This window comes from Takifugu flavidus, chromosome 1, assembly GCF_003711565.1.
Source record: "Takifugu flavidus isolate HTHZ2018 chromosome 1, ASM371156v2, whole genome shotgun sequence".
Classification (NCBI taxonomy): Eukaryota; Metazoa; Chordata; class Actinopteri; order Tetraodontiformes; family Tetraodontidae; genus Takifugu; species Takifugu flavidus.
The window spans coordinates 21,306,661-21,434,156 of NC_079520.1; the positions used below are offsets into that span (position 1 = coordinate 21,306,661).

Sequence of the window (127,496 nt, forward strand, 5' to 3'; positions counted from 1 at the left end):
GCACATACCTGGAGGAGTATATTAAACCTGAAATGATGGAGGAAGAGTTATATCTTGCTCCTGGCTTCCCCTTGCCTGGAAACATGGACTACAACAGTTACCACCAGGTGAGGCACTGACTCATATAATTACATTTTTTAAAGAAGAAATCCAAAAATAATGGAAACAAGAGAGCAATAAAAACCCATAACTACTAAAACCTTAAACACTGTGACACTCAATGTAACAGGCTTCTGTGTGGCCAGCTACAGCTTAATAGCACAAGAAGGAGTACATAAGACATTTACTTGAAGTAATCATAAAATGACCCTGGTATTTCAATGGATATCTAGAAATCATGTTCACATAGATACTTACAAACTTACACTTTAATACTTATATAGTGCTGTCATTGCCTTTAACATTTTAATTTCAACCATCATAATTTTACACATACAGTACTGTTACTGTTTAATGTTAACTATTATTAATAACAAAAGTCTTATTATAGATCATCGTTGTAGTTTGAAATAATTCTGCAAGCTAGAGCTTATTCCGTTTGTGGGAACAGTTTGCTTTTGTAAAATTGAAACAGGGACTGAAGTGCTAAGACTGAGTAAGAAAAATACCAAGCAATAGTAAGCAAGTTATGTTAGGTACCAAATCTAGAAACTTTCACCACAAAATGTATTGAAGAGAAATTGTGTAGTTTAGTCAGGCTGACCTTGAAATGAATGACTTTGAAACATACTATATATACACTGCTCACAAAAATTAAAGGAACACTTTTTTTATTGGGCCTGGCATGAATTGAATTAAACCTGTCTGATAATTTTCTGGTTGGTTAAGCAGCTGAGGGCCTCGTTAATCAATTTCAGCTGTATTGGCGTTCATGGAATTAACAACTGGTGCACTTCAGTGGCAACAATTAGAAAACCCTCAAAACAGGACTGGTTTTACATGTGAAGGTCATTTCAAGTTTCTCCCTCTTGATCTTTTTTGGCTGGTTTTCCACTCGTGCTGATTTTGGCTTGCGTAATTATCTCTACTGGCAGTATGAGGCGATTCCTTAACCCTACAGAAGTTGCACATCCACACGTGCTGCAGCAAGAAGGTTTAATGTGTCTCCCAGCACAATCTCCAGAACATGGAGATTTCAGGAGACTGGTGGTTATTCTCGGAGAGCTGGACAGGGCCGTAGAAGGTCCTCAACCCCTCAGCAGGACCGATACCTGCTTCTTTGTGCAAGGCGGAACAGGCCGAGCACTGCTCGTGCCCTACAGAATGACCTCCAGAGGGCCACTGGTGTGAATGTCTCTACCCAAACAATCAGGAACAGACTTCATGAAGGTGGCCTGAGGGCCCGACGTCCTGTAGTGGGCCCTGTGCTCACTGCCCAGCACCGTGGAGCTCGACTGGCATTTGCTCAAGAACACCAGAATTGGCAAGTCCGCCACTGGCGCCCTGTACTTTTCACAGACGAGAGCAGGTTCACCCTGAGCACCTGTGATAGACGTGAAAGAGTCTGGAGAAGACAAGGAGAACGTTATGCTGCCTGCAACGTTGTTCAACATGACAGGTTTGGTGGTGGGTCAGTGATGGTCTGGGGAGGCATATCCATGGAGGGACGCACAGACCTATTGCCTAGGAAATGGTGCTCTGACTGCCATAAGGTATCGAGATGAAATCCTTGAACCCATTGTCAGACCCTACGCTGGTGCAGTAGGTCCTGGTTTCCTCCTAATGCACAACAATGCCCGGCCTCACGTGGCAAGAGTATGCAGGCAGTACCTGGAGGATGAAGGAATTGAAACAATTGAATGGCCTTCACGACCCCCTGACTTAAACCCAATAGAACATCTCTGGGACATTATGTTTCGGTCCATTAGGCGCCGCCAGGTTGCTCCTCAGACTGTACAACAGCTCAGGGATGCCCTCACACAGATCTGGGAGGAAATGCCACAAGACACCATCCGTCGTCTCATTAGGAGCATGTCAAGCATGCATACAAGCTCGTGGGGGCCACACAAGATACTGAAAAGCATTTTGAGTTGCAGAAATTAAGTCTTGGAAAAAATGGACTAGCCTGCCACATCTTCATTTCACTCTGATTTTATGGTGTCTACACAATTGAGCCCTCTGTAGGCTGAAAACTTTTATTTCCATTAAAAGACTTGGCATCCTTTTGTTCCTAAGACACTGCCCTGTCGTTATTTGTATAGATATCCAACTTCATATTGAGATCTGATGTATCTAATGTGTTTCTTTAAAGTGCTCCTTTAATTTTTGTGAGCAGTATATTTACATATATATTCTAAATACCAAATAAAATCATTTTTATATAGCGTTTGTTGCAATCAAAACTGTCTTCTAGGCACTTTAAAGAATCCCAGAGCCTGACCCCCAACAAGCAACAGTGGCAAATGGAAATTAAAAAAATTATTGGAATTATTGCAGTGGAAAAACTCCCCCTTAACAGGAAGAAACCTTGAACAGGAGCAGGCTCATATGGTAGTCCCTCCTGCTGTTGGCCAGCTGGGTAGAGAGGGAGGAGAAGAGAGGCGAACAGATATGGACATAAACATAGACATAGAGTTGAGTGGGGGTCAGAGGTTGGCAGGTCAGTGCACAGCTATGAAGTCAGCAATACCTTCAGATGGTTACAGAGAGAGGAGGTGGGGTGGCAAGCACAAAAGCTACACAAGAAAATGTTTTAATGACATCATCACTGACCTGAGAGGATGAGGAGCATAAAGGAGAAAATAAGGAGAGGAGGAGATAAGGCCTAAAGGAGAGGATAGCTATCAACATCTTGAAATCTAATTATAGATCCTTTCTGTCACGGACGGGGTGATCAGGACCCGAACGCAGGCCAGGACACAGTGGTAACATGGTCAAACAAGCTTTATTTACAGGGGGGAGGGGGCACACAAAGAACACGAGGAACACGAAGGCCGCCCTCCAGGAGACACGAAGCTGGAGCGGCGCTCCAGGGCGCAGGGAACAGGGGCGGCCCTCCAGGGTGCAGGGAACAGGGGCGGCCCTCCAGGAGACACGAAGCTGGAGCGGCGCTCCAGGAGACACAGAGCAGCTGGAGCAGCCCTCCAGGAGACACAGAGCAGCTGGGGCAGCTCTCCAGGAGACACAGAGCAGCTGGAGCAGCTCTCCAGGAGACACAGAGCAGCTGGAGCAACCCTCCAGGAGACACAGAGCAGCTGGAGCAGCCCTCTAGGAGACACAGAGCATCAGGAGCACACGACGAGGGAGACAAACAAACACCCTGACAAGACGAACAGAACACCCTCACAAGACAAGCAGACACCCTGGCACTGACAGGCAGGCGCAACCTGCTTAAATAGGCAGCCCGATGTAAATTGCCTACAGGTGCGCCTGCAAGCAGTGCCAGCTGCCACCAATTGTGCCCCACACCACCCCCTCTAGGACAACGACCGACACAACCCAAAAACCCTGACACTTTAAAATGCATACAAGTATTTTATGTAAATCCCTATAAAACGTGACTGTCAACTGCTTTGTTTATTTTTATTTTTATTATTATGAGTAATTAAGGAGCTCTGATGTTTGTGATTTATTTTACAACACCATCTCTAATTTCTATTTACATGCATTAATTAGACAGTGTAGCATCCATCTCCAAGTGGCTGTGTGGGGGGGTTTGTGTGTAAGGTATCAGTTAACAATTATCTTCTTTTTTAAAGATTTTGTTTTCTTGGTTGCATAGACGAAGGAAGAATAATGTGTCCTGCCTAGCCAAGGACCTATGAAATAATATCAACGCAAACAGTGTCTGACCTTTTGTGGAGCTGATATAACTTTTCTGCAGGACAGAATCATATTAGCTGATGACATTGTAAACATCGCCACAGGGCACAACCAAAAGTAAAATAATTTAATACCATCAACAGGACTGTGATTTCATGTTGTCTGGCTTAGGTGTGAGACTCTGAGATGAAAGGTTAATGTTTCACACTGATGCTAATCATTTGAAGAGGTGACCAGGTTTTTCACAGCATTAATTTATTCGTTGTGTACCTATGATTACTACATTTGATGTGTTTTGTGTAGTATGAGGCATCAAACATTAGCAGTAAACGACATGGCTCAAAAGATATAAAAATATACCTTGTGGTTGCCTCACTTTTAAATTAAGCCACACTATATACTCAAATCAAATCAAATCAATCTTTATTTATATAGTGTCTTATACAATCAAAATTGTTTCAAGGCGCTTTCCAGAATCCCAGGGCCTGACCCCAGACAAGCAACAGTGGCAAGGAAAAACTCCCCTTTAACAGGAAGAAACCTTGAGCAGGACCAGGCTCATGTAGGGGGACCCTCCTGCTGATGGCCGGCTGGGTAAAGAGAGAGGAGAAGGGGGAGGACAGGTAGAGGATAGAATAGGTAGGAGAGGAGAGGAGAGGGGTAGAGGAGAGGTAAAGTGAAGGGGAGGTAGAGGAGAGGAGAAGGAGAGGGAGGGGGAGAGGAGATGAAAATAAGTCACTATATGTCACTAAAATAAGGAGTCAGTATTATTGCTGAAGATGTCACCTCACTAATGGCATGTAATATAATGTCATACATACATACATATCAATCCTGAGAATTTACAGGTGTTTGTACATGCAGTGGATTTACATGTGGAAGTGGTACGTTTGTTCACTTCTTGGTTTAGTCTGAATGCTGATTCATTTGGCAAAATGAGAGGGAAGTCTGGGCTTCTCTTCTTAGGCTGCTGCCCCCGCGACCTGACCCCGGATAAGCGGTAGAGGATGGATGGATGGATGGATGGATGGATGAATGTGGATTGATTTATGGTTTTGTGTGAACTAACAATGATTGTTTGTATTTGTGCTGTAGCTCAAATGTTATCGGTAACTCTGTTCAGATTTAGTCCATGTGTTCACACAGGGAGTAGCTTAATTTTCCTGAGTCTGGGTACTGCTCATGAGGAGGATTCTAGCACCACTGGCACATGGTGGAGTGTTTTGGGCTTTTTGGCATTGATCTGTTAGCTCACCAAGATGAAGAATGATTTGAATCTTGAACAATGAACAGGGGGTGGAAAAGAACTCCAGAGGGCTTTCCCTGAACACCATCTGGAGCCTGAAGTATTTTTGGGACTGGGATTGCAGTTCTACTCTTTTTGGACAATATGCAGGTGTTTGCAACCAGCTAAATTTAGCCAACACTTACAGAGGAGTAACTTCAAAGTGTTTCTCTATTAAAAACAAAATTTTCGCCATCACAGCATTCATCTGTGGGTTCTGATTAGAAGATTTTTTTTTCCTCTTTTTCTATTTAATTTTTGTGACTGACAAAAAGCAGCCTGAACTTATTTTATCTGGAAAAACTTTAAAGCATTATCGAGCAGCAGATGGAAAATGCCACATTTATTTCTCCTTGTTATAGTTGTCGCAAGGATGAACGGCGGTGGAGGAGACAGAGGGAGATGGGAGATTCTTTACTCCAAAAATGCAATTTTTTATTTACCAAAAATAAAGTGGCGTCAGAAGATGCCAGGCTAAATCCATACAATACATACAGACCCTGCACACTCTTACACACCACCCCTTTAACTCTTTTTCCAACAATTTTCTTTTTCCTCCAAAACAATGACCAACCAACAAGAAGCCCTCTCTTGGGCCTACTACAGGGCTTTTATACCTGTAGCCCCTCCCACAGGTGAAACCAATTATCAAAATTATTACGCTAACTAATACATTTACAAACTCAAAATTACAACCGAAAAGAAAATACAAAATATGCGTAAAACTTCCAAAACAAATTTCATCCACCAACAACCACCCAGTGCACAGTAAAATACATGTTCAATTTACCCCAATAAAACACCCCCGCTAAAATAGATTGTGCCGTAGCACCCCGCGAAACCCCTCCATATATACAATCATGGACCAGTCCTTCGGTTTCCCCAAATGAGGAAGTATGTCCTGCTGGTGAGCTATGGTAAAAAAGTGGTGTGTGTGAAATGCTTAAACCGAGTAACCCAAGACAGAACAGAATGGAAATGAAATGTTTGTGTGTGCGTATGAAGTGTGTGCGTAAGTGGCACGGCTCACTCCGTGACAATAGTCATTAACAGGCTGTCATTGATCCTTAATGTTCGAATCTCTTTGAGACGTATCTCATCATTGATATGTCTCCATTCTTGTCCTTTGTCAGCATCACTACATAAGAAAGATTAGAAAAGGAAAAAAATAGACTTTCAGACTGGACAAAACAAAGTTGCCAGCTTTCAAGCTCTAATATGTTTATTATGCGAGGGTTTTAACATAATTATTGAAACATTGTCCTTTTAAATTGGGTTTAAGGTGTCCTAATTTTGAGGATTAAAACACTGCTTCTTCTTGTTTTTCAGAACGTCTTTACTTGATAACCCTTGTTCAAAATTTCTTATGCAGCCTGCAATGTGTTTTTTCTGTAATGCATGCTAAATTCATATTCTTAGACCAGGTTTTCAAACTTGATTGGAGGTTTGAAATGAATGTAAACAGTTTTGTTTTTTTAAACTTTTGTCCTCATGATTCAATTATTGTTTAGTTTCCATAAAATTATTACAGCTAACAACAAATTTAAATGAAGCTCAGAGTCTTGATTTCAGATTGTTAAACTGTTCCTTATATTTCTGATACTTTTCTTTTCCCTGCACAGTACATTGATAACACCCTACCTCCAGAGTCCCCGTACCTCTATGGTCTTCATCCCAATGCTGAGATTGGCTTCCTCACACAGACTTCAGAGAAGCTTTTCCGAACCTTACTGGAGATGCAGCCCAGGGACTGTGCAGTCTGTGAGGGAAGCGGGACTACTTGTGAAGAAAAGGTAAAGAAAACTCGTCATACAAGAAAGCAAACAATAATGTCATTTTGGTCCACCATCATTAAGGTGTCCCAATTAAATGTAGCTTATTTAAATAGTGATTGTTTTTAAGACTGTCGGTGGATAAATCTGTACCATCAAGGTAACTGATTAATGCACAATTTTTTTCTGGGGAAAATTATTAACTATCCTAGTTACAAAATGTACTCAGTCAAGGTTAAGGGTTTATTTTTTTCATCTTAAGTGCACCTTCCTGTATGCACAATCTTGGTGCATATACAGTGTGTCCTGACCAATTTTCTTATTTCAAAGGTGAAATAAGATCTCTTCATCATGCAGTTGTTTTAAGACTGAGTTATTCTCCTAATTACCGGTAACCTATTGGTGTGTTTGGTTAGCAAGATGCAGTAAACCAATCAATCTACAGGTGCCACAGTAGACCGGCACAGAACCTTTTTTTAGTGTTGTACATATGTGGTGTCTTTAAAAATACTAATTTAATTCAGATTCAGATCCTTTATTGTCCCACACGGTGAATACAATATACATATCAGAATATATAATATTCAGATTGTGCTAGCGGGTGTTATGTTTATTGTGCAGTCTGACAGCAGCCGGCAGGAAAGATCTGTGATACCTCTCCTTCACACAGCGAGGGTGGAGCAGCCGCTCACTAAATGAGCTGCCCAGTGCTGTCAGGGTGTCCTGTAGGGGTTGGGATGTGTTGTTCAACATGGATGACAGTTTAGCCATCATCCTCCCGTTTCCCACCACCACATTAAATTATGTTATTGGTAATCATTGGCATATCATTGACATTTAAGTAGAAGGGTGTGAGATTTACTTTAAATTCAACGGTATGTTGTTCTATAGAACAGGATAATAAAGTTTTGTAATGATTCTGTTTTTCTTTGCAGTGATGAATTCTATTTGTGGCTCTGTGGTATCAAAACTGATGTTGTGCTGCTGAGAAAAATAGGATATGGCAGATCAAATACCTGGGGATAAATGTTCACACACCAGCTAGGAATTTTATTCTGTTTGTTGGTGGCTGAAGCATCTTTCATGCATCTGTCATGCTTCAGAACATTGGGCCAGATTCACCAATATGTTCTTAAGAATCTTCTTAGATTCTTTCTTAAGTTGTTATTAAGAAGTTTTTTAAGAAAACCCTACGTCGGATTCATCAACGCGTTCGTCAGCCCCAGAATTGTTCGCAGCTGTGTTCTTAGATTGATGAATGCCATCTGTTCGTAAGTTGAAAGCGCGTGCCAGGTGAGTCTAATTAACATACGATTAGCATAAGTCACCGCCCACTAATGCCCATAAAAGGAACTGCAGCAGGACCCTGTAGACAGAGCAAAAAGCAGCCAAATGCCCAAAGCGAAATGCCCAAAGCTTGCCTCTCCACGCCTGATTTCTGACGCCGTGTTGAACAATCAAGAAAGGATGGCTAACACGCTTGATAAAATTGCCTCAACCCTGATGACTATAGCCAACACACTTAAAGAAATCAACGAGAATGTAAAAAAAATAAGAATGTAAAAAAAATAAACGTGTAAAAGCTGTGCTCGGATTGTGACAATAATGCATTTTATTCACAAACGGAAAAAATTAATCGCGTTCGAACGTGAACCACGTGCCTGCAGTCTGGCCCCATCATTGCGTCAGGACGCACATCCTCACGGGGTTGTGGCTCTGTGTCCAAACACATCCAGCGCCCCTTTAACATGCCGATGGTGCGTTCAATGGTGGAGCGACTGCGCGCATGCATCTGATTGAATAAAACTCCTGTGGAGTCTGAGGGTTGGTCAGTGGTGTCAACAACCAGGGAGCCAGGGCATATCCTCGATCCCCTAATAAAATAAATCAAGATAAAATCAAATAAAAAGACAGTTTTGGCATGGTTTCAAATTTGGTTGATTAATGTTAAGTCATTGGCACATTTACGTAATTTTAAAATTCTCCGTAAATCACCAAAAATAGGAAATAAACAAATAAATAAATAAATATGACAGAATTATCATTGTAATATTGAATTTTATTGAACTGCACAAGAGAAGAAAACACAACCATGCCAACATGTCGGCACTGAAATGTGCGCAAGAGTACTCCTGAGTGTTCGTAGGATTTGTTCTTACCTACGAATAAATCCAGGATAAGAAGAAATTGGTGAATGCCACAATCTTCGTAAACTGTTCGTAAATGGGACTTAAGAACAAATTTGTTCGTAAGAACGCTTCGTGAATCTGGCCCATTGAGAGCACAACAAGCTCTATTTTGTATGATGTGGACACATGTTTGTCATGATGGATGTACAGTGGGCCCTCTACTTACGAACATCTCTACATGCGGAATTTTCAGGTTACGTCACGTCTCAACGGGAAAATATTTCCTCTTGTTACGAAAGTAATTTCAGGATACGAAAGGCAAAAATACGCTACCGCTGGTACTCGCAGCTCGCGGAGTTTAGCAAACATAAACATGCTTGTAGCTGCTCTGCCATTGGCTATCGCTTAGTATCTTCCTGTCATCCCATTGGTTAGGAGGGACGTCAATATGGACAGGTTTCTGGTTTCATGGATAAATAAAGCTGAGTGATGTTTTTCCTTGTGTAGTTTCTCTGCTTTTCTCCCCATTCCCTCTGTGTGTCCATCGTTCTTGCCACCTTCATAGCTGTGTGCTGACCTCTGACCCCGCTGACCCACTCAACTCCTACACCAGCACTTTGTTATAATTAATGTATTTCTCTGATCTCTCCTCTACCTGTCCTCCCCCTTCTCCTCCCTCTCTACCCAGCCGGCCATCATCATTGGCATAACTTGTTTAATCTTTACAAAGGGACGGAAGGATGTGCACACATACAAAGGAACCTTGATTATCCTCATAATCCCAGATCGTAAAAGGATTTTTTTTCCAAATTTTGGTGAGGGTGTTTGTGTTACATATGTTTCCAGTGCATTTAAGCCCTTTGTCACTACATTAAATGTTTATGTGCCATTAATTAGCATTTTAACTTTTTCCTTTTCAAATCCTTAGATTTAGGGATCTGAAATAATACTCAAAAGATAATCAAAACATAACACATTTGGAGCAGTTTAAATATGTATTTAGTTAGTGGAAGCATAAATAACAGAATGAATAGCGTTATTTGAAACATTCCATTTGGTGTACATGTGTGGCTTAGAAACACAGAAAATATTTCACTTTCATAAAAGACAGTCTCGCTGTTGATCTGTGCAATTAAATGTGCATCCAACCAGTCACTCTAAAGCCCCTTGCACAGCGCATAAAATAACACGTCATCCCAGGTCTACGTGGGTTGTTTTGGCATTGTAAAAGGGTTGTCACAGCATTTTGTCTGGGTCGAATGGCCCTGCAATGGACCCAGGAAATTAGCGGGTCTCCTGCAATATGAAACCACAGAGCACAGGAGACATTGGAGCACAGCAGACACTGATCATAGACACACAAGAAAGAATCTCCATATTTCTATTTTTTATAAAAGAATTGGCAGACTATAGTCGCTTTCACACTGCATGAAAATAGCACACGGTGTCTTTCTTTATTATTATTGTTTAGACAAATTCTTTGGGAATAAATTAGTTTACTTAGTAAACTAATCACTGGAGCAATAAGTTTGACTAAATACTCAAATATCATCTATTAAAATCTTTTAAAAAGGGCCAACATTGCAAAGCATGAAACAACACTGACCATCGACTTTCTGACGTTCATGCTGTCCTTTGCTTACCCCGACGTGTCCCTGGTGTATATAAAGGCATAATGTTGACATTGTTGATGTGATGACGTATTAGAGGGAGGAAAAAAACAGTCACCCACCTCTCAGCAGGAGGTCAGACTGGCTATCTTCATGCCGTCCGGCTGGACTTCTAAATCGTGCAGAACCCGACTCCTGTGTTGGCTCCGTGCTGGAGCTCTCTGTGCGCACCAGAAGTTTGAACTAGTGCTTCCCTGTAGTGCAGGAGGACTGCCCTTTTTGTGTTGGTTAAATAAAACCTATTTTTGGATTTTTCACCACTGCATTCGTGCCTGCTTTCGGGTCCTGTTAAAACCCAGAACGTTACAGCGAGCTATTTATGAAATGAGCAAGTCAAAATGATCACCCCATTATATTTATTTAGAAATATATTCAGGATTCTTACAATTTGTCGATGTACATTGCATAACCGCATATGTTGCACAACACAACATAATTAACTATGTACATTTTTTGCCATTATGGAAAAACAACTGGGATTTTAGTTCCTTCATCTTTCTTTTTCTCAGCTCCCTTTTCATGTGAATTCAGTGTATTTTCCATGAACAGTCCAAAAATGGCACTCCACACTTCCCTTCTTTGGTGTTGTGATGGTAGACGGGCAGATGAGGCAAACGCTCTTTGAAAATGTCATCGTAAAAAAAGTCGTCCTCCCATTCCATATGAAAGTGGTTAGGGTTAGTTTTATTCTTCTTACTTGGTCCAGCTCCTCCACTCCTTTTTATACCCTTTCTTAAGTTTAAGAGAAAAAAACAAAATCGAAAAATTAACAGTAACAAACTGACTAGTTTGTTAACTTTGCTGCACTTTGAGTTTGCGCATGCGCAGTGACCAAAAGTCAAAAGTGTCAAAAATTCAGATGTCATCTGACTGGCTGCCCTGTAGATCAATCAAGTGACGGGATGGATGATAGGCTGTCTAATTTATTTTTATTGTCATGCAATCTACCAATAGTACGTTGGCAATTGACCGGTAGATCGCGATCGGCGTATTGAGCACCCCTGTTCCAATGGCTGCCATTGTTAGCAGTGTTCTCTTATCATAACCAGCAAATTACTATGACCCAAGTGTTTGTGCATTTATTCTCTACTTGTTTTGTGTTTGTTGCCGACAACACTTTCATTTGTACCAATAACATGGATCAATAATTGGTATCATGTATCTGCGTTTAAGCTCAGTCACTGTCCCACTTTTTTACTTTTGCATTAACAGGTGCGTACTACACTGGAGGAGATACTGGAGAAACTTCCATATGAGTTCAACATTGGGGAACTTTTGGGAAAGGCAGAGGAGAAGACTCCCTACAAAGTGGTGGCGCTGCAGGAGTGTGAACGAATGAATATCCTCACACAGGAGATCAGACGCTCCCTCCAGGAGCTCAGCTTGGGACTCAAGGTGAGGAGAGATGGCACTCATAAGCTAATTAATGAGTCTTGGGCATCATCTATCATGTGTCAGTAGACATGTGATACCTCTGAAGATTCATTGAAGCATGCATGTCTCTACCCACCAATACATTTTAGATAGATAACCTAATCTGTGAACAATAGTTGTGTGCTGATCTTTCTCAGACCTCAAACATTTTAGTTAGTTACTACATTTGTTCTGTGATGAACCATTGTTTCTATGACATCATTCAGCAAGGCAACTCAAAGCTAATATGTTATTTTAAAAAATGCTGCAAACATGGGGGATGTTCAGCTGTTGGCTTCTTGTCTAAATTCCACATGGCATGAGGGTTACTACAATAAAACGCATAAACATGTAGTGAACTGCCCTTCAAAATCAACCAGAGTCCCCTTAATTTGTTGTGAACACCGATGGTGCATTGATTTTGATTCTGCTGTGTTAACATTTTTGCACAACAAAACCATTTACTCTGTTGTGACTCAGGTTGTCCCTTAAAGAGCAGCAGAAAGAAATTAGGTGTCCTTGCTGTGGGTGTACGTGTGAGTGTACGTGTGAGTGTATGCAGGTTTGAAGCCTGACTGAGTTATGTGCTGACAGCTAAACAATAAGAAAAGGAGGGAGTGACCGAAACATGTGAAAGTGATTGTCACGTGGTTTGAGACTTCGATCTTCTATCACTTCAAGCCCCAATAAATTGACTCAGTGATTTAAAAGCCATGTTGACTGTTGTACCAGCAAATGGAATCTGAGTTTGCATTTATAGCGGAATAAATAGGATCTACCAGACTGCTGGTGACGTGATTTACTATAGTCATGCAGGTGTGGCTGAACTGACATTTAAGTAGAAGGGTGTGAGATTTACTTTAAATTCAACGGTATGTTGTTCTATAGAACAGGATAATAAAGTTTTGTTATGATTCTTATAAATGGATATCTGTACAGTCACTATCATAGTAGTCTTCAACAATATTGACAATATCTTGCAAAGTTCTCTTTGTTTTTCTTTGCAGTGATGAATTCTATTTGTGGCTCTGTGGTATCAAAACTGATGTTGAGCTGCTGAGACAAATAGGATATGGCAGATCAAATACCTGGGGATAAATGTTCACACACCAGCTAGGAATTTTATTCTGTTTGTTGGTGGCAGAAGCATCTTTCATGCATCTGTCATACTTCAGAACATTGAGAGCACAACAAGCTCTATTTTGTATGACGTGGACACATGATGGATGTACAGTGGGCCCTCTACTTACAAACGTCTCTACATGCGGAATTTTCAGGTTACGACACGTCTCAACGGGAAAATGTTTCCTCTTGTTACGAAAGAAATTTCAGGATACGAAAAGCAAAAATACTCTACCGTTGCTACTCGCAGATCGCGGAGTTTAGCGACCGTAAACATGCTTGTAGCTGCTCTGCCACCATTGCTTGTTGGGGGTCAGGCCCTGAGATTCTGTAAAGAGCCTAGAACATTTTTTGGCTGTAACAAGGAGATTTTTGTAAAAAAAATAAAAAATAGGATGACTAAATTAGACATACAAAACAAAGCTTGCTGACATGTCTCAAATTTTTTTAATTGTATTTTTATAAGTATCTCTTTACACATGCAAGTGTATCTCTTTACACATGACAAAAAAATTATCAAACAGCAATTAAGGCCATGCTCTGTTGTTATTTTAGCTGAATTCTGTCCTTTCTTGTTGCCTCAGGGAGAGCTAACCATGACCAGTGGCATGGAGAGCCTCCAGAATGCTGTCTTCCTGGATATGGTGCCAGACAGTTGGAACATGCGTGCCTACCCATCCATGTCTGGCCTGACCATGTGGTTCATTGACCTGCTGGCCAGGATTAGGGAGCTGGACACCTGGTCATCTGACTTCCTGTTACCCTCTGCAGTGTGGCTGGCTGGCTTCTTTAATCCGCAGTCTTTTCTCACAGCTATCATGCAAACTATGGCTCGAAGGTAGTGAAATACATGACGACAGTTGAGATGACCATACATTAGTATTTGATTGAACATCTCTGTATCTCTGCATGATAGAAACAAGTGGCCTCTGGACAGCATGTGTCTGCAGTGCGATGTTACCAAGAAGAATCGCGAGGACTTCAGTGTTGCACCACGTGAGGGGGCCTATGTTCATGGGCTTTACATGGAAGGTGCACGCTGGGACACACAGGTACTAATTCAGTCATTGATTTCTGTCTTTTTTTGTCTGTTTCATTTTTGAACACAAGGGCAATGGAGTTGTGGTTTTTCACATGGCCCTTTAACAGCTCAGATGAAGAAAAGTACTTGAATGAGGGTGAAACATAGCCTACACTTTGAGCATCATTCTCAGTTTATTTCAATAGCAGGTGAAACATAAAGGTGTCTTTCCCATCATCATTAACGAGAAGCATTAGAAGCTAAATGATCTGGTGTGACGAGTCCTTTCACCAATTCACACTAATGTTCTGCACATTTGTCAAAGGTGGTAGAGTAGGCATACTGTACATACTTATGAACATAATTTACTACAAATAAAATAAGTAAATGTGTATCCTTATTTATGGGCTATGTATTTAGTATAAAAACCTGTCAGTCTTTAATTTTCTTTTAATGATGCTAAATTACAGTACATTGAATTTAATGGAGATGCTGCAGGTCCCAAGATTCTACTCTTTTTGGTCTTGCTATGTTTAACTGTAAGCTATAAATGAGCAAATGTATACTGTGATTCAGACTTTACATCCTGAAAGATTCCTTTACCCATTTCTTCTGATGATGGATGATAGAAGACCACATGAGCATGAGGTGAACTAACCTCAAATTCATCCTTAAATGGAGTCGAGCAAAGAAACCTGTCGCTGAAGGGTTTCCATATCCCCTCTGTGGCCTGATTTTTTGCTCTGCAGCTTGCTTGTGCCCAGTCCCAAGAGTGTGTTGCATTCGTCAGCTTCCGAGGCTTCTATCTGTCCACGAACAGAAAGCTTCTGTAAATGCGTCCAGCTTTCAAGGAGCATCCCTGTAGACCCCTTAATTAGGGAATGTGCACACTTTGCACTTGAACATTTAAATCACCCCTTAGTGGAGCGCTTTTCTCTTTTCTTCATTAAAGCTGGAGTTGCATGCAAATTGACAGGAAGACAGAAAGTCCAGGGAGTTCTCTCCAAGCAGCTCCTTCAGCCTTCTGCCTCAGTCCTCCTCTCATCGTGTCCTCCTTGCACAGAATTTTGAATGAAAAGCAGTCTACAGGCAACTACAGTCCATTGACAAAGCTCTTGGAAGTAACAAGAGTCCAATGTATCATAAATGCAATCATCTATTTTAATGAACCCAGGGATTTCACACACAAGTGTGTGAGTGAGAAATACTCATGTGTGCTAAATATGATAAAGATGCTCACCAGGATAACCTATCATGAGTTCTTTTTACCTCTGAAATTAATTAAAGGTGTCCTCTCAGGAATGGAAACATCTCTTACATGCTATTAAAGGGTATTTTTTTTATAATACAAATGCCATCGCATATGTCATTTCACTACTTTTTTGTTGTCTGTATCCAATAAATTATTTGTAGACATTGACTGTAACCATGCCTGAAGCTAAATACGTAATTAATAAATCCATGCTATCTATAATCAAAGAGGTTGTTGTCATAGTGCCTAAATTCAAAATCTAAAAACGTATTGTTAAAAAAACCTAAGTCTTCGCTTACAAAGGAATCTTCATTCTATGATTTTATGACCTACTGTTGTCATCACCTCTATACTGTGCTGTACCCAAAAATCCAGATATAAGTTGATGTAGGAACAGTGTTTGTGGTGTCGTCTCAGTTATATTGAATGTGGCTGAGCCTTGGTGGCCTGCTTTAAGATGCGCGGTTTGAGTTTACTCAAACACAGAGTTTTGGCTGTGAGACAAGTTTTACAGGAAATGCAGATGCAATTAGAGATTTCTCCTCAGAGCTTTCCAAAGTCATCAGGATTATATTCATTCCTGAAAGTCACCGTGCATGAATGGTGAAACTTCTGTCAGGTGCTAAATGTTGGCAAATTAATTAATAAAAATGACACATCTGTTTTGGTGTGTTTAAGTGTGTTTTCTTAAGTAAATATAAGTGAAGTCTGCTGACTTTATCCACTTCTCAAGGGTATAGCAATGTAATTCTAACATCACTAATGTATATTATTTGTTATTTTACACATAATTAAATCCAGCAAAATGGAGCAGACACCAATTTTTATTGTTTTTTGTCTTTCAGTCCTGCATGATTGTTGAAGCTCGCCTGAAAGACCTTACACCAGCTATGCCAGTCCTGTTCATCAGAGCCATTCCTATAGATAAACAAGACAACAAGAATATGTACCAGTGTCCCGTCTACAAGACCCGCCAAAGGGGACCCACGTACGTGTGGACATTCAATCTAAAGACCAAAGAGAAGGCATCCAAGTGGACTTTAGCTGGAGTGGCTATGCTGCTGCAGAGTTAACAGAAAATCCTTGTTTGTTTGGGACCTCTAAGGGGTTTCACTTCAACAGCTTGTATCAGGTTGAGAAATCAAAAGAAATAAACATTGTCACTGATTTCTTCCATAATCTTTTCTTTTTTTCTTTTTCTGGCACTATAAATTTGATGTAAATTCATTTTTTATTTAAAAATGTAGTGATAGATTACAACTTTATATTAGACACATACATAATTACAAAAAATGTCACATGTGATATTCAATATGATATTATATAGGGGTTCGCCAAAGCTACACATTGTGGCTGGATATGATGGCTGGTTAGATTGAATCTGAATCGTGTTGCGTTTGCAAAGTAAAGGCAATACAATTTAGATTACCATTGACACACAATCGTGTGTGTCTTATTGAAGCCACCACAAGTAGTAGAAAAAATCAAATCAGAGCGGGAAAAACACACCCCCGCCCCTCAACTCCCACGGTCCGTTAAAGGGGCCGTGCCAAATTACCCGACTTAGTTGTCGGCAAATAGTGCGAGCGAATGAGGAACTCATACATAGCAAAATGCTCAACAGGACTATGGCAATGGAACAGATATGAACAATTATGGTGAATTATGATATACAAGTGACCGCTACACATGCCCCCCCAGAATTCACCATCGCAAAGCAAGAACAGTCAACGAGTCGGGGCTCGAACGGGCCGGCCAGACCGTGTGCGTCGAAGCGGTATTGGTGGTGCTAGAGGAGCAGGGGAAACAGGACGCGCAGGGCGGTCAGTGGCACTGACAGAGTTTTCAGGGATCTGTGTTCCTCTCAGAGGACTGGGCCGAGCGGGGGGGCGTCCATGCCGTGGGGGCACGGCCGTGGCAACTGGCTGACCAAGGTCCAAGTGAGCTGCCTTGAGGCGGTCTATCGTAACGCGTTCAGGTCGGCCTCCCACGTCGAGCAGAAAATGCTTGTCCCCGCTCTCCAAAACACGAAAAGGCCCATCATAAGGTGGCTGCAGCGGGCCTCGATGAGCATCATGGCGGATAAAAACATAGTCTGCCCTCTCCAAGGATGGTGGGACATGGGATGGTGGCAAACCATGCTGGGAAATAGGGATGGGTGCAAAAACCTTGGCAGCATCAAGGAGTGTTGCACGCTGTGCGCTCGCAGACCAAGGCGCTGTAGTGTTGGGGACAAACTCACCTGGCACCCGCAGTGGCTCTCCATACACCATCTCCGCCGAGGAACACTGCAGGTCATCTTTGGGGGCGGTGCGCAGCCCCAACAAGACCCAAGGAAGTCTGTCCACCCAGCTACTGTCCTTCAGAGACGCCCGAAGAGCAGCCTTCATGGAGCGGTGAAACCGCTCACACATGCCGTTGGCCTGTGGGTGGTATGCCGTTGTGTGATGCAGTTTCACCCCTAGGCTCTCCCCTACAGAAGTCCAGAGCTCAGAGGTGAATTGCGAGCCACGGTCAGATGAGATGTCAGCAGGGGGACCGAAACGGGCAACCCAAGTCCCAATAAACGCACGTGCCACCTCGGCCGAGGTGGCCGACTGCAGGGGCACTGCTTCCGGCCAGCGGGTGGTCCTGTCCACCATTGTGAGGAGGTAAGTGCAGCCGCGGGAAGGGGGAAAGGCCCCAACCAACTCCTGGAGCGCCTTGACCGTGACTGGACGGGGAAAGCTCGCGATGGCCTCCACCTTTTCCGGCAGGGGAACTGCTCCGTACCGTGTCACGTGATGGCCCAGGAAGTCGATGGCAGACAGTCCAAACTGGCACTTCGCCGGGTTTATGATGAGCCCATGCTGGCTGAGGTGCTGGAAAAGAGCCCTGAGGTGTGCCACGTGCTCAGCCTGAGACGTGCTTGCGACGAGGATGTCATCCAAGTACACAAATAGGAATGGCAGGTCGCGTAGGACGGAGTCCATCAGGCGCTGAAAAGTCTGTGCTGCGCTTTTAAGACCAAAAGGCATCCGTAAAAACTCAAACAGGCCGAACGGGGTGATTACCGCTGTCTTGGGGACATCGGCAGGGTGGACTGGTACCTGGTGGTAGCCGCGGACAAGGTCCACCTTCGAAAAGACCGTTTTCCCAGCCAGATGCGCGGAAAAATCTTGTATGTGGGGGACAGGGTAACGGTCCGGGGTGGTGGCATCGTTGAGCCTGCGGTAATCGCCACATGGCCGCCAACCCCCACCCGGCTTCTCCACCATGTGCAGAGGTGACGCCCAAGGGCTCTTGGAGCGGCGAATGATGCCCAGGCGTTCCATTGTCTCGAACTCCGCTCGAGCAATGGAGAGCTTGGCCGGGTCCAGACGCCTGGCCCGAGCGTGCACAGGGGCGCCTGTGGTGGCGATGTGGTGTTCCACACCATGCTTGGCCGTGGCAGAAGAAAACGTGGGCTGAGTCAGAGCAGGAAACTCGGTGAGGAGGCGAAGGAAAATGTCTGCAGTGGGGAGCATGCTGGAAAGCCTGACTGAGTCTGTAACACCAAGAGTGCATTCATACGAACAGAAAGTGACTGCATCCACAAGGCGTCTATTTTTGACATCAACCAGAAGTCCAAAAGCGCAGAGGAAGTCTGCACCAATCAGTGGCACAGTCACCTTGGCAGTCACAAAGTTCCATCCAAAACGCTGTCCACCAAAACACAACTCCACATACCTCACCCCATACGTGCGGATGGGGCTGCCGTTCGCTGCTTCCATAGGGGGCCCATGGGACTCGGACAGCATGTCCAACTTCGACGCTGGCAGGACACTCCTCTGAGCACCTGTGTCACAGAGGAACCGTCGTCTGGAGAGAGAGTCCTGGATGAACAGCAGCCTGCCAGTTTGGCCGACGCTCATGGCTACTGCTGAGCGCCGGCCCTGGCGTTTCCCTGCGGAGGTGGGCCGGTGAAACTGCATGGAGGGCGGCACCGCCTGGCTTTGACCCCAAACCGTGCATGGAAAAAGCACAGCCAGAAACCTGTCGATGCCGAGAGAGCCGCTGCGGCAGCTGTGAAAGCGGGAGTGTCAACCACAGGACCGTCTGCGCCAGCCGGGAGGAACGCAGCCACATAGGTCGGTTGGGAGGCAAGGAAGAATTTATCCGCCTCAGCAGCAAGCGCACGGCAGTCCGAGATTGCTGTGTTGGCCAAAGCAGCCCGCACTTGGGGAGGCAGCAGTCGCAGGAAAAGCTGAATGAAGAGGAAATCGGGCTTGTGTTCACCCAAAAGATCTAACATTTTGTCCATCAGCTCGGAAGGCTTGGAATCACCCAGCCCCTGCAAAGAGAAAAGGCGGCTAGCCCTCTCCGCGTCGGAAAGTTCGAACATTCGTAAGAGGTGAGCCTTCAAAATGCCATACTTGTTCTCCGGCGGTGGCTGTTTAAGAATGCCTACCACTCTGGATGCCATAGCACTCCCAAGAGCAGAAACCACATAATAATATTTGATCTCATCTGCGGTGATTTCTCGCAGCGCGAACTGTGCCTCCGCTTGAGCAAACCACGCAGTCGCCGAAGTCTCCCAAAACTCCGGCAGCTTCAATGAAACTGCATTCGTCGCCATGGTCGAAAATAAAAGTCACTGAATGATACGTCCAGCGAGAGTCGGGGTCACCAGTGTTGCGTTTGCAAAGTAAAGGCAATACAACTTAGATTACCATTGACACACAATCGCGTGTGTCTTTTATTGAAGCCACCACAAGTAGTAGAAAAAATCAAATCAGAGCGGGAAAAACACACCCCCGCCCCTCAACTCCCACGGTCCGTTAAAGGGGCCGTGCCAAATTACCCGACTTAGTTGTCGGCAAATAGTGCGAGCGAATGAGGAACTCACTCACTCATTTTCTACCGCTTGTTCCTCCACTGAGGGTCGCGGGGGGACTGGAGCCTATCCCAGCACAATGGGCGGAGGCAGGGTACACCCTGGACTGGACGCCAGTCAATCACAGGGCTAACACATATAGACAAACAACCATTCACTCTCACACTCACACCTATGGGCAATCTAGAGTTTCCAATTAGCCTAATCCCCAATCATGCATGTCTTTGGACTGTGGGAGGAAGCCGGAGTACCCGGAGAGAACCCACGCAGGCACAGGGAGAACATGCAAACTCCACACAGAAAGTCCCCAATCAATCCCAACCGGGGATCGAACCCGGGTCCTCCTTGCTGTGAGGCAACAGTGCTAACCACCACACCACCGTGCCGCCCATGAGGAACTCATACATAGCAAAATGCTCAACAGGACTATGGCAATGGAACAGATATGAACAATTATGGTGAATTATGATATACAAGTGACCGCTACAATCTATTGATTCATAGATGTCCAAGGTAGTTTTTTGTGTCAACTGGACTGTTTTTCTTCTCTTTTGAAGATGTTTTGCCTTCTATCCAGAGGGCTTCTTCTAGATAGAAGAAGAAGCCTTCCTTCATGCTTACAACCCCATCCAATGTTTTTTTGACTAAACGCTCTCTTACTCTTTTCTCCTCCCTCACTCCCCTCTCTTCAGTGTTGGAGATGAAGTAACTCTAACCAAAGCAAAAATTTAAGAGTCCTCTCTAAAATATCTCTTCAATTTTAAATAATCTTTCCTGAATCTTATCCAAAACTCACCTGTATCTTTAACCATTTTTTACCACTTCATTTTATATATAACATGGTTGAAATATCCAAGCTCTTCTGACACTGACATGTTTAAGCAATGCAGAGAACCATAAATATAAAGTTTCCGAGCATTCTCAGCAGAACAACTACTGTATTTGAAACAGTATCTGTAACTAATTTCTCTTCAGAGAGGTTAATGACAGGCCATTGCCTTCCATGACAAGGATAGAACTCAGGTTGCAGAATGGTGCAGCAATTCACATTTTATTTTTGTCGGTAATATGAGTGTTCTTGGTATGCTACAGAGGAGAGAAAGCTTGAAGAGGAGGAATCTATCCAAAGGGTTCATGCTTAGAATGAAAAAAGGTACCTTTAATCATTTGCTTGTGTGAGATGTAGACAGTTGCTAGGTTACAGATCAGTGCAGTGAAGCATGTGGGAATGCAGCGGAGATACATGGGTGTGTATTTGATGTAAGCACAATATTTATTGAATTGGTTTGAAGGTTAATAATAATTACATTGACAAGATTCACACGTAAATCGTGATTGTACATTCCTCTGGGCCTACACACAGGGAGAATTCAATTTAATTTAGTCAAGTAAATTTATATCAGAACATCGATAAGAGAAAAGAAATGTCCTGGAACAAATGAATATAATTACATTTTCATCCATAAATAATGTAAATAATTCATTTTGTGTTATGGTCTGTTGCTCCAGCCTGCATTTCAGCATCCAGGTTGCCAGTTACCACTGAGCTTCTGCTACGAACATTTCAAATTGGTGTCATAGATTATATTATTCCTAACTTCTAAACCAACTGTAACAGAAAACAGAAACATATAGAAAAAAAGCAATCACAATTCTCTTCACACTAAACCTAAATGGCCTTGTTATAATTCCCAATGTTGGGGAAAGTCAGAAACAAAGCATGGGCCTTTATAAAAGATGCATTTGAAAATCACAATCATAATCATAATTTATTTAGGCACGGAAAATTCAAATATTCTCAACAGTTGAATGACGTTATGAATGTCCGTTCATAGTACAGTAACACATATGCAGGTGGGTCATTGAATCGATTAGGTAAAAAATTATTTGATAAATAAAACCGTGATTTGTCATTGCTAACATTAGAAATGGATTATCAGAGCGAGTATCTCTCGCACAAATGCTGTGACGCTGTAGAAAAAGTTAAAACAAATGTAATTGAGACAGTACATCGGTCAACCACTACTCTGATGGGGGAGCAGAGGATACTATGATTCATACTATTTTGAATGTGATTGCAGAACCAGTTTTAGCAACAAACTTACAAACTGCATCTTTGAAGCTTCGATTGTCAGTTTTTTCCAGCGGTTGGCCACGGGATTGTGAACAGTTTAGGGTAGGAGTAACTGAGCTGGCAGGGCATATTGAGCACAGCTTGAAAAACTGCAGAAGGGTGCAGGGTATGTTACTGAGCAACCTGATCTGGAGTATGCAGAAATCATCCTCAAATTGCCCAGATGGTGAGAGCACTATCAGGTTTGTCAAGTGAACAGAGCAACCTCATAGAAACTCCAGCCGACTGCACTTAAACAGAGTCACTGAAAAGAGTCACTGAAAACCAAATGGACTCAGAAATTTACATAATTATTAAAGAGGAAATGTGAACACATACCTACTTAATTCACATTAGAAGCTTAGAAACTACACATTCAGAATCTGTAAATACTGTATTTTCACGACTATAAGGCGCACCTAAAACACTGAGATTTTCTCAAAAATTGACGGTGCACCTTATAATATGGTGCGCCTTGTGTGTGGACTGAGTTCCAAAATCTGCTGTGTGCCTTTGGTAGGTGCACTACGGTAAACGCTCAGCCCATCGATTAGCGGCACACCTACGCATAAGGACCCCCTAAAATGCCGCCGGTCAAGCGATATGCGTATGAGGCTTACTTTAAACTACAGGCCATTGAATATGCAGCTGAAAATGGCAATCGAGCAGCTGCAAGACATTTTAACGTCAATGAGTCCATGGTCAGAAAGTGGAGAAAACAAGAAAGTGAACGAAAGTGAGGAAGACAAAGCTGAGTTTCTGCGGGAACAAAGCGAGATGGCCCGAGCTGGAAGACCGAGTGGAACAGTTGGTTGTGAAACAGCCAACAACTGGAAGGAGCATCTCTACTGTCACCAAAGGCCAAAGCGATTGCTGAAGAAATGGACATTGAGCACTTCCAAGGAGGTCCATCTTGGTGTTTTCACTTTATCTCTCCATACGCGCAAGGACAACTGTTGTGCAGCGGCTGCCCGCGGATTACCAGGAGAGGGTGGCCATCTTCCGCACCTACTACCGCGACAAGATTACCGCGCCCAGTCACATCTATGAAGCAGCGGCGGGCAAGTTATACCACCATATGCGGGTGGATTGTAGACGCATGGGCTATGATACCGTCTTCATGTATTGTAAGAGCTTTCACAAAAGCCGGCATCAACGCTGAAGCGGAACCGGTTGGTGAGTCTGATTCAGATGATGAAGAAGCGGAATTCGGGATGTTGGACATTGAAATAGCGCAGCTGTTGAATTCAGACACAGAAGATGAAAACTTTGATGGTTTTGTGGCGGAAGAATGAATATTTTGTTCAATAAATGTGTCGAAACTCACTGTTTTACTTCCGTTGTCATTTTTTACTTTAGCATGCGCCTAATAATATGGTGCGCGTTATGTATGTATTAAATACAGATATAGCACCCATAACTGAGACTGCACCTTTTATTACAGTGCGCCTTATGGTCGTGAAAATACAGTAACTCAAAATACCCACTGGGAGACTTGCTCCTGGTTTTTCCTTAGTTGGACACATTTAATATACCTCAATATTATTTCAGATCCAGATACCAGTTTTTTCAATCTGTCTGAAATGTAATTACTGGTAAAAAAAAAGGAAGAAAACATATGTACTGTACTTTTTTCATTTGCAGTAATGGGTGAAAACAGTTATTTTCTTTACCTCCAGGGTTTGACATTCAAGTGTGATTCGTCCTTCTTTGCTTTTCACCATGACACCCTCTGATGATCAAAATCCAAAGTTTTTCAAATCCAGAAAGCTTTTGCATTCTGGCAGAAGTACAAAAGCAAAGGAGAAATGGAGTACAGCCAGCTGACACTAAATATTTCAACGTCAGAATAACCGCTGCTCTCGAGATCATGGTTGCATTAAAAGTGGAAGAGCAAGGTAATGAAATACATTGTTGAAGAACCATGTCTATTATGAAATGTGCAGAGACAGATTGAAAGCAGCTGACTATTATTTGGAAATCCAGGTTCACCTCTCTCTCTTCTTCCCCGACTTGATTTGCTGAACTTGTGTCCAGCCATTGTAGCCATCTTGCATCTCAGATGCTCTCTCTCTTTCTCTCACCACAGATTCCTTTTGATTTCTGATTCATATTTTGACTTAAATGTTGATGATGGAGATGATAAGTGTAAATTGGAAAGCCAAATGTATTTTGCATTTCCCTTTCCATTATTTCTCCTTGATGTCCAATGGTGGTGGAGCACAATGCTGTTGTTTGCAATGTAGATTGTCATGAATTTAAGGGAGGGCTGAAATTGCACTGACCAGAATTAAAGACAAAAGAATTAAGGTGTCAGACTGGAGTAGTGCCCAGGCCACCAGTTGTGCCATAGATCATGGTGACAGTGGCAGTTAAAGATACGGTCTGGCTGTTCCTTTAGATAAGGCCTAAGAAAAGAAAAGCATTATTTATTTGAACAACTTTTTTTTCTCTTTTTTAAACCTGGCAAACTAACCAGATTATACATTAAATATACTAGCCTCACTCACCAGCAGTAATAATTTAACATCATTTCAGGATCCTGCTAACTGGAAATTAAGAAGTTCCACTTCTATTCATGTCTCGAACCTTTTCTGTGCGGTTTCACTTCACATTTGGCAGAATAGATTGCAGCCTTCAATGTTGACTACCTCTTGTTTTGTGCAATTATTCATTTAAAAAATGAATTAAGATCAGAGGGTAGCTTTTGAAAAATAAAATTATGATTAATTATTCTTATTTACGTCATAATTACTCTTATTTAGGTTATACTGGAACATCAATCTAAAATCCTATTATATATGTAAGATACCCACCCACCCCCCCAAAAAATCAGCAAACTGAATCAGTTGCTGGCAAACTGGATTATTTATGTTATTTTCTAGTTTTATCTAATTTATTATTTGATTAATTACAGTTTGGCTAATTACAGTTACAGTCAGCAGTCGTGTGTGTGTGTGTGTGTGTGTGTGTGTGTGTGTGTGTGTGTGTGTGTTCAATTATTTGTAAAAAACGTTAGCCTAATTGGAGCTGACAACAGTTGCTCATTGAAATACTATCAAGCTATATTTGAAGTAATATAATCGATAAAAATTGTTTTGTTACGTTTCTTAACTGCTTTATCACTTTTGGAGTCATGAGGAAGGTGCTGGAGCCTATCCTGGCTGCAAAGGCAGGGCATACCCCTGGATGAGTCGCCAAATCATCGCAAGGCGACTCCCCCTACGACCAGAACACCTTTCATGTTTTGGAAAGTGCTCCACTGTGAACCCTCCACAACTCAGTCCAGTCCCCAACAGACTGACCTACCACAGCCCAGATAAAACTGTAGGAATAAAAATAAAACGTTTTGTCTCAGATGAATAAATATATATTTAAACAATCTATAAATATATAAATATTTATAAATATAATATATTTATAAGTATAATATAAATAAATATATATTTAAACAATCTATAAAAGGAAAATAATAATAAAAATGCTTGCTTGTTGCTTTCTCATAAAGATCCATCCATCCATCCATCCTCTACCGCTTATCCGGGGTCGGGTCGCAGGGGCAGCAGCCTAAGCAGAGAGGCCCAGACTTCCTTCTCCCCAGCTACTTCTTCAGCTCATCCGGGGGGATCCCCAGGCATTCCCAGACCAGTCGAGAGACATAGTCTCTCCAACGTGTCCTGGGTCTTCCCAGGAGCCTCCCACCGGAGGGACATGCCCTGAACACCTCACCAGGGAGGCGTCCAGGGGGCATCCTAACTAGATGCCCAAGCCACCTCATCTGGCTCCTCTCAACGCGGAGGAGCAGCGGCTCTTCTGTGAGCTCCTCCCGGATGGCAGAGCTTCTCACCCTATCTTTAAGGGAGAGCCCAGCCACCCTACGGAGGAAGCTCATTTTGGCCGCTTGTACCTGTGATCTTGTTCTTTCGGTCATTACCCAAAGCTCATGACCATAGGTGAGGGTAGGAATGAAGATCGGTAAATCGGGAGCTTCGCCACAACAACCACCACAACGGACCGGTGCAGAGTCCGCATTGCTGCTGGCGCCGCACCGATCCGCCGGTCGATCTCCTGCTCCATTCTTCCCTCACTCGTGAACAAGACCCCGAGGTACTTGAACTCCTCCACCTGGGGCAGGATCTCCTCCTTGACCTTTTTCCGGTTGAGAACCATGGCCTTGGATTTGGAGGTGCTGCTTCTCATCCCAACCGCTTCACACGTGGTGGCGAACTGATCCAGTGTTCGTTGGAGGTCACGGGCCGATGACGCCAACAGGACCACATCCTGAGGTCACCAAACCGGACCCCCTCAATACCATGACTGTCCACAAAACACACGTGGACTGGTTGGGAAAACTCCCATGCACCCTCGAAGCCTCGAAGGGGGGTGGGGGGGAAGCAGAAAAACTACACAACAATCAGCATAACTAGTCTGCTTGATGAGGAGAAGGAAAGGAGAGGAAAGGAGAGGAGAGGAGAGGAAAACCATGACCCAGTGGGGTGACAGAGGCCTGTCAGGTGATCATGTTTCCGGACCCCGGCAGCCTTGGCCTATAACAGCACAGCTAAGATGTTAACCTAATGATTAGATGACCCCCTAAGTATGATAATTTGTCTGTCTATAATAGTAACTGGAACTACAGAATTAGTAACAATAAGCTTTTTCAAAGAGGTAGGTTTTGAGTCTGATCTTAAAAGTAGCGATGGAGTCAGCCTCCCGTACCTGGACAGGGAGCTGGTTCCATAGCAGGGGGGGCTAAATGCTCAGCCCCCCATTCTACTCCTAGAAACTCTGGGAACCACAAGTAGACCAGCATTCTGAGAGCGGAGCGGTCTATTGGGCTGGTAGGGTGTCACTAGCTCCTCCAGGTAGGATGGAGCTAGGCCTCTGAGGACCTTGTAGGTCAAAAGAAGGATTTAAAAATTATTGTAAATTTAACAGGCAGCCAATGAAGAGATGCCATTACAGGAGTTATGTGATCTCTTTTGTCAATACCTGTCAGAACTCTGGCTGCAGCATTTTGGATCAGCTGGAGGCTTATTAAAGAGTTGTTTGGACACCCTGATAATAAAGAATTACAATAGTCCAGCCTTGAAGTAACAGATGCATGGACTAACTTTTCAGCATCATGCTGCGTCAGTAGTTTTCTAATCTTTGTGATGTTCCTCAGGTTAAAAAAGGCACTTCTAGAGACTAATTTAATGTGTGAGTTGAAGGAGAGATTTTGATCAAAAGTTACTCCTAGATTCCTCACAGAGAGACTAGATGTTAATGAGATACCATCTAGAGCAGGGGTGGGCAAACATTTTGATTCGTGGGCCACAATGGGTTCTAACATTTGACAAAGGGGCCGGACCAGGAGCAGATGGATGGATGGAGTGCTTTGGTAACCTCACCTCATTGGAGGAAAAAATACACATCTTGGGATATGGAGAAAACATGTGCTTTAATTTTAAATGAAAATGAAGAGAAGCATTACAACAAAATATCTGACTTTGGAATGAGTCTTAAAACACTTAAAATCAAATGAATAAAATGTGCCTTTTTAAAAAAAATTAATAACCATTTCTATTTTAAAGCACTGAAAGTTCTGTTATCCTTCAGGATATCACTATCACTCTCCTCCTGACTGTCTTTTTTCTAGTGGGAAAACACCAGAATTGCAGTGAAAATTTAACATTAACAAGGTTTATTCATTTAATTTTTCAAGTTTGGCGGGCCGGATTAAAACGTTTAACGGGCCGCGTGTGGCCCCCGGGCCTTAGTTTGCCCATGCCTGATCTAGAGTGATCATGTGATCTAATCTATCCCTGAGAGGTTCAGGACCAGGACTTTGTGCAGGCTCTGAGCCTGAAGAACGGACTATTTCCTGTGTTTCCTTGTCTGCCTGAGTTCCTGTTTGCCCATGTGTTAATAAAAGTCATTACCACGGTCCAGCTTTCCAGAGTGCTGCATTTGGGTCCAAACTGCACCCGTCACACCAGGACTTTATGACAGGTCTGACGCTTCACTAACTTCTCTGTCTCCTCTGGTTTCATGGATAAATAAATGTCATCAGCATAACAATGAAAATTTATCCCATGCTGTCGAATAATGCTCCCTCAGGGAAGCATGTACAAGGTGAAAAGGATTGGTCCAAGTAGAGAACCTTGTGGAACTCCATGGCTAACCCTACTGTATGAAGAGGGAACACCATGGACATGAGCAAACTGGTATCTATCAGATAAATATAATCTAAACCAGTCTAGTGCTGTCCCTTTAATCCCAATCACATGTTCCAGTCTCTGTAACAGGATGCTGTGATCAACTGTATCAAAAGCAGCACTGAGGTCCAGCAGAACCAGCATAGAATCCAGTCCACGATCTGAAGCTATAAGAAGATCATTACTAACTTTAAGAAGTGCTGTTTCTGTGCTGTGATGAGCTCTAAAGCCTGACTGAAACATCTCAAACCGGCTGTTTTTCTGCAGGTAACTGATTCCAGTAACTGAGTCACCACAACCTTCTCAAGAATTTTAGAGATAAAAGGAAGGTTGGATATTGGCCTGTAATTTGCGAAGACATCAGGATCCAGTGATGGTTTTAACCAATGGCTTAATCACTGCCACCTTGTAGGACCGGGCTACATAACCTGTCACTAAAGAACAAGTGATCTGGTCCAGGATAGAACTGCCTATCATTGGTAAAACATCCTTCAACAGGTGTGTTGGGATGGGATCTAAAAGACACATAGTGGTCTTGGATTTCTGAATTAGCGATGTCACCTCTGAAAAATATATGGGGGTGAATGAGTTTAAGGGCTCGTTGGAGACCCTGTATGTTCCCACAGTCAGCACATCTGGTGATGGTCCAGTTCTTGGGATGGCCTGGTTAGCTTTTTCTCTGATAGCTAGAACTTTATCAGTGAAGAAGCTCATGAAGTCTTCACCACTAAGGGAAGAAGGGATACGTGGATCTAAAATACTGTGACTCTTGGTTAATTTGGCCACACTGCTGAAAAGAAACCTGGGGTTGTTCTTGTGTTCTTCAATTAAAGAAGAAAAATTAGCTGTTCTAGCCTTACGGAGGGCCTTTTTGTAAACTAATAGACAGTCTTTCCAGGCTACATGATAGCTATCTATTTTACAAGAATGCCACTTCCTTTCTAGTCTTCTGCTTGAGGGTCCTAATGTGTGAATTATACCACGGGGCACACCTCCTCTGATTTACTATTTTCTTTTTCTGGGGGGCAACAGAATCAAACGTGATTCTCAGTGAGGTTGCTACACCTTCAGCAATCGAGTCAACCTCAGCATAAAGATTTCATGTATGTTAATCTCAACTAATTAGCTTTCTAAGTGTTAGAGTCATTATTAATAAAGTTATCTCTTATTTGCTTTTACCTTGTTATATTCTTTATTCTTGTTATATTGTTTCTCATTACTTAATGTTTCTTATTATTTGTTAATGCTTAATGTTCATGATGCTTGATGTGTAAGCTCGCACCCCTTTGTTCAAGGACAACCGGAATGCAACTGCTGTAAGGAGTATTAGGAAGTGACATTGACTGGAGATAGTGCTGCAGAGCATGACACGGGAGGGGCAGGAGGATTTCTTCTTTTATGTATCTGTTATGGAAGAACGTGCTGGATGCGAGCCAAGTTAATTAAATCAGTGAAGACCTACTCATATACTCACCATTATGGTTTACAGTCTTTGCTTTGTATGGGATCTGCTATCTTGTGTTTCCCCCTCCCTTTAGGTACGTTTGAATTCTGTGTAACTAGGGACCTCTTATCTCAATAAAAGAAGGATGGCAGAAGATGTGCCTCAGGACGTGTTGGAGATCTGTAACTGAACACATCTCTCCGTCCTCCTTGCTGCAAGTAAAACTTAAGGCTGTTGCCTAATTTGTTTCTCGTGCACTAAGTCATAAACATACTGCATTCATCCAAACACGTCTTTGTATTTGATGGGGAATGTATGCTGGTCACGTGATTTGGTTTGTTGGAGGCAAGTTCATTTGTGGCAGAAATATGGTATTATCAGCAGTTGTGATTGAACAAGGAAACCCTGCTTCGCACTGTGTGAAATACTCACAACTTGCCAACAAAAACTTTGAAAAATTCCCTCAGGATATGACTGCTGCTATGATCCAATAGAAAGGCAGCATGAAATAATTCTGGTGCTGGGCAACTGAGGTGAAACAAGTATGATTCAGTGAAACATAGATGAGTATGTCGATGACATTTATTCGCACACAAAAACACTGATTCCAAAAAATACCAATAAGTGTTTCGAAAAATATGGATGGTTTATTTAATCTTTCTACAACAACCATTAAAATCCATCTCCATGGTACCCAAATCCTCTGAAATCAATGGATCACAGTCTACATCAAAGTATGAACAGCTGAATATCTCTTGTCACAGCACATTCATTTACTTCTTCTACAATTTGGCAAAGATACACATAGTATGTTATTAATTGATCCTGTCATATACTTGGTTACGTGGGTTTCTAATCTGAAATCACAAAACAGCGATGAATCATATTTGTTTTTGAAGAATCTACTGAAAACAGACAATCTATTACAAAGTCCATCCAGTACAGGTTTGTCCAGAATACTGCTGCTAGAATATCTTATTTACAATCATCTACTTGAAGCATAATAAACCGCCATTGCTTTAGAAAGAAAAAAGTTATCCAGCACTATTAAAAAATAAACTAATAAGAAAACAAAATTTTATTAATTGTGCTTTATAACCCACAAAATCACTTTGAATAAATGGAACATTTCTCAGAGGTACCTGGTAGAAGTGCTAATAACATCCATTTCTGATTGAGATTATCTGAGATTATCTAGAACTATGACTAAAATAGGGTAAGTCACAAAAACAAAATATTTCTATATATAAATAAGTATGTATATTATATATATATCAATAAGTGTGTGTCTATAAACAAACAAACAAACAAACAAATAAATAATAAGTTATTACAGGCTCATCTACAGTGACGTAGGGGTACCCACATAACGTGATCGTGCTGATTTTGCCCCGATTTTGTCCCTTACCAACCAAGGACAGAAAACGCCAAGTTATCTAAAGATTATCCTTTGGTCTGACGTTTGTTATGAGTGAATTTATTGCTGTTTTCAAGATTTTATCCTTTTTATTTTATTTTAAAGATAGTCCCATGACCTGCCTTCTTCCACGCCCTCCACGTGGTGTATTTTCCAGTTTTCACTGTTTTGTTCTTTATTTCTGCTAGATTACATGTGATCATGTGAGCACACCACACACAGTATGGTCAAAACTGTTTTGCCTCATTTTTTTATGTGAATGTGTAGGGTCTCTACCCGATAAAAAATCTCTTAAGATTTTTTTTTTAAAATCCTTATGTGTGTACCCCACTTTAGTTCATTGCCTGTCTCAAAAGCAGTCGCTCTCCATGTTCATCCATGCAAAGCCCTTTGAAATTTCACCAGAAAAGGTCATAGAAGAGATTTGTTGGATAAAGGTTTTAGTAATAAAGGCTTGAACCGACATAATCAGTGTTTGGTCACTGTGCAGAATCAGGGACAAGGCAATAAATGAACAAGATATCCTAGACAGTGGAACAATAATCTAACTGGAAAATGTTATCTTCATCCATCTGCCACCCTCTCTGGCATTGGATCTACCAGGTCCCATGTATGCAGTGTACAGTGTAGCTCATTGTTCCGGTCTCTTAGAGTAAGTTGGTAGATGTTTTGTGGTCCTTTGCAGAAACCTCATTCAACATATCTCTTCTTCGTGTGCAGTTAAACTAGTTGTGAATGCCATTACACAGTCACCTCAGTCTTGCTACCTGTACGGTAGTGCTGTGGCTGTGGTTGCTGCTGCTGCTGGTGTTGTGGGATATAGTGGAGTTGTTCTACAGTGTGAGTCCGTCTGGAGGCAAATGCCTGCCTCTTAGAAGATGTCTGGTTCATTACTAAAGTGTTGGAGTGTGCAGTTCCTCCTGCTCCCTGTGCCCCACCAGTACCATTGTTAGATGCGCTGGGATGTGAGTGCATTTTGGTCATCTTATAGCGGTCCATAAGTGGCGTTGTTGGTATGAACACATCTGTGTGAGAGATGGCACGGGACATTGATAAGTCACTGCCGTAAAACCCACCAGAGATGCTGCTCACCTTGCCACGCTTAATCGACATTAATTTGTCTGGCGAGAGCAGGGGATCCTGGGATAAGAGGTGGTCTTGAGAGTAGAGGCGTTCTTGTGAAAAGAGGCGTTCTTGAGAGTAATGGCGGTCTTTTGAATAAAGGTGATCTTGGGACAACAGGCGGTCTTTGGAAAACATGCGGTCCTTGGAGCAGAGGCGTTCTTGGGAAGTATGGCGGTCCTGTGGAAGAAGATGCTCCTGGGATCGAAGACGTTCTGCAGATAGGAGCTGTTCATCAGACAGGATCCTGCCTCCATATGGTGACATCCCATTGGAGGACATGCTGTATTCCTGCTGTGGGGCCCTCTGAGGGGACAAGACACGGTCTTGGGACATGGCCCGCTGAACTCGACGAGGCCTCTGCCTTTGCTGCAACTGCTGCTGTGAGGATTTTGATGAGGTTGGAGTTGGGGAGATAGAGGACTGCAGGGCCTGACTCTGGTGCTGCTGCTCTCGATGCTGTTGAGCAAAAGATAGAGCTTTTAATCACAAGCTGAGGTTTAAAAAAACACAAAATTCATCTATCAGACTAGTTATGCTGATTCCTGTGTAGTTTTTCTGCTTCTTTTTCCTCCCCCCCTCTATTTGTTTACAGGTATTGCCGCCTTCGGAGCTGCATGATGACCTCCGGCCCCGCTGACCCGTTGTAAAGTGTATTTTTGTGTGTGTTTCTGTGCTCTGTGCTCTGTGCTCTGTGCCTCTCCTCTCCTCTCCTCTCCTCTCCTCTCCTCTCCTCTCCTCTCCTCTCCTCTCCTCTCCTCTCCTTCTCCTCTCCTCTCCTCTCCTCTCCTCTCCTCTCTCTTTACCCAGCCGGCAATCAGCAGGAGGGTCCCCCTACATGAGCCTGGTCCTGCTCAAGGTTTTCCTTGCCACTGTTGCTTGTCTGGGGTTAGGCCCTGGGATTCTGGAAAGTGCCTTGAAACAATTTTGATTGTATAAGATGCTATATAAATAAAGATTGATTTGATTTGATTTGATCTATGTTTAACCACAGCAGGACAATTGATTCTCTGTTTGCTTGTTTCTTTTGTGCATCTGACAAGCTAAAGTTTGTCATCAAGCTCATTTTAATGTTATACCCTAATTAAAGACAAGCTCAAGTCAGGCACATTTCAACTGACAAAACAGACATAATTTCAGTTGACAAAATAGAGGATAAGTCTGGCACAGAGTATTTTGTGTAAATGGTGATATACTTTTAATGAGCTCAATGGTTGGATAGAGCTAACAACCCCACCAATAAATTTAATAGCATTCAGAGAATTAACCCAAAAAAAACAATAGACAAATGCTTGCCTGAGAGTAGGCAATAATAACGTCATTTAATTCATTACTGTTCCCTTTGATGAAACTGAAATGTAGCCATTAGAAAACAAGAAACAGTAAACCCCAAAGATTGCTTTCATTGTTCGGAGTGCATTCAATCATTTTATCTTGAAGAGACTGCTCTCAAAATTCTATCAGGATGTCTCTTGTCTAACCAGGATTAAAATCCTGTTCCAGGCAAAGACAAAGACATGGTGTTTTTTTCTTTTTTTTGTCTTTACAGCATATCACACCCATAAATGCAACATTTCCCATCCTTATTTATGAAATATGAGATTTTTTTAAACTGTGGTTTCTATTGTTGACCAAAGATCATTTTGCCATCTGAAACGTATGTGGCAGAGCACTCTGACTTGACTATAAGTGCCACTCTTTGCCACTACAGTCTTGGCTCTATACTCAGCTGCTAGCCCTGTTGAAATACCAAAAGATGTGGACAGAGGCCATGTGCTGAGCAGCTGGTTGGCGTTTTAATGGACATTTTCGATTTGTCTGTAGGCCAAGCAGCTGCGCCAAAATGCATTAAGCCACCTCCATCGTGCCTGCCCAAAGTTAAAGGCTAAATGGATATGAGCCTGCGGTGCTCATACCCTTTTTTCAGTGAGTGTTTAGAGTAGCCCTAATCCTGAAATCTCTGAAAATGAAGCTATTGTAAAGGATACAGTATTCACAATACTGATCTCTATTCTCTCATGCATGAATAAGAACCCTCATATTGCAAAAGAGCTAAATGAGGGAAAAAAGCTCCATCTTCTAAAACCATATGCGGCTGAGATAAAGTTAAAAAAATAGGAAATCCTAAACAATAACTCAGAGAAAACACATTAATTGGCACAAAAATAGCACAAGCATGGTAGAAAGAGCCATAAGAAATAATGGCTTGAATGTCTGCACCATTTAAAAATGTGTGCCCACCTGCTCTTGACTGATCTTGAGAACATGGAGGGGAAGAGTGCCTCTTGCTGCCAGGTCAGGCAGATGGCGTTTACGAGTGTAGTAGTCTTCAACTTCTTTATCTGCTGCAGGGGAAAATGGGAATAAAAAAAATGAGTTAAGAACAGGGTTCAGATGGCAAAAGCAAAAGAGAAAAGGGTAGGTGTTTGAATGCTTGGGTTGAAATCAAGTAGTATTGGGGAAATTTGAGCAGAAATCAGAGAAAAGTGTTTATGCTACCATCTGTGCTTCACCTTTACAAGCTCAAGGCGGAATAGAAAACGACGAAGGAATTACATTTGAAGTGTAGTACATGCTTGACACAACATCCTCATATCCAAGGTTCATCTGGGATTCTACAGGCATGTCTGGCTGTTTGGGCAAACTTTTGAAAGGTCATAGACTGTGCCGACATACTGTATATACCATAGACAGATGAAGGGAAGCACACAGGCATCTCATACACAGGTGTCAATCTTTTCTTATTTGTGATGCACAACATGCATTTAGAGGTATTTCCTAACACAAAAATACACAAAAAAAATGTCCACAGTTCAGACTTGACTGTAGCATTAACTTCATGCCACATAAATAATAATATTAAAAAAGGTGCATAGAGACCTATAACAACGGAATGACACACAGCAAGGTTTACAAAAACTATCAAGATCATTAGTTGTTACAACACATTAACAAAGGAAACATTCATGGGTATATTAGTAGAAAGATGTGATGTTTACACATCATGCTATCATAAATGACTCTAAAGTTATTAAAATGGAAGAAATAGGCTATAGAGAGCGGGTGTCTCCATCTTTTTTAGTGTTCATGCCACTTTTCACGATCACACCCAAACTCCCCATGATGCTCACTAAAAAATATTATGAGAGATAATAAAAACAAAATGTTTCTTTCTTAAGCACAATAGTCTTCCAAATCTGGATAGGGTGCCATAGACTCATCCACCATATTACCTTGGAATGAAACAAATAACTCAGGAGTCATGTCATTTAGCCTGACACACGTGTGCTGTCAGGTTGTCAGGCTAGGTGCTTTGCTTCAGTTTGAAACCAATTAGCATTAATGGGCAGCAGCATTCTTCTTTTTTACTGTGTCAACAATGAAAAGCCAGCACAACCTGTCATGATATGTGTGCAGACACTAGTTGAGCAGCGAAAACAATGCAGCGTATTTTTGCTGTTTACTTACAACAAGTAATTTGTTTTGGAAGAATAAAAGAAAGTTGGTAGGACTGAAGTACACTGCCTGAGGAAATCCCTCCATTTTAACAAGATATCTTTTTTGTGGGCTAATGTATTTGACAAGATTTAATTCATTTAGTTGTGTTTTATCTCCTCTCAGGAAATACTACTGGTATGTTCTGGCAGTCCTGTTACATACATTTGCATGGCTTTTATTTATAAGGACAAGTAAAATATCGTGCAAGCCTGTTCCAGTTTGAAATGGTGCCCAGCAGCTACACGACAACACCGAGTGAGCACTGATGGGATGAGTTGTAGATCGTCAGCCTTCATTCGGAGCTGCGAGGCAGTAGTAAGTGGCAGTCATGATGAAATTTCACAAGCCTTAGAGGGACATTGGCATCCTGCTTGGAATGAGACCTCATTACACAGCAGAAATCCAGTGTAGCACTATGAAATCAATACCAAGCAAGGCCAAGTATCAGAAACTGCTACTATGACCAAAAAAAAAGTCACAACCAAGATTTAAATAATGCATTGATAATTATATTTCAGCTAGAAACAACTTATATAACTCTCAAGTGATGCAATAAGGGGCTTCTCATTTCTAAAAAAAATCCATGTTGAAAGACATACAGTATCTTGTGGTCTTTCAAGTGGAAAAAAATGTTAATCTTGTTCGGGAAAGGTCCAATCATTGGCATGCATCAAACATGGGAAAATCAAAAGAGGTCGCACAAGCTATTAAATTTGGGTTAAGAACTATCCAACGCACTTATTAAATCCTGAAGGATAGTGGGAAAACATTTGCGTTTGAGGAAGAAATGTGGTCGGACCGTGATCCCTTAAATTTTGGGTAAAATCAAATCTTGGAAAAATAACCATTTAACTCAGTATTACGTTCATAGTGAACCAGTATTTCCACATGCACTATGCAAAGGGAAATCAAGGAATTTGAACTGAACAGCCTTAAGAAAACCACTAATCAATGAGTCCAAGGTAGTTTTCTCTGTCAACTGGACTGGGTTTCTTCTCTTGGAGATTTGTCTGTAGGCCAAAAACCAAAAATGGAAAAACCATCCTTAAACAGAGGTGGTGGCCTGAGGCACTTCCTGTCACCCACATACAATGCAGTCCTCCACTCCTTCCAACAACAAAACAAACATTCACACCATTCCAGGAGACCCAGTGACTCATCACCATGTGATCCAGCAGACAAAGGGGAGACACCTCAACAGAAACTAGGTGAACGACCCGACCAACGACCCTGCTAACGACTCTCAGGTGACCACCCAGATCATTAGCATGCTAATGGTCCACAGGGGCTATATATTTCAAGCTCTCTCCCCAGCGATTTCAGAACTGAAGAAGCCTTCTGGATAGAAGGCGAAACGTCTTCAAGAGAAGAAACCCAGTCCAGTTGACAGAGAAAACTACCTTGGATACAACGACCTGGATGACTGAGAATTTACACAGACATCTAATCAATAGGGACATTATGTGCCCAATGAATGAAGTCATTTGACTACCCGGATACAATGAATGACCAGATTATTCCACCAAAGGATTTTTTTCTTCCCTAATTGGAATGGGCATTTTCAAGGTGACAATGCCAGAATTCATAATTCTCACAGATTGATTTAGGAATCTTGAGACATCATTTTCCCACATGGATTGGCTACCTTCTTGCCCTGACCTTCACCCTATGAGATGTGATGGAGCACAGCACAGTGGTCCAACTCTCCCGACATCAATACAAGATCTTGGTGGAAAATTAATGTAGCACTTCAGAGAAATAATTCTCATGACATTGTTGAAGAAGAAGGTGTTCTGACAGTAGGCGAAGGTGCTAGAACACCTTCAAAGCACTGCCGAAACCACAAATGCTCACATGTGGCCCAGTGATGAACTGGCATCTCATCCAGGGGTGGACCCTGCCTTCGCCCATATGTGTCCTCTACCCATGACCCCGAAAGGGATAAAGTGGTCAAGAAGACGAGACAGGACATTGCAGAAGCTTATCAAACCATTGCCACGGGCAATGCATACGCACCAAGAGAAATATTGCAGCATGATCTTAAAGTTTTTGCTTATGGGATGTCATAAACAATGACATATTAAATATTTGTGCTACAGTAACTGGTATACATTTCACTGTATTAAGAGAAGGTATGGAAAAATCATTATTGCATTTGAAAATAAACATATATCATATAGTATATGTGGTATCGATGAGAGTATTTATATTGTATACATATTGTATTTTATGACCTTGCAGGTTGTCATCATGACAATCTCGCAGACAAAAGCGCCAATCCTGTTATTTTTTATCTTAATTCTATTTTAATTTAAAGCACTTTCTGATTTTTGGTAGATACCTATAACCTATAACTATATGCAAATATAACACAGTATTTCTTTTTATGCGGGACGAAGAGGCTGTTGACCAACTCTTGCATTACAGCTGCAAATATGGACCTACTGAGCTTCTTCAAGGATGAGAATCGGCTGAGGTCAGCTTTGATGGCCACCTCATAGGAAGGTGGCAGGTGAGACAGGCTCTGGAAGGAGCGCGATAAAGACAGGTCATATGGCTCCGTCTGTGACGTCAGGATGCTGCTTATCCGATTGTTTTCTGGAGACATATACATACGTACATATACAGACACAGACAAGGAAAGAAAAAGAAAAGTAGGCAAGCTATCTTAAAAAAAAAAGAAAATCCAGCATCATCATGGAACACCACCTGCTGAGACTGACTTATCAGGAGGATGGAGGCAGGCCTGAGTGTAAGTGTCATGAGTACTTCTCATTTGGAAGAAAAAAACAAATAGCTGAAAAAACTTGATTATTGTAGCTGAGGCCATAGCTTGGATACACCAGTATTTCTTAGGGGTGAAATAATTGTACATATAAAAACGTTGTTAAATGGTTCAATTATTACATGTAACTTTGATTTCATGGTTTTATACTGTATATGCCTTTAAGGAATCACATTACATTATTGTACATCATTAATCTCGTAATTTTAGCTTGTTTTGTTTCCTAGCTGTCAACTCCCCATGTGGTGGTTTAACCGACAGCCAGCGCAAGTGATCATTGCTGATACCTGAATGTAAAAGATTACGGAAATTTTACAAAACAGGAATGAACAAATATGATGTAATTAAACAGGCAGTTTAAAACCAAAATTCCAAATTTATTGGGGACTGATGTTGTGCCATTAGACATTCTGAGGAGTGATATGATGTGAAACATTTACTCTCATGAAAATTTAGGTTATAGACAACACAAATATAGTAATTAAAAGTATAAAATGAAATACTACAAGATACAGTTTCTTCTTTAGACTGTTTTTTTTTAGAATTTGATTTTAATTTAATTTAAAAGCTTAAGAAAGTAAACAAATATTACAGTGTTCCATCTTTAAATTTATTTTAAAAGCTTTGTTACTGTTTGTCTCTATAGATTCACAGTCTGAGTAACTATAGCCCTATATATAACTACTACTATTTTCCAGACTATAAGTCACACTTTTTTTCATAGTTTATCAGGGGGTGCGACTTGTACTCCGGAGCAACTAATATGTTAAATAAATACATTATTACAGAATTTCACATGTTCGTTATTTTAACATTGACAACCACAAGAGGGCGCTCTAGGCATGTGTATCTGAAGAATGAGTTCCTTCAGCAACGCAGAAGAAGAAGTGGTGCTTCGTCTATGGAGTTAGACTTCATTGTTTGGTGAACTTGCTTGGATGTTCTTTATGCTATAGTTATCTGAATAACTGTTAATATGTTACGTTAACAAAGCATACACGTACTCAGTTCGTTGTGGGTCATGTAGCTGAATTTGTTACATTAGCATACCGTAACCCTATTGCTAATCCATGCTAATGGTTTGCTAATTGCCTTTCAAGATGAAATGTATGTTCTTGGTCTCGGATTTTATCAAATCAATTTTCCACCAAAATGCGACTTATAGTCCAGTCTATTTTTCTTCTTTATTATGCATTTTTTGGCTAGTGCGACTTAAACTCAGGAGTGACATATAGTCCAGAAAATACGGTATATGAATGTTGCCTTTAAAAAACTGTGGTCTGAATAGCAACAATCAGTTTTGTCCTTTCCCCCCCTCTTTTTTTTAACTAAACATAAATATTCAAGATATGTTAGTCTTTCGAAGTTCTAGGCATTAAGGAGTGCAAGCATATCTAAACCTCCAGCTTGCTGGTGGCAGCAATCAGGGAGCAAAGCCAACACATCACATCAGTGAACTGAATGGGTGGACTTGACAGGTGACATTGTGGTCTGACGAGACAGAAAACTAATGGGCTAGAAAGAGAAAAACCAAAAGAGGAGAGAACAGAGCAGAACACAATGTGTTCTGGTGACCCTGTATGTGACAGTGCAGTGATGTGATCTGGGGCAGAGCGGGGAGCAGAGCTTGGACTGGCTATCACTGATGTGACGCAATATGATGCCAAGAAGATGCAAGGGGGTGGGGTGTCTGAACCAAAGGTCCATTTTATGCTCACCATTGTTCTTTATCGCTCTTTCCCACACATGTTCTGGCTCAGTGTGTCAAATTCATTGCTGTCTTCACACTGCCAATCAGCCATGCTGCCACCCCCTCACTCTTTATTTCTTTCTTGTCCAGTGCTCTTGCTCTAATTTTTCTTCTCACCCTCCCTCCCAAGTGAGCTGTGAGTCTGTCACGCAGTACAGAGCAGTGGGCATGGGTGTGATTTCCAACAAACCTCCATTTAATAGATAAGAATACATATTTAGTAGCTGCTGCAGGATGGTGAGAGGGTGGCAGAGATATGAAAATCTAGAAGAAAATAAAATAGAGTTTTGTACAGTATGGACAGAAAATGGTAAGGAGGTAATTAAGTGGCAGCAACAGGGCCAGGTAACAGCAGGGGTTCCTGAAAGGAAGAACTTTGGCACATTGAGTAGACTGCTACACTGCAATGGGGAAAATCGACACAGACTGTGGCATGCTGCTGTTTATTTTACAGCTTCAGCACAATGAAGAAAACAAGTCACACCTGATTCAAACAGTCTTTCAGCATATTTTAGAGTCAATAATGACCCATATATCAAATATTTTTTATCTCCTTAACAAAGATTAAGACAGCTTGAACTTTTTTTTTAGATTATTCAGCTACTGAGGGACATTGAAAAGGGTCACTCAAGGACATTGACTGGACTGAGACATTGTTGGTTGTGGTTGAAACATTCTTTTCAAATGAAAAAGCATTCTAATGAGAATTTTGGTCCATGTGATGTCCCAGACTTTGGAAAGGTTAAAAAAATAGCAATCAGTCTTCACAAATGCTACTTAAATCAGGTCTGAAATAGAAATAAATACACATGTACAGGTTGGTATCTGATGTGTGCATACACATATATGTGTAAGAAATGAGGTTTTCCACTAAATCAAATGACTTACCACGCCTCAATGAACGGGGAGCTACCAAACCAGGGTGAAACAAAGATTTCAGAAACATGTTAATGATGGGAAAAAAATGGAATAAAGACATATGCTACTCCATATTCTTCTCTCTGAAAAGAATTCATATTAAATCATTTTTTATTTCCAGATGCATCACATGCATCAGTGTATTTTTACAGATGTATTTCCTGGCAAATGCACCAAGGCACAGTCTACTCAGAAAACACACCACAGGATGAAGTCTGAAATTTCTGTGTTACATGTGTTGTTGCAAATGGATTTTTCATGTTTTCCATAGATCTCCAAGGCCTTTCTCCACTGTTGCATTTGCAGCAGGATGGAAAAACAGTGAGAGAGAGAATGAGAGAGAGAGCATTCTGGTTGGAGAATTGTATCACAGTTTTGGACTGCCTGAGAGAAAATTAGACCTTTTCCACAATTGTAATGTAAATAAACAGAAGACTGATCAATTAAAGAGATCAGAATGATGTAATATCATCACTATCTTTCTGCTCCCCACCTCCCTTCATTATCCATTTGCTTATCTTCATATGAGGGGAAGTTATTAACATTTGCTTGGTAAAAAAAATACATAACATTGTGGGTTACAAATGCTGTGTCAACCAATGAATGACAGAATGACCTCAACAGAACATTAAGGTGATTCACAGCAATTTTGCTCCCACAGTGAAGGGGTGGAAAGAGGTAGATAGTGGGATAGATAGAGAGAGCATGGAATGTGACATTTCTGTGACTCGGTTTTCAACAAACCGAGTCACAGCATGTAGCATGGGGCATGAACTGATATATGATGTATTATATTAAAAAGTCTCTCTTTGTTGCCATGCCTTTGTGTGTCATATTTCAATATGTGGCTATTACCCTACTGCAGAAAAATGAACTTTTCTTTTCTACTCAGTTATTTAGTGATTTCTGGCTTTAATGGCCTCCAATCCACACTATGAAATCATTTTCCTCCCCATCTCATTATCTTACCATTCTTAGGTGTGCGTGTAGGGCTACCTAAAGCCACATGGTTATAGTTGTGTAGATGGGTACCTGAAATGACAAAAGGAACAAAACTCTTTTTAATGTCCATGAGAAAACCAAAAAGCTTGTAGCAATGTAAGAGGGGAATTAAAGAGATAATTAATGCAACATTTTTGTAAATGAGTTACAGGTGGTAGATAACATGTGTGATCATATGTAACAAAAAGAACAACTTTATATTTTATTCTTTTATATGAAATTTCAAGTAACATTGTGTAGCATATTATTTAGTTGTGTGAAATATCTCTTTAATTTCTTTGAATAAAGCTAGAATAAACAGAAATGAGAATGGTTGAAAGTACAGGAGGTAGACTGAACTATAACCTTTCTGCAAAAAATGTTACAACAGATCAAACTGAATCCATAAAACCATGTACTACAGCAGAAGTCTCAAAAAGGGTGAAAAACATAACAGAGGGAAAAACAAGCCCACACAAATTATTTATCAAATCCCGTCCTGGAACACGCAGGACCTTTCTATTCATCACAATCTGCATTATGTAATTTAACAAGTCTACTCAGAGCACATATCATAAAGACCTCCATCACAAACACGTATACCCGCTCACACATGCACATATACAAACACAAAGCGTCTCTGGTCACTGCAGTATTTTCTGGGGTACTCTGGCCACGGCAGGATGATCTAATCAGCAGAAACAGCCTCGGCCAATTGTCCACTTATTCTACAGCCCAGGAAGGTAGCTGACAGGGAATGTCATACTGAAATGCAATGTTCAGCTGGGCACCAGTGTGGAGGTGCTTTAATTGAAGGCCTTTACTGAAGCCATTATAATAAGGAAGGTGATAAATGATAGTGGTATGCTGGACTGCAGGTGTATTGGTTTAAAGGTGCTTACACATGAGGATGAGACATTTGCTGGTGCTACATGTTAATTTTCTGTTTAAAAATGCAGTGGAGTCAAACGGTTGAACCTTCCATCCACATCAGCCACAGGAGCGAAGGAGTAGAGGGGGTTCTGACACTCTGATTATGGATTTTAATATTTATGTGAGTGATAGAGAGGGATGCTGTGGGTCTTTCTTTTCATATAAATACTTTATAGAGCTCCAAGCAGATCAGTGAATCATCTGAGACTATGCTTGGAATACATCCAATACATTACACTGAAAATCCACGTCTACTTAGCTACTCTATGATGTTACGAGAAAAAAATAAGTTACAGCCAGACAGAGATATCAAATTCGTTTATATGAGCTATGGGGGTCCTACCCAACGGGACATTTTTACCAGAAAGGTATTATTCCCATGCATCTAGTTGAAATTCATACAATAATTTAAGCATTTTCTGTAAATACCCAAAGCACTAATTTTTATATCTAAATTTAGTATAAGCAACCCAATACCATTCATTTATTAAGCACCTTTTTCAACTACCTTGAAAGCAAATTGGTGAATTTGCTCATATGGAATGAAAATGACACTTAATAACAACACAAGATTACTAGGATTCTAAGATGGTAAACCATGGAAATCATCACTGGATGATTGATTGTTTGCTTAAAATGATAAAGAGAATCATTTTAATTTAGCTGCAGCTTGAAAGTGTTTTTTGCTATTCAAATGAAGAATTTATCAAGGTGGCACAGAAGCAAACACAGATAGTGTTGTAAATTTAGTAGCTAAAATAAAATAATTTTAAAAAGTGTAAATGTCCAATAGGAAAAGATGATGTTTGTGAATTGCAATGGTCTTTCATTTAATAATTCTACCTTTTCCGTAATTGTCAATCGAATCCCAAATTGATTGACATGAAGATGAATAACCCTCAGTCTTTTGCTTGTGTAAATATTTTCTTGGGATGTGTTATTAAGGATTCTTTCTGTACTTTACAGTTTTATTATGTAACAGAATTGACCACACACATCTTTGTTTTAATGTTCAATTAGAAAGCCCAGACAGAGACCAGTGTCACACAATGACATTATAACATAAAGCTTTTCATCAAAGTCTGCTGCTGCCCAAGCAAAGTTCATTCTGAGGCAACAGAAGACATGTGCTGGGCTGAAAGGCCAATAAGAGGACACAAAAGACTAAAGGTTCATTAAAAACCTTGCTGTCAGTGTTTAGTTTTGTAACCTGGGGCCAATTAGCCATTTTCAGAAAGACTCCAAGCAAGACCTGCTCTTTAGCTTGAAGAGTTAGAGCAGAGGTTTCTTATCGGCCCTGAACACACGATGCCTTCTTGCCCACCTCTTTAAGCTGGCATGACAAAAAAAAATTCCCCCATGTGGGAAGTTACCATAAAGCTGCTGCAAAGAAAAAGCATCACTGAATAAGAAAACATACAACAGAGCCCGATCAGACTGCTACTAAAAAGTAGCTCCTATAAAATCACAAATCATTTGACTGACATGTCCCCCTGGTTCTACAGCTTAAGTGCAAATTAGATGGATGATTCTCTGTCAACAGCCAAGATGAAACAACCTTGAAACCTGAGCCAAGGTAATTTATCATTTATACTGTTTACTGTAGTCACATACAAAGTGGTATCTGGGGAAAAAAAATCATTTTCTTTTTGCACTCAGGTTCAATAAGCAAAGCAGCATCATGACAGTCAGCTCTCTAGATAAGACTTTTGTTATTAGTAAGAAGATAGATAGGTGCAATGATGAGACAAGTGGACACTAATTGTAAAAGTTAAACAAGTGAGTAGATTCCAATTGTGAGCTACCTCATCAAAGTCAAGCGAGGCCAATGCAACTACTACAAGGTCATAATAAAATTAGACAAGTGAAACCAAAAACAAATGATTTTCAAAGATATCTCTACCTCTACAGACTTTAATGACTAATTTATCTGCGGCAAACGGTTATACTTTCAGAGCAGTGATGTTTAGCTCCAACCTTAGCTGAGAACTAGTCAATATGGGAAAATTAATTTTAAATATATCAAGTTAAATGTCTTATTTAGAGTTGAGGAAAACCAAAAATTCAACAAGAGAGCAAGAGTTTTCTACAGATATCTTTTTAAGTGTATAAATCCATCCAGTTTGTTCTCAAACAGATGCTATATAAATAAAGATTAATTGATTGAAAATATACTACTTATTAGTCTAGTACATTAATCTCATTAATCTCTTTAAAGTAACTGACCTAATTGAACAGCATTCCAGTCAAATGGTGCAAATAATTGCACAATTAACAATGCAAATTAACTGAGTGCAGTATGTCTGATGTAATAAAAAACACCTCTAATAGATGAGGGCATTGATTACTTAGTTATTGGCTACAATTACACTTTGAAGACACACGATTCAAGAAAAACATAGAAAAATGTTGTCTGTGTAGATTCTCAATCATCCAGGTCATCGTTATCAAGGTAGTTTTCTCTGTCAATTCAATTCAATTCAATTCAATCTTTATTTATATGGCACTTTTCATACGCTAGGTAGCACAAAGTGCCTCACAAAGGATAAAAACAGCAAAGAGAACAAGAGAATCAAGAAAAGGACACACACACACATGCATACAACACACTTACACACACACCCACACACATAAACAAGCTGAGGCAAGCTGAGACATGGCTGGGCACTGAGACCTGAGGCGAAGGAGACGCCACCTTTGGAGGCCCACCAGGCTGAGGGAGGTCACGGTCCGTGACCACAGGTGGTACCGTCACAAAGACCACCCCGACCCGGACAGACCGGAGGCTCCACACCAAAGCACAGAGCCCCCTAACCACCCAGGCGAGAGTCGACAATGAGACAGCACCGCCAGCGGTAGACCGGAAACGTCTCCCAGCCTGGCAGGCCCCCATGAGGAAACACCATGAGGAAACACTGGAGCTAAAAACTGAAGGACTGAAACAATAAATGGGATAAAAGGTATAAAAGTTAAAAACTGAGGAACTAAGAATTGAAGGAGTAAAACAGTACTAAGACTAAAACAGACTGAAACAGTAAATGGGATAAAAGACTAAAAACTGAGAATAAGAACTGAGGGAGTAAAACAGTACTAAGACTAAAACAGACTAAAACAGTAAATGGGATAAAAGGTGTAAAAACTAAAAACTGAGAAACTAAGAACTGAGGGAGTAAAACAGTAAAAGTATCAAGTAAAATAAGGATAAGACATAAAAAAGCATGAGGACATAAAAGAAATTAAAAATAATCAGAAGATCAGTTAAAGGCCTGATTAAAAAGGTGTGTCTTGAGCCTCTTTTTAAAAATCTCAACAGTCTCTGCGGCCCTGAGGTTCTCCGGCAGGCTGTTCCACAGTCGGGGACCATAATAACTGAAGGCTGCTTCCCCGTGCGTTTTCGAGCTTACATGTGGAATGGTTAAAAGGCCGGTGCCCGAGGACCCCAGAGTCCGCGAGGGTTGATAGAATAAAAGCATGTCTGATAAATAAGTCGGGCCAAGACCATTAAGACATTTAAAAACTAATTAAAGAACCTTAAAATCGATCCTGAAACGCACGGGTAGCCAATGCAGTGATTCTAAAACCAGTGTGATGTGCTCCCGCCCTCTGGTCCTCGTCAGCACCCGTGCAGCTGAGTTTTGTAACAATTGTAGGTTAGTGACGCTCTTTTTTGGAAGACCAGAGAGCAGGGCATTACAATAATCTAAACGACAAGAGATAAAAGCGTGCACCAGCACCTCCGTGCTGGCCTGAGAGAGAAATGGGCGGACTCTGGCTATATTCTTCAGGTGGTAAAAACCTACCTTTGTTATGTTTTTGATGTGTGGGATAAAACTAAGCTCAGAGTCAAAGATCACACCCAGATTTTTTACAAATTGAGATGGCTTAAAATCCTTTAACTTTGGTACAAGTTTCTCTCTCTGACCTTCAGGACCAATGACTAAGACTTCTGTTTTGTCCTGGTTGACCTGTAGGACGTTTTCTGCCATCCATGACTGGATATCTAAAATACAGTTAAAAAGGGCATCAACTGGCCCTGTGTCATCAGGAGCCATGGCGATGTACAGTTGCATATCGTCAGCATAGCTGTGGAAGCTGATGCCGTGGCTCCTGATGACGTCCCCAAGAGGAAGCATGTAAAGATTAAAAAGGGTTGGACCTAAAATTGACCCTTGGGGAGGTGGATTCTCGAGGAGCATGTATCCATACTTACAAAGAAGCTTCAATCAGTAAGGTAGGAGGTGAACCAGTTAAGAACAGTACCAGAGAGGCCGACCAGGTTCTTCAGTCTATTCAATAAAATATGATGGTCTACTGTATCAAAGGCGGTGGTCAGATCCAGTAGAACCAACACTGTGAGCTTTTTGTTATCTAGGTTACACCTGATGTCATTTAAAATCTTTAAAAGGGCTGTCTCTGTACTGTGGTTCATCCTAAAACCAGACTGATGCCTCTCTAAAATGTCGTTTGAGTTTAAAAAATCATTTACTTGGTTAAAAAACAAGTTTTTCTAAAATTTTACTTAAAAATGGTAAGTTGGATACTGGCCGATTGTCACAGCCCCTTTTCTCCAGTTCCCGCCTGTCCCAGTACTTTTCCACTGCCCTGCTCACACCACACCCTCTGATCACACACCTGCTCTCACTCACTGATCACACACCTGCCCTCACTCATCAATCAGCTCACCTACCAGTTTATATATTCTCCAGCCTCACACTCACTCAGTGCCAGATTGTTCCTCTGCGTTCATGCAAGACTTTCCAGCGTTGTTTCCCTGCCGGATTGCCCGTTGCCGACCCTGCCTGTCTTCGTTCTGCCTGCCTTGCCTGTTCCCCGGACAACCTACCTGCTTTCTGCCCCTGACTACGACTTCTGCCTCAGCGTCTCTGGTTCCTGTCTGCTCACCTGGTTTAGACTTTCCGCCGCCCGGCCCCGACTTCGCTGCTGCTCGCCCCACTCCCCGAGCCTGCTTCCTGGTCTGCCTGAGTTCCTGTTTGCCCGTGGGTTAATAAAAGTCTTTACTACGGTCCAGCTTTTCAGAGTGCTGCATTTGGGTCCTAACTGCACCCGTCACAGTACAATCTGGCCAAAACATGGACCCAGCACACTCGTCACCACCTCAGTCTCGTTTGGGCCAAGTGGAGGGAAGGCTCCAACAATTCGAGGCCCAGCTAGCCTCCAATGCTGCGGAGGCTCGGGAGACAGCGTCGGCCCTGGAGCAGGCATTAAGGTCAGTAGCCACCCAGGTCCAACAGCTGGTGGTCTCTGTGTCGCAACCGGCCGCTCCGGTTCCTGCTCCAGCTCCTCCTCCTCCGGTTCCTGCTCCCCCACCAGGCACTGCTCCAGAGCCCCGGGTGGGAACCCCAGAGCGTTATTCTGGGGACCCAGAGGGCTGCAACCCGTTCATCACGAACTGTTCAATCCTGTTCGCTCTGCAGCCCTACACCTTCGCCTCGGAGGCGGCGAAGGTCGCCTTTACCGTCAATCACCTGACTGGCAGGGCACGCCTGTGGGGAACGGCAGAGTGGGAGAGGGGCACACCGGCCTGCTCCTCTTTCCAGGCCTTCTCTGCGGAGCTTCAGAAGGTTTTTGGGCCTGTTTCTCTGGGTCCGGATGCCACCGGGGGACTCATGAGCGTGAAGCAGGGAAGTCGGTCCATTGCTGACTACGCTATCGACTTCCGGGCCCAGCTCAGTGACTGGAACCCAGCAGCCCAGTGCGACGCCTTCCTCAATGGGCTAGCGCCATATATAAAGGATGCGTTGGTTCCTTTTGATCTTCCGCCCTCCCTTGATGGACTCATCAACCTGACTTCAAGGCTGGACAGGCGCGTCCAGGCAAGGAGAAGAGAGCTACGCCAGGGAGAGGCGGAGCACCGGCCGTCTGCCCGCCTGCGAGGATCTCCAGCCGCTTCCAACCTTCTCACAGGGCCCGCATCTGGGGGGGCCGAACCCATGCAGGTGGGATGCACCAGCCTGACTCCGGCGGAGCGAGAGCGACGACGACAGGGGAACCTCTGTCTCTACTGCGGACAGGCTGGGCACTTTGTCTCTCGTTGCCCAGTAAAAGGGGAGGGCTCAGCAGTAGACAGGGGCGGACTGCTGAGCCGGACTCAAGACTCGGCCCCCTGCCCACGGCCATTGTTTCACGTCCAGCTTCTGTTGGCGGGGGGCTCTCACACCCTCGCCACCTTCATAGACTCCGGGGCTGATGTCAGCCTGATCGATGAGGAGCTCGCCGTCCAGCTGGGTATCGACCGGGTTCCGTTACCACATTCAGTTCCTGCCAGCGCCATGGATGGCCATCTCCTAGGGACTGTCACTCACCAGACCACGCCCATCCACATGCTTCTGTCGGGCAACCACCACGAGACCATACAATTCCACGTCCTGAAGTCACCCCACCTCCCACTCATCCTTGGTTACCCCTGGCTCCGTCGTCACAACCCCCACATTGACTGGGCGACGGGTTCCATTCTGGGGTGGAGTTCCTCCTGTCACCAGGTCTGCCTTAATCAAGCTGCCGCGCCTCTATTATCAGTCAAATCCATTCCGGCCCCCAACCTGTCTGCGGTACCCTCCGAGTACCATGACTTCCGGGAGGTGTTCAGCAAGGCTAAGGCTACCTCTCTGCCCCCTCATCGACCCTACGACTGCGCCATAAACCTTCAGCCCGGCACCACGCCTCCCAAGGGTCGTCTCTACTCACTGTCTGCGCCAGAAAGAGAGGCCATGGAGGTCTACATTAATGATGCTCTGGCTGCCGGAATTATCCGTCCCTCCTCATCGCCTGCTGGGGCAGGGTTCTTCTTTGTGGAGAAGGACGGGTCCCTGAGGCCCTGCATCGACTACAGGAGCCTCAATGAGATCACGGTCAAGAATCGATACCCTCTCCCACTCATCGCTTCAGTGTTTGAGCTGCTTCAGGGGGCCGTGGTCTTCACCAAGTTGGATCTCCGCAACGCCTACCACCTAGTCCGAATCCGGGAGGGGGACGAGTGGAAGACCGCCTTCAACACACTCACTGGACACTATGAGTACCTGGTCATGCCTTTCGGCCTTACTAATGCCCCGGCCGTATTCCAGGCACTCAATGACGTTTTGAGAGACATGCTCAACAAGACTGTGTTTGTCTACCTGGACGACATCCTGATCTTCTCCCGTTCCAAGGAGGAACACGTGCTTCATGTCCAGGCCGTCCTCCAACGCCTGCTGGAGAACTCGCTGTTTGTCAAGGCCGAGAAGTGTGAGTTCCATGCTACCTCCGTCTCTTTCCTGGGATACATTATCGGTCAAGGCAGTGTGGAGATGGACCCCTCCAAGGTCTCTGCCGTCACCTCCTGGCCCGTCCCAGAGTCCCGGAGACAGCTGCAACGGTTCCTGGGATTCGCCAACTTCTACCGAAGGTTCATCCGGGGATACAGCACCGTGGCCGCTCCGCTCACTTCTCTCACCTCCTCCAAGGTACCCTTCCGTTGGTCCCAGGCTGCCGAGGAGGCATTCCAGAACCTCAAGGCCCGGTTCACCTCAGCTCCCATTCTCCTGGTTCCAGACCCTGAAAGGCACTTCATAGTAGAGGTCGATGCTTCTGATGTGGGGGTCGGCGCCGTTCTCTCTCAATGCTCTGCTGATGACCAGAAAATGCACCCCTGTGCCTTCTTCTCCCGACGTCTGTCTCCGGCAGAACAGAATTATGACATTGGGAACCGAGAACTGTTGGCGGTGAAACTGGCGTTGGAGGAATGGCGTCACTGGTTAGAGGGGACTAAATTGCCCTTCCTGGTTTGGACGGACCACAAGAACCTGGAGTACATCCGGTCGGCTAAGAGACTGAACTCCCGTCAGGCCAGGTGGTCCCTGTTCTTTACCAGGTTCAACTTTTCCCTCTCCTATCGGCCGGGCTCCCGCAACGTCAAGCCTGACGCGCTATCTCGCCAGTTCCTGGGAACAGAAGACACTGCCCTCAACCCAGACACCATTCTTCCTGCTCCCTGCCTTGTGGCTTCTCTCACCTGGGAGGTGGAGGAGCGTGTAAAGGCTGCCCTGGAGAACCAACCTGGTCCCAGCTCCTGCCCGCCTGACCGCCTGTTTGTCCCGGACAGTCTGAGGTCTGACGTCCTACAATGGGCCCACGGCTCCCGGCTCACTTGCCACCCAGGGATTCAGCGCACTAAAGAGGTCCTGCAGCGGCGGTTCTGGTGGCCCACTTTAGAGGAGGACACCAGAGAGTTTGTCAACGCCTGCCCGATCTGCAGTCTGCACAAGTCCTCCCGCCAGGCCCCTGCCGGTTACCTGCAACCTCTGCCTGTGTGCCACATCGACCCTGGTCCCATATTTCGCTGGACTTTGTTACCGGTCTGCCACTGTCGAATGGATTCACCACTATCCTGACTGTGGTAGACCGGTTCAGCAAGATGGCCCACTTCGTGCCCCTACCCAAGCTTCCGTCGGCCAAGGAGACTGCTGAACTTGTGCTACAGCACATATTTCGGCTCCACGGCCTTCCGTCGGACGTAGTCTCTGATCGGGGTCCCCAGTTCACGTCCGTATTCTGCGGGAGTTCTGCAGCCTCATCGGGCCACCGTAAGCCTGTCCTCTGGGTTCCATCCTCAATCCAACGGCCAATCGGAGAGGGTGAATCAGGAGATGGAGACGGCGCTTCGCTGCATGGCGTCCAGACACCCCTCCACTTGGTCCAAGCAGCTACTGTGGGTGGAATATGCCCACAACACCCTAACCAGCTCCGCCACTGGACTTTCTCCCTTCCAGTGCGCCTATGGCTTCCAGCCGCCGCTGTTCCCAGCCCTGGAGAGGGAAGCTTCCTGTCCATCCGTCGAGGCTTTCATCTGCCGTTGCCGCCAGACCTGGACCCAGGCCAGGGCTGCTCTCCTACGAGCAGCTGACCGTTACTCGACGGCAGCCAACCGCCGTCGCTCCCGGGCTCCCACTTACCTGGTGGGGCAGAAGGTATGGCTCTCGACCCGAGACCTTCCCTTAAGGGTGGAGTCAAAGAAGCTGGCTCCTAAGTTCATCGGGCCGTTTATTATCGAGAAGGTCATCAACCCTGCGGCTGTCAGGCTCAAGCTGCCCCGGGCCATGCGGATCCACCCAACCTTCCATGTCTCCAGGATCAAGCCGGTTCGAGAGAGTCCGTTGATGCCGGCTTCTCAGCCGCCACCACCTCCACGGATTATTGGTGGGGGTCCTGCCTTCACAGTTCGCCGCCTGCTGCGCTCCCGCCACCGTGGAAGAGGTCTACAGTATCTCGTCGACTGGGAGGGATACGGCCCAGAGGAGACGTCATGGGTCCCGGCCCGTCACATCCTGGATGCGCAGCTCATCCACGAGTTCCATCACTGTCACCCTGACCAGCCCTCCAAGATCCCCAATGCTGGTGGCGGTGCCAATTTAGAGACTCTGTCCTCCCTGTCATCCGAGGCTTCCAGCGACGAGGAGGAAGCTGAGACGGAGGCCTCGGAAGAATTTTAGCCCTCCTCCAGGCCCCCTCCACCCACCCGGCTCAGCTTGGTCTTTGTTTTTGGGACGTCAGGGGCCGTCCCTTGAGAGGGGGGTTCTGTCACAGCCCCTTTTCTCCAGTTCCCTCCTGTCCCAGTACTTTTCCACTGCCCTGCTCACACCACACCCTCTGATCACACACCTGCTCTCACTCACTGATCACACACCTGCTCTCACTCATCAATCAGCTCACCTACCAGTTTATATATTCTCCAGCCTCACACTCACTCAGTGCCAGATTGTTCCTCTGCGTTCATGCAAGACTTTCCAGCGTTGTTTCCCTGCCGGATTGCCCGTTGCCGACCCTGCCTGTCTTCGTTCTGCCTGCCTTGCCTGTTCCCCGGACAACCTACCTGCTTTCTGCCCCTGACTACGACTTCTGCCTCAGCGTCTCTGGTTCCTGTCTGCTCACCTGGTTTAGACTTCTCCGCCCGGCCCCGACTTCGCTGCTGCTCGCCCCACTCCCCGAGCCTGCTTCCTGGTCTGCCTGAGTTCCTGTTTGCCCGTGGGTTAATAAAAGTCTTTACTACTGTCCAGCTTTTCAGAGTGCTGCATTTGGGTCCTAACTGCACCCGTCACACCGATAGTTATTTAAAACGCTGTGGTCTAGATTGCTCTTCTTCAGAAGGGGCTTCACCACCGCCGTTTTAAAGGAGGTGGGGAAGACACCCGTCTGAAGAGAACAATTCACCATATATAAAAGATGCTCCTCAAAGAATCCATAAAATGTTTTGAAAAACGGTGTGGGAATTGGATCTAAAAGGCAGGTTGTGGGCCTTACTTGGGAGAAAACTCAACCAAGTGTCCTCGCATCAACCAGGACAAAACTCTCCAGTGTCTCCTCAGGTGAATGCAATGATCCAGGAGTGTTGTTGATTAAAATTTGCTGTGATAAAAGACTGGATCTAAGATCATCGATTTTACTCCTGAAGTGGTCTGCAAAGGCCTCGCAGAGGGTGTCAGTCGTTGTTGTCGGACACCTGTTAAAATTACCATTGGTTAAAAGCTCAATTGTGTGGAATAGAAATTTGGGGTTGTTTTTATTGTCAGAGATTAGTTTTTTGAAATGAGAGGTTCTTGCTTGCTTGATTGTGTTATTGTAGGTTTTGAGGTGTTGATAAAATATTTCTATGAATGGTCAGCTTGGATTTCCTCCACCACCTCTCAGCACTCCTGCAGGATCTTTTCAGTTTTCTAATTTCTTCATTTCTCCACGGTGGTGCACGTTTTGTTCTTAGTTTTTGTGACAAGTGGAGCCACAGAGTCCAGCGTTGACTTTAATTTATTGTTAAAAGTGTCAACAATAAAATCACACGGTGCTGGTAAAATTTCTGCAGGAGTGCTCTGTAAAATCTGGATAAAATTTGCAGCCACTTCAGGAGTATGGTAGCGTCTCCTCACCGTTCTCACAGGGGCCCTCCGCTGGTTAAAACTGGTGATGTTAAACACACAAAAGTGGTCAGACACGGCCAGATCCACAACAGAGGACCCACCCACGGACAGGCCATAGGTTATGACCAGGTCCAGGGTGCGCCCTCTGTTGTGGGTCGGCTGCGTGACATGTTGTTTAAAATCCAAACTGTGAAGGAGGTTTAAGAATTCTCTGGACACTGGGTCCGAGGCGTTGTTGAGGTGTAGATTAAAATCACCAGTTATTAAAATCCTATTGTATTTAGCGTAAATGATTGATAAAAATTCCGAGAATTGACTGATAAAAGAGGTGGAGTATTGGGTTGGTCTATAAACTGTTATGCTTAAAATAGGAGGGCTGCTAAAAACAAACGCATGATGCTCAAATGATGGAAACGTATTAAAAGAGACCTCGCGTGAAGACATTTGGGTCGTTTCTGTCCGTATGAAATGATGGTGTCAATGGAGTGAATGATCTGTGATGTTGATGGCAGACATGGGAGTAGTGGTGGAGAGGCATGTATGGTGCAGCGTGCAGGGGGTGAACGTATATGTGAGTGTGAGTGGGGGGCAGAGTGTTGGTGTGCATGTGTTTTAACCAATAGTCAGGAAGTGGATGTTGTGCAGGAACGGACAGTCAAGTCAATGTTCAAAGATAGAAGCCGGGACCCCTCATGGTTTGGGTGAAGGCCGTCCCGTTTAAAAAGATGGGGTCTATTTAAAAAGGCAGCAAAATTGTCAACGAAGGGGATACTGTTGCCCAAGCAGTACTCCTTCAGCCACAGGTGCAGCTGGCGAAGGCGGCTGGTGATGACGTCACCGTAGCGAGGTGGGGGAAGCGGGCCGGAGATAATTAGCCGCTTCCCCGTGTCCAGCAGACGGTCCACCAGGGAGATGAAGTCCTGCTTCAGAACCTCCGACTGCTGAAATTTGAGGTCGTTGATGCCGGCTTCCAGAACCAGCGTGGAGGCCGAGGGGTACTGTGCACTCAGCTGCAGGGCCGAGGATGTAACCTCCGCAACACGGGCACCAGGGTGACAGAAGGTCCGGCCATCGTGCACCGCCACATGCCTGACCATTGAGGTCGCGACCACCAGCACCGTGGGGGTGCGCTGCACCTGAGTGGCCGCCTCTGATCGTCTGGAGGTGCGGCAGTGGCGGCGAGGAGCCTGGGGATGGTGGCGCCGGGTCGTGGCTGCTCCTGACCAGGATGGTAGCGGAGGGCCATGTCGAGCGAGCTGACCCTGGTTCCTCATCTGGTGAGAGCCAGCTGGACGGACAGGACCAGGAGGCGAGCTGGAACAAGCGCCCACGGGAGGGAAGTCCTGCAGGCTTAGGATATCGTACCTGTTATCCAGTGGCAGATACGGGGGCGGAGGAGGGGGAGATGGACGAGCCCCAGCGCCCCTGGCCACCACCGACCAGGGTTCCCTTGGTTTGAGCAGTGTTGAGCTCACTAGGGCTCCTGCTCCGTCCCTGGCAATGAAACCCTGCGATTCCGTGGAGCGGAGGAAGGAGGTGGAATGAGCCGCTCCTTTGGGCATGGCTCCCTGGCGGTGCCGGCGGGACTCCGCCAGTGCTGTAGCTGGAATTTCAGCTTTGATGGCCCCGGTCCATGGCAGGGTGGTGTCATTCGTGGCCGTTGTGCTCCGGTCACCAGCGCTGGATGCCTTCAGGAGGGCGATTTGTTTCGCCTGGGACATAGCAACAGTGGAGAGGTCCAGCAGGTCGACCCGCAGACCCTGTCCCTTGGACCTCAAACGGGCGATATGTTTCTCCTGGGTCGAGGCGACAGCAGATGACTCGAGTATGAATTTGTCCCTCTCCTTGAGTTCGGACTGGAGCCCGGAGATGCTCTCCCTCAGTTTGGAGAACGTGGGGAGGCAGGACTCACACACCGCCATCATGCCTGCAGCCTGAGCCGGGGGACAGCCACACTAGGCACCGTGCCAGCACATGGAGGTGAGTCCAGGTTAGCACCGTGCTAGCAGCGGGCAGGTGACTCCGCGAGATCGATAAAACTTAAAATTTTAAGATCCTCCGCACCGGTGTCTGCTCTTCAAAGTGATCTGTGTTCCGTGTAAAATGGTAACTCACGGTCTGATGTTTTTGATGTTCCTCCTGTCGGACGCGATGTTAGCAACTGGAATGTGTTTCTTCTCTTTGAAGACGTTTCGCCTTCGATCCAGAAGGCTCCTTCAGCTCTGAACTCGCTGGGGACCGAGCTTGAAAATATAGCCCCTGTGGACCATTGGCATGTTAATGATCTGAGTGGTCACCTGAGAGTCGTTGACAGGGTTGTTGGTAGGGTCGTTCACCTGGTTTCGGTTGATGTGTCTCCCCTTTGTCTGCTGGCTCACTTGGTGGTGAGTCACCAGGTCTCCTGGAATGGTGTGAATGTTTGGTTTGTTGTTGGAAGGAGTGGAGGATTGCATTGTACGTGGGTGATAGGAAGTGCCTCAGCCCACCACCTCTGTTTAAGGATGGTTTTTCTAATTTGACATGGATAGCTTCCTTGACACCCCTCTCAAACCAGCGGTCTTCTCTGGCCAGTACCTGTACTTGGCTGTCCTCGAAGGAGTGCCCGCTCTCCTTTAGGTGTAAGTGGACTGCTGAGTCCTGACCTGAAGAGGTGGCACGTCTGTGTTGTGCCATTCTTCTTTGGAGAGGTTGTTTGGGTTCCCCAATGTACAGTTCCTTGCATTCCTCCTGGCACTGTACAGCATAAACAACATTACATTATTTTTGTCTTGGTGTCTTGTCCTTCGGGTGTACCAGTCTCTGTCTGAAAGTATCGCTTGGTTTGAACTGAACTGGTATGTTGTATTTCTGGAGGATCCTCCTAAACTTCACAGAGACCCCGGACAGATAGGGGATCGAAACGCTGTGGTGTTTGTTTCTCTCCTCTTCTTTGGGGGGTCTCGTTTTCTTGAGGACTTGGTGAAGGCCCAGTCTGGGTAGCCACACGTTTTGAGAGCTGTCTTAATGTGGTCCTGTTCCTTCCTGCCTTGGGATGTGGTGGGTATTTCTTTGGCCCAGTGTTAGAGGGTTTTGATCACTCCCAACTTGTGTTCCAGTGGGTGGTGAGAGTCAAACTGGAGGTATTGGTCGGTATGTTTAGGTTTTCTGTAGACTTCGATGGTGAGGTTTCTGTCCTCAGTGATCTTGACTACAGTCCAGACTGTTTCCTTTTACATCTTCCCGGGTGAATTTTACATGCTCGTCTGTTTTGTTTTCTTCAAATTTCCTCCTCTGTCCTCCTCCTTAACTCAGTGTTACAACATTAAGAAGTAACATTTGACCAAAATCCCTCCTTCAACTCACATTAGAACAGTCTCTAGAAGTGCCTTTTTCACTTGAGGAACATCACAAAGATGCTTCTTGCTTCCCTGCGCCTTCGGGTTGGGGAACAGGTTCTGACAGTTGTTTGTACGTGAGGTGAGGGTAGGATGGAACCGGAGATCGACAGGCGGATCGGAGCGGCGTCAGCAGTGATGCGGGCGCTTAACCGATCTGTCCTGGTGAAGAAGGAGCTGAGCCGGAAAGCAAAGCTCTCGATTTACCGGTCAATCTACGTCCCAGTCCTCACCTATGGCCATCAATGCTGGGTGATGACCGAAAGAATGAGATCGCGGATACAAGCGGCTGAAATGAGTTTCCTCCGCAGGGTGGCCGGGCTCAGCCTTAGAGATAGGGTGAGAAGCTCGGACATCCGGGAGGGGCTCGGAGTAGAACCGCTGCTCTTCCACATCGAGAGGAGTCAGTTGGGGTGGCTTGGGCATCTGGCTAGGATGCCTTCCGGACGCCTCCCTTTAGAGGTGTTCTGGACATGTCCCACCGGCCTCGTGGCCGGCCCAGGACTAGGTGGAGAGATTACATCTCTCGCCTGGCTTGGGAGCGGCTGGGGGTTCCCCCGGAAGAGCTGATGGAAGTGGCCGGGGAGAGGGCTGTCTGGGCATCCCTCCTGAAGCTGCTGCCCCCGCGACCCGGATCCGGATAAGCGACAGAAAACAAAACGAAATGAATAAATAAAGATTGATTTGATTTGATTTGATTTGTTGAGGTGAGCCGAGAATGATATATAAAAATGTTATTAAAATGAATGCAATAATAATAATACATGATAATGATAATAGCTATTTGTAAGAAAGAATGACATCTGCAGTTGAGATTGTTAGTCTGTATAAAATTCCTGCCGCATGGTGGACTTCAACACTGAAATCTTTGTGAGATGGTGATTACAGTTCACAAAAACTCAAGTGGAAGATGTTAAGGTTCTGAGCCACTTGCTGTGGATTGATGGATGGCAAACACAAGAAAATCACAAGAAACCACATTATTACCAAGAATGATGGCTTCAGCATTGTGCAACTCAGCTTCTTCTCTTCAGCCCTGTAGGACTTGTTGGACATGAATATTTACAATAAAACACAAATAAACCCTTGGGGACAATCTGGAAGACAACAGCAATTTTGGGAGAAGAAAAAAATCAGCAAAACAATGGCTGTTAATGTGGAAAACCACTCAGGTGTGTAAAGCTGATTGAGACTTGGACTCAAGGCTGTAACAATAGTACATCTGATAATTTCTGACTAAATACTAAATATATCTGGATATCACAAGGTCAAATGGTTCTAAAGGACCAGCACAGACCTCTCGATAAAGTTCCCAAAAACCAAGCATTTAAGAGCATTGAAGCCAATGAACTGCTCTAAAAATTAAGATGTTCAAGAAAACATTCACTGCACAAAAACGGGCTCAACATAATGGAAACCCTAAAGGCTCGGTATTTCATTAGAATGTGAGGGGGGGAGGTTTAAGTCAGTAAAAAAAGGGAATAGAAATATGGTGGATAGCAGATAAATCTAGACACAAAGCAGATAAGAGGGGGAAAAATGGATGTGCCTGGGAGAGGGATAAAAAATGGAACATGGGCTAATGATCACAAGGCAACTTTTCACCCCTAAATTATCCCCACCAACCCAGAATTATTTGCTGCGCATTGTTCTGCTCTCTTTATGACATCCCGACAGCCTGGCTGTTGCTTGTGCCCTGCCAAGGGGCAATACAGGACTTATGAAAGGCCCAGAAGAGCTGGTGGCTCCATGGCGATCAGAGAGTGCATATATGCTTATGTATAAAATGTGCCTGACAGATATGAATGTGGATGTTCTGCCTGCTGATATAGCTGCCTCTCTACCCTGCTTCAGCAGTGCAGGAGAGGGAAGCCATGGTGGGATTAGCATTTAACAACTGATAAAAAGTGTTAACATTTAATCTCTAAATGTTAACTGTCATAATAGCTACATTTCAGTCAGCTATGGACAAAACTGTAGGGATAAGGAGTTTCTACATCTGGGTTCATTCTACTGGCTGAGCAAGAGGCTTACTCTGATCCAGTTACAGTCTTTGTGATAATTCTTATGTTCTATATTCATTTCTGTGTTAATTTTTAACTCAGCAGATACCCCAAGTCAAGTGTTTGCATCCACTCTCCCTTCACAGGAGGGTGCTGGAGACAATCCCTTAGAACACTCGGTACTTTGCTCACAGATATCTCGACAGTGCTCTGAAGATATCCTGGCACCTCTCCCCGCTAACAGAGCACGTTCCATGTTTTGTTTGTCTTGAACAACGAACCCTCCAATTTTCAGACCAGTTACATGTCTGTCTGTCTGTCTGTCTGTCTGTCTGTCTGTCTGTCTGTCTGTCTGTCTGTCTGTCTGTCTTCCTTATATATGGGTCTAAACATAGTGATTGTCTCTATATGAATACAACTTTTTCCATTATTGTTCACTCATCACACTGAGAATAAACCAATAATCTAAACAATCTGCACTGCATGGTGGAAAGACTGGGTGGTATAAGGATTTTTTATAGAGTTTAGAAAGTATTTTTTCAGTCAGTTAGTACAAATGAAAATTATGTTCAGAGCAATGAACCAAGTAGTTAGCAGACATAACAAAAAAAATAAGAATGAAAACAACAGATAACCCTTGGCAAAACTGTATGCAACCACATGAAGCCAATAAAGTAAAGGTGAATTTGAAGAACTGCACTAGGAACCCAATCTGACAAGCAATAACACAGGGGTAATTCAAAACTACTGAAGTTCAGACATTTATTTTTTATTTTCTTTTAATCTGCTTGCAGGTGAACATGGATGAAGCTACAAAACTGGATGTCTTTCACTTTTGTTAAACTGCATACATTTATTTTTTTCCCCTTAATGCCCTGAACAGCAGCTGATTGGTTTGATAATTTACTGATTTATTAACTTTATTTATAATTCACACATCCAGCCAGCACCACATTCAACATTCTACTGACTCGACATTAAAGTTCAACTGCAGTCCATATTATTTATCTCAATGAGCCTGCATTAGCCAGCATGAGTTCATGCCAATGTGCCTGTGAGCACGGCCCCAAATCGCCAAATGCTCAGAGCATCTGTCGAGAGCACCTTACAGCTCTCGATGATTGCATATATATTCTATGTTAATTTATTTCTTGTGTGTAATGACGCATGTGAGTAATTCATAGATTTAATAATAAAATATTTAATTTTATCAATATTTAAGATTAATAAAGATTAAGTATTCATATATTTGGCATTATATTGGTCGCACATATGCATTTAAAAGTAAAACATGCTAGAATAGTTTTTTTTTATAGAGTCAGAAATTTGGTTGTGTTTCTTTTGATGGAGATATTCTATGAAAAAGGATTTATGTTTAAATGAAAGAGTTTTATACAATACTTTTTTATACAATACTGTTTTATTGTTGAGAATAATTTATGAAATTTCTCAATAGCCCCTCCTGGGCTACCACCTTATCGTGGTGGAGGGGTTTGCGTGTCACAATGATCCTAGGAGCTCCGTTGTCTGGGGCTTTATGCCCCTGGTAGGGCCACCCAGGTCCAACAGGTCCTAGGTGTGGGACCAGACAAAGCATAGCCCAAGACCCCCTAATGATGAGAAAGATTATTAGTCCCAAGTTTTCCTTGCCCCGATGCGGGTCACCGGGGACCCCTCCTGGGGCACGTTGGCGAGCGCCTGGTGGCCGGACCTCTGCCCATGGAGTCCGGCCGGGCACAACCCGAAGAGGTAACATGGGATCCCCTTCCCGTGGGCTCACCACCTGCAGGAGGGGCCAAGGGGGTCGGGTGCATTGGGTGTTGGGTAGCGGCTGAAGGCAGGGACCTTGGCGGTCTGATCTCCGGCTACATAAACTGGCTCTAGGGACATGGAATGTCACCTCTGTGGTGGGAAAGAAGCCTGAGCTGGTGCGCGAGGTTGAGAAGTTCCGACTAGATATAGTCAGCCTCACCTTGACGCACAGCAAGGGCTCTGGAACCAGTCTTCTCGAGAGGGGTTGGACTCTCTATCACTCTGGAGTTGCCGATGGTGAGAGGCGACGGGCAGGAGTGGCAATTCTCATTGCTCCCTAGCTCAGTGCCTGTATGTTGGAGTTTACCCCAGTGAATGAGAGGCCTCCCTTCGCCTTCAGATGGGGGGATGAACCCTGACTGTTTTCCAAACAGCTGTTCAGCGTATCCACCCTTTTTGGAGTCCTTAGAGGGAGAGCGCTCATTCTGGGGGCTGGAGAGCGCTCATTCTGGGGGCTCCCTTGTCCTCCTCGGTGACTTCAATGCTCACATTGGCAACAACAGTGTGACCTGGAGAGGTGTGATTGGGAAGAACGGCCCCCCTGATCTGAACCCAAGTGGTGTTTTGTTATTGGACTTCTGTGCTCGTCTCAGATTGTCCATAATGAACACCTTGTTAAGGCATAAAAGTGTCCACATGTGCACTTGGCACCAGGACGCCTTGGGCCACAGATCGATGATCGACTTTGTGGTCGTGTCATCGGATTTGCGGCCGCATGTTCTGGACACTCGGGTGAAGAGGGGGCGGAGCTGTCAACTGATCACCACCTGGTGGTGAGTTGGTTCCGACGGTGGGGAAGGATGCCGGACAGACCCGTATTGTGAGGGTCTGCTGGGAACGCCTGGCAGAGTCTCCCATTAGAAGGAGCTTCAACTCACACCTCCAGGAGAGCTTTGACTATGTCCTGGGGGAGGCGGGGGACATTGAGTCCAAGTGGACCATGTTCCATGCCTCCATTGTTGAGGCGGCTGACGGGTGCTGTGGCCGCAAGGTGGTTGGTGCCTGTCGTGGCGGCAATGCCTGAACCCGCTGGTGGACACTAGCGTGAGGGATGCTGTCAGGCTGAAGAAGGAGTCGTATCGGGCCTTACTGGCCTGTGGGACTCCTGAGGCAGCAGATATGTACCGGCAGGCTAAGCGGAGTGCAGCTACGGCAGTTGCCGAGGCAAAGACCCGGGCATGGGAAGAGTTCGGTGAGGCCATGGAGAACGACTTCCGGACGGCTTTGAAAAGGTTCTGGACCACCATCCGGCATCTGAGGAAGGGGAAGCTGTGCACTGTCAGCACTGTGTATAGTGGCGATGCTGTGCTGCTGACATTAACTCGGGCCTGGGGACCTGGGGACAGGCTCTCATACTGTATCTCCAGGGCTGAAGTTGCCAAGGTAGTCAAAAAAGGCTCCGGGGGTGGATGAGATCCATCATGCTACTTGCAAGTACAATAAAACCCTAGTGCAGATCGCTTCGATCTCTATAAAAAAATAACAGTCAGTCTTTATGTCATTACTCACAATCAACCCCATGACACCAAAGGCCACACAGTTACTTGATGTGTCACTGTCTGTTTGGCTTTATAAATGTGCAAAGACATCCACAGCAAGGGTGGAGATTCAAATGAGGCTTTATATCCAGTTTAATTTGATACATGATAGACAGTTAATCCACTGTGGACTATTGTGACCCTGCTTGTTAAAAGGCAATAAAAGATCTATTTTATTGAAGAAGTGCTTTACGATGCTCCTGGAGAGCTTGTCTTCTTTGACTGTTCTCTCACTACAACGCAGATGTGATTCAGTAGGTTTGAAAGGTAATCAATTTTCCTGAAAATCAAACAGTTTGGCATTTTCATCAGATGTCACAAGAATAAAACACTTATATATAAATATAAAAAAACCCCATTTATCTCAATAGTTGCTTGGCATACCATACCAACTGGCTCCAATTGCAAGGTGTTGAGAAGCAGACTTCCTTTGAGAGAAGGCGGAGGAAGAGGTAGAGGAGGTAGAAGATTAGGGTACGTATATCTTAAGCAAGGATAAGCACAGATTTATCTGATGTCTTCTTAAAATAAAAGAAGTGACATCATCAAAACTGCCTTTATCCATACCTTTAATGACCAACCCTCCTCTACAATGTGATGGACAGAGTGGAAAACCATACACACCACAAAAGTTAGGACACTCACTTCAGCCAGATGGGTAACACAGAGAAAGGCTTTAGTGAAACAGTTCAAAACATACATTTCAAAAGGAAGAGATTACAACAGAGTGACATGGAACCATTTCTTTATAAGGCATAGCACACTAAAATAAAGCAAAATGTGGGCCAACTGCAGCAAAAATCAACAGCACAAAATAGTCTAGTGTTCACATAGAATGTCCTAGATCTGTTAGTATATTCAGTGAAGGCTTGTGCCTTATAAATGTAAAGACTTTTAGTTGACAACTAAAGTGTACCCCAACTGAAAATAATTACTTTTAATCAAGCCCACATTCCCAAACCACTGATTTAACAAAGCCAAGTCAGGGTGTAACAGTATGTACATTTCTTCTATTCTTCGTTTTAATTAGATGGACTGTAACCAGCCATATTAACCTGAGATTGGAAAATTTAAGCAAAGAGGTAGTTTATGTTATTTAGAAATTATTTGAAGCTCTGTACTTTAGCACAAAATGCATTTATTCCCAACAACTATATCCAATAATTACAGACATTAGGTCAAATTTGACCAAAATTGGGTAAACACGGCAAACAGATCACGAATACCAAAATGTTGGAGTTACTATGACTGGAGAAAAAATCTTGACAGATTTCCCTCCTGGGTTATATTTTGGAAAATACAGGACAATTAAAAATGTTCATAGTGACCAATTATTGGCTCATTTTATTCCCCTCTGATATATAATTTGGCCAATTGTAATTTTCATTTAAGCAAATTATGGCTTCAATGTACTGTTCCACCCCAAAGCTTGTCACGGATATCAGACTGTTCACATATTCATTATACACACAGAGGAAAGCTACATTTGAACGTGAAAATACACAGGTTAGATTTGCAGATAGAAAAAAGTTCAAAATGAAAGCATTGCACCACAAAAGGAACTCTGGGTGCCTCCAAACACTGATCAATAAAAGATTATAATTTTAATTTATCTCAATTTTTAATAGACTCAGAAGAGAAAAATCAGTGGTTAGAGACACCTTTAACCCTTAAAAAACAGTCATACCCTACTATGATGACTCTGGGAACGGACTGGCCAATGTTTTTCCCCTAGAAAACAGAACCAAGTTGTTATTTATTAGAGTGGAGTCTTTACTCACAGCTAGCTTAGAGCAACACATTCAAACTCAATGCCCAGTTATTGCAATCATGATAATCATAGTCTCTAAAAATGCAACAACACAATTACCTAATTTTATGAATTACATCCTCTACAGTGCAGCCATGTCATAAAAACATACCTTGTATACAGATATGGGTGGTCCAGAGGAGTTCTGGAAAAAATTTCCTGTGCGCTGATATCGACTATATACATACACGCTTTATCTTCCCAAGAGGGTCAGTGTTACAAAGCACTGTGATGAAAAGCATGAAATCACCACACATGTGTTTGAATTATTTTGGAGAAAGAGAATTTAGAATTACTTTGAAGACTAAAAAAAAAAAAAAGAAATCCAAAATTTGAACTAGGATGTAAAGGAACAAGCATAAAAAGAAGAAAAGAGTTGGTAAAATAAGTCAAAATTGATTGATCATCAGCTTCTCACGGCCTTGGCCTCCCACACAGCTGTGCAAAACTCCAGGGGTGTATTGCCCCCACTCTACATGACCTGCACAATACTTCTGAATTTAAACCAAACACAGTGACCAAGCGCACATTGTACATTCGTGATTACACTGATGAACATGATTTGCAAACTATTTCCGTATGAGTGTACTAATAACAATGGGTGGTTTACAGAAAATTCCCAATGAGAAATGTGCAAACACCATGTGCTAACACATAATCCATTCATATGAAAATAATTAAAAAGTAAAAAAAAAAAAGATTCTTGTTTATATAATGTGCATTTCTTCAATCCAGCATACTCTCTATAAAATAATAATACAATATGAGATTATGTAGAACTTTAAATTCACCATTTTATTTCCTGAGATTCTATACACAGTTTTGATCAGTACTTCTTGATGAGCACAATTAGTATTCATCATTTAGACTTTCTAGGACAGTTTAGAGGAAAAGGTAAGAACATTGATTTGATCCCTTACAATGTTATGTTAAATGGGTCATGGAAGATTTTTCCATGATGACCTTTAATATTATTCCAGTTGAAAAACAGAAATTTAATGCAACATAGGCAGAGAGATGATTGTGTTTCTTCTGGAGGACACCTCCACTCTTTCATCTTTCACATCCTGTTTTGGACCGTTATATATTTGGTTTCCTGGTGTTCCCTCCCCTGCGTTTCTGTGTGTTGTCTGTCTCTCCTGTCTGTACAGGCTGGGCATAGCTGATCCATTCCATAGACCATTCCTCCATTGATGCCTGCCCAGCTCACACACATCAATCTCACCTGCTTGTCGACTGCTGTTTTTAACTTTTGTTCACTTTTCCACACGCTTCGAGTTTGTCCTCATCCCTGTTGTAGTAACTATTCTGAACTGGCTCAGTTTATCTTTAAAAGAAGACCATAAATGTGGATTGTGTTTTTAGATTCCTGTTTTTTTTCCATGTCATCTGTTTATCCCTGTCTCCAGCCCTTTCTGCCACATTCAGTCGTAGATTGTATGCCTCAAGCCTGAAAATTTTCTCCCTGGATAAATCCATTTTGTTTTTCTTTTGGCAATTAAAAGCCCTTCTGAACTGTTTCCAGTCTTGGTCTGCATTGTGTGTTCAGCATTCTAGTTGGCATGAGCTTAACAATAATAAGTGAGTATTTGAGCATAAGAACTGACTACAAACTACAAAATTTTTCAAACATTCTTACATTGCTCTTTTGAACTTGTTCAGACAAAAAAAGGTATGGTTCATTGTTTTGCAGCAAGCGGGACTGAACAAACAACATTTTGGAACCATCTTTAAGACCAAAGTAAACTCTGAGAAAACACTGCAAAATAGCACATGCCCACTTCCTTTCAATATCTTCACTCCTGTTACCGTATTTTCACGACTATAAGGTGCACCTAAAACACTGAGGATTTTCTCAAAAATCGACGGTGCGCCATATAATATGGAGCGCCTTGTGTGTGGACTGAGTTTCGAAATCTGCTGTGTGCCTTTGGTGGGTGCACTATCAATTAGCGGCACACCTACACGTAAGGATCCCCTAAAATGGCGCAGGTCAAGCAAGACGCGTATGAATGAGGCTTACTTTAAACTGCAGGCCATCGAATATGCGGCTGAAAATGGCAATCGAGCAATCATAGTGTTTTCGCTTTATGAGGCGGCGGCATCTCTCCATACGTGCGATGACAACTGTTGCGCAGATTACCAGGAGAGGGTGGCCATCTTCCGCACCTACTGCCGTGACAAGATAACCGCGCCCAGCCACATCACCAACATGGATGAGATCCCTCTGACTTTTGACATCCTTTTGACCCACAAAGTGGAGAAAAAGGGACCAGCACAGTGGCGATACACACAACGGGGCACAAGAAGTCGTCGTTCACCGTGGTTCTCAGCTGCACCGAAAACAGACAAAGCGCTGGATGACGGAAGGTGAACACTCCTTCACAAAGACTATGAGGCAACGGCGGGCGAGTTATGCCACCATATCCGGGTGGATTGTAGAAGCATGGGCTATGATACCGTCTTCATGTATTGTAGGAGCTTTCACAAAATCAACGCTGAACCGGAACCGGTCGGTGAGTCCGATTCAGATGATTAAGAAGAGGAATTCGGGATGTTGGACACTGAAATAGTTCAGCTGTTTAATTCAGATACAGAAGATGAAAACTTTGATGGTTTTGCGGCAGAAGAATGAATATTTTGTTCAATAAATGTGTCGAAACTCACTGTTTTATGTCAGGGACCAGATAAGAACCCAAATGCGACACCCGAGTTTGGCTGAACACTGCTTTATTGTCGGACACAGACAACAGACAGGATTTACCGGAGAGCGAGCAGAACAGAATAGTCGGGGACAGGCAAGGTCGAGATCGGGAAGAAGGCAGATGGAGTTTACAGGGGAGCAGGCTAAACAGAATGGTCAGGAACAGGCAAGGTCGGAACCGGGCAGACAGGCAAACAGGAATACGCTGGAACGTCATCGGGAACGAATAACGATCTGGCAGAGAGCAGGTATGTCTCCGGGGTTTAAGATGAGCGCTCATTAGAGTCCTGATGTACAACTGGTGTGCAGGGCGAAGCGGCTCACGGGCATGATTGCCCGCAGCTGTGACAGAGTCCCCCCTCAGGGGCGTCTCCCGAGGTCTCCAAAGAAAGTCCAGGTTCGCCCTCCTGGGAAGGGTGGGGTGGGGGGGGTGTCAGAATTCCTGCGAACCTGACGACTCCAACCCACGGTCCTCGTCCTCCTCCGCCTCCACGTCTGGTCCGGCCCTCCGCAGTCTGGCACGACCCACTCTCCTGGGTCGTGAAGGCTGATCCGGGTGTTTGCCGTGGAAGTCACGAATTAGCTCCTTGTCCAGGATGTGACGTGCCGGTACCCAGGACCTCTCCTCGGGTCCATAACCCTCCCAGTCGACCAGGTACTGGAGACCCCTGCCGCGGGGTCTGGAGCACAGGAGCCGACTGACGGTGTATGCCGCACCCCCATCCACTAGCAGCGGGGGAGGTGGGGCCGGGCGATCTGGGACCAAGGGGCTCTCGTGGGCAGGCTTAATCCGAGAAACGTGGAAGGTGGGGTGCACGCGCATTGACCGGGGAAGCCGGAGTCTGACTGCCACCGGGCTGATGACTCTGACGATGGGAAATGGTCCCACGAACCGCGGGGCCATTTTCCTGGATTCACCCCGAAGAGGCAGGTCCCACGTAGATAGCCACACGCTTTGTCCTACTGTATCTGGGGGCCGGTGTCGGTTGGCCGCCGCCTTGTACCGTGACCTCAGAAGATTGGCCCGAGCCTGGGCCCACGTCCGCCTGCAGTGGCGGGCATAATAAGCTGCTCCCGACATTCCCGTCGCCGAACTGATCAGGGAGTTGTGGGCATACTCGACCCAGCCCAGAAAGGTCCACCATGTGGCCGGGTCCCGTGTCGCCATGCACTGGAGGGCCATCTCCAGGTCCTGATTTATCCTCTCTGTCTGGCCGTTGGTCTGCAGGTGGAATCCTGAGGACAGATGCCCGCACTCTTTCCAGAAGACAGAGGCAAACTGAGGGCCCCTGTCTGACACCACACTCTCCGGTAATCCATGAAGCCGAAAAACGTGCTGGATCACAAGTTGGGCCGTCTCCTTTGCCGACGGAAGCTTAGGCAGGGGCACGAAGTGAGCCATCTTACTGAACCTGTCGGTGATGGTCAGAATGACAATGTTCCCCGCAGACCGGGGGCAGCCCAGTCCAGGGCGATGTGTGTCCAGGGTCGACGAGGAACCAGCAGAGGTTGCAGTAGCCCGGCAGGTGCTCGGCGTGGTTTTTTTCTGCTGGTTGCAGACGGGGCAGGCGTTGACAAACTCCTGGACATCATTCCCCAGGGAAGGCCACCAAAACCTCTGCTTCAGCAGACCCGCCGTCCGACGTGCTCCCGGATGGCAGGCCAGTCAAGAAGCGTGGGCCCACTCCAGGACCTCAGCCCTGAGAGTCAGGCATGTAGAGCCGGTCGTTGGGGCAGGCGCTAGGCCCAGGTTGATTGACAGCTGCCCTCCGGACTCTCTCCTCGATCCCCCATGTTACTGCTGCCACGATGCACAAGGCGGGAAGAATGTTCTCCGGGGTCCTCCCCAGGCCTTCGTCCTCCTTCCCCGCGAACTGTCGAGAGAGGGCATATGCCTTGCCGTTGCAGGACCCTGGGTGGTAGGAAAGGGTAAAGTCAAACCAGGTAAAAAACAGTGACCACCGAGCCTCTTGGCTGTTCGAATGTATTCCAGGTTGCGGTGGTCTGTCCACACGATGAAAGGCAGCATAGCACCCTCCAGCCAGTGCCGCCATTCCTCCAGTGCCATCTTGACGGCGAGCAGCTCCCGATTTCCCACATCGTAATTCCTTTCCGCTGGCGTCAAGCGGCGGGAGAAGAACGCGCACAGGTACAGCTTCTGGTCCTCCTGAGCCCTCTTTGACAGCACCGCTCCCACCCCGTGTTGGAGGCGTCCACCTCGACCACGAACTGGCGGCTAGGGTCTGGCAGTTGCAGGATGGGGGCAGTCGCGATCCGCTTCTTGAGCTCCCGGAAGGCTGCTTCCGCCTCTGGGGTCCAAGCAAACCCCGTCTTGGTGCTGGTAAGTGCCGTGAGTGGCCCTGCACTGGAGCTATAATTCCAAATGAAGCGCCGGTAGAAATTAGCGAACCCCAGGAATCGCTGCAGCTGCTTGCAGGACTCGGGGCGGGGCCAGTCCGCGACTGCCGAGACCTTCCCTGGGTCCATCTGGATGCAATGATGAATCCGTGGAAGGACACTGATGGGGCGTGAAACTGGCACTTCTCGGCTTTAACAAACAGCTGGTTGTCCAGTAGCCGCTGTAGTACTGCCTGCACATGTCGCACGTGATCCTTTTGCCCCTTAGAAAAGATTAAGATGTCGTCCAGGTACACAAAGACAAACCGATCTAACATGTCCCGAAGAACATCATTAACTAAGGCCTGAAAGACGGCCAGTGCGTTGGTTAATCCAAAGGGCATTACCAGAATACTCGTAGTGGCCAGCCGGAGTGTTGAACGCCGTCTTACACTCGTCGCCCTCCCGAATGCGAACCAAGTGGTAGGCGTTCCGTAAATCTAATTTTGTGAAGACAGTGGCCCCCTGGAACAGTTCAAAGGCAGAGGCGACAAGAGGCAGCTGGTACCGGTTCTTCATGGTAATTTCGTTGAGGCCCCAGTAGTCGATGCAGGGTCGCAGAGACTAATCTTTTTTCTCCACAAAGAAGAATCTTGCAACTGCGGGAGAGGAGGACGGCCGGATCAGCCCAGCAGACAGAGAACTGGAGATGGCCTTTCGCCTTTCACTCCATGGCCTTTCGCTCCTGTTCAGAGAGGGAGTAGAGTCTTCCCTTGGGTGGTGCAGTGCCTGGGAGGAGGTCAATCGTGCAGTCGTATGGTCAGTGCGGTGGAAAGGAGGTCGCCCGGGCCTTGCTGAACACCTCGACGAGGTCGTGGTACTGCTCTGGAACACCGACCAGATCTGGGGGCGTAACGACAGGACCAGTGACAGTCTGCCTCCCACTCCAGGATCTCCCCTGTCTCCCAGTTGAGTTGCGGGTTGTGACGGCGGAGCCATGGGTAGCCCAAGACCAAGGGGAAGTGCGTCCCCTCCAGGATCCCCTCCCCTCCAGTGATTGCCCTGAAGCAGCATCTTCACCGGGCCCGTCTGGTGATGGATGTTCCCCAGGTGATGCCCGTCCAACGCTTGGGCTGGGATGGTGGATGCCAGTGGTTCGTGTCCAAGACCCAGCTGCCGAGCCACCGCTCCGCTGATCAGGCAAGCGTCAGCACCAGAATCAACAAGGGCAGCTAGGTCCTGTGGTCCCCCAGGAAGTAGGAAGCGAACTTGGAGTGAAAGGCGGGGTCGTTGAGAGGAAGCAGAAATAGGACTCACCAGTATTCCCCCCATTACTGGTGAGTCTGGGCTTTTACTGGACAGGTCGCCACAAAATGACCTTGCCCACCGCAGTAGAGGCACAAGTTGAACAGACGCCGCCGCCTGCGCTCATCCCCTGTGAGCGACGTGCGGCCAAGCTGCATGGGTTCCTACTCGCTGGAAGATGTTGCGGGCTGAGGAGGAACTCCCGTCAAGAGCTCGCCTGCCTCCACGAAGTGTCGCCGCGGAGCCCTCTCCCGCCAACGAGCCTGAACCCTCAGATCCACCCGGGTTGCTTAGTCAATGGCCCCATCCAGCGAACTGGGAACGTCGTAGGCCACCATTGTGTCCTTAATGTGGGCTGCTAATCCATGTAGAAAAGTATCTACTAGCGCGCCAGGGCTCCACTGGCTCCGGCTGGCCAGGGTGCGGAAGTCAATTGAGTAATCCGACACGGACCTCTCTTCCTGGCGGAGCGCCAGCAGTCGACGTCCTGCAGAGGACTGGGAGTTCCCTTGCCCGAACACCTTGTGGAGCTCGGCAGCAAACTCGGAGAAGGCTCCCACTCGGCCATTCCCCAGAGCCATGCCCGTCCTGTGAGATGTGTAATGGTGTACGCTACCTTGGCTGCCTCAGTAGCGAACATGCGAGGCTGCAGGGAAAACAGCAGGGAGCAATTCACCACGAAGGCGTCGCAGGACTCCGGATTACCCTCATAGCGCTCGGGTTCGCCAACCCGAGGTTCGGGGTCCTGCTGCAGAATTACAGGAGCTGACGCAGGTACGGAAGAAGCGGGAGGCGCCATCGGTTTCAGGCGCGCTGACAGTCGGCTGAGCAGATAGGAAAGCTCCGCAAGCGCCCGCTCGTTCGCCTCCATGGCGCACCTTGTCTCCGCGGCGGCAGCCACCACCGCCTCCTTGTGCAGCTGAATTATTCCCTCAATCCGTTCCAGTCGGTCCAGCTGGGACAGGTTGTGCGCTGGGTTCATTACTGGCCAGATCGTACTGTCAGGGACCAGATAAGAACCCAAATGTGACACACAAGTTTGGCTGAACACCGCTTTATTGTCGGACACACAGACAACAGACAGGATTCACCAGAGAGCGAGCAGAACAGAATAGTCGGGGACAGGCAAGGTCGAGATCGGGAAGAAGGCAGACAGAGTTTACAGGGGAGCAGGCTAAACAGAATGGTCAGGAACAGGCAAGGTCGGAACCGGGCAGACAGGCAAACAGGAATACGCTGGAAAGTCATCGGGAATGAATAACAATCTGGCAGAGAGCAGGTGTGTCTCCAGGGTTTAAGATGAGCGCTCATTAGAGTCCTGGTGTACAATAGGTGTGCAGGGCGAAGCGGCTCACGGGCATGATTGCCTGCAGCTGTGACAGTTTTACTTCCATTGTCATTTTTTACTGTATGTTTCAGCATGCGCCTAATAATACGATTCGCCTTATGTATGTTTTAAATACAGAAATAGCACCCATAACTGAGATTGCGCCTTTTAATACAGTGCGCCTTATGGTCATGAAAATACATTATTTAAATCAAAATTGTTACAAACCTTGAAGTTTGAGGCATTCAAGTTCTGACTATATTTTAGTAAAGAAGAGCTCAGGCATTAGAAAATCGCTTCCTGGACTACTGTACTATGATAATGGGAAGCTGTCAGTGTTTTTTTGACACCCAGTGATGGGAATTTATCGACCAGGAAACCCAAATAGAATTTCTTTTAAATGTAGCTGGCAGCACAATCACAAGCAGCACTGGGAGGCGCCATCGGTTTCAGGCGCGCTGACAGTCGGCTGAGCAGATAGGAAAGCTCCGCAAGCGCCCGCTCGTTCGCCTCCATGGCGCGCCTCGTCTCCGCGGCTCTGTTTTTTGGACATGGGATGCACTCAGTGGGTCAGTTATAGCATGCACGCACACACGCATGCACCCTCCAGCCAGTGCCGCCATTCCTCTAACGCCAGCTTGACGGCCAGCAGCTCCCCACGTCGTAGTTCCTCTCCGCCGGTGTCACCGGTCCTGGCTGATACCAGCGCCAGCCCTGTGGGGGACCGCGGCCCCTGCCGGCACGTCACTGGATCTGGCAGGGGGGTTCCAGAGTGTTACCACGACCTCGCCGAGGTATTCAGCAAGGCCCGGGCAAATACCCTGCCAGATCCAGGTGCGCGGGGCGTACTAGGACTCCCGGGCGGGATCGCCCGCAGCTGTGACAGCTAGATCCCTAGTGTTTCAGACATTACCACTGAAAATGAAAAGAGTAATTGATCTTCATAGTCATTTGTTTAAATATTTGAAACAAATGGTTAAGTGTTTGCAGTGACATTCCATTGTTTACTACCTGCATTGATATTCCATTGTTTGCAAAGTATTTTTTCTCTTTTGAACTTTAAATGTATCACTTAAATATCTGTCTTGACATCGGGGCATAACAAAACATTTGTTAAGCAACCATTTACTTATTTCCTTTTAATCAATACCTTATTGAGCAAAGACGAGCATGTGTACCTCTTTGCTCATCATTAACATAACAGTTCAAATAATACAAGCCTTTATCTGTCTAAATCTGTACAGCAGTGTATAATATTAGGAAAGCATATTGTGTGATTTGTCTCTCTCTCTTAAACAAAGACACACACACACACGCACACACACACGCACACACACACACACACAACACACACACACACCACACACACACACACACACACACACACACACACACAACTGCTCCAGCACTGCTGGGTGTGCTGGATTGCCATCAGGCCCTGACAAAGCTGCTTACATAACCTTTCCTCCAGCACCAGCCAACATCAGCTACTTTATTAAATGAGAACAGCTTAAATGACTTTTTGACAATGTTGCCTCTCAAGCCTCAATATCATCATGTCTCTGAATAAAATAATTTTAAAGATTCCAAATAATCAACCAATAGGTTGATTAAATAGGTTCTTTGAATTATCAAAAAGTAATTGAAACCTTTTTCTTTAAAAACAGTTTAGAAAAGTGTGGCATTAAGTACTCAAATATTTACATGGACATATGAATCATAGAAAGGTGCTGTATTCTATATGAACAATTATTGCAGTCATAGGTGTTTTTTCTGTGTAATAGGCTATTGCCAGGGATGCCACTTGTTTAACTGTTTTTCAGAGGTAGTTTATAGATTCATGACATTGCATTGTTTCACCAATAGCTGGTTAAATCATGGATAGGACCCACAGTCAAAGCTGAAGGGTTCTGTCCATATAGTCAGGGTTTATTTCACTATAAATCAATCTGCTCACGCTATAGTTTCCCTTAAAGTTTACCTTAAAGAAAGTTTACTTAAATTGTACCTGTGAAAAGTGTTCCCACAAGAACTTTCTATGTTCTACTCAAAGCACCCATATGCAGCTCAGAAGTTATCTTTTAACTTTTGTCAGAAGTACTGTTGTGATCCAGGATTCCCAGTTGTGTTTGTCCTGCAGGGGGCGTGGTGGAGCCATGCTCCGGCCACCTGTTGCCGCACCTGCAGGACATCAGTGATCAGCCGCCTATTTAAGGCCTAAGACTCCAGCCTACCAGTGTTGGAGGATTTCGTGTGACTAGGTGGATCTGGTAACTTTGTTGGGTTTTTTTGAGATTTTTGTGGCTGCCCTTTTGTGTTTGTTTAATAAAACCATTTTTTTGGATCGTTCATCACTGCGTCTTGCCTGCGTTCGGGTCCTAAACCACCACGAACCGTAACAGAATCCTCCGACCAGGATGGACCCGGCAGATCAAGACGCAGTGCGCCGCACGCTGGAGACTCAAGGGAGGTTGCTAGGACAGCACAACCAGCTCCTCACAGATATTTGGGCTTCGCTCCAGTCGCTCAACACGAGCGTAACGGACCTGCTCTCTTCGGGACGGGCTGAGCAGGTACCGTCTCCACCAGCCCCAGAGGCGCTGGAAGTCGTTACGCAGCGAGTGGCCGCTGCACCACGGGAGCCCCACGTACCAATCCCGGAGCGATATTCTGGTGAGGCTGGTGTGTGTGCCAGTTTTTTGCTTCAGTGCTCCCTGGTTTTCGATCTCCAGCCCCTCACCTACCCTGGCGACAGGGCGAAGATCGCCTTCATCGTGAATCTTCTCTCTGGGAGAGCGGCGCAATGGGCCACGGCAGTCCTGGAGAACCAGACACCCGCTTCTTCCGGTTTCCCGGAGTTCACTGCGGAATTAAAGCGGGTGTTTGATCATCCGGTCCAGAGTGGAGAAGCGGCATCCCAGATCCTGTCCCTGCGCCAAGGTTCCAGCTCCGTCGCGGACTATTCCATCCGGTTCCACATTCTCGCAGCCAGAAGCGGCTGGAACGACGCGGCCCTCCAGGGGGTGTTCACCCAAGGACTCGCGGAGGCACTCAAGGATGAGTTGGCCGCCCGGGAGGAGTCCGGGGACCTGGAGACGCTCATCAGCCTGGCGATCCGGCTTGACAATCGTCTGCGGGAGAGACACCGGCAGAGTAACAGGGGCTGGCCAGAGAGGAGTTCGGAGAGCGCGTCCGGGCGAAGTGGAGCTCCGGTTAAATCGTCAACTCTAGCCCCTGCTCCACCTTTAGGAGGATGTCGATGGCGAACCTATGCAGTTGGGACGATCCCGACTCTCCCACGCGGAGCGGCGGTCGGCGAACCTCTGCCTTAATTGCGGCCAGGCTGGCCATTTCGTCGCTGATTGCCCGACCCAGCCAGGGGAACTAGGCTCGTCAACACGCGTGGGAGTGTTGCCGAGCGCTTCCTGTTCCGTGCTGCCCCGCTTAACCCTGCCATGCACGCTCCGCTGGGGCCGGGAGTCGGTCTCTGCGCCATTCTTGGTGGACTCAGGTGCAGATGACAGCTTCATAAGCCAGGACTTGGCCGTGCAAGCCCGTGTCCCCATCGAGACTCTGCCCGAGCCAAGACCCGTCATTGGCCTCAACGGGGAGGTCCTGGCTATGGTAACGCACCAGACCCAACCCCTCACCCTCATCGTCTCCGGGAACCATCGGGAGCAGATCCGCCTGCTCGTCATCCCGGCATCCTCTTCCCCAGGGGTTCTCGGGTCTCCCTGGCTGGCTCGCCACAACCCCCAGATCGATTGGTCAACCAGGAGAGTGAGTTGGAGCGTGGCCTGTCGGGCCAACTGTCTTCGCTCTGCACTCCCCGCCACGCCTGGTGGTTCGGACTCCGCCAGGAAAGCTAAGAGGGTGGGACGTTGCCCTCCTGCGGTGCGTCCAGGGGGCGCAATCCAGGCGTCCACGGTCGGTGGTCCGCTCTGCCGCGGGAGTAGAGCCGCTGCAGTTTTCCTGGGGGCCACATCCTGGCAAGTGGAGAAGACGGTCCCAGCGGCCCAGCAATCAGTTCTGGATCAAGGTGGGATTCCGTCGAACCGGCTGTTTGTCCCAGAGGGCAAGGTGGCGGTGCCCTTGGTGCCGGCAGACGTACGCCGGTGGAGGAAAGAGCGGAGACGTGGTTGTGCTGTACTCCTACGGGCTTCCCAGTGCTCTCAACGAGCACAATTGGTGGCAGCTGGCACTGTGGGCAGGCATACCTGTAGGCAATTTACATCTTGCTGCCTATTTAAGCAGGTTGTGCCTGCCTGTCAGTGCCAGGGTGTCTGTTTGTCTTGTCTGAGTGACTGTCGTGTGAGCGTGTCTGTTCGTCTCCTTCGTTGTGTGTTGCTGTTCTGTGTTTCCTGGAGGGCCGCTCGTGCTCTGTGTTGCCTGGAGGGCCGCTCGTGCTCTGTGTTGCCTGGAGGGCCGCACCCGTTCCCTGGGTGCCATGCAGTCCCGGAGGGCTGCCTTCGTGTTCTGTGTGTTCTCCCCCCCCACCTTGTCAGTAAAGCTGTTTGACCACTCCATCATTGTGCTGAGGTACCCTTGAGCAAGGTGCAGAACCCACAAATGCTCAAATATGCCCTATGATGAACTGATGACTCATCCAGGGGTAGACCATTCCTCTGACTGTTATGTACCCTCTCCATGACCCTGAAAGGGTTAGGCTGTTAAGTAGCCAAGATGAGATATTCAGTTAGTGTGAACTCATTCTTTGGGCACATAATGTAGCCGAACCTAGAACCAGCCAACTACAGCAACCACAGATCATAGCACTGCCTCCACAGGCTTGTAAAGCATCACTTCTTCTGCCTCTCTTCTTACTGTGATGCACCCATCGCTCTGGAACAGGATAAATCTGCACTCAACATGCAATTTAATTTTTTACCCCCTGGTTAGTCTAATTGATTAGTGGTTTTCTTAAGGCTACATAGCTGTCCAGCTTTCTTTCACTAATAATCATAGCACTGAATTCTACTGCTGTTTTTTTGAAGATTTCAAGTTTAGGTGATTGCCAATCACTATCATTCAGACCCAGTGTACCTTGCATTGTGGATGCCAGCGCCTGCACAGCACCAGCCACGTCAGCCGACACCACGGCGACACCTGCACTTGGCTTCACCAAACCATCAACGACAGTCAGATCATTGGGAGATTGCAGTGCACTCACTCTGTTAAGAACATCCTTAATGACAGAGTTTACTTATGACAGCCTGTAGTTGCATCATTTTGTGCAAATAGCAAAGTTCAGCATATATGAGCTCCAGTCTCCCGAACAGGCTTGATGTGTCCATGTTGGAAAAGGACACAGAAGGCAGTTATAGGTAATGCAAAATCAGGGAATGTCCCATTACCATTCAACATTTTAAAACAGCTTTTAATGCAATTGTTGTCTCAATTTGTCTTTTGTGCGCGACATTCTGCTGTTACATGACATAGAGGTCAAACAATTGTCCGAGGATCCAATCCTCTTGGAGTCAAATTTATTCGAGCCAATAAAACGATTTAATCCTGGTTTAAAATCCTAATTTTGACTGCAAAGAAATTCAGCACCTCATCCTCAATAATGTTGCCCTCGCCAGTTTTATAAATGTCAGGTTATATATGTGATAAGTTGAGTTATGTATTTGAAATTATTCTATGATATTGAGCTGTAATAATGATTATATGTAGAGTGTGCTGTTTTTATCATTAATTTTGTTCTATGTCTCAAACCCCCCACCCCAACTCAACGTTAGGGTACACCCACCAAGAACATCCTCACGATTCACTATTGCAATAGCTTTTGCTGTTGCTCAAGGCATTCTCAAGGGACTGGGAATGTGTTAAATGTTTATGAATTAATGCTTAGAATCTGGGACTGTAAAGAATGACAGCTGCTCAGAAAGTCATGAAGAAAATTGGAGTAGAACATTGCTGAAATTTAATGGTTTCTTATAGGGAAGGGTAAAGGAACTTTTGCCATTATCTTGACATCTCATACAGCTATTGTATCCTCCAAGTTCAGACAGAGAGCAAGGGAAAGATTTAGAGAGCGACAGCAGTGATTCAATAAAGAATGGTAGAGTTATTTTAGTGCTTCACACACTTATGGATAATCAAAGTGGAAAATGCTCTTTTAGTTCTATGAATCATCAAGTGGTCACTTGCAGTCACTGCGCTGCACCTATAAGATATGCATTTTCCAAAATGGCAGTTGTGATCTTTGCTGCAGCACTGAGGAATGTCCCTGTGTTCCACATCCAGCAGACAGTGAAACTTGGTTCCATATCTGAGCAGCTATCCAGGGTCATCACATTGCATCCTGAAATTACTTAAATTAGTTTGGTATTTGGTGTAACTGACCCTCAAATCATATAATTCTTATTCAGATCTGACTTAGTGTATTTATTGATATTACCATGTTTTAGAATCTGATCTTTTTTTTTTTTCCACTTGGTTCTACTCAGTAATATGAAATATAGAAAAACAAAAAAAAAATCCTTACATTTTACTCCATGAGTCACATGTAAACATTGGGAATCAATTTTAAAAATTTGCTCTTTTCCAATGTTTATTTCTTGGCATTTCTTGAAGACTCACGTATAGCTTTATTTTCCACATTCACACAGATCTGACTACTACCTCCTGGTGCAGGGTGCCCATTATTTTCACACACTTTTCCCTGCAAAAGTTTTTTAAACACTTTCCATTTTGAAAAATCCATCCATCTTCGCTTATCCAAGGTCGGGTCGCGGGGGCAGCAGCCTAAGCAGAGAGGCCCAGACTTCCCTCTCCCCAGCTACTTCTTCCAGCTCCTCCGGGAAAATCCCCAGGCGTTCCCAGACCAGCCGAGAGACATAGTCCCTTAAATAGTATTAGTCCACTATTAGCTCTCACACACACACACACACACACACACACACACACACACAGCCAAAGTGTAGCCAAATGTCTCCTAATGAGCAATATTTAGAGTGGAATAATGGAGTCATTGTGACTTTAAGCTTGAGGTAATTTAACTGCTTGATAAAATCTCAATAAAACCAATCCCTTAAAGTAAATGAAGGGACACAGAAAGTATGATGTCCTCACAACGCTGGCAGCTATTCAGTGAGTGATCAACAGACACAGATATCTGCACACATGAGTTCTGCCTCGAAATAGAGACCCTGACTGTTCTCCACTGAACAGCACAATCAGGCTCAGTGGGCGCCTCACATTCCACTTCAAGTTACTGCAAGTTAATTCTAAAACTCATTAACTGCAGAGACACACCAATAATTTTTACAAAAGAAGGAAGTGTAGGTATAGCACCTTCACTTTGGAAGGGTTAAAAAGAAAGTATTGCCTTTTGTTCTACTCAATTGTCAGTCATTGGTTAGGATAAAGGTGCATGCAGTGGACAACCACAGTTGCAATTTAATTAACTTTTTTTTTTAAAGTTTTGACAAAAGACACATGTATGCAGCGTCATGAATAAAGAGGATTTTCTTCATGAATAGAAATGTGTTTCTTCAAAAGGCAGCAGAAAGAGTGAAGTTAAAACCCTGACACATTCATTGAAAATTACATATTTTTCAGTTTGCTCTGCCCTCCTTGAATAAGGAATAAATCCAGAGAATGGGCTGAATATTAACCAGTTCTCAACATGCTGGGAGAAAATCTGACCGTTACGCCATTTAGGTTTCTTTTCATTGCCTTCTATTCTGTTTAGCTCTTGGGAAAAAAATTATGACATTTCTAAGGGACATTTTTTCATTTGGAATATAGTCTCCTAATACGACAGGACATTGATAGCCGCAACATTTCCACACAGATTGAAGCTTAAAGGCTGACAGTATTTGACAAGGTGTGCCTAAGGTGTGAAATTAGGCAACTGATTATTGAGTGCATTTAATGCACCATACTGCCTACTGATATGGCGGTACCACCTGTGGTCACGGACCGTGGCCCCCCTCGGCCTGGTGGGCCTCCAAAGGTGGCGTCTCCTTCGCCTCAGGTCTCGGTACCCAGCCATGTCTCAGCTTGCCTCAGCTTGTTTATGTGTGTGGGTGTGTGTGTAAGTGTGTTGTATGCATGTGTGTGTGTCTGTCCTTTTCTTAATTCTGTTGTTCTCTTTGCTGTTTTTATCCTTTGTGAGGCACTTTGTGCTACCTAGCGTATGAAAAGTGCCATATAAATAAAGATTGATATTGATATTGATATTGATATCCCAAGCATCCTGCTCAATCTAGCAAAGTGAATCAGTCATGTCAGCAGAAATGCCCAAGGACAGAATTACTTTCTGTGGTGTTTTAATTGCTGCTGGCAGTGTGGAACGTCACTTATATGTCACTGAAATTTAGTGAGCAACAAGGGGCAACTGTGGACTATTTAATATGGCTTTATTTACATTTCAGAGAAGTCACAATAGTGGCACTGATTGCAGCAATTCTGATTCGTTTTTGACTTGCCAGAAATTGGTGCAGCTAGACAACTTGGGATGATGATATATGGCGCATGTGCTGTAGATTTAATACTGTTCAGTTTTGCTGTTCTTTATCTGTCTGATCGTACATATCACACCACAGTGTGAAATGTCTATTAAAAAAATATCTTTCTCAAAAAACTTTTGGCCTTTCATCCATTCCAGGAATACATAGTATCTTTTTTGATGAAAGCTTTAGGTACAGACAGTGCTATTTTCTTATTTTGACATACTGAAACACATTCATGTTCCTTCTGTTACTGGTCGAGGAGGGGGAGCGGCAGCAATCTATCACTCCAAGTTATTAATCAATCCTAGACCAAAACATGGCTCCAGTTCATTTGACTCTTGGCATCACCCATCTGAACTGGAAGACAGAAAAGCCACTTTTGTTTGTAGTTGTATATCGGCCCCCTGCTGGGTGAAATTCAGAGTTCCTGTCTGGGTTCTCTGATTTCTTATCTGACTTGGTCCTTAGAACAGACAAAGTCATTATTATTGGAGACTTTATTATACATATAGATGTTGTAAATGACAGCTTTATAAATGGCTTCATTTCATTACATGAGTCAGTTGGTTTCCTCCAGCAGATAAACGAACCAACTCATAGCTTCAACCACACCCTAGATCTAGTTCTGACTTATGGTGTTGAGGTAGAACATGTGTCAGTGTTCCTTCAGAACCCATTTCTGTCAAATCATTCTTTGATCATTTTTGCATTCATGATTAAGGATTCTTCTATGTTCAGAACACAGTATTTCTATAGCAAATGTCTTTCAGATAATGCTGTAGCTAAGTTTAATGAATCCTTGTGCTGATCCCAGGACCACCGTGTGTTTCTCCAGGGATCAATCATTAATGTTAGCCCCGCCGAGGTCGACTCTGTTGCTGAAGGTGCAGCAGCCTCACTAAGAGTTACACTTGATTGTGTTTCCCCCCTGAAAAAGATAGTAAATCAGGTGTGCCCCGTGGTATACCGTATTTTCACGACCATAAGGCACACTGTATTAAAAGGCGCAGTCTCAGTCATGGGTGCAATTTCTGTATTTAAAACATACATAAGGCACACCGTATTATTAGACGCATGCTGAAACACACAGTAAAAAATGACTACGGAAGTAAAACAGTGAGTTTCGACACATTTATTGGACAAAATTTTCATTCTTCTGCCACAAAACCATCAAAGTTTTCATCTTCTGTATCTGAATTAAACAGCTGCACTATTTCAATGTCCAACATCCCGAATTCCTCTTCTTCATCATCTGAATCGGACTCAACGACCGGTTCTGGTTTAGCGTTGATTTTGTGAAAGCTCTTACAATACATGAAGATGGTATCATAGCCCATGCCTCTACAATCTACCCGCATATGGTGGCATAACTTGCCCACCGCTGCCTCATAGTCTTTGTGAAGGAGTGTTCGCCTTCCGTCATCCAGCGCTCTGTCCGTTTCCGTGGCAGCTGAGAACCACGGTGAACGATGACTTCTCGTGCCCCGTTGTGCATATCGCCACCGTGTTGGTCCCTTTTTCTCCACTGTGTGGGTAAAAGGGATGTCAAAAGTCAGAGGGATATCATCCATGTTTGTGATGTGGCTGGGCGCGGTTATCTTGTCGCGGCAGTAGGTGCGGAAGATGGCCACCCTCTCCTGCGGGCAGCCGCTGTGCAACAGTTGTCCTTGCGCGTATGGAGAGATGCCACCTCCTCATTAAGAGGAAACACTAAGATTGCTCGATTGCCATTTTCAGCCGCATATTCGATGGAGCCATTTTAGGGCATCCTTATGCGTAGGTGTGCCGCTAATCGATTGGTGGAGCGTTTACCGTAGTGCACCCACCAAAGGTGCACAGAGATTTTGGAACTCAGTCCACACACAAGGCGCACCATATTATAAGGCGCACCGTCGGTTTTTGAGAAAATCTCAGTGTTTTAGTTGCGCCTTATAGTCGTGAAAATATGGTAATTCACATATTAGGACCCCTAAGCAGAAAGTGCGAAGACTAGAAAGGAAGCGGTGTTCTTGTAAAATAGATACCTATCATGTAGCCTGGAAAGACTGTCTAGTAGTTTACAAAAAGGCCCTTCGCAAGGCTAGAACAGCTTATTTTTCTTCTTTAATTGAAGAACACAAGAACAACCCAAGGTTTCTTTTCAGCACTGTGGCCAAATTAACCGAGAGTCACAGTGTTTTAGATCCACGTATCCCTTCTTCCCTTCGTGGTGAAGACTTCATGAGCTTCTTCACTGATAAAGTTCTAGCTATCAAAGAAAAAGCTAACCAGGCCATCCCAACAACTGGACCATCACCCGATGTGCTGACTGTGGGAACATACAGAGTCTCCAACGAGCCCTTAAACTCCTTCACCCCTATATATTTTTCTGAGGCGTCTTCGCTAATTCATAAATCCAAGACCGCCATGTGTCTTTTAGATCCCATCCCAACACACCTGTTGAAGGATGTTTTACCAATGATAGGCAGTTCTATCCTGGACCAGATCAATTGTTCTTTAGTGACAGGTTATGTACCCCGGTTCTACAAGGTGGCAGTGATTAAACCGTTGCTTAAAAAACCATGACTAGATCCCGATGTGTTTGGAAATTATAGGCCTATATCTATCCTTCCTGTTATCTCTAAAATTCTTAAGGTGGTGGTGACTTTAGAGCTCTTCACAGCACAGAAACAGCACTTCTTAAAGTTACTAATGATCTTCTTATAGATTCAGATCATGGACTGGTCTCTATGCTGGTTCTGCTGGATCTCAGTGCTGCTTTTGATACAGTTGATCACAGCATCCTGTTACATAGATTGGAACATGTGATTGGGATTAAAGGGACAGCACTAGACTGGTTTAGATCATATTTATCTGATAGATACCAGTTTGCTCATGTCCATGGTGTTCCCTCTTCATACAGTAGGGTTAGCCATGGAGTTCCACAAGGTTCTGTACTTGGACCAATCCTTTTCACCTTGTACATGCTTCCCTTAGGAAACATTATTCAGCAGCATGAGATAAATTTTCATTGTTATGCTGATGACACTCAGCTATATCTATCCATGAAACCAGAGGAGACAGAGCAGTAATTAGAGCTTCAGACCTGTTTTAAAGACATAAAGTCTTGGATGTCTTCAAATTTCCTTCTCCTTAATTCAGGAAATACTGAGGTCATGGTGTTTGGTCCTGAACCTCTCGGGGATAGATTAGATCACATTATCACTCGAGATAATATTGGTCAGGTATTGACAAAAGAGAACACATTACTCCTGCACATTACTCCTGCATCTCTTCATTGGCTGCCCGTTAAATTTACAATAATTGGAGGAGGAGCCTGGAGGAGCTAGTGACACCTTACCAGCCCAATAGACTGCTCTGCTCTCAGAATGCTGGTCTACTTGTGGTCCCCAGAGTCTCTAGAGGTAGAATGGGGGGCCGAGCATTTAGCTACCAGCCCCCCTCCCGCTGTGGAACCAGCTCCCTGTCCAGGTACAGGAGGCTGACTCCATCTCTACTTTTAAAATTAGGCTTAAAACCTACCTCTTTGAAAAAACTTATTTTCACTATTTCTGTACTCCCAGTTACTACATTAGACAGACAAATTACCATAGTTAGGGGGTCCTCTAATCATTAGGTTAACATCTTAGTTACGCTGCTGTAGGCCAAGGCTGCCGGGGTTCAGAAACATGATCACCTGACAGGCCTCTGTCAACCCACTGGGAAATGGTCTCTCCTCTCCTCTCCTCTCCTCTCCTCTCCTCTCCTCTCCTCTCCTCCTCTCCTCTCCTCTCCTCTCTTTTTCTGACCCCCCTCCTTCTGTATTTATCTACAGGTATCGCTGCCTTCAGAGCTGCATACTGACCTCCGACCCCACTGACCCACTCAACTTGCACCTTACTTTACTTATTATAATGTACTTCTGTATGCGTGTGTGTGTGTGTGTGTGTATGTATGTGTGTGTGTATGTGTGTGTGTGTGTGTATGTGTGTATGTATGTATGTATGTATGTATTGTATTGTATTGCATGATCTATGCCTATTCTCTCCTCTACCTCTCCTCTCCTCTCCTACTTACTCTCTCCTCTACATGTCCTCCCCCCTTCTCCTCTCTCTACCCAGCCGTCCATCAGCAGGAGGGTCCCCCTACATGAGCCTGGTTCTGCTCAAGGTTTCTTCCTGTTAAAGGGGAGTTTTTCCTTGCCACTTTCACGACTATAAGGCGCACCAAAAACACTGAGATTTTCTCAAAAATCAACGGTGCGCCTTATAATATGGTGCGCCTTGTGTGTGCACTGAGTTCCAAAATCTGTGTGCCTTTGGTGGGTGCACTACGGTAAACGCTCCGCCCATCGATTAGCGGCACACCTATGCATAAGGACCTCCTAAAATGGCACCGGTCAAGCGACACGCGTATGAGGCCTCCTTTAAACTGCAGGCCATCGAATATGCGGCTGAAAATGGCAATCGAGCAGCTGCAAGACATTTTACTGTAAATGAGTCCATGGTCAGAAAGTGGAGAAAACAAGAAAATGAACTGCGCCAAGTGAGGAAGACAAAGCTGAGTTTCCATGGGAACAAAGCAAGGTGGCCCGAGCTGGAAGACCGAGTGGAACAGTTGGTTGTGGAACAGCGAACTACTGTCACCATTCGACAAAAGGCCAAAGCGATTGCTAAAGGAATGGACATTGAGCACTTCCAAGGAGGTCCGCCTTGGCGTTTCCACTTTATGAGGAGGTGGCATCTCTCCATACGCGCTGTTGCACAGCGGCTGCACGGATTACCAGGAGAGGGTGGCCATCTTCCGCACCTACTGCCGCGACAAGATAACCGCGCCCAGCCACATCACAAACATGGATGAGATCCCTCTGACTTTTGACATCCCTTTTACCCACACAGTGGAGAAAAAAGGGACCAGCATGGTGGCGATACGCACAACGGGGCATGAGAAGTCGTTGTTCACCGTGGTTCTCGGCTGCCACAGAAACGGACAGAGCGCTGGATGACGGAAGGCGAACACTCCTTCACAAAGACTATGAGGCAGCGGTGTGCAAGTTATGCCACCCTATGCGGGTGGATTGTAGACGCATGAGCTATGATACCGACTTCATGTATTGTAAGAGCTTTCACAAAAGCCAGCATCAACGCTGAAGCGGAACCGGTCGGTGAGTCTGATTCAGATGATGAAGAGGAATTCGGGATGTTGGACATTGAAATAGCGCAGCTGTTTAATTCAGATACAGAAGATGAAAACTTTGATGGTTTTGTGGCGGAAGAATGAATATTTTGTTCAATAAATGTGTCGAAACTCACCATTTTACTTCTGTTGTCATTTTTTACTGTATGTTTTAGCATGCGGTGCGCCTTATGTATGTTTTAAATACAGATATAGCACCCGTAACTGAGACTGCGCCTTTTATTACAGTGCGCCTTATGGTCGTGAAAATATGGTCAATAAAATTGATTAATTTAGCATGCCTGCTATAGTACAAGTGCTGCATACAATCACACTACAATTACTACATTAAGACAGTGATCATGATAAGGATGCTACGTTGGAACAGCCCAAACCATAGGCTTGTTAATTTATAGAGGCATTAATTCAAAGACACTGTAACCACAGAATATGGATGCATGGAGACCAAAACAATTATGTACCCCCAATAGTCATCAATAGTAGTTAGCGAGTGTTTTTTTTTTTTTTTTAGGAATTCTCAAAAGGGTAAGATCTAGACTCAGGATTTTGGATTTTGTGTCCTTTAATAACAGCTATTTTGACATTTGTTTTGGGTCAGCGTCGTATTTTAATACCATTTGAAACCAAGACTAAAAGCAGATTTAGAGAATTCACATCAGCCATAGTTACTGCTGTTTACATACCACCAGATGCTAATTCTAAGCTTGCACTGAAAGAACTACATGCAGCCATTAGCAAACAGCAGACAACACACCCTGAGGCTGCTTTTATTGTTGCGGGGGACTTCAACCATGCAAATTTGAAGACAGTCCTCCCCAGATTTTATCAACATGTCTCTTGCCACACTAGAGGAGACAGAACATTGGACCATGTTTACTCCAACATAGCTGGAGCTTACAAAGCTACACCCCTCCCCCACATTGGACAGTCAGACCAAATCTCTCTCATTCTCTCCCCAAAGTATTCACCACTCATTCAACGGGTGGAACCCACAGTGAGGACAATAAAGGTGTGGCCGGAGGGGACAGACTCCAAGCTGCAGGACCGGTTCAAACACACAGACTGGAATACATTTGCCACTAAGGCAACCTGTGACTCTCACATTGACATCGAATGCTATGCCTCATCTGTACTGGACTACATCTCCACCTCCATAGACAGTGTCACCACCCAGAAACAGATCACCATGTACCCTAATCAGAAGCCCTGGATGAATAGGGATGTCCGTCTCCTGCTGAAGGCCCGTAACATCGCCTTCCGATCGGGGGATGCACAAACCTACAGCACAGCCAGAGCTAACCTGAAGCGGGGTATTAAGAAAGCCAAACACGACTACAAGCTGAAGGTAGAAGGGCACTTCTCCAACTCCAACCCCCGATCTATGTGGCAGGGCATTCAGGTTATCAGCAACTACAAGCCCACCAATGCCTCTCCCCCCTCAACTGACATCTCCTTCCTCAATGAGCTAAACAACTTCTATGCTCGGTTTGAGAAGGACAATCAAGTACAAGCGAGCAAGGTAGAGCTGACTGCTGGCCACCAACCCTTAACTTTCTCCACTACTGATGTCAGAGCGGAACTGAGCAGGATCAATCCACGCAAAGCTGCGGGCCCCGATGGCATCCCTGGACGCGTGCTCAGAACTTGTGCTGCGGAGTTAGCAGGGGTCCTGACGGACTTATTCAATCTATCCCTGGCTCATGCAGTTGTGCCGACCTGCTTCAAATCCACCTCCATCGTGCCAGTACCAAAACATTCCACCCCGGCTTGTCTCAATGACTATCGTCCAGTAGCACTCACTCCCATCATAACTAAGTGCTTAGAGCAGCTGGTCTTGGCACAACTCAAATCCTGTCTCCCCCCAACCCTGGACCCCCATCAGTACACCTATCGTAAGAACAGGAGCACAGAAGATGCAGTCTCCACAGCACTGCACTCTGTCCTCTCACACCTGGACAATAAAGACACATACGCCCGAATGCTGTTCATAGACTTCAGTTCAGCATTTAACACTGTCATCCCCTCCAAGCTGATAACCAAACTCAGGGACCTGGGCATCAGCATCTCCATCTGCAACTGGTTATTGGACTTTCTGACCAATAGACCACAACATGTGCGGCTAGATCATCACTGCTCCCCTACCCTCACTGTAAACACCGGAGTACCACAAGGCTGTGTGATGAGCCCATTCCTCTACTCCCTTTTCACCCACGACTGCAGAGCTCTACATGGTTCCAACACCATCATCAAGTTCGCAGATGACACCACGGTGATTGGCCTCATCAAGGATAACGATGAGTCAGCTTACAGGGAGGAGGTGGACCGTTTAGCTACGTGGTGCCACAACAACAACCTGCTGCTCAACACCAATAAAACTAAAGAACTCGTCCTGGACTTCAGGAGGAAGACAGACATCCACCCACCCATCCACATCAACGGAGCAGTGGTGGAGCGTGTGTCCAGCTTCAAATTCCTGGGGATCCACCTCTCACAGGACCTCACCTGGACGACTAACTGCTCCAGTTTGGTGAAGAAGGCTCACCAGCGTCTCTTCTTCCTGAGGACTCTGAAGAAACACCACCTCTCTTCAGACATCCTGGTGAACTTCTATCGCTGCACCATCGAGAGCATCCTTACCAGCTGTGTTACGGTCTGGTATGGGAACTGCTCTGCCTCAGACCGGAAGGCATTGCAGAAGGTGGTGAAGACCGCCCAGCGAATAGCTGGAGCTTCTCTTCCTTCCATCGAGGACATATACAGGAGGCGCTGTCACAGGAGGGCCAAGAAGGTCTCTAAAGACTCCTGTCACCCAGCGCATGGACTGTTTACCCTCATGCCCTCTGGGAGGCGCTACAGGAGCCTCCGGACAAAAACCACCAGGTTCAGAAACAGCTTCTTCCCCACTGCTGTCTCCCTGCTGAACTCCAACCCCTCTCACTTTACCTCCCTTCAGGCGCAATAACCCCGTCTGGACTGACTGATTGTACATTCACGCTATTTGCACTGACTATATCTGTTACAATAATTGCACTATTTACATCTGTTATTTGCACTATTTACATCTGTTATTTGCACTACCCACATCCGGTTACTTGCACTGCTTTCCATACTTTGCACATCAGCACCATAGTTACAGCCTGTATATATATTTATCTTGGTTGCAAAGACTGTTATATATCCTTTACATATCTGTGAACTCTGTAAATACAAACATATAGATTGATATCATAAACATATATCATTGTGTGTATATATTGTATATACCCATCACAGTTTTATTCGCTACTTAAGCACTTCTGGTTGGATGCTAACTGCATTTCGTTGCCTTGTACTTGTGACATGTGTAATGACAATAAAGTTGAGTCTAATCTAATCTAATTTATTCATATTATCTCTCAAAATGTCCACAAAGATTTATTTTTTAAAATGCAATATGGCAGGAAGGTTCTTCTGGAATGATGGCTCTCAATCCCACCACATTTAAAGGCCTTCACTACTGTGTCGCTGGAAACATTGTTCTTCATAGTTTTCAAAAATTGTGTGCTTTTGACCATTCCTGGGTTTGTTTTCTGACAGACGTTTTTTATTGTAGGACTCATTATTGTGAAAATATAATATTGTACATGTCATTTTTTTTATTGATGCATGGTAATTGGTTAAGTGTCAGAGTCAGGGGAGTCTTCCTAAAATGCAATTAGGTAATAACCCACATTGAGAGAAAAGCTGAAAGAGCCAAGGATACAAATCTGTAAAATTCATTGTTCAGAATGACAAACACCAAATTTGTTTGACATACAAAACACAAGTCATCTTCATTTCATCATTTTTTTCAAGGAATTGATTGAACAACATTGTTGTTCATTTAACATTTGCTTTGCTAAAATAGGAACTTGTTGAAAAGGTTTTCTGCTTCCTTTAGCGTTCATTGCAGTGGTGCAGTGATAGTGTCACATGTTTCCATTTATATGTCATATATCTGTCAAACTTGTGATTAACTACAGATCAAATAAGATCTAATGCCATAATATCTTCAATATGTTGACAAATATATTAAACACATGGTGAGAGAAAAAGAGATAATCCAATATATAATCATTAGAAAATAAGTGTGTGTCTAATCCTTAGGAGAAAAAAATGTTTTCTCTCCCTAAGAGCAGAAATCATCAAAAGGATCTGTTAGCCGTGCTCTGACTGATTGCATCAAAACACATCAATCTCTGGCAGACTGGTTTTGATGGTGTACAAGCAAGGCATGCTTTTGTACTCATGCCATTTCTCTACAGATATCATGAGAAATCAGTGGGCTGTGATAGCTCAGTCTGTTGGCAACTGGGCTGAGAATTGGAAGGGTTCTCGGTTCAAGCCCCAGTGCACATGTTAATAGAGGAAGGTGCCAGAACATCTTCAGAGTACTGCTGAGGTACCCTTGAGCAAGCCCCATACAGGGCTTTGCGATGAAATGGTGACTCATCCAGGGGTGGACCCTGTTGTCACCCGTTGTGTGACCTCCCCATGATCCTGAAAGGGATAAAGCAGTTAAGAAGATGAGAGGAGACAACTACAGCTGTGTTTAACTACAGCATGGTAGCACGTTCCCACCCTATGGCAAAACATCATATTTCATGTGGCATGCAACCTAGTCAAAGGGTGAGAGTGAGTCAGGGTGACAGATCGAAGGTCTGTGGAGATAATGCTTTTTTTTTTTTTTTTTTGATTTCATAGTCTCAAAGTATAGAGTGATTAGTGGGTCTGCAGTTGACACCTGTGCGATGCTTTTTTCTCTTAGGAGGGTCCGGCTGACTCTGCTACAACAGTAATCTTTGATTGCTTAGCTCAATGAATTGCCCTCAAAAATGATGGATTGTGTGCATTACTAATCAACCAGTCTGTCAGGGAAGGGAAGTTGTGAAGGAAAGATAGAAACTATGTTATTTATGTAAGAAACCTGAGTGCTATCACTCACCGTCTGTCTCCAGGACTGTCATTGTTTTTCCTGTCAAAAGTATTTTGGGAGGAATATGTTTGTAATGACCTTGACTTGACATGGCAATGCATCTCCACGGTGGAACAGTGAGAGAGTGTTAGCTCTAACCCCATAAAATGAGGTATCTCCACTGCTGCAAGCCTATTTGGGGGCTCTGAGGTTGCTATTTCCACCATGAACTCAAATCTACAGAGAACATAATTCAGCATGGTTAAATAATTATTCACACCCTTATTTTCTTTACATTATCATTGCTTAAGCGACCCATGTTAAAGCACTAAAAACGAATTCCTGCCATTAGAATTATGAAAATCCATCCATTTTTTATTGTTACTTCCACATAGTTACAATAAGGTTGCCTTGAGTATGAGTCCGAATTTCAACTTTGTCAAAACTATGAAGTTGGGCTGTATTCTCACATATATGTTGTCACATAGATACCTGGATGTGAGATGTCTTTATATGCCTTTACTATTTTACTATGCAGATGTGTGACCTGTGAGACTGAAAATATTTATTTATAAATGTAATTTTCTTAGATGAAAATGTCAGTACCACAGCGAGTGCTTTAAAATTAGCATCTGATGGCAGCCAATGGCATTGGATGGGATCATTAGCTAGCCAAGCTGCTAACCCAAGAACTTCGATCGATTGATCAACAGCAGCTATTACTTTCTGTTTGTGCATTCAATGTACTCACCAGGAGATTCAATCTTTAGCTTTGTTTAATTAAAGCAAGAATCTGCTTGGTAATAGCAGCTATCAAATCACCAACGCAAATTTTTATGACAATGAACCTACAGCAATGTAGACATCATTGGGAGGAACCTTTATTGCCTTTAACTACATTTTGCATTGTGGCAGCTTCATGACTGAATCCCATCTGATTTAATTTAATATCTTCATGCCTCCCCCCATTGCTGCAACTGCCAGATAAACAGCTATTGTCTTTGGAAATGTGGGGACAGGGCCAATAAAAAATCTGCTGGGATTTGGGACAAGGCCAGCACCACTTCTGTCCCTATAAATAAGGCTGGGTGGCACCAACCGTACACAGTTCTAAAAATAATTGTCAATACTCATTTTAAACTACGACAACACAATAGTAATACTCTCCTAGATCCTATGTGGGTTTTGAGCAGAGCTTCCAGGATAATGAAAAAAACCAAATGCCAATTAACAAAAAATGATAATTGCTAATTAATGTAAGAGATTATTAATAATGTAAAAGTCATTTTCTGCATAGCCCCAAATTATCATTTCCCCACCTTCACCTTCTGGACTTTGCCCTCTGGTGTATAAAATGAAATCTACTGCCATTTGAGTTACTTTGCTCGTCTCAAGCTGAAGGCAGGTGTGGATTTTATTCTCTCCACCCCAAGATGGACTGCAAATGAGTGCTGAACTGGTTAGGCTGAAGCTTATTCAATATTGATGACAGTAGTCAGGCTGGCACAGACAAAGCTATGAGTGGAGTTCATTTCTGAAAGGAGCATTTAAGGGAAGGAGACAAGGTCACAGTGAGCCAGCAAAAGCTCCTCTGCTCCTCCATGTAGTACCAATGATCTGTTTGGATAGAGAAGGGAGCACAACTGAACTGGAGGCTGATCTACTTTGGGTACTTTAATATAGACAGCAGTTACACACCACAGGCTAAAACATGAAGCCATGGTGGACTGTAGAGCAGCAGAACAGAAACTTCGCTTGTCAATGGGGACACCAATCAGTTGTTTTAGATAGCTACCTTGCCTGTAATGTGCTGCATTATTGTCATATTACTGACCTCTATGTATGGCTAACTCACAGTCACCTGGTTATCACAACTAAAAGTCGGAGAAAACATGTTTTAGGCAGCAGATGGTTGTCACTTGGATGCAAGAGTCAAGTTTTTTGGTGCAGAAGAAAACACTAACTGGACATTGTTCATTCTTTTTTTCTTCCACGTTTTGAGATCGAGTTTTTAAAATTCAGCTGATTTTCATGAGCTGAACTAATTTAAATGTTTTGAACCTACTGACATTTGATTTTGGCGAGAGTAACTGTCAAAACCTCTGATACTCAGATTGGATTTTGACCAAAGAGACAACTGTGATGTGTTTGTGAAAATTGGTGCAGAAGGGCTGGAAATGTATACTGCGTATATCTATTTGCTCCATTTGGTGGGATTACTTACATTTATTTTCAATACTACACAATTTAAGGTATTTGGAAAGATGTTATTTTTTGCAACTTTCCCTGTATTTGTCAGTATTCACCCCATTATTATTATTCCCATGCCTGCTGAGTCTGTCAGCATCATATTCCAATAATATGTAAAGGACAAAATTCACAGCATGCAGTCAGCAAGAACAGCACTCTGTAAATTGCCAGTGATTAAAATGCAAAATACAGACAGTAAGTCACAGAGGGTATAAACAACAAAACAGCTGATAACCTGCCTGTTTGACCGATTGACATTTTTTAGAACCATCCTACAGGGACAGTGTGCCAATTAAATTTTCATACCTGCATCATCAGTAGCAAGTAGTCACCCACCCCAACCAAAGAAATGAGTATGTGAGTTGCCAGTGGAGAAAAGCAAACTTTTTGTTTTATAAGACAACCTTTTATAAGACAACAAATGCTGCTGTCTATGCTATATTGACTGTGACATTTCTGATCTAGATCTTCTAGCTTCTAAATCTTGAATCTACTTCTGTCAGCACTCTCGAGGGATTTTTTTATGCAAAAAAACCCCCAGTGCATCCTTTCAAAAGGAATGAAATATTGTGAGCTTCCAATATTCTGAATACTTTTTTATACCAGCATATGGATATTTCAAATCTGCCAGATGTGCCTGAGGGGGATTGTCCCTTGAGCTAGTGCTTCCTTTTTCTTCTGCTCATCCTTGGGGATCTGTGTCCTTCTTCAATAATGCTCTTGTCATCCTTGCCATGTTAGCTGCAAGTACTCAAGTGTCTCAGCAGAGCCCCCCATCTCCCTGTAGCTTTGTACTAAATATGCAGTAATTAAGACACGGACATCCTTCAGCCATTTGGAAAGAGGATTGAAAAGCACATATCCGTCAGATTTGGCAGCATGCTGGTAATTTTGCACTATTTAAAAGTGCTTCAAAGCCACATTGTTTACTGTGTGTAAGAGTACACAATAGCACTTTACTAATATAATAAAGGTAGCAGTGTTGTTGGGTAATAAAAAAACTATATTTGTCTTTCTCTGCATCAAAACACCTCATTCAGGCTACAGATACATGTTATCATTAATAATAATTAATTAATTAGTTAACAATATATTTGTCCTAAATCACAAGCACATCCATTTTCTACCACAAACATGTAAACTCCATGCAGACCAACTCCAGGGATTCAAACCTGGAAGCTTCTTGTTGATGCTATTAAAATCCTTTCAATTATAATATGGCTTGCCACTCTCTCTCCTTATCAATTAGATCAGAGACTAGTTGGTTATCTTGAATAACCACAGCCTCAATGTGCAATAATTCAAACAGTCCAGTGCCATGTGAAATGTTCATAGATACCACAATTGTGGCAAGGCAGGATCAATTTTCCAGAGAGGATATAATTTCAGTAACTTATCATGTATGTATACCTGTATGGATGTATGCAGTATGTATGAGTAGAGAGATTATGTACAGCTGGAGAAATGGCACAGCCAGCAGCCTTATCAGGCCTCCTATCAACATGTTGAGACTCCCTTGTGTCTTGTTATGTTCTTGGGTTGGAGACTGATGCCAGGTTTGACAAGGTACTGAACCTTGTCACTTATGTTTGCACTATGTGCTGTGAAATTCTAAGCCTTGGAAAAGCTGCCTGAAGAAGCAAAGAAACCATCAGGATTGGTTTGATGAAAACAACGAGGCCATCAGCAAGCTTCTAGACAAAAAGCGACAAGCCTTTATCGAGTTGCAAAATGACATCAACTCCACTTCAAAAAAGGATCGCTTCAAACAGCTGCAGCAAACGGCGCAGAAAGAGCTTCGTGAGATGCAAGACAGTTGGTGGGACCGAAAGGCAGAAGAGGTGCAAAACCATGCTGAGTCCAACAATGCTAAAGAGTTCTACAGTTCGCTAAAGGCAGTTTATGGGCCAGCAAAACCTAGCATCACCCCGCTTCTATCTGCGGATGGTTCGACCCTGTTGAAAGATAAGGCCAACATCATCGAACGCTGGAGAGAGCACTTTTCCACCCTCCTCAACAGGCCTTCTACTGTCGACCCTGCTGCACTGAACTCTATCCCCCAGAAGCCAGTTGTAGATGACCTCGACCTCCCTCCATCATTAGACAAAGTCATGAAGGCCATAAAGCAGACCAGCTCAGGCAAAGCAGCAGGTGGCGACAATATTCCTGCAGAGCTCCACAAAGCGGCGGGACCAGGAGCACTTGGAGCCTTCCACAACATCCTGACAAGCATATGGGAAGAAGAAAACATGCCACAGGACTTCAAAGATGCCATTGTTGTTTCTATCTTTAAGAAAGGCAACAAAGCAGACTGTGGTAATTACCGAGGCATCTCGCTTCTGTCCATTGCCGGGAAAATACTGGCTCGCGTCATTCTCAACCGCCTCATCTCCTTAGTCTCCGAGGAAGCTCTTCCAGAGACTCAGTGTGGTTTTAGACCTGGCCGCAGCACCATCGATATGGTGTTCACCATTAGGCAGATCCAGGAGAAATGCATTGAACAGCACAAGGACCTCTTCGCCGTTTTCATCGACCTCACCAAGGCGTTCGATACGGTAAACAGAGAGGCACTTTGGTCCGTCCTCAGCAAGCTAGGCTGCCCGAGAAAATTCACCAACCTCATCCATCTCTTCCACGATGGCATGCAAGGACTCGTGTTGTCAAACGGCGACACCTCTGCGCCCTTCGACATCTCCAATGGCGTGAAACAGGGGTGTGTCCTTGCCCCTGTCCTCTTCAACCTCTTCTTCACCTGTGTCCTCAACCATGCCCTCCGAGACCTCGACCGTGGCATCTACCTGCGCTACCGGCTGGATGGCTCCCTCTTTGACCTCCGAAGACTGAATGCCAGAACAAAGACAATAGAGCGGCTAGTCCACGATGCGCTCTTTGCCGACGATTGTGCTCTCATGGCACACACAGAGCCTGACCTCCAAATTATCGTCGACAGATTTGCAGAAGCAGCTCGATTGTTTGGCCTGATGATCAGCCTCAGTAAGACGGAGGTCATGCACCAACCAGCACCAGGCACCAGCGCACCGCCCCCCAATGTATCCATCGAGGGAACTGAGCTGAAGGTGGTTGAGCAATTCAAGTACCTCGGAAGCACTATTTCCTGTGATGGCTCTCTAGACAAGGAGATAGCTCAGCGTATCAGCAAAGCCAGCCAGTCCCTTGGTCGACTCAGAACCCGTGTGATAAATAACAAAAACATCAAACTGGAGACTAAAATTAAAGTCTACAAAGCTGTTGTGCTCACCAGCCTTCTTTACGGCTGTGAGACCTGGACAACATACAGGAAGTACATAAAACAGTTGGAACGATTCCACATGAGGTCCCTGCGGTCAATAATGCACATCAAATGGCAGGATAGAGTGACCAACCTGGCGGTCTTGGACAGAGCTGGCCTTGTAAGTATCGAGACCATGATTATGAAAGCCCAACTCCGCTGGTCAGGCCACCTGATCAGAATGGACACCACGCGCCTTCCCCGTCAGGTCTTCTACGGCGTCCTCTCCCAGGGGCAGAGAAACACTGGGCGCCCCAAGAAGCGGTACAAAGACTGCATCAAGGACAGCCTAAAGTACTGTGGCATCCCTCCAGCACAGCTAGAAGCCCAGGCCCAAAACAGAGTCAGATGGCGCGCCGCAGTCAAGAAGGGCTGCAAATCCTTCGAGGACCACAGAAGAGGCAAAGTCGCAGCAGCCAGGCAAAGAAGGAAGGAAGCAGCAACAGCCCCACCCACGGCGTCTTTCTCATGTCCCAACTGTCCCAGAGTGTGTGGCTCCAGAATTGGGCTAATCAGCCACCTTCGAAGTCACCAGAGATGACTGCACTGACATCATCGGATCGATGGTCAACCCAAGAAGAAGAAGATGTGCTGTGAAATTCTAAGCCTTGGAAAAGCTGCCTGGCTCAGTCATACTGACTTTGCTTGTCTTTGTTAGTTTGCAGCAATTAAAATGCACAATGAAAACTTTGTTCTGACCAGTTTAACAAATTAGACTAACTCTCCTAATTGACTAATAGCAACAAGCAGACTTTGGCTATTAATAGATTATCATCTGAATGACAAATTAGTGAATTGTTCAGTAAATTATTAAGGACTGAATATTGATAATGATTAACCCAGCCGGCCATCAGCAGGAGGGTCCCCCTGCATGAGCCTGGTCCTGCTCAAGGTTTTTTCCTGTTAAAGGGGAGTTTTTCCTTGCCACTGTTACTTGTCTGGGGTTAGGCCCTGGGATTCTGGAAAGCGCTTTGAAACAATTGTGATTGTATAAGATGCTATATAAATAAAGATTGATTTGATTTGATTTGATTAACTGATTAGCACATCAGACAATTTATCCGCCATGGCTGCTGTACAGGCAGAGTCCTGTACAGTCAGCAAAGTTAGTTTTTGCCATAAATATTTATGTACACGGATGTAGGGATGATACAAGATGCATGGCTGAACATGGATCAGCGCAGCAACACAGCAAACTGCAAGTTTTTATGTTTGCCCAATTTCTGCTTTGCTGGTCTGGTGTTCGACCAGCTGTTCCAATCCCAGGTTGCCAGATATAAATTATTTCTTAGGTACAAATATAAAAAGCCAAAGTAATCTTTTTTTTTAAAAGGCACACTGCTGTGTTAACATTAAATTCTTGTTATAAATGTAAACACTGAAATGATGACATTTAAAAAATGTGACAAAACAAATCAATACCAAACTGAAAATGCACAGTCTAATTTGTCTTTTTAAAATTTTCATCTGCTGGAAATATATTCTGTGATGGATCTCTGGATAAATTTTAATTTGATCCGTCCTGTTCATCATGGTCTGCACAATGTGGTGGGTAGTTGTAGCTGTGGGCTCTAAATAGCAAGTGTGCATTCAAATTCTGTACAGAAAACAAATTCTTGCCTCCTTTTATACAACAAAAGACAATCTATTTGTTTTCACACACAATGGCCTCTGCATAATGAGGTGGCTAGATGCACAAAAATATAACCAAGCTATCTGCCTTCCCCAGGCTCTTCCTCTTTGCTATGAATAATAGATTACAGATGAGAGCGGGAATTTTCCTTGCAGAAAGGTACGTATGATGCTCCTTGAGGTCTGTGTAGCCTTCTTTCAAAAATACTCAGAGAAATATGCTTAAAATGACCTTAGATTGTCTTTTTTTATATATATAATAGCTGCTTCATCACTCGGAGCTGCTCTGTGAAGGACATTGGCTGTTCATATAACAATGTCATGTTTTTATATACGGAGTGGACCAGCTGCTGAGGGTATTCAGTCAACTAATTTTTGCTTAGTATATTGTACTTTCAGTGACAATGGTGATCTTCCATCCGCTCATACTTTAGTTCTAAATGTAAGTATATTTGTGCGGAACATATAGCCTTTTTGATATGACTTATGAGCTCATACTGGTTGGAGAACACTACACTAAAAAAAACAGCAAAAAAATTCAAAATAAATAATAAAAAATTTGCCTCAAAGAAAAGCCACCTCTAAACACTACAGCTGGTGTTTAATGTACATAATTTGTGAGATTTAAAAGGCATTGCATCGTTTTACATTTTTGACTGGCTATCAAGAAAAAAAAATCACTTTATCACCTTTATATTATATTTATTTGAATAGTAAACCACTTAAGCCTCATATTATGTTGGGAAAAAAAATTACATCGAGTCATGTTCTTTGACTTCTCTTCTGCCTTCAACACCATCCAGCCAAGACTGCTGAGGGCTAAGTTGGAGAACATGCAGATGGATGCTCCCCTTGTCTCTTGGATTGAGGACTACCTGACAAGTCGACCACAGTTTGTGAGACTGCGGAGCTGTGTGTCTGACCCCCTGATGAGCAACACTGGGGCTCCTCAAGGAACTGTGCTGTCCCCCTTTCTGTTCACCACCTACACAGCTGACTTCCAGTATCACTCTGAGTCATGTCACCTCCAGAAGTACTCGGATGACACAGTCATAGTCGGATGTGTGGAGAATGGATAAGAGGAGGAATGCAGGGACCTTGTGGAGAGTTAGGTGGAGCAGGGAGGACTACCTGCAGCTCAACATGACCAAGACAAAGGAGATGGTGGTGGATTTCAGTAAAAGCAAGTCCCCACCCTCCCCGGTCTGCATTAGTGGGAAAGATGTGGAAATAGTCCCATTTTACAAGTTCCTGGGTGTTCAGCTGGACAATAAATTGGAGTGGTCCACAAACACTGATGCTGTCTACAAGAAGGCCATGAGCAGAATCTATTTCCTCAGGAGACTCAGGTCCTTCAGTGTTTGCACCACATGTTCTATCAGTCTGTCATGGCTAGCATCATCTTCTTTGCTGTAGTGTGCTGGGGAGCAGGCATTAAAGCTAAGGATGCCAACAGACTCAACAAACTCATTAAAAAGGCAGGGTCTGTTGTTGGCTGTAATCTTGCAAACTTGGACGAGGTGGTGAGGGACGGGATGGTTGGACAATGGTAGACAATCCCTCCCACCCCCTCCATAACAAAGTGGACAAACTGAGAAGCAGCTTCAGCAACAGACTCCTGCAGCCTCACTGCTCTAAGGAACGGTACAGGAAGTCATTCCTGCCGTCCGCCATCAAACTGTATAATTTATCCCTCTCTGTCAGAGCTGAGCTCTCTTGACTGGACTTATGCATCAGCTCAGGTCCAAACCCTTCAATCACAATAATTGTTTAATGTTTATGTTGTAATTTTATTTCTATATTATTCTATATTTATGTAAATATTCTTATAATTTATTCTTGTCCACATTCTAATCTTATTTATTCTATTTCTATACTTTGTAAATACAGTTATATTCCTCCATGTGTAGGCTGCTACTACAATTCAATTTCCCTACGGGGATGAATAAAGTAAATCTTGAATGTTCAACAGTTTCACTGTTCTCCATGATGGTCAGAGTGTTACTGTGTGCCTTCTGCAGATGTAATTCTTGCATTTCATACAAGAGGTACTTGTTTTACTGTCCTCTCTGGAGGGACAGACCTGGCATATTTTCCTTTCTTTTCCCACCTGTGTCCACTGGAGGTTGGTTGGGTGTCCTGAGCTTGACCTTTTCAATCATGGCTGCAGCCACTGGGGATCGAGCTGGCCTGGCTCGTTTGAGTGTCAAGCGTTTTGCTGAGTTCTTCCAGGAAAAGCCAAAGTCTGTACAATTTGTTGGAATTCCATTGCTGGTTGATTTCAGTCCACATGACATAGGCATTATAAGCAGACATGTCCAAAATGTGGCGGAAAAAAAAAAAAATCAACAAAGGCCAATGGGCAGTCTTGCGCTGGCAGCTGTATGTTGCTGTTACTTTGTCCAGGATCATTTGTGGCTTCTTGTCTTCTCTAATGCTCAGAGATGCATCTTTGTGCATTTTACTCATTACATTACACACACCCCTATTAACATGTCCCGGTCAAATTGACCTGCAACATCATCAACATATCTAAGCACTGCACAGACACACCAACGTATCCAGATTTTGCACACCTGTTCATGACCCTAAATGAGGAAAAGTCACCAAATTTCATGAAAAAAAAAGAAAAAAAGGATAGCCAGCACTTTGGACAACACAAAATCTGAAACAGGTCAAACTGACCCTTAACATAATATGAGTTACAATGCTTTCATTTTTCTGGTCAATCACAATGACTCAAAGTGGCTATCCAGTTACTCATTATTATGTACTTTTAGGATTTTTTAAAATGAGATTAATTACAAAAAACCCATTATTGCATCACCTGCCATTATGAATATACAATAGTTTTCTTTTAAGGAAAATAATGGATCTTTGATTGAAAATGGTTTGAATTGTTCTTTTAAGCAGATTGACTGCTCAGATCTGTACCCATATCTCTTTGTAAACGAGGATGTTTCATCTGCTGACATGTTGGTGAGGGACATGGAGTGGTCCACACATATTCAGGGAATATTTTAAATACTATAGCATTCGAATCGGTTTGGAAGAGATTATTTTTCTTCAGTGAAACTTTAGAGGATAGAAATCTTGTATTCTCCTCTTTCAACAACACAAGAACTTTATATAATCACTCAGTTTGGCTCTGAAGGACTTCTCTTGCGGACAATAACCAATAGTATTATAATATTTCAAAAGAGTTTTAATCCACAGATGGCATGATGCTGTCATCCACCTAACTGACATCCTAGAATACTAAAATACTAAAAATGATGGCTCTCTTCATGCCCCCCTCACCCCCTCCAAACAGAGTTAGGAGGGCTCCTCAATAAAATAAGGAAGATTTCCACAAAAAGTATCAGAATTAATCTACATTCAGAAGATATTAGTGATTTGATTTTATATGATGGGCAAAAGTGTTTGACAAGTTAATAGACCAGTTGGATTAAATACTGTTTTTTTATATTAATATATATATATATATATATATATATATATATATATATATATATATATATATTCACTGTCTACATTATCTTTATTTTCCTGTCAGTGTTGCATGAAAATATAATTTAATATTAAAAATGTATATTTGGATTCCATGAGTCAGTATTTTACATATTATGTTATGCTGTTAAGTATATATTGCTTGTGCTTATACTTACTTATAGTTAGAATTATGTATTATTTTTTGGAAATGTTATAAACATTTGTTAAGCATTAAGAAAAACTAGAATTCTGTCATCACATGCAAGTTAAAAAGCTGTGGAAAGCAAGCAGCTTTTAGTTTACATTTATTTAAGCAATTTTCTGACCATTAGTGATGAAATGAACAGGGTTTGTGACCACTGTACTTTCAGAAGATAGATAACAGATTTTGCTGTGTCTCACAGATGAACTCCACAAAAAAAAGTTAAATTCTATTCTATAAATTTAATAACTTTGAGGTTTGGGGTGAAAGGCAGAAAATATTAGGAGAACCAAAATCAATTTTTAAAAACAGAACACAAGTTTACAAGAAATTAGAAATGTTTTAAAGTTTAATTAATGCAACTGTAGGTGGGACCTCAGAGCAAAATGCAAAAAGCATCAATGAGTCATGAGTGAAAAGTGTGAAGTGACTGCTTTGTTTGGTGATGCTATCCTGTTTGCGCTAGTTGAACATTACACCTAATAGAAAATGCTGCATGTTGACCTGCAGATTAAAATAATAATGGGATTTTTTTTAAATGGGAAAGTAGTTAATATAGCTAAAAACCTAGGTAAGTTTTGGACATTGAAGCTGTTAGCCCGTAACTGTGATACCAAATGACAGTGTACAGTTTCTTTACTACTTGAGTGTCTTCAAATTGTACTGTTGCACAAATTGCTGCAGAAGAAATGCCTGATTTTGAGTCCCTAATGTGCCAACATTGCACCATAAACAGAAGTCCTGTGACAACATCTACAACTAATTCTGCAAGTCCAGCACCATATTCAACTCATTCACATACTCATACCAGACACAAATTACTGAATGAAAAAAGATAATGATTGCCTGCCTGAAATCTAAATTTACTTCCTCAGACAAGCTGAAATAAAAGTTCTGTTTAGCAAGTTAAAGAAGTAAAATTCTCAAGTCAAGGATGAAGCCTTTGTCTGAAGTAATCACCACTGTTTATGCTTCTGGTGTGTCTCATATCAAATAGAGTGACATGGAAAATATTAAAATGTATGCATTCAACCAAATGCATTGTAAACCACATTTATACTACACTGTCACATTAGCATGCTGGCTGTCAAGCCAGTCTGGGTAGAGAAAAATTCAATCAATCAAGGTGATACAGGAAGAAGAGTAGCAACAGAGAGAGCAGTGATTTACAACACTGGGACTCGCACTGAGTGAACAATAAAGTCTGTCAAAGTTTTGTGACAAAAAGGAAATTCAAAAATGATCTTTATAAGCCTGAACTACATACAGACTTTGCCTGAATTTGACCTTTGCCAGCTCACCTTGAGATAAAAGTATAGTGATTTACATTTCTGCACATTGATGTTTCCATACCAAAACTCCAGCAGCATGATAAATGGAGGCAAAAATTACTACAAATCAAGAAATAACTCTTCACATATGATCACAAAACATACTATGATAAAATATCAGGCAAATTCTGCTGCCCAAAACAACTACAAAAGTATCCAATCCAAACAAATGCATGTGCTGTGACAATGTTGATAATGGATGGTTTGAATACATTTTTAAAAAATGACATTATACAGTGCTGAAAAACTGAATTGCTAGTCTCAGTTTGATAGCAACCTTAATCTTCTTTCCTCCATACTTTGGACAAAAGGACAGCAAAGAGCAGGAGCAGAGGGATGTCTGAGGCTGAATATTTATGTGGACCAATGGCTGAGAGGATAGGAGTGAGCTGAGCAGCTGTGTGCAAAACACAGTTTAGCGTGGAACAAACAAAATGACCCTGCCTGGTTGCGCTGTAAAATCCTCTCAAAAGACATAATGACTGGCTTCACTGCCTATGACTACATTCAAGAGAGTCCAAGAAATATTGCAACTATAATGTAAAAACACCCAAACTGACCTGAACAGTCTTTGAAACAGACTTTCAGTCAAGGAAATAATGAAACAAAAGAACATCTCATTGTTATTATGAGATCTCTTTTGCGCATATCAAGATCTTATAACCATGGGCCTTATTCCATAGTTCATCTGTGAGAAATTGGAACAGACCATGGAAGCATGTCAGCTCAATAAAGCCTAAATTCATCCACTCACTCCATGGAGCAATTAAGAGTCTCCAGTTGCCTAAAATGCACCCATTGGACTGTGATATGAAACAGAAATACCTGCAGAAACCCCATATATTTGAGGAATTTTGTTTGAAATAAAATGTTGTCTGAGTTCTCTGACTTCTTATCTGACTTGGTCCTCGGTGCAGATAAAGTCATTATTGGTGACTTTAACATCCATGTAGATGTTATAAATTACAGCTTTAGAAATGGTTTCATTTCATTACTTGAGATAGTTGTTTTTTTCTTCAACAGATAAATCAACCAACTCATAGCTTCAACCACACCCTTGATCTAGTTCTGATTTACAGTATGGAGGTAGAACATGTGTCAGTGTTCCCTCAGAACCCACTCCTGTCAGATCATTCTTTGATCATGTTTACATTTATGATTAAGGATTCTTCTATGTTCAGAACACAGTCTTACTATTGAAAATGTCTTTCAGATAATGCTGTAGCTAAGTTTAAGGAAGCGATCCCGATGCTAATCCCAGGACCACCATGTGCTTCTCCAGGGATCAATCATGTTAGCCTTGCCAAGGTAGTCTTCTATGTCAATGACCTGGATGATTGAGAATCTACACAGACAGCTTGCCAAGGTCGACTCTGTTGCTAAAGGTGCACCAACCTCACTGAGAATCACGCTTTATTCTGTTTCCCCCCTGAAAAAGAAAATAGTAAATCAGAGGAGGTGTGCCCCTGGTATAATTCACACATTAGGACCCTCAAGCAGAAAGTGCCAACACTACAATAGAAGTGGTATTCTTGTAAAATAGATACCTACCATTTAGCCTGGACAAACTGTCTTGCAGCTTACAAAAAGGTAAGGTTAAAACTATTTTACTTCTTTAATTGAAGACAACCAGAATAACCCCAGATTTCCTTTTAACACTGGCCAAATTAACCAAGAATCACAGCATTTTAGATCCACGTATCTTTTCTTTACTTAGTGGTGAAGACTTCCTGAGCCTCTTCATTGATAAAGCTCTAGCTATCAGAGAAAAACCAGGCCATCCCAAACACTGGACCATCACCAGATGTGCTGACTGTGGGAATATACAGGGTCTCCAACGAGCCCTTAAACTCCTTCACCCCTATATAATTCTCTGAGGCGTCTTCGCTAATTCAGAAATCCAAGTCCACCACCTGTCTTTTAGATCCAATCCCAACACACCTGTTGAAGGATGTCTTACCAATGATAGGCAGTTCTATCCTGGACCAGATCAATTGTTCTTTAGTGACAGGTTATGTACCCCGGTTCTACAAGGTGGCAGTGATTAAACCGTTGCTTAAAAAACCATGACTAGATCCCGATGTGTTTGGAAATTATAGGCCTATATCTATCCTTCCTGTTATCTCTAAAATTCTTAAGGTGGTGGTGACTCAGTTACTGGAGCACCTGCAGAGAAACAGCCTGTTTGAGATGTTTCAGTCAGGCTTTAGAGCTCACCACAACACAGAAACAGCACTTATTAAAGTTACTAATGATCTTCTTATAGCTTCAGATCATAGACTGGTTTCTATGCTGGTTCTGCTGGACCTCAGTGCAGCTTTGATACAGTTCACAGCATCCTGTTACAGAGATTGGAACATATGATTGGGATTAAAGGGACAACACTAGACTTGTTTAGATCGTATTTATCTGATAGATACCAGTTTGCTCATGGTGTTCCCTCTTCAAACAGTAGGGTTAGCCATGGAGTTCCACAAGGTTCTGTACTTGGACCAATCCTTTTCACCTTGTACATGCCCAGTTTATCCAAAATGCCTCAGCTAGAGTTCTGACAGGTATGAAAAAAGAGATCACATAACTCTACTGGAGTCCCATTCAATTTAGAATAATTTTTAAAATTCTTCTTCTGACCTATAAGATCCTCAGAGGCCTAGCTCCATCCTACCTGGAAGAGCTAGTGACACCTTCATCTCAAAAGACCGCTCCACTCTCAGAATGCTGGTTTACTTGTGGCCCCCAGAGTCTCTAAGGGTAGAACGGGGGGCCAAGCATTTAGCCACCAGCCCCTCCTGCTGTGGAACCAGCTCCATGTCCAGGTATGGGAGGCTGACTCCATCTCTACTTTTAGGATTAGACTTAAAACCTAGCTCTTTGAAAAAGCTTATTATCATTGATTCTGTAGTTCCAGTTATTATCCTAGACAGACAAATTCTCATACGTAGAGGTTCATCTAATTATCAGGTTAACATCTTAGTTATGCTGCTATAGGCCGAGGCTGCCAGGGTCCAGAATCATGATCACCTGAAAGACCTCTATCACCCTGTTGGGTCATGACTGCCTCTCCTCTCCTCTCCGAGTAAATTATTGATGATTTTATTTTTTGTATAGTTTCTCTGCCAAACCCCCCTCCCCCCGTATCCATCTACAGGTTTAGCCGCCTTTATAGCTGTATGCTGGCCTGCCGACCTCGGACCCTGCTGACCCACTCTACTCTTAATCCAGCATCTTGTATTATTAATGTATTTCTATGATCTCTGCTTATTCTATCCTCTACCTGTCCGCCCCCCTTCTCCTCTCTCTCTACCCAGCCGATCATCAGCAGGAGGGTCCCCCGACATGAGCCCGGTCCTGCTCAAGGTTTCTTCCTGTTAAAGGGAAGTTTTTCCTTGCCACTGTTGATTGTTGGGGGTCAGGCCTTGGGATTCTGTAAAGCGCCTAGAAACAATTTTTATTGTAACAGATGCTATATAAATAAAGGTTGATTTGATCTTTAGAAAAATCTTACATCTAAGACTTAGAAGCTGCAAAATGTTCAAAAAACCTTTGAATGTATAAGTCTTCACCAGTTTCAGATGGTGAGAGTAGTATAGTATAATCATTCACAACAAGAAACCCCTAATAAAGTGCAGAAGTCAGAGTTGAGTGGGCATGACATTCAGCAAGGACAAAAGTTGACAATATCCAGACAAAAAAACGTCAGTTTACAAGTCTATCGAGGGTTTTATTGCTCAGCTCATAATGCCACCATATGCGGTTTGATAGTATGGCTTGGCACACATCAAATAATGACAAATTAGCGGGTTGCTAAGGGCAGGTCAGATTTTTATTTTGTTTGCATTGTCTCAGTTTATTGCAAACCACTTGAATTTGTTGAAATGTGAAATGAGGACACAAACTGAAAGTCTGAACTCTGGGGCAAACAATTGTGCTTTTGAAAGGTGTTTTAGTCAAACTAGAACAGGGGTTGAAGTGTTATAGCACACAATTGAGCTAAGGGGAATGTCAGCATCAGGTACATTAGAAAAAACAACTCTCAAGCTGCAAGCTCCAGAGGTTGGATTGGAGATTTTCCATCCCAGCAATTGAGGCAATTCCCTTTTGGAGTTCACCACTAGGTTGTTTTGTACCCTGCTACACAGATGTTATACATCCAGCTGCTGTGACCTTACATGTCCTTCCCAAGGGCTGCATTGCAACACACAGTGGTACAGCTCACCCTTTAATTAACAAGTAAGCAGTCTTCCAAAAGGATTTACAAGACAACTCTTTTTACTTTATTGACATGTTTTTAACTGCTGGTGAATCTGAATCCTCCATTTAAAAGCTGCCCTCGAAAAGAATGTTTTTTTTTTTTTGGAAAGCAGTGGTGGAATGCTATTTTACATGTTATTTTGTCTGATAAAGGGTTTAAAGGGTATAATTTTTAATAATGATTTTACATTTTTGATGGAAGAGGAGTAGTGTTACACTGTCCCACTTTTATGAGTAACCATACACAAATTTCTAGTTGGCTTTTTGCCTTTTTTTGAGATGAGTTGCATGTATACATTTAAATGGCTCTTGAACAAAGACATGGATGTGAGATCTTTAAATTCTTCAGTTTCTTCTGTACTATGAGGTGACTGTTCTCTGGTCAATCACTAACAATAACACCAAACTATGGTCACACGTCACGGCTGCATTTCATTGATTTTCAGACTCATTCCTCAGTAATACCTGCCTTTGTGCATGAGTCAGAATTTCATGCATACAAGTGTCAAAAGAAAGAATACTAGAACCAAGACTTACTGAACACGTTTCCCATAATCCCGTTTTTATTTGTACCAAATTCTACAGTCAGCAGATGTTTTGAAGATCCTAATCTGACACTTTCCCTTTTTTCAGCAGCAGCAGAGGTATCAAAAGCTACTAGCAAACATGGTGCTGGCTGTGTTGATTCATAACACTCACTCAATCCTTGTGCTATTGTTCTGGCAAAGCTGAGACAGAGAAGTAGCAGGAATGTAGTTATGTTGCAGCTCATACAGACAGGAATATATTTAATTGCATTACAATTATATACATAAATGGCTCCTCATTAGAGGTAAAAGTAGAAAGACCCCTGCAAGTTCCTCACAAGCAAGGTTAGTACTAATGCTAACTTGTATTTCTGAACTTGACAGCAGGTTCTGAGCTATCTGTGATAAGGTAGAAGATCAGGAAATCTGAGGGGACGAATAGAGGAAGAGCTATACTGAAGCTACTATTAAGCTTCCAGACAGGCATTTCAAATCAGCATCACGCAAAAGAGCTTGCCCCAGACATGCACAACATCTACCAGACAAGCTCTGCAAGGTCGTCATTGCTAGAGGGAAATGGAATAAATCACCAGAGCCTGGACAATATAGTTGAATACGTAATCTGTATTACCCAGTAGGAATACTTTACCCTCAACTGACTAATGGCTGCATATGTGCACCTATGTGTGTGTGTGGACCTTTTTCACTCTGATTTTCGATCAACATGATTGTGCAAGTTCGCTTCAGAAACAAGTATTGGTGTGTATTGTTCAAGGAGGAAGCTTAACATGAGAACATTCTGTCTATCAAATGTGTTACAAGCTTTCAGTTCACTGTTCATTTGTGGGGAGAAGATAAGGAATAATTTTATTCTATTCTATACAGAGAGAGGGAATAGGAAAAGAGTGGTTTTACCTTTCGGAAGACCTCGTCCCAGTGTCACAAAGCCAGAGGAGATGAAGTTATGATGATTGGCACCTCCACTACTCCTGATATTCTCCTTTCCATAGTGAAGACCTGTTCAAGAACATATGCATACACACACACAATGTCAGTTAAAAAAGGAAAAAAAAATTGAGCAATAGAGACTTGTTAAATTTCAAATAAATCCACTATCCAGTTATTTTACACATTAATTTACTAATCATTTGTATGGTCTTAGAAGTAAAGGTTTTATTTTAGAGAAGTAAAGACTCTGTCTTTTGAGGAGATTGTGTTTTGGCTCTGTTCTTATTAACTTTGTCCTCCTTATGATATTTATTGTGCCAATGTGTCACATAACCACAGTACTTAACCACAATACTCCCATTATACTTAAAATTCAGTCACTTTTGCATGAACATAAAGACCTATTCTGTTACGGTTTAGTTCGAACAGGACCCAAATGCAGACAGGAAACAGCCAACTCAGTCTCAAAAAAGTTTATTTTAAATGAAAGAAGCCTCAAACACTGCGAGGAGAAAAAACCCACTTAGCACGGGGAAAAGATCCTGCCCAATTCTTCATGAAAGTAGGGAGGCGTGGTGACCCTGAGTGAAGCATAAAACTGACGGAACACCACAGTGGTGAACAGGAACCCCGGTCGATTAACAGCAGATGTTGCTGTCACCAATGCCAGCTGTGAGAAAGAGGCTCCACCACGCCCCCCCCCCGGAGGCAGAACAGAGGACAAAGACACGGAAAACACACCAAAGAAACCAAAACAAACACCCAGGACCCTGTCAGTACCTTCCCCTCAATGGTCACCTCCTGGCACCCTACCAGGCTTGCCAGGATCGTCCCTGTAAAAATAATGCAGGAGACTGTTATGCAAGATGTAATGCCTGGGAATCCATGTCCGCTCCTCCCGACTGTACCCTGCCCAGTCCACCAGGAATTGTAAGCCACGTCCATGCCAGCGGACGTCCAGGATATGCTGAACTGTGTAGGCTGGGCTACCATCAATAACACGAGGGAGAGGCAGGGGTTCGGACAGAGGAACCAGATCTGATCCAGTGACTGGCTTAACCCGAGAAATATGACAGAGGTTGGCCCGGACAGAGGGCATGGCCACTTCATACTCCTGTAATTCAAAAAATAGTGGTTGGTATCCCAGGGAAGCCATGAAGGGCAACAATCCATTGGCAGCAGAGACCAGCGAGTTATGGGCATACTCCACCCAGGGTAGAAACAAACTCCAGGAAGCAGGATTTCAGCAACCCCACACCTGAGGGCACTCTCCAAACTCTGGTCCTCTCCGCTTGACCATTGGACTGCGGATGATATCCAGATGAGAGGCTCACCAAGGCTCCCAGAGCAGTGCAGAAAGCTCTCCAGACTTGGGATGTAAATTGGGGTCATCGGTCTGACACAATATCTGTAGGGAAACCATGGAGACAAAAAACAAGTTGGACCAGAAGATCCCTAGTCTCTGCTGTGGAAGGGAGTTTTTTGAGAGGAATGAAGTGGACACCCTTGGAAAAACTATCCACCACGATGAGGATGGCATTATTCCTATCTGATGGGGGAAGACCAGTGACAAAGTCCACAGCGATGTGTGACCAGGGGCACCGAGAGGTGTCTATTGGATTGAGGCGGCCAGCCAGAGGTTGGTGGAAGGACTTTCCACGGGCACAAACTTGACAGGCTGTTATGAAAGCCTTGGCATCTCGAGCCATGGAAGGCCACCAGAAGCGCTGCCTAAGGAAGTGCAGAGTCCGTGAGAGACCAGGGTGGCAGGGAAATCTGGAAGATTGACCAGGATGTCCAGAACTCTGAACAAAGAGTCGGTTAGGTGGGCCGCCCCCAGGTTCTGGAGTCAATTGCTTTGTCTCTAGGACCCTCTGTCCACCTGCCATGAAGCAGCAACAACAATGCAGGATAGGGACAGGATGGGGCCTAGCTCTGAACTGGAGGGATCTAGGGAAAACTGGCGAGACAAGGCTTCTGGCTTGACATTATGGGAACCTGGGTGTTAAGTGAGGGAGAATTTAAAAACGGTCAAGGAAAAGCACCCATCGTGCTTGCCGGAAGTTCAACCTCTGTGTTTCAAACGTATGGCAGGTTTTTATGGTCGGTCCACACTACAAACGGGTGGGAAGAACCCTCCAGCCATTGTCTCCACTCCTGCAAGGCAAGCATGACTGCAAGCAGCTCTCTGTTCCCAACATCGTAATTTACCTCAGCCAGCGTCAGTCGTCGACTGTAGAAGGCACAAGAATGGAGCTTCTGATCAGCTGGGTCCTGTTGGGAGAGAACAGCGCTGACACCAATGTCCGAAGCATCCCCCTTCAGCTGGGGTCTGGGTGAGACAGAATCGGCGCGGAGGAAAACAGGGTTTTCAAGTGACTGAAAGCTGCCTCATCTTCATGGGACCACTGAAAAAACCTTAGTGAGGAAGTTAGCTTGGTGAGGGGAGCAACATCTTTACTATAATTGTGATTGAAGTGCCGACAGAAATTTGCAAACCCCAAGAACCGCTAGAGCCATTTGTGGGAAGCTGGGGTGGGCCAATCCGCCACTGCACTCACCTTGGCAGGATCAGGTGAAAGTTATCCCTGTCCAACAATGAATCTCAGGAAGGCAATGGAAGTGCTGTGGAAGTCACATTCCTCTGCCTTAATGAAAAGCTTGTTCTCTAAGAGGCGCTGGAGAACTAGGCAGACATTCTCTACATGTTCCTCCTTCATTTCAGAAAAAATGAGGATGTCATCAAGATAAACGAAGAGGAACTCATTTAGCATGTCGCGAAGGACATCATTAACCAGAGACTGGGACACGGCTGGGGCATTGGTAAGACCAAAAGGCATGACCAGATACTCAAAGTGGCCCAAGGGTGTGTTAAACGCTGTCTTCCATTCTTCACCTTGAGGTATCTAAACCAGATGGTAAGCATTGCGAAGGTCAAGCTGAGAAAAGACCCGAGCCTTGTGGAGAGGACCAATTCGCCACATCGATGAGGGGTAACAGGTGCTTGTTCTTGGAAGTGATGTCATTCAGAGCTTGATAATCAATAGAGGGTCGAAGGGAGCCATCTTTCTACTAAACAAAAAAGAACCCCGCTCCCACAGGGAAGCAGAAAGGGCGGATTAGGCCAGTTGCCAAGAACTCACTGATGTACCTTTCCATAGCTTCCTGCTCTGGCTATGAGATGTTGTATAGCCAACTCGAAGGCAGAGAAGCTCCTGGGAGGAGGTCGATGCCGCAGTCATAAGGGCGATGAGGTGGCAGAGAGAGAGCATGCTGCTCACTAAAGACTGCTCCCAAGTTGTGATATTCTGCAGTTATTGTGGAGACAAGTGTTTTGGCTCCGTTCTTATTAACAAGTTACAAGTCACAGTCTATAATAATGACATTTTAAAAATTATTTGAAATTTTGAAAAATGCACTGGAAAATAAAATTATAGATAACAAAGTATAGACTTTTAATATAACATCTGTGTGGTCTTTGGATTGACTCGACTCTCACTGTAAATAATAATAGAATTCAAACATGGTTTGTGTGAGGAAAATATATAAAGGAAAAAAGATCATAAACATGTCACAGTAGTCACTCGTGTCAAAGGTCCATCTGACCTAACATAAGAAAACTAGTGATCATGTCAAAGACCAAGTGACTCATTGATCTAATCAATCACTGAAGTCCAAAAGTCAAAATTTTGAGAAATAAATCTGGATGTTAACAATTCATTTAGATCTTGAATGTTTTAGGTCAGGTGGGCCTACAATGTGGCAGTGAAAAGACATAATTTCCTTAAAAAGCAGTAGCTAACATTTTTCAGGGGCAGGTATGAAAACACAAAACTAAGATGAATTGATCAAGTGCAGCTCATCGATTATGTTCTTACAAATTATAAAATAGAAAGAACTTGTCTTTTTTTCCATGATCACCATTAAATTAAACATGGAGCCGTATCTTCAGGCACAGCTAAAGGGCAGTTGTCGAAAAAAGCAACGAAAAATAAATGTGGATTAAATACCCACATATCAGTGCACTCTAAACTCATTCCTGTCTCCCTGCAATTCCAGTTGCTGCAGACACACAGCTGTTCCCATCATAACAGCAGCTGCAAGTCAAGCATTGTAAACATTTGTTACATTTGTGATTTGTAGGTGGCTCCACCACTCACTGTGGTAATCCTTAAATAATCCAGAATGATTCTACATATTCTTCCTCTTTTCTTGACATCTGTACAACAAAATTACCTATAAAGGTGGAAAAATGTGGAAAAATTAAAAATATTAAATGATGATATGGCCATGGTAAGCTCACACGTTGCTTAAACTTCATCACGGGCAAAGAAAATCCTCTTGCTGTGATTATGTTTTAGCCAGCAGTGCAGATGGGGACATTCAGCTTTGTCCGTCCTCATGTTTTTTTTTAATTAAAACATTACATTAGTTTTAAAAATGTTCGTTATGACCTTAATGATACTGTCTCCAAACCAGAAAGTGAGAAAGAAAAGCTTAAAATGTTTAAGTATAACAAAATTTAGTGTGTGTTTTTGGTTTTATTTCATGAATTCACTGCAATAAATTAAACAAAGCAAGAAATTGCATTGGGCACATTGTTGTGGATAAAAAGGACATCCTTTTTATTCACTGTCATGTGATGACATCATCTTTAATCCCAAATAGAGTCATTATCATGCCCAAACTAGAAATATTTGGGTATCCGTGCAAGATATATTTCCACCTTCTTAACAACAAATAAAAGATTTATTGGCATATGACTCATCTGTTCATTGAGCAATTGTTATGACTGGTGGAGTGAACTTTTGATTTTGATAATGCTTGGAGAAGAGGAACAATAGAAATAACTGAAGGTCATGTCAAGGCTGGGTAAATGGCTACATGCTGTATATTAATTATTTATTGTACGACATCTGATTATCTACAGCAGCTGAGATTAAAGCTTCATTATGTAAATCTTAAACTATTACCCTGTCTATTTTCAACCTTTCCAAGAGGAACGATTAATCATGAATTATCATTAATCTGTAGTCAGTTACCCTGTTTGATTGACCTTTTTAGTTGTAGAGGTATTGTATAGAATTTCTGTCAAGTAATCTGAGGCTGAATGGAGATGTAGAATTCTATTCTTTGCTGTGTAAAGAGAAAGCTAAGCAATACTCACAAAGAAAAAAAGGCAAAATATAGTCTGTAGTAAATAAATCAGATTTATTAGGAAGGGAGATGTAAACCAGGAGCCAAATTCATTACACACAGACATGTTTATTGTTTACTTTGACCAAAGGCAAAGTCCCATAAGGCCTTTTTGTCTTCGTCTGTTTTTGCTCCAGTGGGCGCTTTGTGTTTGCGCCTGAACCAAAAAAAAGATAATCTGATGACCCCAAACCCCCTTTGCTTTTTAAAAAAGCAAAATAAACATAACAAGGACACCGGGGCACAATCACTATGTTCATGTTCATTTTTACCCTCCTGGAGAAAAAGTCCAACTTACCTTTTTTTTTACACAGAAGTCTTGAAAGATGTTAGAAAGCACTAAAAATCAATCCTTAAATGCTAGTTGTTATATTTGTTGTAAGTGTACTTGATGAAGTGGGAAAGATACTCCAGAAACTCTGGGTAGAACAGACATTGGTAGTTTAAATGTGACACAAATTTAAATGACTGCATGCAAGACACTGAACACAGTACAACTGTTTGAAAGTAGTACCTGCAACAAAAAACTGTGCGGTTCAGAGTATTTGGTAACTTTTGTTATAACTTGGTGTACTATGCATGAAATGTATGAAAAGGAGACAGGGCAAGTAGCCTATTTTGTCATCATTTCAAGAAATGTAATTACTTGAGGTGACTGCAGCTGAAGAGCCATGGTTCACTGTGCTGTTAATGCCTGTTTAAGTACAGATGAATATGAGTGTACTCTTCATCCCTTTTCAGTGGCGCCTCAAAGTATTTCATAACACAGGTTGGAACTCCCAAATTGTATGTGCACATTAGCCATGCTTTCCGCCTGAGCTTTCTGCACCTTTCATGTCCAGCCCCATTAGGACTACTATGGTCTGTGATTGGAGGGAGTGTGTGTATGTGCGTGCGCGCGCACGTGTGTGTTTTTAGCTGGGGCAGACTGAGCTATATCACTCTGAATCAAAGATTTTATGTAAGCAGGAAAAAACCCAGACCACTTAAGCTGATGATGTGAGGCCGACCTTTACAGATTAGAAATGAAATACAAGCAAAGCACGTACAGCTTTTGCCTCAGCTGTGTCTGCCGTGTGGCAAGCCAAGTGACCATTAAACACCTTTTTCTGTAGCAGCTGATTGGCAAGGAGTTTAAGTAAATGACCACACCTTTTGGTCACTGCGAACCCAGAACTACAGGAAATAGTTGACTGATGGCAAATTGGTGAGAAGAGGCCACATTTAGGCAGGCCCAAGACAGTATAATTTTTTATCTACAAGGAATCAATATTTTTTACTTTCGTGGAGCTCAAATCCCACACACAACAAATACATGCAGAGGGGTATTTGCCTTGTATTTTCAGAGGAAGGGACTTCTGTCATGTTTCAGATTCCAAATGATCCTATAAAGAGAACCTAGTAAAAATACATCTAATCCAAATGATGATGGTAGATACATTTTTAATGCAAAGAAAACAGAAGTAACTTAAGCTTACTTGTGCATCAGTCATTAAAGTAATCAGCATTGTCGTTTCTTCTTGGTATAACAACAACAACAATAATAATAATAAGAAGAAGAATGATAAGATAATAAGAATAATATTTTCTACAGTGTAAATCCTTTGTATTTTTTCATTATTTTCCATCTGTGCCTTTTCCAATGCCAATCTGATAACACAGTCTTTCCAGTGTTCAGCCATAATCACTGATTTATTTTCCCTGTCTGTTTCCTGGAGCGGAGGTCTTAAATCATGCCAAAGAGCGACTGAGAGGTCATCACTTCTCACCTATCAGGCACTGCAGAACCACTTTACCATACCAACCAATTATTATTTCTGCTAGTAGTTTTTTGTTCTTTGCTCATACAAACTGAGGCAGGAACAGTGGCAAGCAAACAGAGAGTTTGATGAAAGAGCTCTTACCATGGTTGGATTTGGAGGTGTGCACAGGGGTGTAGTGGTTCTTTGATGAAGTTCTGGCAGGTGTGTTGTCTTTTGGTGAGCCATTCATCGCTGCAAAGTTCTCGCAGTCATACTGCGATATGGGGATAGGGCCTTGTTGCCTCAGGATGTCTGCAAGCGCCCTGGGAAACCACAGAATTACACTGAGTCGTTTTGCTTCGCTAGCTCTGTGCAGTGGGATTGAATGTTAAAATTGTGATAGATCTTTGTTTCAGCTCTGTTCCAAATGATTCATTATTGTTGGGACGGTATTGTGATTTTATGGGTGACTCAGTTCTGGTCATTATAATCATTGTTTTGGGCACATGACTAATTGGGCTGAGTATGTTTTTTAGAACCCACCAGGTGCATATGGAAGGATGAAGCCCTTGAGTGGGATGGGAAGGAGAAAGCAGCAATTACAATGAAAAAAGTTCAAAAGGTATGTGTTTCCTTTTCCTGGCACTGCTTTTAAAAGACAGGAACAGATTACTGTTGCAGTATTGCCTCATCTCAAGGCTTTTGCATGACAAAAACATTAAGGACATCAAGCTTTTAAAATTTAGCCCCACTCCTCATCTACCCTCTATCCCCGCTATTTATTGTGCACGGGCGCATACATGTCAAACGACCTGTTGATACTGCTCCAATGTTAACACTATCCATTATTTACCATCTTAACATTGCTCAAGTATCTTGAGGAAATAATGTGTGTCAGCAATGTTCACAAATAGACCACAATGTGTCATAACACTGCTATGGTGAAGCCTCTGGAGGAGGCTGAAACCAGTTGAGTTGGTGAAATGGAGTCAGTGGCAGATCTTAACATAGCTAACCTTTTGGGTGCCTTATGGGCACTATATAGAAATAAAAGATGACATTTTTATTTTTACTTTTTAATTTATGCAGGATGAGCTAACAAACATGAAAGTAAATATGCTTGAATATAGATATTATGAATATAAATATCTTTCCCACAAATAAACTCTACACATCAGACTTCCACCACCTCAATTGGCTATCCTGTAAATCCTGTACATTTCTGTTCAGATTCAGGATCTGATAGGATCTAATCTGAACGTACTCTATAGAACAATCTGTAAATTATATAAAACAGATTATCAACCTGATTTCTATGCTAGAGCTTCTGAGGTTATAGGAAAGCACCCTGACCCCCACCTGTGTATTCTGTGTATATATTAATCTTCTTTCTTAGTAAAACACTTTCTTAGGAAATAGCAATCAAAGTGGCACAAAGCTTACAAACATGAATTGTGACATAAATCATGATAAAGGTGGAAAAAAAATATGGGATCCCTTTTCTCAGATCAAGAAAGAATACCAAAGTAGGTAAGACAATTAAAATTAAATAACTTTTGATATTATGATCCTAAGAAGAATAAATATCTACCCTTTACAAATTGGCAGGAGCTATGTTTGGATCATATTAAACACATTGTGATCTCCCTTTAACAGCATTAATGTGAAAATGTGTTGACCGATCTGCTTTATTTGAGAAACCTGGGTCCAAGAACTGGTCTCTCTGAGCATTTACTATCATTTAGCATTTACTATTTGTTTCCAAGTCTTTCTTGGTTTTACAGCCAAAGAAAGAGTCAAACTTGTCTATAAATCTTGGTCTCATAATATATGCCATGCCTGTTAGTGTGTGAATCGGGGTCTTTAAAGGCTTGCTTACCTGTGAATATTCATTTCCTGGGGTGGCTCCGTGGCTTTGTCATACGCGACTTTGGCTGAGACTCCCAACACGATGATAAAGGCAATGATCCCACAGGCGATATAGACCGCCGTGTTAGTCTGGTCCATGCTCGGGTCGTAGGTATCACCGGTCGGAATAGGCGATGGGGCGGCTGTCACCACCCAGACCGGGGTCTGATAGTTCTTACACGCTTTCTGTTCCAGCCGGTCCTTCTTGTACTCGCAGCAGAAGCGCAAGTAGCACGTACCGCAGCAGTACCGGTGGTCCGTATTGTTACACTCGAACATTTTATCGTACTGGCCGCTCACGTCGTAGTAGCCCAGGCAAACATCATGGTTGCTGGGGGAGGGCGGCAGCGGGGTCTTGTGCGGGACGACAGTCGGGACTATGGTGGGTTTGAGATCCTTTCTTCCCCCCTGTTTGGACTTTTTGCCGCTGATAGCAGCACCCATGACGCACAGAATGTCCAGATAGATCAGTAGCAGGAGGTACTTTGTCTCCATGGCAGCGCGGAACTATTCGAGTCGTATCTTCACTGCACTTAAACTATAGTGAAACACGCGGGGGGTTAGTCTTGTCTTAGTTTCGCCACTAAGTATCTCCCTGCCCGCTCCGGTGTCACCGTCATGCTAAATTCGACTCTGCTAAGGGCATTCATCGGCTGTTATTACGCAATGGACGCTCTATAAAAGCCCAAAGCGACCCATCAGCAGCAGCAGGAAGGCAGCATATCCTCATCGGAGGGCGAGAGACGGCTGGCCGGGCGGTGCGGGCTCCTCCGCCTAGCAGTGTCGCTGTCCGTCGTGCTGATTCTAGGAGCGGTTCTGCTTGTTCTCTGTTTCAGCCAAAGTTCACCTGGATAAACCCATTAATAGCTCGTTAGGTATTAACATCACGTCACAATGGCGTCATTAAACTAAGAGGCAGGCGTCCATTCAACTTGACAGATTTTAGACGTAAAAAACCATTCGATTTCATCTCATTTCTATTCAGCTTACAAACACAGTCATGTATTCCTGCTGTATTATTTCATTGCAATTCTGCACTCAGCAATTCAGTCTATTCACCCTCTTTTTGAGTCAACAAGGACATTTCCTTTTCCTTCATATATTTATGTAATGTGAGTTGAATGTAGCTGGCCTACCTCAGTCAGGATAACCGTTGGGGAGTTGCTCTGCCTGGGTCTCTGAAAGTCACGAGTCTCTCTCTCTCTCTCTCTCTCTCTCTCTCTCTCTCTCTCTCTCTCTCTCTCTCTCTCCTCTCTCTCTCTCTCTCTCTCTCTCTCTCTCTCTCTCTCTCTCTCTCTCTCTCTCTCTCTCTCTCTCTCTCTCTCTCTCTCTCTCTCTCTCTCTCTCTCTCTCTCTCTCTCTCTCTCTGAGCGTGAGGGTGGTGAGTGAGAGACAGATTTCCACGTTTTTTCAAAACATTCTCTATATTCTAATCTTTATTGTCACACCTCGTGGTGTTTATTCACTTTGGGGAGCACTTCTCTGCTGTTTCGAGCGTTGATTCACTGTTTTTGGTTAAATTGTTTGGTGGCCACGGCCGCCGTGCCCGTCATGGCAGCGGCGCCGGGAGCCTTCGCGTTTGATAAACTTACCCGCAGACACGGCGTCAAACTCTCTCCGCCGACCGGTGTGTCCGTGGAGGAGTGCGCGCTGGCTGTGGGGGACATTGTGGGGCACGGAAGTGTGAAGTCCGCGTCCAGAATGAGTAAAATGGTGGTGGTGTTTGTGGACAACACGGACAAAGCCGATCAGCTGGTGACGACGGGGGTGGTAATTAATGGTGAACTGACGCCGGTGCTTCCCCTGTCGAACCCGGTAAAGAAGGTGGTGGTGTCCAACGTCCCTCCGTTTTTTAAGAATGACATGTTGTTGCGGGAGCTCAGCAGGCACGGGCGCATAGTGTCCCCGATGAGGCTAATTCCTCTCGGGACCAAGTCCCCGCTGCTGAGGCATGTCGTGTCGTTTAGACGGCAAGTATCCATGGTCCTGAACAATAATGTGGAGGAGCTCCGGCTGAGTCTTCGTTTCAGGGTGGATGATTACGATTATACTGTGTTTGTCACCACCGACTCTCAGAAATGTCTTTGTTGTGGGGAGGAGGGCCACCTGATCCGGTCGTGCCCGAAGGGCGCGGAGGCTCGCCAGCCAGCCGACCCGCCTGTCAGTGCAGCGCCGCACCGCATGACGGGCACAGCGAGCCCCCGCAGGGTGATACAGGTAAGATCGCGCTTACGGACAACACAGACAGAGAGTCACTGGGACACACCAGGGCACAATGGCAGGCACGACCGTGGAGGCGGAAGAGCCAGCAGGGCTGCAGGGAGACCACCTAGAACTGGGGAGTGAGCGTACCACCAGGGAGCTCGTGGAGCAGACGGCCATAAGAGTGGCTGAGACTGTCCTAGAGATGGTGGATGCTGTCGTGGAGGAGAACGGCCTCAATGTGTCGATCAAAAGAAAAAACACAGATACGAAGGCAAAAAATGATAAGATAAAGAGACTGTCCACCGAAGAACAGGTGTCTCCTGCTTTTGGGCCGGCGGTGGACGCACCTGGCCTGCAGGATGGGCAGGTCATGGTAAGGTCGCAACACACAACCTCCCCACCACAGCACACAGGTTATAATTGACTCACCTCACACACACAGCTCACTGGACACACACAACTCACAGGACGCACAAAGCACCCCAATGGACACACAAAGTGCACAAAACGCTTTGTTAGATACACAGGAAAGCAACGTTTCACAGGACATGCAGGAGACCTTTAATGATAGTGATGACTTTCGGGTGGAGACACATCATCATTACTCTCTCTCAAAGATTAGGTCCTTCCTCAAGAACACAAAGGGGATGAGGTCGGTACAGGCGGGGGACTACTTCCCGGACCTCCAGCTATTTCAGGAGTCCGTCAGGCACCTCATGAGGGCTGGGAGCCTCGGCGAGCCCTCTTTTACTGACCAGGAGATATACCGCCTCAAAAAACTGCTGCAGAAGGTTCGGTCTAGTCTTGAGGGCGCCGACTAGGCCTTACACGTTCCCTCTGTGTTGTCATGCAACCTCATCATGGCAGATATCAGGGTAGGAACTCTGAACATTAATGGTGCTCGGGAGGACACAAAAAGAGCCTCAGTGTTTGCCCTCATCACCAGCAAACGACTGAGCGTGACCTTTCTTCAGGAGACCCACAGCACCCCGGACAATGAGCCTGACTGGAGAAGGGAATGGGCAGGGCAGCTCTTTCTTAGCCATAGGAGCAGCAACAGTGGGGGGGTGGGGATCCTTTTCTCCAGAGACTTTGTACCTCTCTCCTCGGTTGTAGAGGAACCTGTACCAGGTAGATTGTTAAAAATAACCGCTGTATTTGAAAATGTTAAGCTTGTTTTTGTGAATGTGTATGCTCCCACTGCTGGGTTGGACAGGCTGCTTTTGTTAAATGAGATAGAGAAGGTTGTCGCAGGTTGTAACAACAATGAGTTTCTGTTCCTGGGCGGAGATTTTAATTGCATGGAGAACCCCCTGCTGGACAGGAACCACCCGGAACCTCATCTGCCATCCAAAAGCGCCCTCACAAAGCTGGTGCAGGCTCGTGAGTTGTGTGATGTATGGCGGTATTTCCATCCGGGTCAGAGTCAATTCACCTGGACCCACTCCAGGGGGAACCAGCTCTCTCTGGCCAGGTTGGATCGTTTCTATTTCTTCAGGCACCATATAAATATAGTTACGAGGGTGTTTATCAGCCCGGTTGGTCTCTCTGATCATTCTCTCTTAAGTTGTGTTGTTCATATAAGGAATGCAAAGTGTGCAAGTGCATATTGGCACTTTAACACCCACCTGTTGCAGGATAACTTTTTTAAGGAAGCCTTCAAAACCCTGTGGAGCAATGTTCAAATGACAAAAGACAGCTACAGCTCCATCCAGCAGTGGTGGGATGTTGGGAAGGTCCATATCAAGCAGTTTTGTCTGCAGTACACCCTCAATGCCAGCAGGGACATGGCCAGGTCCATGAGAGACCTGGAGAGAGAAATCGTGGAGCTCCAACTTTTGGCAGAATCCACAGGAAAAAGAGAGCATATTCAGCTTCTCAAGTCTAAATCATCAGCTTTAGCTGAACTGCTGGGTGTGGCTGCTCAGGGCGCTCTGGTTCGCTCAAGATTCCAGCACATCGCCCAGATGGATGCCCCCTCTCACTTTTTCTTTGGCCTGGAACGGAAGAATGGCCAAAGGAGGATGATACACTCCCTGAGGGCCAACAATGGACAGGTGCTAGAGGACCCTATCGAGATTCGCCAGCGGGCAGTGACATATTATCGGGATCTGTACAGGACGGAATGCCGGGGAGAGTCTGGGGTGGAGCGTTTCTTCCTGAATGGTCTACCCCAGGTAGGTGAGGACAGTAACAGGGAGCTGGATGCTCCTCTGTCCGCGGAGGAACTGACAACGGCGTTGCATGGCCTGGCTGGTGGGAAAGTCCCAGGCATTGATGGGCTTCCAGCGGAATTTTACAAGGCCTTCTGGCCTGTTCTCGGCGAGGACCTGCTGTGCGTCCTCAGGGACAGTCTGAGCCAAGGTCGGCTGCCACTGAGCTGCAGGAGAGCCGTCCTTACCCTCCTCCCAAAAAAAGGGGACCTACAGGAAGTAAAGAACTGGCACCCAGTGTCCTTGCTATGCACCGATTACAAGCTGCTGTCCAAGGTGTTGGCAACTCGGCTGAGAAAGGTGATGGAGAGGGTGATTCATGAGGATCAGACGTACTGTGTGCCCAGCAGGTTAATCTCTGATAACATAGCTCTAATTCGGGACATTTTGGACCTCTCTGGTTCATTGGATCGTGAGCTTGGTCTGATTTCTCTGGACCAAGAAAAGGCTTTTGACAGGGTTGAACACCAGTACCTGTGGCGGACGCTGCAGGCCTTTGGATTCAGCCCAGGTTTCATAGCCAGGATCCAGGCCTTGTACTGTGGCATTGAGAGTGTACTGAAGTTGAACGGTGGCCTGAGTGCTCCTTTTGTTGTCCGGAGGGGGATCAGGCAGGGCTGCTCAATGTCAGGGATGCTCTACGCCCTGTCTATTGAGCCCCTCCTCCGGACGCTGAGAGCAGAGCTATCGGGTCTCACCATTCCTGGTTGTCTGAGGCGTTATGTTGTGTCCGCCTACGCCGACAACATCATTATTTTCATCAACAGTCAGAACGACATTACTAGCCTTTGTGAAACTGTTAATAGTTTTAACAAACTGTCATCGGCGAAGGTTAATTGGGCCAAAAGTGAAGCCTTAGCGGTGGGAGAACGGTGTAAGCAGCTAGCATTACCGGGGGGCCCTCTTGGAGGGCAGGGGGGTTGAGGTACTTGGGCGTCCACCTTGGTGATGAGGCCTTCATGACAAGGAATTGGGAGGGGTTTTAGAAAAAGTTGAGGGGAGGCTGAAGAGATGGAGATGGCTTCTTCCAAGGATGTCTTTCAAAGGCCGAGTCCTAGTAATTAATAATCTGGTGTCATCCATGCTGTGGCACCGCCTGGCATGTGTGGACCCCCCCCCAAACCTCCTGTCCAGGATACAGGCGGTTATGGTGGATTTCTTCTGGGACCGTCTGCACTGGACACCACAGAGTGTCCTTTTTCTGCCGAGGGAGGAGGGAGGACTTGGCTTGGTCCACCTGGAGAGCAGAGGAGCAACTTTCAGGCTCCAGTTTGTCCAAAGGCTGCTGTGTGGTCCATCAGATCTGGTCTGGAGACCTGTGGCTCAAGCCATGCTGAGGCGATGTGGTGGGATGGGGTTGGCAGCAACCCTATTTCTAATGGACCTAACAGGGGTCAGACTGGGTGAACTCCCAGGGTTTTACAACGGACTCTTTAAGGTATGGAAGTTGTTTACACAGGGGAGGCGGGCCGCCTGCAACTCCACTTTTTGGCTTCTGGAGGAGCCGGTGGTCTATGGGGCCCATTTCAGGTGTGAGGCAGGACTGCAACTGGCCCAGAAAATGCGTGAGGCAGGTGTATTCACACTGGGGCAGTTGGTGAACGTGTGTGGCCCCCGGTTGGACAATGCAACAGCACTGGCTCGGCACACAGGCGTGAAATCAGTGAGGGTCCTGAACCAGATGCTGGGAGGATGGAGACACCAACTGGCGGCCAGTGAGCTGGAGCGGGTGAGCGAGTTCTGTACAGGACAGAAACCAACCAATCGTAATGACCCCTTTCCAGACATGAGGCTAACGCCTGTGCTGGGGGATGTTCCTGGCTCGCAACCCCTCCTGAGAAACGTGCAGCCCGTCGAATTAAGCTCCTCGGCGGGGAAGCTTATGTACGGCACATTGGTCAAGGTTCTAAACCAACACAGCTTGGCAGGTCGCGTCGATACCAAATGGAGGACGCAACTGGCACTCACAGAGACTCAGAAACCAGAGTGGAGGGCCCTGTACAAACCACCTCTAACGCGGAGGGGCAGGGATCTACAATGGAGAATCCTTCACGGGGCCATCGCAGTCAACGGGTTCTTATCGCACATCAACCCGAACATCAGTGCAGAGTGTCCCTTCTGTGACTATAGGGAGACGGTGTTCCACTGTTTCTCCGAGTGTGATCGCCTCTCTGTGCTGTTCCAGCTGTTGAACCAGATTTTCTCCCTGCTTGGTGAAACTTTCTCACAAACCATCTTCATTCTGGGTTTCAGATACCAAAAGAGAAGGAAAGCTAAGTGCCAGCTGCTGAATTTCTTCATAGGTCAGGCGAAACTAGCCATCTACGTGAGCAGGAGGAACAAGATAGGCGGGTCCTTGGACTGTGATCTTCAGACCATCTTCGCTCGGATGGTCAAAGCTCGGATAAAAACAGACTTTAATTTCTACCGAGCAACGAACAATATTGAAGAGTTTAAGAGCACATGGTGCCTAAATGATGGACTATGTCTGGTGGAAGAGGAGGAACTGGTCTTTGGAGGCCTCCTCAACTAACTGAGTGTTGTTTTCTTTGTTCATGTTCTTGGTTTTTGTAATGTCAAATTAAATTGAGTTTTGAACTGGTGTTTTGTGGGTTTTGTTGGGGGTTTGAGGTTTGTGTCGGGTGGAATCAGCCAGGTTTGTCTGGCTGGTTGGCGTCTGACGCCATGGTGTTTGGTGGTGGGAGCGGGGACCTCTCCCGGTTAACGCGGAGGCATGGCGTTAAGGTGGGGACCGGGTCTCTGTATACCGTGGAGGAGGTGGCCCTCGCTGTGGGGGAGAAAATCGGACATGGGTCCGTGAAGTCGGCCGCCCGAATGCACGGGCGGTGGTGTTGTTTGTGGATAAGGTGGAGCAGGCGAACCGGCTGGTGGAGACGGGGATCAGCGTTGGCGGGAGATTCGAGGCAGTGCTGCCGCTGACGCAGCCCTCCACCCGGATCACCCTGTCCAACGTACCCCCCTTCATCAGCGACGAGTTCCTGGCCAGGGAACTCGCCAGGTTCGGGAAGATCGTCTCGCCCATTAAAAAGGTTCTGTCGGGGTGCAAGTCCCCGTTGCTAAAGCACGTCGTGTCTCATAGGAGACAAGTTTATATGATATTAAATAACCGGGCGGAGGAGCTGAACGTGCGCTTCCACGTTAAGGTGGAAGAATTTGATTATATGTTGTACGCGTCCTCCTCCATCATGAAGTGCTTCGGCTGTGGTGAGGAGGGTCATTTAGTTAGAGCCTGTCCGGGCCGGGCCGGCTTGGTGCCGGTCGGTTCCGAAGGGCGGGAGACCGCCCCGGACCGGCCGGTGCCGGGAGTCCGGGCGGCCCGGGGGGGCCACTGCGGCAGGACCGGAGGAGAGTATCGGGCGAGGTGGACAGGAGGAGGCAGGTGAGAAGGTGGTGAGTGAGGGTCAGGTGAGTGAGCCTGATGGTGCACTGGTGGGTGTGGTGTCTCAGGTAAGTGAAGGTGGTGAGGGACAGGTGGGTGAAGGTGGTGAGAGACAGGTGGGTGAAGGTGGCGAGGGACAGATAGGTGAAGGTGGTGAGGGGCAGGTGAATGAAGGTGGTGAGGGACAGGTAGGTGAAGGTGGTGAGGGACAGGTGGGTGAAGGTGGTGAGGGACAGGTGGGTGAAGGTGGTGAGGGACAGGTGGGTGAAGGTGGTGAGGGACAGGTAGGTGAAGGTGGTGAGGGACAGGTGGGTGAAGGTGGTGAGGGACAAGTGGGTGATGGTGGTGAGGGACAGGTGCATGGCGGTGTTGAGTTGATGGAACAGGGGGCTGCGTGGACTCTTGTTCCACAAAAACGCCCGAAAAGGAAAGATGAACTGGCGGAGGTGGGCGCGAAGGCCAGTCGGTTGCCTGGGAAAAGAGCATTCTGGAAACCTGAGCTCGCTTAGAGCAGTGATGGAGGAGAATGTGTGTCTGATGAGAGCGAGCTCTCACACACACAGAAACCCGGAACCTTCGATGAGAGCCCATACACAGCAAAAATGATTAAGAGTTTCCTTGCGAACACAAAAAACGCAAAAGGGATTAAAATTGAAAATCACTTCCCTGAGAAACAGTTATTTTACACATCAGCCAAACATCATCTTAGAAATAAACTGGAGTCAGATTTTACTGACCAAGAAGTTTTTAGATTAAGAAAACTGATTTTAAAAGTTAAAAGAGAGTTGTGCAATTGAGGTTTTGTTCAGTGTGGTGCCTTTTTTAGTGTTTTAATAGCCATCCTAGATCGTAGTTTTAGACCCCTCACCTTTTTAATGAATAATTTTAAGGTGGGAAGTTTAAACATTAACGGGGCTAGAGAAGTAAGAAAGAGGGCCAAAGCATATGAAACGGCTAAGAGCAAAAGAATAGATGTTTTATTTTTACAAGAGACCCACAGCAGTGACAGCAATGAGACCGACTGGAGGAGAGTTGGGGGGGGTGTTTTTAAGCCACAGCACTGCGGTCAGTGCAGGGGTGGGCATCCTCTTCTCCAGGTCATTTAACCCAGTCGCTGTCACAGTGGAGCACGTCGTTCAGGGACGCTGCCTTTTAGTTAAAGCTGCGTTTAGTCACCTCACGGTTGTTTTTATTAATATTTATGCTCCCAACAACGGTGCAGAGAGGAAGCTCTTTTTAGAGAAAATCAATGACGTTTTAAATAATCTTAGCTCGTCTGATTTGTTGATTTTAGGGGGGGATTTTAATTGTACAGAAGATCACGTTTTAGATCGAAATCACATAGAGCCGCATCCAGTTTCCCAGCAGGTTCTGAGGCAGCTGGTCCGCTCCCATGGTCTGGTGGACGTGTGGAGAAGGATGCATGCAAGCCACAGACAGTTCACATGGTCCCACATCAGAGACGACACCATCTCTTTGGCTCGCCTCGACCGCTTTTACTGTTGTAAACACCATTTTAGTACTTTTAAAAAGTGTGATATTTTACCAGTAGGTTTTACAGATCATTGTTTGGTTTTAGGCTGTGTGCTAGTTAGGGACATTCGCCCCAAAAGTGCCTACTGGCATTTTAATTCAACTCTGACTGCCGACAGAGGGTTTAAGGAGGTTTTTAGTTACTTTTGGGCTGGTTTTTAGGCAGAGGAAGAAGGATTTTACCTGTCTAAGGCAGTGGTGGGACCATGGCAAAGTTCAGATCAGGTTGTTGTGTCAGCAGCACACTCTCAATG

The 127,496-nt window shown here is 44.5% G+C and overlaps 3 protein-coding genes and 1 long non-coding RNA gene across 15 annotated transcripts in view; 1 reads left to right on the plus strand and 3 right to left on the minus strand.

The window, feature by feature from the left end:
- The window catches only part of LOC130538166 (dynein axonemal heavy chain 9-like), a 152,975-nt gene extending 136,370 nt beyond the window's left edge, over positions 1 to 16,605 (plus strand). For 3 of the 4 annotated variants that reach the window (XM_057055548.1, XM_057055538.1, XM_057055563.1), the window contains 6 exons: positions 1 to 107; positions 6,670 to 6,840; positions 11,831 to 12,013; positions 13,738 to 13,991; positions 14,070 to 14,205; positions 16,272 to 16,605. The exon at positions 1 to 107 is cut by the window's left edge and continues 85 nt beyond it. In XM_057055548.1, coding sequence (XP_056911528.1) covers positions 1 to 107; positions 6,670 to 6,840; positions 11,831 to 12,013; positions 13,738 to 13,991; positions 14,070 to 14,205; positions 16,272 to 16,499 — 1,079 coding nt within the window. In that variant the 3' untranslated portion in view covers positions 16,500 to 16,605. The other variant, XM_057055558.1, reaches the window with a different exon arrangement.
- Positions 8,100 to 9,097, minus strand: LOC130539363 (uncharacterized). The gene is made up of 2 exons (XR_008954095.1): positions 8,979 to 9,097; positions 8,100 to 8,693 (listed from the first exon to the last, which is right to left on the minus strand). It is a non-coding gene; the product is annotated as an uncharacterized LOC130539363 (long non-coding RNA).
- Positions 16,606 to 17,153: 548 nt separating the features above from the next.
- On the minus strand, positions 17,154 to 20,023 carry LOC130534554 (uncharacterized protein K02A2.6-like). The gene is made up of 2 exons (XM_057048801.1): positions 19,524 to 20,023; positions 17,154 to 19,470 (listed from the first exon to the last, which is right to left on the minus strand). The coding sequence occupies exons 1-2, from the start codon at positions 20,021 to 20,023 to the stop codon at positions 17,154 to 17,156; spliced, it is 2,817 nt and encodes a 938-aa protein (XP_056904781.1).
- A 10,636-nt stretch (positions 20,024 to 30,659) lies between these two features.
- On the minus strand, positions 30,660 to 119,090 carry LOC130538617 (protein shisa-6). 9 transcript variants are annotated; one of them, XM_057056395.1, is made up of 9 exons: positions 119,028 to 119,090; positions 117,863 to 118,738; positions 116,146 to 116,306; positions 109,013 to 109,114; positions 42,498 to 42,560; positions 41,499 to 41,519; positions 38,521 to 38,673; positions 34,819 to 34,922; positions 30,660 to 33,036 (listed from the first exon to the last, which is right to left on the minus strand). In XM_057056395.1, exons 2-9 carry the CDS (start codon positions 118,384 to 118,386, stop codon positions 32,197 to 32,199), a joined length of 1,968 nt encoding a protein of 655 aa, XP_056912375.1. In that variant the 5' UTR covers positions 118,387 to 118,738; positions 119,028 to 119,090; the 3' UTR covers positions 30,660 to 32,196. The 9 variants fall into 9 exon arrangements, with proteins under 9 accessions (XP_056912375.1, XP_056912383.1, XP_056912364.1 ...); XM_057056403.1 differs by lacking the exon at positions 119,028 to 119,090 and having other exon boundaries at positions 34,819 to 34,919; positions 117,863 to 118,946; XM_057056384.1 differs by lacking the exon at positions 119,028 to 119,090 and having other exon boundaries at positions 117,863 to 118,945.
- Positions 119,091 to 127,496: the final 8,406 nt, after the last annotated feature.

Excerpts from the sequence above, each read along its gene's own strand:
- LOC130534554 (XM_057048801.1), bottom strand. The coding sequence starts at position 20,023 with ATGGCGACGAATGCAGTTTCATTGAAGCTGCCGGAGTTTTGGGAGACT. Across the intron at positions 19,471-19,523 it reads CAACCGACCTATGTGGCTGC|CTGCCGCAGCGGCTCTCTCG; the intron begins GTTCCTCCCGGC and ends CCGCTTTCACAG.
- LOC130538617 (XM_057056395.1), bottom strand. The coding sequence starts at position 118,386 with ATGGAGACAAAGTACCTCCTGCTACTGATCTATCTGGACATTCTGTGC. Across the intron at positions 42,561-109,012 it reads GGGACGAGGTCTTCCGAAAG|GTACCCATCTACACAACTAT; the intron begins GTAAAACCACTC and ends TTGTCATTTCAG. Across the intron at positions 41,520-42,497 it reads TACACGCACACCTAAGAATG|CTCCCCGTTCATTGAGGCGT; the intron begins GTAAGATAATGA and ends CTGGTTTGGTAG.